This window comes from Misgurnus anguillicaudatus, chromosome 3, assembly GCF_027580225.2.
Source record: "Misgurnus anguillicaudatus chromosome 3, ASM2758022v2, whole genome shotgun sequence".
Classification (NCBI taxonomy): domain Eukaryota; kingdom Metazoa; phylum Chordata; class Actinopteri; order Cypriniformes; family Cobitidae; genus Misgurnus; species Misgurnus anguillicaudatus.
In genome coordinates, this window is record NC_073339.2 from 29,262,921 (window position 1) to 29,407,099 (window position 144,179).

Below are 144,179 nucleotides of genomic sequence, written 5' to 3' on the forward strand. Positions count from 1 at the left end.
AAAAGGTGTTCCTCGAGGGAGCAATCTCCCTGTTCCAGGGACAAAAGGCATACGGCAGGGAGGTCCATGGCAGTGTGGGGGAAAACTAAAGCTATACACGATAACTGTAGAAAAAAAAAATTATAAACACTGACAAAGACGCTGCTAAATTACACTAAACAGTATAGTCTGTTATTTTGTCACGTTTTGTAGGCATAGAGTGATAAGGAGGATGACGGATTACAAAAACATATAAACTTTAATAGGAATCAGCACATACCATATATTTAGGCAGTCATCAACAATAACGGACAAGGATTGAACTGAGGCAAGAGTATATATATGAATGAAAACTTTGCTTCTAGCTGCATTGCATCAATAAAGAGGGAAGGGTACCTGCAAAATGGATTACCAGTAAAATAGTGATCCCTTGCCGTTGAATTCTCTCTAGAACTCCAAGAATTATAAGGATTGGGAGATTGGATTATGTCGGGGATGAGTGCGTTACAGAAAACCACAGCAGGCACTGAGTGGTCTCTCCAGACAAAAATGTCCGCTCTCAAATTAAGAGCTCCTGGAATGTACACCACCAGGAGGAAAAAAGTTGCTCTGGGCCCAGTGGAGAACCTGGTGTGCCAGTCTGCACAAAAGGCGCAACCCCAAGTTTCCATGATGATTTAAATTGGAAATCACTGTTGTAATGTCTGATCTAAACAGAACATGGTGGCCTCGGGAGGACTGGGAGGAAGTTCTTCAATGCTCAAAGTACAGCTAACATCTCCAAGCAATGTATGTGCCAGTGGAGATTCTGCCCTTTCCAAAGACCCCTGACTGAGCTGCCTTCCACCACCACTCCCCAGCCTGTGAGAGAGCCATCTATTGTTACTATCTTCCTGTGACATTGTGCCCCCAAAGCCAGGCCCTGGTTCAGAAACCATTATTATTATCTTTAAACTGTTTGTTCTCATTGAGAGCTTTTCTATATGTATTCACATAAATATGTTTGTAATAAGATGGTAATGTTGTTTCTGGAGTTGCTTAATCCTCCTCTGTGAAATCTTGAGAGATTTAATGTGGTCTGTCATTTTCATTTAATTACAGATTGTGTGGTTGTAGTTGTATAATTGTGCCACTAAAATTTATTTTTAATAATTTTTTACTTACATTTTTATTTTATTTTTTTATAATTTTTAATGAAATTTCAACATTGATTCAACATCAATTGCGGGTTCAAGTGAGGTTTAGCAATCTGACCGAAGTTCCTAATGAATCGCTGATAAAAATTGGCAAAACCTAGAAACCGTTGCAACTCCTTACAAGTGTCAGGGACTGCCCACTCGGCTACCGCCTTAATCTTAGAAGGGTCTGGACGGATCTCACCAGGATCCTATAACGAAACCAAGGAATGAAACCGACTCCTTATGAAACTCGCACTTCTCCGCCTTAACAAAGAGCTGATTCTCAAGGAGACGTCGAAGGACTCCACAAACGTGCTGAGTGTGTACCTGCATAGATGGGGAAAAGATGAGAATATCATCAATGTACACAAACACAAATTTATTGATCATGTCTCTAAGCACGTCGTTAACGAGAGTCTGGAAGACAGACGGAGCGTTCGTCAACCCGAACGGTAAAATGGAGTATTCAAAGTGTCCGGAAGGTGTATTAAAAGCTGTCTTCCACTCATCTCCCTCCCTAATGTGCACCAGATGGTTGACCGACCTCCCGTCGGACCTGCTCAAGCTGAGCGCTAAGCTCAGTGAAGCGAGCCAATCAAACCAATGTCCTAACAGGGAGAGTTTATATTGTTATTAACAAACAGTCCATTTTTGTTCTTTGCAAGAAATAGCTATCACAAATGCATGTAGTTGTGAAAGGCTGTAATGTATTTACAGCATGATTTGCTTGTGCAGATGCCCTATGCAAACACATTTTAAAGATTCACTTATAGAACTGTCAAACTTGTCCTCAAAATCAGTGAGTGCTATGAAGGTGTCAGAATGTGAAGAGAAAAGGCTGACTGTGTACATACATTTACACATTTTGGCAGATGCTTTTATCCAAAGCAACCTACAGTGCATAAAGGTAAACATTTCTTATATGTGTTCCCTGGGTCCAAACCCATGACCTTTTGTACTGCAAACGCAATGCTCTACCACTGAGCTATGCAGGAGCACCCACAGGGCCCTGGCCTTTGAGGGGCCCGCAGAGATCTTGCAATTATATTAACATTATTATTATTATTATTATTATACATTTTATTATTATTACATTATTACACATTTTACAGTTGTGAAAGTTTACTGAGTGTGTGCTACCCCTGCTGAAAAAACCAGCATGGACCAGCATGAGAATTATGCTGGTCTATGCTGGTTTAGCTGGTGGTCACCAGCATACCAGCACCAAAACACAACATATGCTGGTATGACCAGCATGGGATGCTGGTTTGATGCTGGTTTAGCTGGTGCTAATGCTGGTGGTGATGCTGGTTTGATGCTGGTTTAGCTGGTGTTTACTAGCAAACCAGCACCAAAACACAACATATGCTGGTCTTGCTGGTATGCTGTTTTTTTCAGCAGGGACTTTATTGTTCTTTGCACGTTTGGCAAGCTTTGGCACACATCTATGTAGATGCCTGCCATAAGCACAGCCAGCATGCACGTAATGTGAATGATTTTATTGGTTGTCAGGGGTTTACGTACTAATTGGCTGTGAGGAAGAGCAGACTCAACTCGGTTGAGAGGAGCAATCGTTTGATTGTGGCCATTCACTTCATGAACCAGAACAATCCAAGACTCAGGTACAAGAAAAACAGTAAAAGTAATAAGAAATGTGTACCCTTCTATACTCACGTTTTAATAAATTGTTGATTTTTAACATCTTGCGTTTATTTATTTTTATACATGAGGGAATTTAAAAAGTAACAAAATGCAATTAAACTTCAAAATAATAAAAAACTGGTAGGGCTAAACATGTGCAGTGGGTTACGTACCCATCACACTCAAGCTCAAGGTGTATTTGATGTTTATTTACCGTTTAGCTGTTATGCAACACAGATACCCAGAGAACACAGATACAAAGAGAACACAGATAATCACAACACACTATAAAATGCGCCTTTGTCGTCTTTTATGATCCAATTTGCCTTTTTAGAGTGCATTTAGTTGTGTACAGTAATAGTGCAAATGTTTACATTCGTTTAGCGGGAAAGATCATGTGGTTGCTAGATTTGCGGAAAAAATCAGCAAAATGCCTATTAACTATTTTCCCGCCAGCGGTTCAAGTGATGTTGATTCAGTGCAATTAACATTCATTACATTTACAGCTATCTGGGGACTCTAAATGCTTGGTTTATGTTACGAAAGCAAACAAAAACAAAAAAAGAAATGGATCCATACACCATGTGGAGACAGAGGTATAAAAAAGGTAAATGTTTTTTACAATGAACAGGTAAACAGTCAATGTTTGATGATATGAGCTAGCAGATGATATATTGATGATATATTGAAGATGGATTGCAGATGATAACAGGTATAACTCCACACATACATTACTTGACAGTCACTGAGAGATATGAGATGAATAACTTTCCTTTCTTTGCAGACAGAAAGATGACAACGATAAGGAGGACGACGAGGATAATAAACTTTTTCCTTCCAATTTGCCTTTAGGGTGCATTTAGTTGTGTACAGTAATAGTACCAATGTTTACATTAGTTTAGCGGGAAAGATCATGTGGTTGCTAGATTTGTGAAAAAATCAGCAAAATGCCTATTAACTATTTCCCCGCCAGCATTTTTTTTAAAAAGTTGTCAGTCAGCGCTAGCATTTTTCATGATTTTCACAAAAGTTTAATGCCTTCCTCTTTAAATATATAAACAAACAATATATCACCGACCCTCTACTTTCAAACAAAAAAACCCGTTTCATCCTACCTTCTTTGGTTCTCTTTTTATCACCTCTCAAAAATGGGTAGGTTTCTTCAAAAGCACCCAATTTTGAGCAAAAAAGCTGAGATAATTCCATTTTTGAGGACTTTTGATAGAGATCAGATGCAGAGCAATCTTTAAAACATACACAGAGTTCTTTCTCTTTCACGTGAGGCGCTACTTCTAGGTTGTATAAGTTGCCGGATATTCTCGTCATTGGCAGTGAAGCGTTTTTCTTAATTTATGAGTTATCTTGTCAATGGCGGTGAAAGAGTTAGCTAGTTGGAAAATCGGGACATAGAAAAACTGAAATACTTGACAACAGTGAAAGGTCCTGACAAATCACAAGACGCTTTGTACTTTGGGACCTATTTTATAATTGTAGTACAGTAAAAAGTAGGGGAGACCGGGGCTGGTTGTCTCACGGGTTGGTTGTCACATTGCTTATTCCAGACATACTACATGGTGCTGTGGTACAATTTTGATATCAATTTGTTAGCCTTTAATAGCTTACTGATTTGCACTTGTAATTGACAACATTGAGGTTAGGAGACAATTTTTTATTTTTATGGGTCAAAGTAAATTTTCATGTTGGTGTTGTTTTTGTGTTGAGAGCTTGTAGGATATTAGTCATTCAAAAACAAAACACTCATTAAAAAGCCCAAAGTGTCAGGATTCTGCCAGAACCTTATCTCATTTTTTATATTTTGTATCACATTCTAAACACTTCATTAACAAAGTGTGGAACAAATTTTTAGAGATCAATTTATTAGTATTGCATTATGCGGTTTTTGCTCTTTCAATACTGCCCCATGCTGATTCGATTAACCAGGGTCAGAAGATGAGTTAACCCACTGGAGGGCGACATAGTACCCAGCATGTCAATGTTAACACACTGAAAAAATTATTCATTGAATTTAAACAATTTTTTAAGGTAAGTGGTTGCAATCAATTTCTTTAAGCTACATTTAAACAAAAGTTTTATATTTTGTTTTACGTTACTAATCTTTTTTGTTTAAATGTAGCTTAAATAAATTGATTGCAACCACTTACCTTAAAAAAATTTATTAAATTCAATGAATAATTTTTTCAGTGCATAGGCAAAACATCGCTATAGTACTTTTAAAAAATCCCAGAGTCATTTTGAGTGCCGTTGTACTTAAGCCCATTGGCATACCACACAAGCTAAAACCCAGTTTTGAACATTCACTTTCAAACCATGCCACACTGAAAAAAAGTATTCATTGAATTTGGTCATTTTTTTTGGGGTGGGTGGTTGCAATCGGTTTGTTTAAGCTACATTTGAACAAAAGTTTTATATTTTATTTTACTTTACTAATCTTTTTTGTTTAAATGTAGCTTAAATAAATTGATTGCAACCACTTACCTTAAAAAAATTGATTAAAATCAATGAATAATTTTTTTCAGTGCACACAAACCCTTGGCAAAAGTATGATCCATATTGAACTCTGCTCGCTTTTACTGCACAGGTACCACCGGATGCCGTTGACCTCTACAGACAACTTCTGCCTCCATTAACCAGACGTTTTAATTAGATATAGCTGTTCTGTAGGCTTGCAACTCAGGATCAGATTGTTGGTCAGCTCACAAATGGGCAAAATCTATACCCAAGTGCACTGCTTACACAGTGTCCCAAAAAGGAAACTTTGTAATGCAGTTGACTTTAGCTCATAATCCATTGACCAAGAAAGACAATAGCAGTCAGGCTGAACTGGCATTTAGCTGGATTAATAATTAAGCCATGTTGGCTAAAGCAAACAAGCAGTGATTGCAAATAAGCCTGGTGTTCTTTCTTGGGGACACAAATAAAAATTCATCATGGCTATCATGTGTTGAAAGATTTGTGCTGCGTTTTTTAATCCAAACGGTATTCACAATAATTCAAACAAGCCAAATGGTGCTATCACACCAGTCTTTGAGATGTCCCACAGTTCCACTTTTGAGAACATATTTTTCCCAGTCAGGCTGACAGAGAAATCCTGCAATGGGTATCAGTCAGGTCTAGTGTCATCAAGTCTGCGATAATCTCCACAAGGGTTGACAGTTCCACTCAGCAAACTCAGCCTTGGAAACAAAACTTATTGGTTGAACTTGCCCTTGGGGGATGCAAACAAACTCAAAATCAAACTTTTACTGTATGAATGCAGGTGTAGCAATTTTACAGGTGACAATGTATCATTAGTGCTTAGATAAAATGCTGAAAAGTTAAAGTCAATGGATAAAGCATGAAACAAATGTACTATGAATCTGTGAGTTTGAGCATAATGTGGGTTTGATCAGTAATAAATTAATGAAGTTACTCATTCAAACACACACACACACACACACACACCAGAGATTGCGTTAGACTTTTTCCCATGATTAATAGACTTTTTCCCTCTCCATATTTTTTTTAAATTCCTTCAGTAAATTATTATCCGTCATTTCATGTTTTAATAATAATAATTTTATTTGTTCACATGTTTATTTCTAATCACAAACTTACAAGTCGATGATACAAGTTAAAATGTGTTTATTATTTTGTGAAGAGAATAGATGAACAAAGGCTGTGCATCACTTTACAACTGACATCTCATGAAGCAAATGAATAAATGCTTTTTTCTTGTACTGACAGAGAAGGCAATAAAACACAGGACTTTTGTGTTGAGCAGGCAAATATGAACAAATTAAATCACAAAATACTATTGCGATTAAAATATCAATGAATGTGTAAAAAACTGAATTGGAACTAAACTTATGACACTGTATCTTAAACCATCTTGCGTAATAAACGCATGAAGGCAGATTAATGCAGACTTTCTTATCATTAGATTTTGTGTCTTCACCTCAGACAGATCACAGTGAAAGTCTTTTTGCAGTTTTACCTTTGCTCTGGAGATTTATCTTGCGCTTTTCCTTTACACTGTAGTGTTTAACTTCAGCAGCACTGCGCATTTTAACGTATGAAATCAAATTATTGTGAGAGAGTTTAGAGACCAGTGCTTAGTATTTGCACTTTCACCGAACTTCACATAGATCAGCTGCATAGTGCTGCATTAGGTCAAATACGCACTTGCCACCAAATGGACATGACTAGAATTAAATTTAGACAAGTTTTAAGTGCAATCTATCAAAATTGCTTTCACATTTTGCCTTTTACCTGCTAAAAAAATTCTGTGTTAAAGATTGGAACATTTTTAGTTAACGCAACCTCTGACATGCACGCCCCCACGCGCGCACACACAGTAAAGTTGCCTAATCACAAGCCAGTATGTTTCTTTTTGCTTCCATAGCACAGCACAAGCACATGTGTTACCTCACAACAGACAACATATAGTCCAACAGCTCGTTCTACGCGGTTTTCGAAATTCCCTTAAACACAGTGGACCAAGCCACGTAATATACCGGGATTATCTGAGCTCTTACTCTCATCATGTCCATTCAAAGCCAGCTTAAATGCGACAACAAAATTTCACGCAGTCTATCACACAGTCAGACTTTGAAACAGCAAACAGGGAAAACAATAAAAGGCATAACTTACATCACATCCAGCTAACCAACTGCCATAAAAAGTGGTGGAAAAGCACACAATGTAAGCTTGACCACAATCATTTGACTTCTGCTGGTCGATCTGGTCCAAGCTCCTTAATTGATTCTTCAACTGAACGCCTTGTTATTCATCTAGAGATATTTTGCTTGCTTTCACTGATCAGTATACCTAGTTAATAAAGTTACATGACGATCTGCAATGCGGTTATGGGACTCTCAGAACAGTCCAATCACATGAGGTCAAAAACATAAAATACAATATTGAATTACTAACATCAAAAGTTGGAGGGTTTGTGGTGTACAGTGTGCCCCAAGGACGATCTGAAATCAATTAGCGCTCAGCCTCAAGTCACATGCTTTTGACAATTAACTGAACTACATATACACTTGTTTGGGTGGCACACATTTCTGATTTTTGATATGATAATATGACTAACAGTGAAATAATACAAGCAAATGATTTTATTTTCTCTGATGAACCTAAAGTTATGATATAATATGTATCATCAGGGATAAAAATCTTTTTGTAGATTATTAAAAAAAATAGGGTTGATAAAGGATTGAATCATCATTATCTGCTACATTCTGGTGGTAAATAAATTAAAGTGATAGGTCACCCAAAAATGTTAAAATTCTGTCATTTATTCACCCTCATATTGTTCCAAATCTGTAAAATTTCTTCTGCCGAACACAAAGAAGGATATTTTTAGCAATGGTTGTAACAGTTTTGGGGCACCATTGAAGTATTTTTCTTTTCTACTATGGAAGTCAATGGTCCTCCTGTTTCCTGCTTGATTACAAATATCATTTATACAGGTTTGTAACAAAATATCAAATCTTTGCTTCAGTTATTACCAGTAAAAGAATGACTTACTGATTGCACTTTTTGTCCTCACTGGGGACATTTAGGGGCGATTTCCCAGACAGGGTTTAAAACAATCCATGAATAGATCTTAGTTATATTAGGACATTTAGGTAGTTTTACAAACAAACCTTACAAAAAACAACATCGGTGTGCATCTTGAGACAAAACAGTGGAACTGATATGTCAGTGTAAGGTGTTTTTAAATAAAGACAGCTCATACATGCATTTTAGTCTGGGACTAAGATAAGCCCTGTCTTTAAAAAACACCCCTTAAACCTTCATCTGTTGTGGGAATAAAGTATGACAACTTATGTCTATTTGTAAAGACATTCACTTACGTTACAGCGGAAACTGACCCACAAGCTCTGTAGCAATATGATTGTGCTGTGTCATGGTAAATGATATGTTTGTTTTCTTGGTATATTTGTTTAAAAAAGCAGTGACATGCTGTGAAGAAATGTGATGTTTGACTAGTTTAGTTTGGTAATTCTTGAGTAATAACATTTTTCCCTGTTTTCATACTATGGACATTAGCATGGACACGGTTCATTTATGGTAACCTGGATTACACCGACTTTTACGGTTAGTTCTGAGTCAGACAGAGAGTGTGACGGGGTGGTGGTATCTCTTATTTGTATAGTGAACCGTTATCTCCATCTCTGAGTAGGACCTTGATCGGATAAATATCCTGCAGTAGTCAACAGTCACTCACAAGCTCTAAGATAGAGCACACAGACTGCAGCACCAACATGGCCCCGTTCGTACATGTGGCTGCTTCTATTTTGCTGCTGTCCACGATAACGGCAGCGGTAAGCAGTAAAGGTTTTTACTGTCAGTGAAATGGCAAATTTGTTATGTGTTGATTTGCTAATTTTTTCTCCTTATCTTTGCTTAAAGCAAATGAGAGGGGACTTTTCACCATCACAAGAATGCCAAACAAGAGATGAGTTTGTAAGTATCCCATAAACCATCTACCTTGAACTGCTTTTAAAACATTCAGTTTAACAGTCACTTGTTTAACTGTGCTCCCTCATTTTCTTTTTCTTTTAGGGGACATACTGCCCAACCACATGTGGTGTCGCTGATTACCTGAATCGGTACAAGCCTGATGTGGACAGACAGCTGGATCAAATGGAACAAAAATTGGAAGAAATCTTCAACCTTACCAAAGGAGCACAGGACAAAGTGGTCTACCTGAAAGACTCAGGCACACAAGCCCAAAAACAATCACCAGGTAGCACAATTTATCACTTCTTTAATGTACACGGGTACAATATATGTTGCCCGTGGTTTATAGCAGGCTTCTATTTTTTTATAATTTTGAGTTTTTATGTTAGTTTGCGCTTTTACTGTCAATGAAGTTAATGTATATTTGTTTGCCAGATACTTACATCAAAAAATCTTATAACATGCTGGAAGATATACTACGATTTGAGAAGAGCATTATAGCTCAGGAAGATCAAATAAAGTAAGAACTTGTTTTTGATTAGATTCTATAGTCTTATTCAATCATTAAGTCTCTTTTAACAATATTTTTTGTTCATTGCTTTAAACTTTATCCTCCACAGTCAACTGCAGGTAACCCTACAGGCTAATGAGAAAAAAATGGTTGATCTAAAGCAAATGGCTCTCCAACTGGACCAGATATGCAAAGAGCCCTGCAAGGACACAGTGGAGATTCAGCCAATAACAGGCAAAGGTATAGACTGTTAAATGTTCAAACATTAGCAATGATCAAACCATAATAATAGGACGGTACACTGAACTTATATCCGAAGCTAACACTGTTGTACACGTTGTCCCAAGACTGTCAGGAAATTGCAAACAAAGGTGGTAAAGTTAGTGGACTCTACTATGTCAAACCAGCAAGGGCTCCGGAAGCATTCCTGGTCTACTGTGAGATCGACAGCTTTGGATCAGGATGGACTGTCCTACAGAGGGTACATGATGCAACCGAACATGCACAAATTTTCCATTAATCAACATTTAAGTTTATTTGATAAAACACTTAATGTGAAATGTCAGTGAAAATGACTCAATATTTTTCAGAGACGTGATGGTAGCGTTGACTTCAACAAAAACTGGATTCAGTATAAGGAAGGCTTTGGGTACCTTTCACCAAACGATAGAACAGAGTTCTGGCTGGGTAATGAGAAGATGCACCTGTTGTCTGTTCAGTCCCAAGTTCCTTATGTTCTGAGGATAGAAATGGTCGATTGGGAAGGCAACAAAAAGTAATTCCTTTGGGAAACCCTCACATACATGTCTGCCCAATGCTTTTGAATTTTTAGGTTGGAATACCATGAGCGGAACTCCGCAATAACCTTATTAAAGGCTTCTTGGTTATATTTGAAAGGAAGTTGCACATCTAAGCGTTATTCCAAACACAGGACTTTGTTCTGCTAACATAATGTTTTTGCCATGGTTGTATGACCTCTTCAATCTAAACAAGCATGATGCTAAAGATTATATGGAAAATAACCAGTTTTCAATATGTTGTCACTATTTTAGACATTCCTTTTGTAAGACTTGTTTGTACAAAATTTTCAGGTACGCTGATTATGCCACATTCAAAATAGGACCAGAAGTTGATTCATATCGTTTGACGTACGCTTATTACCATGGTGGAGATGCTGGTGATGCCTTTGATGGCTTTGACTTTGGAGATGACCCCAGTGACAAATTCTACACATCTCACAACGGCATGCAGTTTAGTACACCTGATAAAGACAACGACAAGTTCCATGGTAACTGTGCCTTAGAGGAGGGGTCTGGCTGGTGGATGAACCGTTGCCATGCTGCTCATCTCAATGGAAAATACTACACGGGTAAACACACAAACTTTAAAACTTTTAAAACCTCTAACTCTCTGATTTACACAAAAAATTTTTTAATAAACAGCAGAATTAGAAATCTTTTTCCTGATGTATTGTTTCTCTCTTCACAGGTGGCAAATACACAGAGAAAGATCATCCGTCTGGAACAGACAATGGCATTATTTGGGCCTCATGGCACAGTCGCTGGTATTCTCTGAAGGAGACCACCATGAAGATGATTCCCATTAGTAGGCTGGGTGTTGGAGGCCAACAAGGTGTCAAGGATTTTGGAGGCCTGGGAGACATTTAAAGACCTTACCAGTGCTGTTCCAGTGGTACTGACCTATCATCTTGTTATGTTGAAATGCAAGAATGACATGTGAAGGACAGTTTTAAGCATCTGTCCGTTCATTTCCATTTCTTTTTATTATGATGTTCTCCGGTTGATTGTTTTACGTATATTAATCTATGCAAAAGCGTACTTTACAAAGCATGCTGATTTAAACGTGTAAATTGTAACTGGTCTAATGCACTGACAATTAATGATTAAATGTTTTCACTTTTTGTAAATGAAAGTTATTTGGTCTTCATTTCTTACCATTGTAGGTAAGGTTAACAATGTATGTAAGGTACACAAATAAATTGTTATAACGTTTAAATCTGAAGTTAAACAAATGTACAAAAGAAATCTGAAAATAAAGAAGATAAAAAGAAAATAATTCATGCTAGGAAGCGGTGATTATATAATTGGTACTGTACATTGGGTACATTTGCTTTATTCAAATAGTGTCTTTTTTAGCTGTTATAGGCCATAACACTATAATATAATATATATTTCTGTAGCTGAGTGTCTATATAGCTGAAAATCATGATTTCAATTCTGTTATCAAGCTCTATTACTAGTTGAGTAACAGTGTTCACTAACATTTGTGTGTGAGAGACTGTGTTTCCAGTTCTACCTTGACAGTAACAGAATTGACACTGACTAATGCAGACAACAGTAAATCATGATTTTCAGCCATTTAAGATAATATATTATAATGTGGTTCATAACAATGTGTACCATTTTTTTTATTAATCTATTTGAAAAAAATCCATTTGAAAAAGCTGAAGAAAATGACTTTGGACAGAAAATTGACATTTTTATACCAATTATAACTATTCACTATAAGCTTAACATTCCTATGAAATTTCAGTATTTTTTGATATTTGTTGTCAAATTTGACATTACAAAGTGTAGGAGCCCCGTTGAAATTTCGATGTTGAGAGTGCATCTGCGTGTTTGTTTTTCAGATTTTGAGTGGGTTTCTTAACCTTTGTGTAGGAGTTGTGGGCAACATGATCAATAAGTCAATATTGCCCAATTTTGCGTTGATAAAACACTGCAATGGTGTCAACCAGGCTGTACTCCAAGCACTGATGTTCTCTGATGCAAAAGGATTGCATAATATTTGTTACCCTTTAATCGATAAATACAATGTCAGCTAGAAAGTGTGCTCTTAAGAGATAGTTTATAATTTAATGATCCATCACTTATTTTATTTAATAATCATGTGTAATGTCACCAAACTGTTACCTTTCACAATAACTTGTGTGTAATTTCAGCAATTGGAGTTTGGATTTGCATTTTAATTACTTTCAAAACAGTAGACTGGGTAATTTAGGAATACTAATTTCTACAAGGGTCATGGTACTTTTGCATACTATTAAGGATGTATGGGATGCAGGTCTGTTTATTGTCCACAGTGAAAAGTACCTCTCTTCTAGCTTCTAAAGAACAAAATCTTTCCTAAATATCTTCATTCTGGTTCCATGGGGGTATGAACGACCAACGGTGAGTAAATACTCATAACATTTTCTTTATTAGGTGAACTATACCTTTAAGATTAGCATGTCAGTTGTTTGACAGACATTCTGTTTACATGTTGCATACATAAATGAGTGTTCATTTATAAAAATAAAAATGTCAAGGCACTCTTAAATAATACTGTCCAACAGTGACAGTGATAAAGTTTAAGAAAAGTACTAATTTGAACCAATAAACCTCAAGCATATACCATCTTTTCCAGAATTCAAAACAGTTTTTTTTTATTAATTTCCGAATAGCCCTGAAATTTATAGTCTGACTTGGTGACCTGTAAAAACTGCACACTGATTATTAAATATAAATCTTTTTTATTTCCAAGTAGGGTTTAGAATGATCATAAGTAAAACATCATTTATGAAAACGTAAAAATTTAGAGGAGCACTTTTTGGAAACAGCTGTTGGAAAAAGTCGTTTAATTGAAATTTATCCAGCAGTTTTGAGTTTTTTTTAACTTAGTGAGGATTTAAAGAATTGCAATTTGAAAAAAAAATCTATTTTTAATTTTGGAATCTTTTGGAAGTACATGGAAATTTCCCAAAATATAAGGATTTTTTTTTTAATGAATTTGGTAAATGCAAAAATCTATATAATTAAACCTACTATCTTAATTGTTCAGTGTGCGAATACTGCTTTGTTTAATGATGTTGAATTAATTTGCTGTTAGAGAGATCGGTCACCCAAAAATGAACATTCACCCTCTTCGTTTCAAAAATACATTTCAATTTTCTGCTGAAGACACGAAAAAATACATTTTTGAGCAATGTTTGTAAAACATTTTGGAGCACCTTTCTCCTCCTATGGAAGTCAGTGGTGCTCCTGCTTCCTTCCAAATAGCTTCCTTTGTGTTTAGCAGAACAAAGAAATTTATACAGGCTTAGTTGAAGCCTCTCAGTTGACCATAATGGTAAAAAAAAATTCTGCTATATAGTTTGCCAGATCATCTGAATATTGCTCCTACTTGTAAACGTGCTTATTGTTATAGCTCTAAAGGCAAAACGTTAAATTGAATTTCTGTAAAAGGTATGTGAATAAAAAATAAATTAACCTGCGTTATCCCAAACTTTCTCTGATTGATAAAAGGGCTACAAGATTTATGCACGACAAATTATTTACTATTAATGCCTTTTAATTCTTTTATGAATTTATGCTTTTCATTTTGAAACTAATGAACCTGTTAAGAAAAGTTTTTGCGTTTGTGTAAATGTGAAGTAAGGCAACAGATTTACAGATTAAAGGGTAGACAGATTTGTTTTACTATTGGGCTTTTACTGTAAAATGGTATGGTATGTAAAATTACATGTATGGCCTTCATCAAAAAGGCTGAATTGTAAAAAAAATATGCACAAATAAAAAAACAACAATTGTTTATTTTTTTAAATCTCTGACCATGTGCACTTTAAGTATTGGATTCTAATGGTTAACGGCAATGAGTTCCAAAACAATGTCTTGCTTATTACAATGAAAAATTGGTAGGACTGGTCACATACATGCTTTTGTTATGCAGATAGACAAAGCAGCACCTTACGACAAGTCCTTTCACAATTACTTATACTGACAAATGAGTGTGACATTTGTTCATGCTATAAGCATCAGTATTTTGTAAATCATCTAGACAACATGTAAATGTAACCAAAATCAAAGCTTCAATATAGAAAAATGTAATACAACAAAAATCTAAAATCGTTTCCTTTTGAGAATTTCAGGTTTCCAGTTAACTGGGTGGGATTCTTCAGTCTAAGGGAGAGAAAAAAAAGAATCAATAAAATAGTCTAAATTTAAAATACTTAGTAAATAAAAATTAAGTGATTTTACTATGCCCACAATAACCTACTATGCACATTAACACAAGTCTTTTAATCAGATGTTGCATTAGATCTCACTTTTCCCTATAAACATTTAACAATCAATGATTTCTTATATCCAAATTTCCCTCAAGACAGTTTGATTATTAAATTCCAGTAAGCTTAAGTTTTAAATGAGAGTGTCTTACTGCCGTGTCATCCTCCTTGTAGACCTTAATGGTTTTGTCAGCCTCTGCTGTTATGAGTCGACTCTCAGACTGGTCAAATACGCATGCAAAGATTCCAGACTCGCTGTCCAGAGAACCTGGCTGCACCGCAGCATGAATCCTCTGGAAGTTATAGCCAGTCCTCCAGTCCCACATGTGAATTGTGCCATTATCAGCTGATGTAAAAAAAAAGAATGGTCAAGAATCGATTGAGGAAAACAGCAGGAACAAGAAAAAAAGAAATGTATGGGATCACAGTAGAAACATCATTGACAAACAAGAGTTAAATATACAACCCTGTATGCAGTATATGCATATAAAGTATATACAAACAATCTTCATATATTTTAAGTAGTTAGTATTTCTATTATAACATTGAAGGATTATATGAACAACATTTCAAATGCACTTCTGGTAAAAATAGTCTTTGACTACAACTAACTAAGGATGTCCCGATCCGATATGCTCGATCGGTATCAGGGCCGATCTGGACTTTTTGGCTGGATCGGACATCGGATCGAGGACCGACAACATGACCGATCCAATTCCGATATGTGCGTTAGCCATGGTTGTTACTAACAAGCTATTAAAAGGACAACGTATTATAAAAGCACCATAAACGTTTTTGCACTATATTCAAAGTCTTTTAATACACTCAACAGCTTCATGTGAAGGAACAAACACACATTTAAAGATATTTAAGATCACAGAAACACTGTAACTTACTCGCAAACTGGGTTAATCCATTGGTGAAGTGGACGGATGAAACGCATCATTCACACAGGCACACACAAGATAACTTCACGCTATTTTAAAGATCTGATTTTATAGTCTCAATAAGCCGTTGGATAAACTTTCCATTATGGTGCGAGGATTCCCATGAGAGGATGCTCCAAGGGCATAAATTCTGCACCCAGAAACCCAATGAACGTAGCGTGTTATGACTTAGGTGCATCAATTCTGCACCCGGAATGTACATAAAACTCCGGTTAAGCACATAATTCCCAAAATAACCATCTGCACACTAAAGCTTTTTTACTATGACAGTTTTACGCAATTTAGAAAAAAATATTTTGCATACTTAATTGATCAAACGTACCTATTATATGTTCTCCTAAACATTGTCATGATTAATATTCACCGTGTCCTGTAACTTGTAAATCATTTTAAATTATTGACTTTAACATTTTAAATGATACTAGATGTAGCAGAAAGCACTAAACACATTTAATTACAATATAGTATCTGGCAGATACGGACTGATATACTGAATTCTGATATCGGAATCAGATCGGAAATGAAAAAGTGGGATCGGGACATCCCTACAACTAACTTTGGCCTTACCAAAACTTGGAAACAAAGATTTTTTTCTTTACATCGAAAACAAGCATGCACTATACAGCTGCTTGTAAAAGGCAAGACAAAATAAATACATGTTTTAAACATTCCTGTTAGGACTATAATAGGCTGTGGTTTACAACTAAGTCCTACTGTATATTTTTAGCAGAATTGGCCCTGGTAAATAAAATGGTTTATTTTCTCAGCTCCTGACACCAATACTCCATCTGAATTGACAGCCAGTGTGTTTATAATAGCGTTATGTCCTGAAAGATTCTGAATGAAGTTTCCATCAGGAAATTTCCATTGCTTAATGTTGTCTGGAGAACCAGAGGCAAAGGTGTATCTGTATAATGAAACAACGGTGTTTAACAACTCAAAGATAACCAACAACTGGTAACATTACAGGTTGTTAATATAATTCAGTGAATGAGATCAATTTTATTTATTCAGTTTATGAGCCTATTTTGATACAGAATGACTGCTGGTTCATCACAAAAACCTCACACAGTAACTTACTGTCTGGGATGAAGGACCAACGCTCTCACAGATTTCTTGTGATTGGTCAGAGTGGCTCTCGTCTTGCCAGCAATCAGATCCCAGAGTCTAATGGTTGTGTCATGACTGCCTGAATGAATAGAAGGCACAAAGAAAACCATCAGACAATAGAACAAATTAAATCAGCAGGGGTTTATAAACATATTTAAAGATAATTGAAGTTTGATTACCTACTCTGTGTAACAGATGAAATTTTAAAGGGAGTTTAAATGAAATTTGCTTACCTGTAATAACCTGTGGCTCAGCGCTTTGACATTTGACTGTGGCTACTGTGTTAGTGTGTCCAGTAAGAGTGTGGACATTCGCCTTGGTCCTGATATCCCAAACCTACCATGTACAAATAACATAGCTATTTAGTATTTTTGTACAGCAGGTTTATTGTGATCAGTTATCATCAGGAACATTAAAGTATTGAGGTGTGGGTACATATGATGCCTTACTCTCGCCGTGGCATCTCGACTACAGGTTACCAGCACATCAATTGTGGGGTGGAGATCAAGGTCATAGACTGCACTCAGATGACCGTGATAGTGTCTTATAACCTGCAGACAATGTTAAACTAATTACAACTGCTTGCACAATCAAAAAAGCAGAGAATAACCCTGAACACACTACACATTTTTACTTTAAACAGAAAGAAATACTGAATTTTTAAACTTTAAGCTTAAAGAGTTCATACCTTGTTATATTCTAGATCCCAACATTTAACCTGCTTGTCCTCCCCGCAGGAGAAGAGGTACGGGCTGCGTGTGCTGACAGCCACACCTCGCACTGTACTGATGTGACCAGTTAGAGACAACTTCAGCTTACCACTGGCAAGATCCCAGATCTGTCATGTGAAAATATATATGTAGTTGCTAAAAACAATCTGTTAAAATGGCACACTCAATCCTAAGTATCTTTTATTTGGTGGTACTATTGTAAGTAAAATGCAATCCGAAAAAATCAAGTAAAAAGTAAAGGGCATGTGATTTATCGTGCAGCCCTACAGGGCAGATTTTGTTAGGATATTTTTGCATGGGGTAGAATAATCTCTAGTTTTCCAGAGAGTCAACACCACCTACAGTATCTTACAGGTGTGAATTTGCAAAATGTTTTGTTTGGTCGGGAAAGCGCAGTGCTGCAGTTATACATCACTTTGCTTCGCTTTATCCCAAAAATGAAATCAATCATCTAGGGCTGCAGCTATCGATTCTTTTTGTAATCGATGAATCTAGCACCTGATCAATTGACTAATCGGATAAATTTGTTTGTGTGTTTTTAAACAACCAAAACAAATAATGCACAACAAAAATGATGTGGCCGTATGATCAAGCATATGGCTTTTATTTCTAAAAAAAACTTTTGTCTCCAAAACTAAGCCTATTTATTGCATTTTTTACCCATTTAGTGTTTATACTCTAAGTGCCAGTGCCAACAATTAAGTGATTTATTAATATGCACAACAGGTTTCATGCTGTAATCTAGCCGTGACATCAAAAGTAAATATCTGTTTTATGTAGATTTATACACCTGCAGCATTTACCATTAGACTGCTAACAAATAATGTATCATTTCTGGGATAAGCCTATTTGCTATGGTAACCTAGTAACCTGTGTGTGTGTGTGTGTGTGTGCACGCGTGCTGTGCATGAGGAAGAGTGACGCCCCAGTCAGACCAGTTGCTAAACTGCAGTTTGGTATGGCACGGCAGAAATACATACATTAATTTTCAATAAACTCTGCAATTGGCTTGCATCACTTGCATTGTGGGTGCATTTTAGTTGAAGCATCCGTTCTAAAAATCGTGTCACAACATCACGCCCCTTGTATACAGTGAATGCATGCTGAAATTATTGTTGTGTGGCTATATAAAAGTTTAAGCATATGTGACACCGCGATTGGTCTGACTGGCACGTGAGAGAGACGAGGGTGCATGCGCATCTTTACCCTCCGCCATCGTGCCAACTAAATTCAAAATGTATCGTGCTGTGCTTCCTGGACATTGAACAGCGGTCCATGTGAATCAGATCCCTGTGCGTCTCATAGGAATTTAACGAGGCTTTGAGGCAGAATTTTTACCGAGGAATTTTTGTAATCGAGTTACTCGAGTACCGGTAACTCGATGAATTGTTTCAGCCCTGCAATCATCACAGCTCACCTTTATAGTTCTGTCTGCTGATCCAGTCACAAACCACTGGTTGCCAGGCTCCACTGCTATAGATCTGACCCAACCAAGATGTCCACTAATAACCTGAGAAGCACAATAGAAAAACATTGGCATAATGAACTGGAAACATAATTTCCAATCAAACACCACCACTGTAAACAGTCCCCCTGAGCACCATCTCCAAGTATTTTAACATCAGTGAGTTTATTGTCGCTGAAAAATAAGTTTTTTTAGCATACAAAATATACAAAGAAAAGTACTTACCCTGTAGAGTTTCCATGGTGGATGCCATTGTGGTTTGGGCATTGTAGGAGCCCTTCTTGGCACCAGTGCAGAAGTTTTGGTGCCCCCTTCTACAAGAGACTGCCATATAAAAACAAACATTGTGAAATGAATGTCAAATTTAATGTTTGGAGGCATGTAAAATGTAACAAAAGCCTGCTAATATCTAAAACAACATGACAAAGTTAGTTACAGTACATTCCATTGTGACAGCCTCCTGGGACTGGAAGTGCAGTTTCAAAAGTTCATGGAATAGGAGGTACTCACCAGTGCATGCTGTGGAGGGCGAGACCTTTCTGCACCTCCTGCGTGTCTGTGAATATCTGCCACACTGGCTGCAGTTCGACCAGCATCCAACCTGCAGAGTATTGAATAAGATATTGCCTTAAATGTGAATAAATCACTACAGGGTTCAGTAAGGTCAGTGTGTTTCACTTGCTCAGACCAAGGGTCTCATTTATAAAACTGTGCATAGGATCCTTACTAAAAGAGTCTACGTACGCACAAAAGACAAAAATTGCATACGGCAAAAAATATTAAGAGACAATGTTCCCTTTATAAATCACAGATCACCTGCAAGTGTGCGTACATGAATCATCTTTAGATCCCACCCTGCAAGCCCGTTCTCCTGTCAAGTTTGTTTTTTATAGAAACTATTACTGCAAGGTTATTAACGCTATACACTGTAAAGATTATACAAATCTTAACAATCTACAACATTGTAAAATCGGTTTACATGACACCATTTTCAACTAAAACCAGAAAAGTTTTTCTTTTTAGGCGTTCCTTTACAACAGCATTTTGTGGGCCTAGAAATGCAAACTTTTGAACAAAGAGTTTTGAAAATTATGCTGTTATAGCCTCTGAATAATTGAGATATTTAGTGAACGGAAAAGTGTCTGCACGCACCTTGCTTGAGAGGGAGGAAGGGCAAGAGCCATGGAGTGAACGCCTGCTTCACTGGGCATCTTCTGCATCTGTGTGTCTGCAGTGAGGGTAACACCTGACCAAATTACAAAGAAACTTTTTTTAGCAATTCATGTAAATATTAAGTATTCAGATTCTCCACCTGAAGATACAATACAGTAATGACTATAAAGACCATCTGAGCCTTACCTGGAGCAGATGGGTATGGATGCGTGCCTGTCACCAGGTAATCTGGAGTAGCATCTGCATGAATACAGTCATATCTTAATAGGCATGAAAGACCAATAGATTGATGCTAAACTGTTTTTCTTATTTTTGATCCTGCTGATAGTACAAACAAAGTTTATTTACAAACATCATGACACTGGTTTATACAGCTGGAAAAGCAATCATGCAGAAACCTTTTCCTGTGTTTGTAACCAGCACTATATGAAAGAGACATACCAGATAGAGGATATTCTGGCTGGCCATATGGATCAGAGGCGTGGAGCGGACCTTTGTCTCTTCCCTCTTTCAGTACAGGCATGTGTAACACAGGTCCATACTCTGTTCTCATCTTTGCTGCCAACTTCATCTTGTGACTACAGCACATGCAAAGTTCAAGTCAAGGTAGGCAACATGTTAGGATATCCGTTGTTTATTCTGAAGAACATTTTACTACGTTCAAAATCATTTTTACACGCTCAGCCCATCTGGAGTACACAGAGACACAAATGTGATACAGCTAGAAAGCTTTGCAACAACACAACATATCGTATACCCTGGTCATCAAGTACAGGCGCGTAATACACCCTATTAAATTAATAAAAACATTAAAGTTCGTTGTCTACAAAATATAGCCACAAATGCAGTGAATGAATGAGTGTTTACCTTTTGTCGTCCAGCGCTATTTGTTTAGCATGATCCGCCACAAACATATCATGAGTCCTCTTTAAAGAGCGAAACACGAGTGTGTGCACTGAGTGCTTCTGTACATCCTGTAAGGATAAATAACAAGTAAATCAATCTCAGATCCTCGCAGTGTGATACATATACAGCAATATACACGATCACACATGTGCTGAAATAAAGCGCGACGCTTTTATTGGTAAACGCATAGTCGCGCAGTCAGATAATTCATCTAAAACAGCAGCTTATGAACGCGTAGTTACCTCGGTCATGTTTGCTTTCCCGTCTTAAACGCGATTATGACGATCAAACTGAAAAATAAAAACTTTACACGACACCAAACAATCACAAACTGAACCGGACGTAAAGAAGCAAGACTTCCGGGCGCGGCATCACGTTTCCGGTAAAGCGTTACGTCAAAAGGACGCGTCAATCTTTTGTACACATTTCGTTTAACTTATCTATTTTTTAATTATGATAAGAAGTTGGATAATAAGGCTTTTATAATCTATCTGTTAATTATATTTGTTAAGCACCATATTCATTGTTGTAAATTCAGCAATCGGAAACCTCTTTTTTCTGTGGTACCTAAAAACTTAAAACAAAAATATAAACATATAAAGATATTTATATAAACACTAAGAGTACGACCACGAAAAAATCTGTGTATTTGTTTAATACATTTAAGTTATTGTGATCTATCAATAGCTTTTTATTTTTTTATTCAATATTATTATAATTTATTCATATATTTACTTTTGTTTGTATTTATGTTTTGTTTATTGTTAGATCTTGTATAGTGTATAGGCTAATGTTTTTTGTTTGTTTGTTTGTTTGTTTGTTTGTTTGTTTGTTTTTTTATATACCCCTGGCACTTTTGTAATGTTCGTATTTTAAAGCAATCCAAAAAAAAGTGTAGAGAAAGAGGAGCGTTCCGACGTTGTTGTATGTGGAATGGTACTAAAAATTTTACTTTAAAGTACTTTTATGTAAAGAAATTGAGTAAAGCTAAGCCAAAATGTGAACAATTTATGAATACATATGACACTATAGCCTATAACCAAAAATTAACACATCCTTTCTAAGAGTGTGTTTGCGTTTATGTGTTGTATTTTTTTGTTATTCGTTGTTAGTTGTAAATGTCTGTTTATAGTGTATATTAATAATGATAAACAAATAAATAAAGTATGCAGGCGTGTAGTCTGTTTAATTTCCAGCTCATGTTTAAACAGCCTGTATATTTTATTCTGCAATAAAACATTTTACTTTCCAGTTGTTGTTGATATTTAAAAAAGAATACGTTACAATTTTGCTAATTTATTATTGTAAATACAGTAAAACCAAACCTTTATTTCTGGTTCTCGAAAAATAAATATAAATGTATATCAAGACCAATGTTCTAATGTGGTAACATATTTAAATAAGCATTACAGTTCTAACTGCCAAAATTGTTGAAGTTCAATAAAAAAAATCATTAAAAGAATTATTGAAATCCACCACAAATTGTGGTCCACAATCTTAGAGCTGTTTAGATATAATCATATTGCATGGATGAATATTGTCAGATGATATTCAGTAGCTATGATAATTGATATAAAATTAAAGTGAGGTTTTTGCTGATATAGAAGTGAAGGGTTCATGTGACTTTCTTAAATCACTCTCAAAGGGCTCTTTGCTATATCCAAAGCTTATTTGTCCACATCTATAGGCCCAAAAAGTAAACAAATATAGAAACTCGTCAGTTTACATTTTTTATTATGCATGTCTAAAGCTTTTGAATGTGTAATCATGGTAAGTAATTTTTTATTAAAATGAGAGTGGTGCAAAATGTGAAATTCTGGAGTACTGGTATGCCCACCGGTTCATGCATGTTAAAGGGATAGTCCACCCAAAAATTAAAAATCTATTATCATTTACTCACTCTCAACTTGTTCCAAACCTGTATTAATTATTTTGATTTGCTGAACGCAGAGGGAGATATTTTAAAGAATGTTTCTAACAAAGTAGATCTAGGGCACCGTTGACTTCTATAGTAGAAAAAAAATAATACTATGGAAGTGAATAGTGGCCCTGATCTTTTAATTTCTGGGTGAGCTATCCCTTTAAATTGGACAATACAGCCCCTATTGGGGTCAGCAGATGGTGTTAGACGTAAGGGGATTTTGTCCCAAGTTCTTTTTAATTTTTTATTGATGATATGTCAGAATCTTTTAAAGCTTTAATACTGATATCCTATAGTAAACCATATTATGTATATGGATGATCTTGTTCTTAGCTCTGGTCTTCAGCAGCTCCTCACTATATGCGATAACATTTTTGTTTCATATATTTTATTTTTCATATTTAACCATTTTCCTTTGCCAAATTACAAAACATTAAAATATCTAAGAAAAAAAACACAACCAGGGTATACCAACAGGTAGACTAAAAAAGTAAAACGTATTTGATATAATAACACAGCACGTACATTTGTTATTTAATAATATAATAAATTATAGTAAAAAATAATATAATATTTTTATGTCTCACTCTTTTGACTATAAACATAAAAACATCTAGCTTTACACCTGCTTTACATGCTGTGCGCCACGTGACGTCAGGCAGTCTTCACTCAGACGCTCGTGCTGCTCACTAAAACACCCCACTTGCTGTTCTCAACTGTCGCGTGGCCTCGTTAACCACATAATTTTTATGTAACAATATACAACAAGAAGATTTGCGCAAAGGATCGAATAATGAAGAAACTGGAAGGACACGGTGGGACACGCGCTCCGGAGAAAGAGCTTTATTGAACTTCAGCCCGACGCGACAGTGCCAAGGCGTTATACCGTCGTTGTAACGAACGCCATAAAACAAAAATGTTTTTAACGCTTTTCAGTGTTTTTACTTAAACATGGAGTTATACACACGGACTTTGCTGCAGTTTTTCTTAACGACATTACTGTGTCAATGTTGCGCGCAGGTGTTTAATCTCAGTCTCTCTGTAGAGGAAGGATTACCTGCAAAGACTGTCGTCGGAGATATAAGAGATGTACTACCCGTGAAAATCACAGGTTCTGGGTTCTTTATATCTGAAAGCAAAGATTCAGATGTTTTCAGAGACTTCAAGATCGATGCCGACACAGGGATCATCTCCACCGCCGTCGTGTTGGACCGAGAGCGCGTAGATAAGTATGAGTTTGCGGCGGCCACATTAACAGGAGAGGTTATTAAAGTTATCATTGAGGTCAAGGATGTAAATGATAATTTCCCTGTGTTTCCCGTGAAAACAATCCAGTTAAATGTGTCTGAATTAAGTCCTCCTGGAACCCGTTTTGAGCTAGAAGGAGCTGAAGACCAGGATAAGGGTGCTTATGGCATCCAGGGCTACAGAATTACAGATGGAGACGCGAGGAAGACTTTTACAGTGGAAGTCCGCAACAGTGGAGATGATATGTTAAATGTAGACCTTATTCTGCGAGAAAGATTAGATAGAGAAACGATAGACACCTACAGTTTCACAATTGAGACGTTTGATGGGGGTATACCTCCAAAAACTGGCCAGCTACAGGTGTATGTTACTGTACTGGATGAAAATGACAACCAGCCTGTGTTCAATCAGACTGAATATCGTGCTGTCATATTGGAAAGTGCACCATTAATGAGTCCTGTCTGTCAGGTGTTTGCAACAGATCCAGATTTTGGCAGCAATGGGAAGGTCACCTATGACATCAACCGTCGTCAAAGTGACCCAAATGAGTTTTTCATTGTTGATAGCTCCTCGGGTATAATTAGATTAAATAAACATTTGGACTATGAGAAACAGTCGTTTTTTGAGCTCATTGTGACAGCATGGGATTCTGGGAGTCAGCCCGAATCCTCCAATGCTTTTGTGGGTATTAAAGTCCTGGATGTCAATGATAACCACCCAAATATCAGCATTCTGTTTTTAAATGAGGCTGGAGCACCTGAAGTATCAGAGGGAGCATGGCGGGGGGAATATGTTGCCAGGATTGCGGTCTCAGACCCTGATTTAGGGGAGTTAAAGAAGATTGATGTGGTCCTCCAAGGTGGGGATGCAATGTTCACGCTCAAATCAACTGATGATTTTCTTTATGTACTCTGTGTGGATGGAAACCTGGACCGAGAAGTAAATGACATGTATGAACTCACTGTGATTGCCTCAGATTATGGTTCGCCTCCCCTGAGGAGCAAAACAACATTTCAAGTTCAGGTCACCGATGTGAATGACAATCCACCTGTTTTTGAGCAAAACACCTATGAGGAGAGCATTCCTGAGGATGTACATGACGGAACATTTCTCTTACAGGTGAAGGCCACAGACAGAGATCAAGGAGAGAACTCGGAAATCATTTATTCTTTTGTACAGTCAGAGAAAGAGCATATGTTTAACATAGATCCAACATCAGGTGTCATTATTACTGCTGCAAGCTTAGACTATGAGAAACAGAGGGAGCTGACTTTCTTAGTGGTGGCAACTGATGGTGGTTCTCCATCTCTCTCTGCCACAGCCAGTGTGACCATCCATGTAAAGGATATCAATGACAACAAACCCATATTTCAGCAACCGTTCTACAACATAACCATCAAAGAGCATACAGCTGTTGCGACATGCATCTTACAGGTAAAATTATTATTTATATTCTATTCAGTCAGTATAAAGTTCAAATTAAACAAAAAACTTTAAATGAAATGTGAAAAAAACATGACCAAAATGACAGTAGATGGTTTAACACACAATAGCTTACAGTAACTATTGGAGATGAGGCCACTGCACAACAAATAAAGCATTGAATGAATCACAGAGCTAGAAAAACAATCAGCTACTATCACATCACATAACCTCACTCTCAAAAACACAGACTGTACTGGGCTTTACTGCAGACACAAAGACAACAGTGTTGCACCCCTAGCCACACCACTGCTCCCATGCTTTGCTTTTGGTGATACATAGTTCCAAAACTCTTGACATGTGTATTTGGCATAAAAAACCATATTAGTAGAAGTAGTAATTCCAGTATTTTATTAGACACACCTACAGTACCTTGCATTTCTTAATTATTAAAGATATATGCCTTCCGCATTCTACATGCTGTATCTCTTCAAAGCTGTGTTTATTGCAACAATTCTGTTTTTGTCCTTACATTACTCATATCATTACTCAAATCAAACTCATATCATGTTTGCATACAGAGTTGAATTATCTGAACTCAGGCAGCTTCTTTTAGACTTTGACCTAATGTACCGCTCCTTCCAACAACTTATAGCTCATAAATGCTAGTTTCTCTTTTATGATAGCAGCGCTGGGATCAAGGTTCTGCTATGATGAAATAATATAGTTTAAATGACCTTGTCCTAGATGATGAACAATAGCATTACAAATAAAAAGCTATCAAACATGCAATATTTGTGAAACACTAACAATCACAAACTTTTACTTTTAAGTTAGCAACCTAACATGTCACTACTGTAACATAGCATAGGGGTGGGTGATATGACCAATTTTTTTACCTTTTAATAAGGTTTTTATGATATTAAAATATTTAATGCCAAATATTTTTATAATTCTCACAAAAAACGTATACATGCATTAAAAAGAAGATAAAAAAACAAAATTCAAGCTCAGTGAAGATTAACAGTCTACGGAGCCCCTAATGGGACATGGAGAAAAATTAAAGGAACAGTATGTAAGAAATGTATATAATTTAATCATAAAATGGCCGTGATATGTCACTAGACATTAAGAAATCATTTTCGTTTCAAATACTTATATCACTGACAACAGTGGTCTGGCCAAGATATTGTCATTATCAAAGTGGGGTTGCAACCCTCAACTGATGTTTATGTTGTCATTTTGTGTATTGGCCACCAGTTGTGTGATTGCAGTACCAGTTTTAGCCACAAGTTTTGTGATTGCAATACCAGTTTTGTCCACAATCCTACATACAGTTCCTTTAAATAAAGTTTAGTTTCACGTGTGCATGCAAAACTAAACTTTAAAAAAAAATTCTGCACATGAAGGTTTCGTGTGAGCACATGAAACGAAACTTTAGATTTTTTTACTCCAATGTCACCTTAGGGGCCCAGTAACAGTCAGTGATGAAAGAATGATAATAAATAATGTATATTACACATCTTATTAAACGTAGAAAAGTGATTTAGTTAAAAGCAGTAAGAGATTTTCACAAAAACATAATAGTGACCGACAGGAGCAAAATTAGGTAACTTCCCCTTTAAGACAAAAGTCCGGATCCAATCTACTGTTACACATGCATTTCTCTTTCAGCTGTTTACTTTCTCTTAAGCACTAAATGTTGTGTTTATGAGGATATTTGCAAAGATGGGAATTTTGACGCATATATGTATTTAAGGCAAATAAAGTGGCAAAAGATCATGAGCTTAATGAGCAGCGGATGCGCGACTTGCGCGCTCCTCTCACACAAAACCAGGATGCGCAATGGCTTAAAATCACTTACATAAGTGTACAAATGTTAAGTTTTCGTGACCACGCTAGGACAGGTTGCCTTTCTGTGTGCATGTTCTCCCTGTGTCAGCGTGGGTTTACTCTGGGTACACAATAGGAGCAAATATTAAACTTGAGATGACTTTGCAAATTAAAAGGCAATAATCATCCTTTATACTAATGGTTTGGGGCAGTCGTGGCCTAGTAGTTTGATTCTCATGGCCGGCAGGTTGGAACTGATGTGCCCTTTAGCAGGGCATGTTTTCCCCCAGTTGTTCTCTGCGTCCTGCAGTGATAGCTGCCCACTGCTCTGGATGTGTGTTCACGATTTGCAGTGGATGTGTTCATTAATTGCAGGGATCATGAGTTAAATGCAGCAGTTAAATTTCAACAACACATCCTCACCCCATGTCGTCAATATTTGACGACACTTGACCATTCGTCAATATGTGACGGGGAGGGTATACCTTTCGCACCATTTTTTGACGAACTGGGGACTTCAATACTATTACGTCCGTTGCATTCTCTTTCCTATTTTCTTACCATTTTCGCGTCGGTTTATGGTTAGATTACGCAAAATTAAACAGTGTACGCGAAATTAAACAGTTGTCACCTGGCGTTGGGGTTAGAGTTAGGTACGACAGTTGTCACCTGGCGTTGGGGTTAGAGTTAGGTTTGGGTAGGGATGTCATTATGTAAATCTAACCCTAAACCGACGCGAAAATGGTAAGAAAATAGGAAAGAGAATGCAACAGACGTATTAGTATTGAAGTCCCCAGTTCGTCAAAAAATGACGCGAAAGGTATACCCTCCCCGTCACATATTAACGAATGGTCAAGTGTCGTCAAATATTGATGACATGGGGTGAGGATGGGTTGATTTCAAGTATGGGTACCATACTGTATTGGCCAGTATGTCACTTTCACTCTTCACTTTCACTACTGTAATATTGTGGTGTAAGAACGATTGTAATGTGTCTGGTGTAAGAACGATTTGGCTCCAGCTGTTGGAAAAGACACCTTGTCGATTAGACTAATGCTGTGTCCGAAACCGCCTACTTCATACTATATAGTACGCAAAAAGCAGTAGGTGAGGCGAGTAGTATGTCCGAATACATAGTATTCGAAAAACAGTATGCGAAAAGTACCCGGATGACCTACTACTTCCGGTTAGATTTTGCAGTGTGCATGCGATGGACGCTTCATTATCCCATGATGCCCCGGGAGAGGAGTTATCCAAAGAAGAAGACGAGACATGCGGTTGTTTTCGCGCTGAAATGACATGACGTGATGACGACGTATGTCACGTGATGTAGCAACATGGCGGATGTAGTACGTCCGAATCTCATTCATACTACCAGGATTCATACTATACAGTACCTACTGTTTTAACGCTAAGTAAGTAGGTATTACATCTAATTCAGTACCTACTATACAGTATGCGGTTTCGGACGCAGCCTAAGTGTCTTAACGCTGTGTTAAAACAAATTGCCTTGTAAGAGTCTTTCAGCACCTGCAGATTACTCTGCATTACTTCTGCATTACCTACATGGTGCTGTTATTTAACGTTGGTCCAAAGTAAGATCTGACCGATGTTTCAAGAGCTTTTCCGTGGGTGAGTCTTGGTCCTTCAGGTGATTGATGCTGGGTTTCTATGCAGTTTTAAAAAGATTTAATGGTCCTTTAAATGTCAAAAAAAAAAAATTTCCTTTATATATGGCATGCAATCGCCACATAGGCCATTTAAAATGAGATTGACCTTAATGATCAAATTTCAATCTGAACCAGGTCACTGCCACGGATGCTGATGATGCAGAGTTTGGAAAAGTGCAGTACTCGCTCTGTGATGGCTACATTAGCGAGGATACCCACCCTTTCTTCAACATCAACTCTGTTACAGGAGAAATCTGTGTCTCTCAGGACATTGACTACGAAGCTGGCTTTGTGACCTTTGACCTGTTAATTAAAGCTGAAGATCAAGTAAGTTAAAGGTATTGTAATATCAAGTAAAAAAGGAGAAACCGTCTGAAATTATTTTCTTTCTTTCTCAATAGGATGGTCTTAATTCGCAGACATTTGTTCACATCGATGTGGAGGATGTGAATGATAATGCTCCTGTTTTTAATCCTGAGAGTTATATCACGAGCATTAGCAGCCATGCCCAGCCTGGCACTGAACTCCTCAGCGTGTTTGCTTCTGACCAGGATTCTGGCAATAATGGGGAAATCACCTATGAGCTACTACCTGGAGATTCTGCCTCTTTATTCAGCGTGGACCAGTCAACAGGTAACATGCCTTGAGTTAACATCCACTGGGACTTAAAATACGTCACATACTGTAAATTCTGCCTGTTTAAAGTGATACTGCATAGAAAAAGGTATGGTTTTGCAAATGGTTTTGAGTGCCATAATTTACAGCGAAAAATCCCAGGGTTTAGGGGATTGGAGAATGCCACAAAGTTCACAGTGAGACAGCTTTAGTTGAAGTGGTGGTCAAACAGTTCAGATATTTTGTTATTTTAAAGCTGCATTATGCCATTTTATAAAAAAAATCAACAAAACTGAAACAATATATGTGTCATTCTCAACCCTGCAATACTAACAATACTCATGGGTTATCTTGTTCTATGTGTACTAGTGGCTTAAAAATTAGTATTCAGATGCGCTTGAGTGTGCGGCTAAGTGTTGTCTGTAGCAGATATAGTAATCACGTATGTCATGTCCCAGCAGGAGGCCTGTGGATTACATAGCACCTTTTTAAATCCTTAATAGACATGAATAGAGATTGAGAGTGGACTGACACTTTTATACAGAGTGCCCACATAGATGTGAGCTTAGCCCTTATATTATGCCTTTTATTCCAATCACCTCTTTAACCGGGTGAAGCAATGCCATAATGCATTTCAATTCCTGTTTTGTAGTCCTTATATTAAGTTATCGGGGGAACTTGGGACACACAAAAAAAGCATCTGTCCACCATCATAACATCTCAGTGTTGCAATCATGTGCGCATGCTGCCTGTCAGCACGTGAGGACCAAACTGTTCTCCTTTCGGGCTTTGCGCTTGAACGGTCACATAGTAACACACAAGTAAACACACAGTTTAGGGAAACGGTAGATTTAGATATGTGGCTATACGCACAACCGGCGCAACGTCATAGAATGTCTCTGAACAGGTTCACGCCCACTTTTGGGGGAAATCGCACTAGAAGTTCCATTGACTTCCATTCAAAATAGCGGAACAAAGCAACGTTCATACACAGCCGGCAGGCGCAAACAACCCATGAAATCACTCAGACCAAACATGTTGAGTAATCATCCGTCCACCCTGCCCGCCACAGAGCGCGAAAGACACACCAACACACCCAATTTGGTCAATACAAAAACATGTCTCCCTCACTCTCCCAGCATCAAATTTGTGTAACAACGCTCCCTATTGGCCAGAGGTGTCTTACCCGGACATTAAACACGTACCTCATCAAGTCAACAGGGAAGCAAGTGAATGATTTTACTTCGTATTTGAAAGTTACTTCGTATTTATTTATTATGTCTTTATATTTAGAGTAATGAGTGCACTTTTCCGTCCAGCCATACAACTTACTGGCTTAGCGATATTTCCAGCAATCACTGGATGGCGTTGTTACACAAATTTGACGCTGTGAGAATGAAAGGGACATGTTCCTACATTGACCAAATCAAATGTGCCAATGCATCCCCCGCGCTCCACGGCAGGCAGGATGGACAGACAAACACTCGACATGCTTAATCCGAGCGATTCCATAAGTTATTTACGCCTGCCGGCTGTGTAAAAACGTTGCTTTGTTACGCTATTTTGAATGGAAGCCAATGGAGGCGCTGCTTTTTTAACCCCCGAAAAGGGGCGGTGACGAAATTTACAGTCAAGTTCCCGGATGTGCCGGTAGTCCGTATTGTGCATTATTTAGAAATGAAAACCTCTTCTGAGTGATCCATGCTTTTATTACCTCTAGAGTGGACTACTGTAATGGGCTTTATGTGGGGATCTGTCAGCGACACCTATATTATTTACAGTTAGTCCAAAATGCTGCCGCTAGGCTTCTGACAGGGAATGAAAAAAGAGAGCACATCGTTCCGGTGCTGTCTTCCCTTCATTGGCCAACAGTTGAGTCTCGAATTGAGTTTAAGATTTTAATAATGGTTTTTAAAGCACTACATAATCTGTCCCCAAATTATATTTCAAATCTCTTAGAGTGCTATACACCTGCAAGATCTCTAAGATCAACAAACCATCTTCTGCTGGCTGTTCCAAAATGTAAAAAGAAGGCTAAAGGGGATTGGGCATTCTCCGTTATAGCCCCAAAATGTGGAATACAGTCTGAGGCTAGTAACAAAGACAAGGATTAAATGAGATGCTTAAATGAGATGCTTTGGATTGTAAGGTAGACCAAGGTGACAGAATCTAGCAGACGCTTCACCATCTGTCAAAGTTGCAAAGAACCATAAACAGATCTATTGGTGTTCAATGTTCCAGTCAAAGTTATACACCAATTAAAGAAACTACCAACATATCAAATATATTAACACATTTTATTTGTTTGCACTTTTCTGCAAACCAAAACTTAACATTAAATAGCAAGTAATGATTTTAACAATCATCATTTTTCTGTCAGACACTGGCTTCACATCTGACCTAATATTCTTAAGAAACAATGAATTTAAGGAGTGGAAAGATTTATTGCCCGAACAGACAAATGTATCAGCGGATTTCCATAATTAAAATATTCGAAATAGCCATTGCAATATATTGGTCTGTCACTACTATGGAATTAACTTGTTCTTTGCATATTCAGCTAGTATATTTGATATAAGTAATTGTAGGTATTGTCTTTTCCACAGGATCGGTCTACCTTAACTCTTCACTGTCTCAGCTGCATAGTAGCAGTTTGAAATTGTCAATCTCAGCTCGGGATGGAGGAGGGCTGTCTGCCATTCATCCTGCTAATATCACCATGAGCGTCCTGTACAGCGAACAGCCCCCTGCTTTCTTCCAAAAGTCCCACTACAGCTTCTTCATCTCTGAGGATGCACCTGTAGGCTCCACTGTCGGTTTAGTTAAGGCTGTTACACCTGCCAGTGAGTTCACTTTTGTCACACTGTGTTCTTTAGTTATTTGAGATGTTTTCTTACTAAATTGTGTGTATTAAAATATAACACAGAGAACACACTTATAGTCACATAAAGGTTTTAAATAGTACATCTTTAGACTTACTCCATACATTCATTAATAAGGACCAAATAATCTCGGGACCAAAATAATTGGTGAAGTGAAGTTTGTTCAGAAAAGTAAATACAAGTGTTTTTAGTCTCCTAATACCTTCTGGGGCTACTGTATAGATTGATTGATAACATGATTGTTGTATTATTTAACAAAACCACATACACCATTTGGATGTCATGGATGAGCTGATCGAAGAGTTAAATGTTTGACTGGCAAAGTTGTAAAACCACAATTTTAGAGTTTAGCATTTTCTTAACCTGTTTGGTACAGTGTCATTACTGTATGGTTTAAACAAACAAAATCAAACATGATTTGCTGAGATAAGAATGTTTTTATATAAACTTTTTAAGTTTAATTAAAAAATAAAACCTTTTTAACATATTTTCTGCATACAGAGCAATACATGTTTAATAATTAATTTGAATAATTTTAAAATTAGATTAATATACTGGATATTAGCCAAATACATACACAAACACAAACGGTTAGTCTCCTGCTTGAACGCTAGACAGTCATCTGAGGTTATAATTTACATTAGCTGATTAATCCTCTTCAAAGACAGATGAAGAACAAGAATTTCTGAGTTCCTGATTTGGAGAGAAGGCAGATCCTTTAATCTCTGGGGTCTTTGGTTGCCTGTTTGAGCTTTCAAATGCTAGATTAGGACATATACATAAATCGTACAGATAGCACAGGTGTTACTGAAGTATGTAAGATCCCTATTCTAGAATCTTAAATAGCCTGCCAAAGAATAGTGTCAGTTTAGATAAAACATTTTAGAACATAACATATATATTTTTGACATTGTGTACTTCCATTTCTTAAAATTAAAGAAAATATAAAAAATTAATAAAAATAACTAAATAAAAACAAATTATATTTAAAAAAATGTATTGGGGGAGATTATAAGTAATTACATATGATTAACTGGTTATTTCAAAGCAGTAAATGTAGAAAAATATACTTTCAGTTTCATTATTCATCTAGTTGGTGAGGAGGAAAATCCTATGTGTGTCCTATGTCTTATAATGCCTGGCACCAAATAAAAAAGACACATGCAACCAAATAAAGACAATACAAATACAACAAGTAAAAAAGCCACAGTTTTCTTAAAGAATACTTGATAAATATTAAAGGAACAGTATGTAAGAAATTTATATCAATTAATCATAAAATGGCCCTGATATGTCACTAGACATTAATAAATCATTTTCATTTCAAATACTTATATCACTGACAACCGTGGCCTGGCCAGGATATTGTCACTTAAAATGTGCAGTTGCAGCCCTCAACTGATGTTTATGTTGTCATTTTGTGTTTTGGCCACCAGTTGTGTGATTGCAGTACCAGTTTTGGCCACAATCCTACATACCTTTTATTTAAGTGTAGCAAACCCATTTTGTGGTGGTCCGTCATACCACTAGCGTAGCCATGATTCACAATGTGGGTGGGCCCAGAGGAAATCAGGTGGGTCTTAACCAAAAAAGGATCTGTTATCAAAATATACAAACACACAACTACATCAGTTTCAATATATCACTGTTTAATAAGAACAAAAGCCTGTATGGGCCCTATTTTAACAATCTAAGCGCAATGTGAAATAAACCAATAAGAGTCTCATCTCCTTTACAAGCCAGTTGCGCTTGCGCCATCCCGATTCCATATTTTGGCAGAATTTGTAAAATAAAAAACTGAGCAGAGGAAGAAGACCACCAGTTTAAGATTGATATTAAAAAATTGCGTTGTTTTTATTTGTAATGAAATTGTTATTCTTTGGTATTAAAACCTTTAAAAGTCGTTTTCTTTCAGTCATGATCATTCAAGTAAAAATAGTAGGCTTTTAATTGCTGTAAATATATTGATAGCCCAGATGATCCGTGTTATCTCAAAGAATAGTTTACAAATATGCAAGAAAAGCTTTAGGCCTACTTTAAAAATACTTTAAATAGTAGCTTAATTTGTTGGTATTTGAAAAGTTTTGTTGCAAAAGAAATCTCGTTTTTTGGTTGTGCATTCCAATTAATATCAATTCAACTGCGGTTGGTTTGTTTTGATTTAAACCTTCATAACTTAAAAAATACAGCTAAGTAGCACTATAAAACAAAATAATAACATGATAACATAAAAATAATTAGAAAAAATGTTAAAAACGGAGTTCTCTCGTTTTGCAACGAAATTCTTCATTTAAACCTTTAAAAGTCGTTTTCTTTCAGTCATGGAAGTAAAAATAGCAGGCTTTTAATTATTGTAAATGTATGGATAGCCTACATGATCAGTAATCTCAAAGAATAATTTACAAATATGCAAGAAAAGGTTTGTACTTTAAAAATAGTTTATTTGGAACAATAAATAATTTATAAACGCAATTTCAGCACTAGAACAGCGCTGTGGGTGTTTTGAAATTTAAGCATAACATTCATCATTAAATAACAAAAGCAATATCTTCTCCATTGGCAGGTTTTAGTTGGTCAGTGGCGTAGACTAGTCTATTTTATTTGCCTCAAAATAGCAAAGCACCAACTATGCGCCTGAACACACATCGTTTTCAGACCAGCAGGCTCATGGGCGCAAATGTTATATGCAAAGACTTTTCTTTTTTAGCTGCTAAACCAACACCTCAGGTTCAAAAACCTCAACGGTAATGTTAAAGGGTGCACCATCAAGCTGTAATAAAGTCTTCTCACCGAAGGTCTTCGTGACCTTCATTCTAAGACAATTAAGCAGCGCAGCTTTCATTATTCCTTACGTGTCAGCCTTAAACCGGGTGTTAATTTCTATGATGTGGGGTGTAGGAGGGGCCAGGAGGCTGTTCGAAATGCGCTATTTATTGCACTACTATTTAGAAAATTAACTTATTTATTATTATAATAGCAAACAAGAGTTTAAAAAAAATTATTTTATAGGTCAAGTATAGTGATAAATGCAACATAATTTACTCTTTAGGATAACTAATAGGCTTTACTGGATAGGCAGGTGGGTGGACCCAGGCCCACCCATAGCTACGCGACTGCGTCATACAGTGAGAGAAGTTCAAAGAAGGCAGTTTTCTTGCATCAAGGATAGGTCTTGCATCAAAGATAGCCTACGATAGTTTTCTGACAGTGTCAAAAATTTTAGTATGATCAACGCACAGTGTGTTTGCTGCTACGACCTGCGTACTGGTATTTGTTTACCATTAGCCCATTGCTGGTGACGTTGCGCTAACGTGTGACGCAGCCATAGAAGCCTCCGATTCAATAGGTGTCATCATCGTACCGACTACATGCTTGTCGTTCCCAAGTTTAAACAATCCATTTCACACAGTGTTATAAAGCTAATGATCTTATAGGAGTGCAAGAAACCTGCAGTGTATTCCGGGCTTAAGTGGGGTTCCAAAATAGAGTCGGAAATGGGGTGGTGGTGCTGTAGGGGGCGCCACATTTATTTTATAGATTTCGAGGAGGGCGTTGCCCAAAAAGTCTCAGAACTACGGCAATAGGAGAATTTGTAAACATTGTGCAGCTCTTTAAGATCCAATTTGTCTGTATTCCTAAAATCTAGTAAAATCCATACTGTCCAAAATTCCACTTTAAAGGGACAATATGTTAAGTATTTTATTAGTCAAAAATCAATGTCTTTATTCATAAGTATTTCTTCATTGGTGTCAAATAAACTCTGCCAATGATCTGACTTTTCTTTGTAAGCTTAGAATTTCTTCTCTTTATTTATATATTGAATGGGCAAGCCCAAGAAGTCTTAATGTTGTTCCGCCATATTGAAAAACTATAATAGTAGAGAGGGACAAAAAGCATCAGCCTACTGCAACACGTTTCCACCACGCATTTTTCTTCAGAACACGTGAACCAGCTGAAATGGACAAGGAGATCAGTGAGTATATAATGGCTACCGTAGTTGCAACACGCATTTGGAAAAGTGAGGCGCTAGAGAGCACCATTCGTTTGAATGCAAAATACAATTTCACCCCTAGATGGCGGAAAATCCTACTTACTGTCCCTTTAATGTGCATTTTTTTTTGAAATTTTTAAATTGTATTCTTTTCCTTATGCAAAGTTATTATGGCCTTAGAAAATTTTTAATCTAAAGTCGTTATATGGTTCTTTGATGTTTTTTCTACCTTTTTAAGATGAACAGATGATCACTATAAAGTTTTGATGTATTAAAAACAGTGTTCCATAAAAACATACATACTATTTAATTTTTTTTTTCTCAATTTTTGTTGCAAAATCACCATCAATGATGTTAATTTGTCATATTTATGTTGATTTGCTTGCTTCTAATTTCAGATTCAGTGGAGGTAGTCTCATACATCATTTCATCTGGTGATCCACTGGGGCTTTTCTCAGTAGATGCCCAGACGGGTGTCATCACCACAAACAAGCCTCTTGACCATGAGTCCCTCTCCTGTGTTCTCCTGATCTTACAGTTCCACACAGGAACCTTTCCTATCTACAGCAGTGCTCAGGTCAATGTTTCCATTACAGATGTCAACGACAACTCTCCTGTATTCCAGAAGACTTCAGGGCACATCACAATATCACATAACACCCCTCCAGGGACACCACTCTTCATTGCACATGCTGAAGATAGAGACGGCGGCCTTAACGGCAAAATTCGCTACACGTTACTTCCTGAGAGCCAATTGTTTACCATTCACCCACACCTTGGGACTCTCACCCTGAGCAATGACCTCTCTAGAGATTCTAGACAGAGGTACGAGCTCAGTGTTATAGCCGAGGATGAAGGTCAGCCTTCATTGAACTCTACCCTAGATCTTGTGATAGAGATGGACTCTTCAGGCTTTGCAGAAGACACGCTAGCCTTTGAAACGCTGGTTTACCAGGTGGAAATCGGAGAAAATGCTCAAAAAGACACCAGAGTAATTCAGGTTCGTGCTTATAGTTCCAGAGCTCAGAGCAGAGGAAACTTTGCCATGACATACTCTCTTAAACCCATCACTGGGGTGCCACCATTCAAGATCCACCCAGAGAGCGGATGGATGTTTGTATCGCAACGTCTTGACTACGAAACTGAACCCACTTACAGATTCAGCATCTGTGCAAGCATGCAAGATGGTTCAATGGAAGCCACTGCCACAGCAACTGTGGTTGTTGTGGTAAAGGATGAGAATGACAATGCACCTGTATTCGAAAGGGATGTGTATTTCTTTAGCGTGCAGGAGGGACCACCCCCGCATGGGTTAATAGGAACAGTAAAAGCCACAGACAGAGATTCTCATAACAATGCAGTGTTAACCTACATCTTGCTGTCTGATGGAAAACACTTTAGCATCAACCCCAGAACAGGTCAGAATAACTGTAAAATTAATACTGAATTTCATTTAGATTCAAATTATCCATCTTGAGGTAATTTTATACCTCGAGAGGTATCCGATCAGAGGCCCCATTGACGTCCGTAGTATTATTTTTTTCCTACTGTGAAAGTCAATGGGGCCTCTGTTTGGTTTGGTTACAAACATTCCTCAAAATATCTTCCTTTGTGTTCAAAGCAAAGAAATTTATACAGGTTTGTAACAACGTAAGAGTGGGTAAATGACAGAACTTTCGTTTTTGGCTGAACTCTTCTCTTTCCCTGTCTGTAGGAGAGATCATAAACCTGGTGGCTTTGGATCGTGAGGAGCAGGCACAACATGTGCTACGGGTGATGGTGACTGACCAGGGTCGTCCTCGTCTCAACGCCACCAGTGCTGTTTACATTCTAGTCACAGACATCAACGACAACCCCCCACAATTCATGCACCTGCCTGCAACCAAACAGTTAAACGTACAGGTCAAATACAACACATTTATTGAAATTAACCTCCAGTTTAGTTATAGAATTGTATATGGATCCTCTTGTTGACATAAATTTTACATTTCATATGAAGCAGTCATGAAAGCTATTTAATGAATATGTGCATTCCTTCGCAGTCAGAAAAAAGGTACAAAACGACTTTTTCTGTCACTGAGGTGGTACCCTCAAAGGTTAATTTTGTACCGTTATGGATATACAACACATTGAAATGTTGTACATTTTGGGGTACAATATTAAACCCTATTGGATACCTTTAAGGTAGCCTACTATTTTGTACCAGTTAAATTTTAGGGTAAAACAGTTAACTATACCTTTAAAAGTACACAATAGAGACAGAGCGCAGTTATGCAAATTTGAAAACCACACCCACCAGGGGGGAAACAATCCAACCGTTTCCATTGACTTTATATTGCGAGAGGCCGCCTCCTTGTCATTTCTGGCTTATAACAAAAACAGAATAATGCCTAAAAGCTGCTAAGATATACAGCTAACAAGCCAAAAAGCCCAGAAATAAGTTTTTATAAGCTGTCGAGCCGTAAAACCCAGCCTTAAGGAGACAAAAGTGGATCGCAGACTACGTTTCCTCCTAGTGGGCACAGTTCTACTAATAGGAGTACTATGAAAAGTTGCCTGTTTCCACTTTTGTGTCTTTTAAACGCTCGTTTTTTGGGGTCGACAGCTTATAAAAACGTATTTCTCGTTTTTTTCGGCTTGTTAGCTGTACATCCTGACACACAGCAGCTTTTAGGCATTATTCTGTTTTTGTTATAAGCCAGAAATGACAAGGAGGCAGCCTCTTGCAATACAAAGTCAATGGAGATGGATGGATTGTTTCCCCCCCGGTGGGCGTGGTTTTCAGGCTATGATGCGCTGCGCTTTGTCTCTATAGGTCCTTAAGGTATAGTAATGTACTCAAAAAGGTACAACATTGTATTATGCTTAATATACCTGAAAAGGTACAAAACGGAACCTTAGGGTACCACCCCAGCGATAGAAAAGGTACAGTTTTATAAATTTTTTCTGACAGTGTTGGGAACCAAACCATCTTATTGTTGTTTCCACTTTATCAGAAATTTAACGATTACCAGTTTAATGGTTTGCCACGGTAAAAATGACCAACATTTAGTATTACCGCATAATTTTTTAATTTTTGTTTAACCATGCCAGTGCCACGGCTCGAAAAACCCTTGTCCAGCATCAACCAATTTAAGCAATAATGTGAGACAAACACATTCATTCATGTCTGCTCCCAAGAGTTTGTGATGACAGTGCTTTATTGAATTAAATCCAAAAAAATTCACATTTAGGGAAATCTAGTTGTATTGACACATGTTTACTTAATATTTCTTTAGACAGATCTATCTTTTCTATTCATTTTCCATTAAAGGGACGCTTCACCCATTTGCATTAAGCTATGTATAGTTAGAACCCCAGTCATGTTTTTGAACGGTTGTGCATTATGTCCTCAGTTTCCGCTGAGACAGGAGAAATACAGATTTCAGTGTTGCACTTCCTTCTTTCAATGATAACGTAAAAAATCATCATTTTGCATCATTGAAAGCAGGATGTCCAATATTTTTGTTGAGGGGGTGAGACTACAAACACTGCTTTTCTCGGTCAAATAGGCACCAAATTTATGAGGCACTTTCAATAAAGATGAATGTTTCTACGGGTGAAATGCTCCTTTAAATGATCTGATGTGATCTGATGAGTTTAAAGGTCCTTTATTTCTTCTGCGACTGCTGTGAGCACGGGTGTCATGCAGCTTACTCTTGTCATAAAGTACACCCAATTTCTCACAACATATGCAGACAGATGATTTGCTGATTTGTCCTGTGTTTATATGAAAATCTGATTTACTCACTTGGGTTTTATCTGAAGTAGATGAACATTTATCTAAGGACCTCAAATGTGCCATGATTAATGTTAATGTTATTTATTTGATGTTTATGCAAATGAAATGGCACTTACACGTAAAATCAATTTTATACTTGGTTTGCATTAGTACTTTTTTTTAACAGTACATCATACTGTACATCATTTTATCTACTGTTTCATATTTCACAAAATGATAGTTTGATAGAAAAGGTGGTAGCACAAAGTATGGCTTAATATACACTACATTGTCATCCAGCAGTTACCCTAAAATGGCAGATAAACTAAACTAATAAAATGTATATCTTGAACACACTGTAAATGCATAAATGTGTAAAGGTATAAATGTAAATTTGTCTTGATGTACAGGTGTGGACAGGAATTCCAGAGGGTTCAGTTGTAATCAGTATGTTTGCTAAAGACCTGGATGCTGGAGAAAATGGAACTGTCAAGTTCTTCATTAAAGGTAAAATAATACGGAGAGGACTCTTGTACTTTGTATGTAAAGCGAACATACATTACTGTGCAAGTCCAAAGGCCACAACCACCAGCTTTGTTGTTTTAGCAAAGTTGTAATGTCCATATATATTTATTTTTCACTCTTTTTATTAAGATACAAATCGAAAATACAGGAAATATGTCAACAAAATTAAAATGTCTTCTTCAGGCATCAGTCAGTATTAGTGTGACCTCTGTTGGCACTGAAGTAATTTGATTAGAATTAGAAATGAGGATTTAAGTCATTTAGGTTTAAGAGATCCTGCTGCTCCCTGCTATTGCTCAAGTGAAAGGAAAGTTTACCCTTCATACTTTAGCTTATACTTTTATACTGTTTTTAATACTACATACAAATTTCCTGTATTTTCTGGTACATGATCACTATACCATTGCAAAACAACAAAACAAATGTGGCATAGCAGCCTAATGCTGCGTTTACACTAACCGTGTTTCAGGCGTCAAAATCGCGTCTACCGCGCCTAGTTTGCCGCTTGAAAAGTTTGAATGCATTCGCGCGCCTAGAGCACAGAAAAACCAAGCATTTGACCTGCGTCAGAGGCAAAATCCGCTTCTTGTGGGAGGGGCAAGTGCCATGCCGTTGTCTGTTTGCAAGATGGTTGATGTTGATTGTGCATTTATCGAGAGAGTTACCGGTTTGTATTGGTCACCTTACTATAGACGGTTTCATCGGACGCACGTGATACACGTCTGGATCCGAACCTTTCTTCCGGTTTTGTTTTTTTATGGTCTGACTAGTTGCTAAACTGACCTCTTGAACAAATGCCTCGTCAAAAATAACAAATATTTTGGTTTCCTAGGTAATCTTTGTGTTGTTTTTTTTTTGCTTGTTTTATAAATAAACTACGTTTAAAGTACTTTGTTGTTATTTATTATTAGCGGAGTTTACCGGAAGTTACGTGCGGACCCCAACAGCCGCTTGTTTATGTTGTTACTGCTGAAACCGTCTATAGGGGGGAATAAACGGCGCGGGTCGATAAACGTCACGTGACTCAAAAAGTGAAATGTGTATTACAACTTACCAGGTTGCCTTTATAGATATAAGAACTTGTGTCGTATAGCTCCAGGTGACTGCTTAGTGCTTATGGACAATATTAAGCGCTCCTTCAGGTTGAATGAGTGACTCCGGGCGGGGCTGCCGCCACAGCAGCAAGCATGCTCCTTACCGCGGCGCGAAATTCCGCCAAAGTTCACATTTTTCAACTCAGACATCAGCCGCAAATTCGCGTCAAATGCAAAATAGACAAAAAGCACCATTTGCGCGTGCCAGGCGGTCAATTCGCGGCATGAGGCGGAATCGCGTCTTCCGTGCCAAACGCCTCATTTGCGCCGCGAGACCTCCAGACGCGCTTCAACGCGTCTTAACATTAAAAATCACTCGCGCTTCACACCTCTACCGTGGCTGGTGTAAACGCAGCATTAGACTTTTGCACTGTACTGTATAATTAAAATAAGAAAAATGTAATTATGCTCACACAACTATGACTAAATATGAGATGTGTTGTGTTTTTTCTGCATACCTTTAGATAATCACATGGGGCACTTTAATATTGACAGCCGTAGTGGGGATGTCAAGGTGACAGAGCGATTCGCCTTAAACCCTCAGATGCACTACACCCTGAAGGTGGTTGCCACAGACAGTGGCTCTGTACCTCTGGAAGAGACAGCAGCTGTACACATACAGGTGCTCAAAGACCATGTTTAGGCATAGGAAAACACTAATATGTGTGTCAAAGGGGTTTAAAATATTTGCTTATAGATATCAATTAAGTGTACAATAAAAAGAAAAGTGCTCTAGCATAGTGTTTGAAGAGCTGGATAATTAATGGGAAAAGATTGTGGGTTCAAGCCCAGCAAAGGTTGATTTATGACACGCCTTGAGATGGTTAATGTTTCATCACAGGTGGATTATCCTTGTTCAAAGTGTACTTTAAATCACTTATATTATCTCAGTTGCTAAGGGTGTATTTTTATTCTAGGTTTATGCATTTGACAAACAAAATGGACCCTCTGATTTCCAAGGCTTTAGACACTTTACTGTGCGAGAAGATGTGAGGCTTGGAAGTGTCATTGGATCACTTGAGATTACTAAAGCACCCGATACACAGTTGCGATATTCTGTTGTGGAGGGTGATGGCACTTTGCAGTTTGGTATCAATAGTGGCAAGCTCTATGTGGCACAGCATCTGGACTATGAAGTCACACAACGTTACTTTTTGGTTGTACATGCAGAAGCACCTCCCACGTTCAATGCCACTGTATTTGTTGTGATCAGTGTTATTGATGTCAATGACTACACTCCCTGGTTCCCCTATAATGACAACATTGTCGTGTTTGGTGTCCATGAAGATGTTACTAATGGAACGCAGGTGTACGCCTTTAACGCACGCGATGCAGACGGAAGCCTGCAAAACAGTGAGCTTTATTACACTTTGACCTTTGACTCTGAACTTGCCAAAGATGAACTGCCTTTCCACATCAACCCTCAAACTGGAGTTGTCACGACAAATGCACAGTTGGATCGTGAGCACAGTGAGAGCTTTGTATTTAAAGTGACTGCCAGAGACCTTGTGGATGACCATAAGGATCAGAAATACTCCTCTGTCATAGCTCAGGTGATTCTGTTGGATGTCAATGACAACATCCCGACGTTTGTTTCCATGGATACAGCTTCTGTCTCAGAGGACACAGAGGTGGGACATTTGGTTCATCACGTAATAGCCAGAGATGAAGATGAAGGAATTAATGGACACGTCATATACAGTATTATATCAGGCAATGAGAAGGGCTGCTTCAACATGGAAAAAACAGGTAGGCTGCTCTATGGTTTCAATGAATCTAGATTTATTTGAAAATCACTAAACATCATACAGCAGTTTCTTAAATGTTCCTGCTATTATATTTTGTAGTATAATAATACTGTATAATGTAATAATTTTTAACTTTAAAATTCTTGAGTAACAAGAAGATGCCACGTGTCATTACCTGTGTTTGCCATTTTTAAGATATCTGAGATAGTAACCTGTCTTTAATCCCACTGTATTTCTCTGTCAGGACATCTGTATCTTAACTCTTCTCTGGATTATGAATCCCAGCATGTCCACATCCTCACAATCCAGGCCACAGACCATGGCATTCCCTCTCTGTCTTCCACGCAGACACTCACAGTGGAGGTTTTGGATGTGAATGACCACCCTCCTACGTTCCAGCAGCATGTTTACAGTGTCACAGTTATGGAGAACAGAGAACGAGGAGAGATTATTGTCACAGTCACAGCAGGTGACATGGACTCAGGTAACATCAAAATCTTAACTTTATTAATATTTTACTTGTTAACTCAATCCAGTTTAAAGGTATGCTTTGTTTAAAAGGATAGTTCACCTAAGAATGTGGTCATCATTTATTTACCCATTTGTCATTCAACACCTCTGTGCTGTGTCATAGTTTTTGCACAGCCTTTTTTCATATGTTGACACTACACATGTCAGGCTGTCCTCTTTGGAGGCTGTCAGACATTGCCACTATAAACTATGATGCATTTACTTTGTTACCTAATGAGACAATAGAATGAGCTCATAACTCAGTTCCTTTAACCAAACATAATTTTTATTAAATATTAATTTAAGAACATCTTTCCCATACACTTGACTAACGCCTAGCCCTCATTATAAGTAACCCTGTCTTTAATGATACTGCTAGTTTCATTACCACTTGTAAATGTAGCTCTGCGTAGGAGTGAGCAGGGCGCACGCTAACGTGGGTTAAATGTAACAGCTATTTTACATAGTTATAGAGGGCCAAGAAATCTGTGCTTCTGGTCTTTTTCTCTCACTGTCAGAAGATGATCTCCTGCAAATGTGTGAAATGTTTTGATGTGTTTTCATTAAGATACTGGGAAAATGTAAATTGTGTTGCATTTTTATTGATGCATAATAGAAGATGCTTAGATAAAGGATCATGGATGGATAGATTCGTATATCCATTTATCTTTTATAGCCAGATTCGTGAGAGAGATGGGCATTATCCACATCTAGTACATAGAGAGAATAGTATTGAATTCTTGAATTATTATAATCAGAGAATTAATTGAGTATTGTTTGTATATATTTTTTTAACAATTAACCTTAGGTTGTAATGTTTCCATTTCTGTCACTTTTGGAGTAATTGTATGAGAACGGTAGAAACAAACAATTTGAAGTTAGATTAGCGTTGTGCATTGTGCTCCGCTCTCCTCTACTACGTTCATTGTTCCTTTTAAAACAAAATTGAAATCTCCCTCATTTGTAATTTTCATTTTAGGATTTGTGGCTGTTGCTTATAGCACCACTAGATGGCAGTATAGTCACTCACACAATTTCCATCAATAAACACAAAAAGCCCCCATCTCCCCTCAGGCTTAAAAACTTTATTATTCTTGAACACATGTTAAAAATGTATCTTGGTATCTTAAATATATGTCATAGGTTGAAATTACAGTAAAATTGTTTAGTCTAGATTTTACAGGTAGGGTCACACATATATATAGTACATTTAATGTCGCTAATACACAGAATGGGGATGGGGCACGCTGAAAAAGTTTGAGAACCACTGATATATGACAACAAAAGATTTACTGGTTTATTAACACAATAAATGTAACAGTTTGAATATATGCAGTTTTTACAGTTATTATCACCAATTCTGAAAAAATTATCACTGTAAAAAAAATCCGTAGAAATTACAATGATATTGCAGCTGGGTTGCCGGTAAATTACTGTAGATTTAAATTTATGTTATTTACTGGCAAGAGTTTGTTCAAAGTTGAATAAATTTTAAATATTAACATGTCTTTATCTTTACAGAATAAAACTATACAATGACATCCTCATGCAAAGCGTTCTGGGAACCAGAAATCATCATCAACCTTTTTTGCTTCAGATTTTGTTTCCCAGAATGTTTTGCTTGATGCTGTTTTTCTAGTTTTTTTCTGTAAAGACAAAGACTTGTAAATGTTTAATGTTCATTTAACTTTGAACAAAATGTTGCCAGTAATAACATAAATTTAAATCTACGGTAAGTTACCTGCAATCCAGCTGCAAATTTCTACGGAATTTTTTTACAGTGTACATATAAATAAATATAATTTACAGATTACAATCCCACCAACAATAATTTGTACAGTTAATATCACATCACATAATATACAAATCTTATGAAATATTTCATAACCATACTTGCTTAAATAGCACTATCATAACGGTGTAATTACCTACAGACAATTATATTCAGCATTAGTACCAACAAAGTGCATCTTTTGTGGAAAAAAATGCAACAATACCATATCTTTTTTCTGTTTGTTTTTCCCAATGTTTTTATGTATTTATTATAGGGCTGTCAAACTTAACGTGTTAATAACGCATTAACACAAATTTATTTTAACGCCACTAATTTTATTGTGCATCATGGCAGAGCCTGCAAAGAAAAGGAAGGGTTAATTTCGGAGGAGGCGAAGAAAAGAAAACGGGAGGACGATAGAGAAAGAGCTCAAACTAGAGTGAACATAGGGCGGGCTTATACTCATTGGCGAGAGCTAAATTATTTACGACAGTGGTAATGGACAATTCCGCTTCCAACCTGTAGGTGGAGCAATGAGCAAAAACTCTTTAGTGTTGCTTTAACGCAACACTCAATTTCTTGTTTGACCCTTGGTGAGGTCTATAGTTAAATAAATTGAGATGCAGCCTTAGAAAGTAAATGTGACCCGTGCTGTCTAAATGAATCTGAGGTTCCCCTTCGAGGGAACTCGAGCTGCGTCGCCGAAGCTACGCTATGGGAACGCCCTCTGCGTGATTGCGTCTGAAGCACGTATGTCAAATCAGTCCAATGGTCAAGTGACACGTCATAGGCGGGTGACGTGGGAACCAGGAAGCTATAAAAAGATCACCCAGCAAGCCAACTTCAGCTCTTTGTGCCTCAGCAAGCGAGTGTGTGTCATGTCTAAGTCCAAACAAAGTTTTAAGGAGTGTGCTTCCCCGTGTCCTCGTTTCATTACGAGCGAGGACTCGCATCATCTCTGTGTTATGTGCCTCGGGGCACAACACGCACGATCGTCTCTTGAGAGGGGTGGTTGTGCACATTGTGATAGGATGCCGCTCCGTACGTTGCGCTCGCGGCTCGCACTCTTCGAGGAGGGTGGTGAGCCGCGTGTTCCCCACGGTTCTGGCCCCGCTGCTGCCGAGGCAGAGCGGAAGATGCGATCGTGGGGATCACAACTAGATCTCGCGGACGAGCTTGAGACGGGTCTTCCCCTTTCTCAGCCTTCACCCGCGGGATCTAGTGCCCCGTCTCTGGATTCGGAAGCCCGCGCTGCGGTTTCTTCCGCCCAGGGCGGGAGCCCAGATTTGCATTTATCGTCGTCCGAGGAAGTCGATATTATGTCTGTAGACGTGGTGGACGCTGAGGAGCCCTCTCATTCGTCCCCCGCATTCGATGATTTATTGGAGGTTGTCGCTAATGCCGTGGCTCGCTTAAAATTAGACTGGCCGGCGGAGACACAGAGCGCGCGTCCTCAGAGCATGTTAGACGAGCGCTTTTTTAAACAGAAACCTCAACCTTCGCGGCGCAACATGCCTTTCTTTCCTGATCTCCACAGCGAGCTGTCGAGATCATGGAAAGCTCCGTATTCAGCCCGTGTTCATACCCCTCACGCCACCATGTATTCCAACATTGTGGGGATGGGTGAACACGGATATTTAACGATGCCCCGGGTGGAGCAGACGCTTGCGAGCTATCTCTCCCCCGCTGCGGCGTCATCATTGAAATCACCTTCGCTTCCCACGAAACCGGTTCGGTTAACTTCATCGTTAGTGGGTAAAGCTTATAAGTCTGCAGGGCAGGCTGGGGCTTCACTGCATACCTTAGCTGTCTTACAGGCGTACCAAGCAGAACTGCTTAAAGATTTAGATGCCGAGGCGGGGGGTACGTCTGATATATTTAAAGAGCTTCGTCGAGTCACTGATGTGTCACTCAGGGCGATTAAAGAAACTGCGAAAGCCGTGGGTAGATCGATGGGAGCTCTCGTAGCCACGTTTTCATAAAATAAGTACATTAAGCCCTCGTCTAGCAACTCCAATGCTCTAAATAGTCATTGAACATCTAAAATAATCTTTATTGTAAGATTTCTACGAGGTGGAGCCTACTGTCCTAAATGCTTAACTAAACCGAGCGCATTTATGGTTGCCCATCCACTTTGCACGTCTGATATTTTGGTTTTTAAAACATGCAGGAATGAGAAAATAAAGTGCCAGACTTGCTTCGTGTTAAAATAATTATTAAGGGAGATAAAGTTTGGCATCTGACTGATGTTAAAAAAGTTATTAAGAGAGATAAGACTAGAAAATGATCTTCCTCGTGGCGACTGACACATCTGAAGCGCGTGCACACAGACGCGTGAGTGCCCGTCCCTGGCAGACACATAAACAGAATATTTTATAAACAAAACAATGGCTGATGGTTCTTTAAAAAATGTAAACAGCCTGGCTTAAACATACATTTGCATACAGCATATATTTGTCCACATCCATGTTGATTAGAGTATTAAAAACTTGAAGTGTTATTTTAGGTCAATTTAGAACAGATAGAAAGGTGCGATTAATTTTAAGACAATTAAGACAATCATGTGGCTAGATTACAACCCTAATTTATTATAAAGCTGCTTTGCAGTAATACCATATTGTGAAAAGCACTATACAGTACTGTGCAAAAGCCTTAGGCCACCACCACCACCAGCTTTGTTGTTTTACCAAAGTTTTAATATCCATCCATTTTTATTTTTCACTCTTTTTATTAAGATAAAAACAGGAAATATGTACACAAAATAACTAAATGTCTTCTTCAGGCATCGGTCAGTATTTAGTATGACCTCTCTTGGCATGAAACACATCTTGAGTTTTTTTATACTGTTTTTAATACTACATAAATGTTTCCTGTATTTTCTGGTCGTATTCTAATAAAGAGACTGATAAATAATTATATATGATCACTATACAATTGCAAAAACAACAAATCTGTTGGTAGCATGGTGGGCTAAGACTTTTGCACAGTACTGTATATATATTTTACTTTAATACAGTACAGTATTCATTCCTAAAACAGTACCCTGCGATGTCTGCATGTAGCTTTTTGGGTGCAAAACCTGTCATCAGGAGAAACCTGAGGTTTTATTTTTACATATTTGTCCATCACAATTTAGATCTGGAGCACCAGATGGCCTTGGTCATCAGACTTGACATTTATTTAGTTAGCTAGCGCACTGCTGTTAAAAACATACATCCACCTGAATCATGTTTTGTTGAAGTTGATTGCTAACATAAATCAACAGGTCTTTGTGTTCTTTTTCGCACACTGTGTGTTATTCCGTGCGCCTTGACCCTAGTCCAAATATTCACAAATCTACCAGGTCCTTTTAAAATACCTCAGCCGCAATATCAGTGTCTGCCTGTCTTGGCCTTTCTGACGTTATCCTAGAACAGCAGTCAGGCCTCCTGCAGGATATTTGGAATTGTGTGTGATGATTCACTAACTCAAGCCATCTGTGCTAATAAAGGCCAGTTATTTTTTTCTCCCTGAATTCACTCCTTTCAGCAGTGTGGTCTATGGTTTGTTCTTTGATTTTTATCTTCCATTACGTGAAAGCCCACAAAACCAGTGCGCCAAATGCTCCTTCCCGTCAGATGAAGATTAATACCGCCAGTAATTGATTTAACAATTTTTCTGTTACATTAATGCAGTTGATTTTAGTACAGTCATAAAGATGATACATGATGTTTGTGGCTGGTGTCACTGGAAGTGTATTCAAGTATGTGTCTGTGTATTTGTGTCTGTCTCATTGTATCTGCATGTGTTCACACTGCTGCTTTACCATGACCCTGAATCCAAAGTCTCCTCCAGTGTGTTGTTATTTGTACACTCAGCCTAGTTCTTGTCCCTTTTCCTCTCTGTATTATTGTCTTTGCATGGGAATGCTGTTGATTGTATCAGGTTGTATTTCTTCAGCGCTGTTTCCATCTACACAGGCTAAACTCATTCAGCTGTCAAGCAGCCAGAGCTCAACTCTCTTTTATTTGTTGGCAGCTGTTGCACGTAGGTCCTGAAGGCCGCACATGAAATAGATGTTTACTTGTAGTACTTAACCTTCCTGTCGTGATGTCATGTCATCTACAAGATGTCGAAGCGGCTTCTTGTAGACAAGCAAGCACTCTGAACTGTTGAGTACAGAATTGACCATGTGTGTGTGTGTGTGTGTGTGTATGTGTGTTTGTGTTTGTTTCCTACAGAGGAAAACGCTGCCGTGAGCTACAGCTTGCTGCCCAGTTCAGGATATGAGCTCTTCATGATAAACTCTCACTCTGGTCAGATCAGCACCTCCACACGCCTAGACCGAGAGATCTACTCTAGTTTTACTCTCAGAGGTGATATCTACTCTTCTTTCAATCTCTGTATGTACTACTGCAGTTTTTTTCAGCCCTACAAAAGAACAAATGATAAAAAAGAATGCACTACTCTCTACTAGTACTCACAGATCAGTAGTTAGTCTAGGCTGTTAACCATGTAATTTTTGAGACCTGCAGTGTTGTTTTCTTTGCTTTTTTAATTGTTATGGTTGAACTGTAGTTTTATTAACATTTGAGCTTACAGAATCTTGAACACACAAGTTAAATGTGTTTTAAATTCAATGCATAACCATTATCTCAACTCTGACCTCTTACATCTGTTTTCACCAAACTGTAGAGCAAATGTTGAATATTTAGATTTTTTCTTTTCAAACTTGTGTTTATGTTTAAATAAACTGATTTTATTAAAGGAGTATTCCATTTTCTTAAAGGAAAAATCCAGATAATTTACTCACCACCATGTCATCCAAAATGTTGGTCCGTCGAGAAGAAATTATGTTTTTTGAGAAAAACATTGCAGGATTTTTCTCATTTTAATGGACTTTAATAGAGCCCAACATTTAATACTTAACGCAACACTTAACAGTTTTTTTCAACGAAGTTTCAAAGGACTATAAACGATCCCAAACGAGGCATAAGGGTCTTATCTAGCGAAACGATTGTCATTTTTGACATGAAAAATAAAAAATGTTTACAAGTGTGTTGAAAGAGGACCGTTCCTACGTTGTTGTATGTCACCTGATACTAATTAATGTCTTTGTGTCAGTTTACTGTTTACAATGGTCCGCAAATGTGCGTTTTATATATGTAACACGTGACCTCCTACGTCACTACACATTTACGTTAGGTCGCGCTGGACCGGACCTAGACGAAAAGTTGTGGTTTAAAAGTGCATATTTTTTATTTTTCTTGTCAAAAATGACAATCGTTTCGTTTGGGATCATTTATAGTCCTTTGAAACTCCGTTGAAAAAAACTGTTACGTGTTGAGTTAAGCGTTAAGTGTTAGTGTCCATTAAAGTCCATTAAAATGAGAAAAATCCTGCAATGTTTTCCTCATAAAACGTAATTTCTTCTCGACTGAACAAAGAAAGACATCAACATTTTGGATGACATGGTGGTGAGTAAATTATCTGGATTTTTCTTTTAAGAAAATGTAATATTCCTTTAAGAGTTAGGTGTTTTTCAGTACTTACTAAGATTATTGCTTCATTTACCGACATTGATGCATTTAAGCTCATCTGCTGCTTTAAATATTATTTGAAGATCTACAAACTATCACATTGCGAATGGTTTTACATCTTAGCATTTGCATACTCCTGAAATTGTAATCAAATTAAATAACAAAAAAAATCAACATGAAAATTGAATCAGTATTGCAATGATTTGTGTAAACAAATTGAAAGCAGGTACATTTTTCTTGATTTCATCACATTTGCACAGCTTTTATTGAGCTACATTTTATGTAAGTTTATGTTTATACCAAAAGAAAAAACATTGAAAGAGTGACAGTGCCGGCGCGAGCCTCTTGGGGGCCTTAAGCAGGATTTGTTTGGGGGCACCCCTCCCACCAATTTTTTTTAAATAAAAAAAAGAAATTGCAAACATTTATAAAAAGAACAAAGTTGCACATTAAGTAAGGGCCAAAATTAGCATTAGGTACAGAAATCTAATCAAATGAATCATAACACTGTCTTTATTGTATGAATGTAATATAATTATTATTTTTTAGAGTGATTTTCTCTTTGTCTTTGGATTGTTTGATTAACATTAATGACACAGACTTAAAGGGGTCATATTATGAGATATTTTTAACATGTAAAATAAATCTTTGCTGTCCACAGAGTGTGTATGTGGAGTTTTAGCTCAAAATATTATATAGATAATTTATTATAACATGTTAAAATCGCAAATTTGTAGGCCTGAGCAAAAGTGTGCCGTTTTTGGGTGTGTCATTTAAAATGCAAATGAGTGGATAAAATGCAAACACTGATCACAATGATGGTGGTTTGTTGTAACTGAAACTCAATTGTGCTGTCAAGTCCTTCTTTTCTCCCTTTTTCTCTCTGCACTAAATGGCAGTGCTGTGGTTGGATAGTGCTGTTAAAGGGGGCGGTATTATTGTAATTCGCCTTGCTACCTACCTCACAAAACAGGCAAAATCTGAACGACCTAATTTTCACATGCTTGCAGAAAATGGCTTACTCAAATTAAGTTACTGGGTTGATCTTTATCAAATTTTCTAGGTTTATAGAAGCACTTGGGGACCCAATTATAGCACTTAACATGAAAAAAGTCTAATTTTCACGCTATGACCCCTTTAAAGGAACAGTATGTAGGATTGTGGCCAAAACTGGTATTGCAATCACAAAACTTGTGGCTAAAACTGGTACTGCAATCACACAACTGGTGGCCAATACACAAAATGACAACATAAACAACAGTTGAGGGCTGCAACTTCCTTTTTTAAATGACAATATCCTGGCCAGGCCACCTGTTGTGAGTGATATAAGTATTTGAAATGAAAATGATTTCTTAATGTCTAGTGACATATCAGGGCCATTTTATGATTAAGTGAAATACATTTCTTACATACTGTTCCTTTAAGTAGGTTAGTTGAGGTTACTGTCTCTTTAAGAGAAGCACGGACCTGCTTTCTGCCTAATCTATACATATACCTAAGACATAAACAAATGTTTTTTATTGGAAAAAGAGTAGAGTGGTAATCATTTTGTTTGTATGTGCCCTGTCAAGAACAGAAAGATTTAATGTTCGCTTGCTTTCTGAAACGTGTCTCTCCATGTGTGCACTACTGAGTGCACTTAAATGCGCACGGTGGACGAATAACAAACAACGCAGCTCAAAAACTTTACGTGGTTTTTCAGTGCTCAATTCCTCAAATGTATGTTAATGGACTACAGTATGACACACAGTGGCGTAACTCTCTCTAAAGTTTAAACATCAAGTGTTCTGATCTCTAAAGGGCATAGTGAGGATCACGTCTGACTGGAGCTGGACTGGACACATGATTTAACCGCATGTGCGTCCAGAAAGCTGCTCACTTTAGTGCCTTTTTGTGTGTTGTTTAAAATCTCTTGAAATGTTAACATTTGCAAGCTTTTGAAACAAGTGCAAATGATAAAGTTTCCCTATTTAAATTTGCATATTAATTCACAAATCGCATGCGAGCCGAACCGTGGGTCCATCACGGATCAACTGTGATCCATCACACCACTAGCTACGGCTGCACAAATTAAACATATTGTAAATAATCATGCAAACATACCTATATCTTGCTCTTTTTTCTCCTCCTCTGTCCATTTCTTCTTTCTCTTTTCGGCACCAGAGGGATACATCCTTTATTGTGACATGGCTTATCATTTTAACAGTGACGCGCACTTACGTGCAGTTGCGAATTGTCAATGCACGCGAGGTGTCTATATTTTGCGCATTACTGAAACGTTAGCACAAATCAGAATTTTCTTGTCTTGAATTATTCATTTATTTATTTATTCGTATTCATTCATTCATTTATATTACCTGTTTAAGTAATTTTATTATAATTAAAGAAAACAATTGGGGGCCCCTAGCAGCCGCTTATTTCGCTTATTTCGGCCCTGAAGAGTGATAACCTGTTAAGTTTCTGTTGTCTATAATATCTTAAACTGGTCACCTCCTTAAATGTTTGTTTGCTGTTTTACAGTTCAGGCAGAGGACAGTGGAACCCCCTCTCTCTCCAGCACTGCCACGGTCATCTGCTCTGTTCTCGATGATAATGACAACGCTCCAGAATTTTCCCAACCCGACTTCCATATAATAATCCCAGAGAATTTGCCTCCAGGAGTAATTCACACTGTCCAGGCCTCAGATGTTGATAATGGATCAAATGGAACAATTCAGTACTTAATGGAAGGCAAGTAAATGTATTTCTACTGCTAATTTAATGTTTACTGCTGTACTTCTGCTTGTATGCATTTATTGGTTTAATTTTATTTCAATCTCGAGAACTCTCAGAATGTACATTTTTAGCATTTTAACTAATTCGCTTAAAGGATAAATGTATTCTAAAAATATATAAACATACAAATATATCAAATAAAGAACAGACCCTCTGCTTTCAAACAAACAAACTTGGAAAAAACGTTTCATCCTATCTATATTTTTTCTCTGCTTATAAACTCTTAACTATGGGTATTTTTTTTCAAAAATAAAATTTTTTTTGCAAAAAAGCTGAAATAATTGCATTTTTGTTAAGAAATTATGTTAGATATCAGATTCAGAACGATTATCAAAACGTAAAAATGTTCAAATTAAAAAAAAATTTTTTGCTTCAGTTTTTTTTTTAATTAGGGAATAAGTGGATAATCGCAGTATTACAGATAACCCTAAAACCTCATCAGCAACACTTTTTTATGCAAATGTTTTCTCTTAAATGACGAGATATCTCGTCAATGGCAGGGAAAGAGCTAATGGAGCAGTGAATGTACACAAGCTTTGTCGGTACATTCACATGAGGCATAAACGTTAACGCTTCCCATTCACTTTTAACGTGGGAGGTCATGTGTTGCCGAAATGAATTGTGGATCCGTTGGCGCCGCGTCAGTGCTGTTGCTTGCGGCAGAAGTTCAACATTTCTCAACTTTTCAAGCAGCATTACGTAAGTCAGCCAATCAGATCGCCTTATGCAGATAACCTAGGCAGACCCAGTCAATTACGTTTATGGAAGACCGGAGCATGTGTTGCGGCCACTGTGATTGGCTGTTGGCCACGCTTCAGACAAGCCTTCTGTCAAACGTTAACGCTTTTGCCTCATGTGAATGTACCGTGTCTTGGCAGACTACAGTAGATCTGCTACGCTGCAGCATCTGGAAGTAACCCGAACCCCTGTAGCAGATCTAGGCAGGTGGTCCTGAAGGAGGGGGTCAAGGAAAAAATCCCATGGCATGCTGCACATAGATAGCATATAAGTTACGTAGATAGAATGGAGAGATTGATTGGCCATGTCACCGACTTTAGAAGAACCAATCAGTTGCACACAAGAGACAGAATAGTTTCATGACTGAACTTGGCATTTACCAATTTGTCATTTTCATTTGCTACCTAACAAATCATTCCAGAGTATGAATCAGTGCTTTGTCTCTTTTTCCATTTATCATCCACTGAAAGTAGATGCAGAAAAGTGTTTCAGTATTGACAGTGTGACTGGGAAAATCAGCACAGCTAGAGTCTTGGACAGAGAGGAACGTACCAACTACACCCTCCTCATCACTGCAGCTGACCATGGGGATCCTCCTCTGAGCTCCACTACACTACTACACATCACCCTCTCAGATGAAAATGACAACATCCCCACGTTCACTCGGAAAACATACCGTGCCACCATTAGAGAGGATCTTCCTGCCAGTTCCGAGGTCATACGACTCATAGCACGTGATCCTGATGAGGGGTCCAATGGTGTCGTCACCTACTCCTTATTGGAGGAGAATTCTGGAAACTTTTACGTTGAGGGCTCCACAGGTGTGATACGACTGACGAAGCCACTGGACCGCGAAACTCGCTCACAGCACGTTTTTCGTGCTGTAGCTACTGACGGCTGCAGACAGGGCCCACGCAGCTCAGTGGCTATAATTACAATACAAGTAGAAGACATAAATGACAATCCACCATCATGTATCGAGGAACCCATGCGGGTGTCAGTCTCTTCCATACCCACATATCTCCATCGGCCCATCATCACAGTTACAGCCCGTGATCCAGACCAGGGAGATAATGGCACAGTGGTTTTTAGACTACCAGACGAATATGAGCTGTTTCAGGTGGACAGGTTTTCTGGAGATGTGAAATTTAAAGCTCCTTTAAAGACTGGGGTTTCAGGGACACATTTGGTCCGTGTGGAGGCTGCAGATATGGGTACACCTTCCCTCACCTCCACCTGCCTGCTGCTCATTCAGTTGAACGGAGATGAGCCACTGTTGCAGTTTACAGAGGAGCTCTATGAAGTCACCATGCTGGAGAACAGCAAGACAGGTAAACTTTGAAAAACATTTTTCATGTTTCTTCTGAAATCTCCCTGTTGATTTTGTTAGTTCTTGTTTTCAAATTTAGTTTCAGAGGCCTGTGTTTTTATCAGGTTGGTATTCATGAATGTATTACTGAGTTTGTTTGTTCTGCTTGTCATGTGCAAGGTTCTTGGGTGGCAAATGTTATAGCTCATGACCATACAGCAGATGAAGCTACAATCAAGTACAGTATTTTCAGTGGCAATGAGAATGAGGCCTTCACAATTAATACAAGTACAGGTGAGAATTCTAAGATTTTAAAATAGTAAAACTATAAACTATTAGCAAAGGTTTGGTTAACTGCTTTATATAGCCCTTACCTTTCTATCTAGATTTTTTTACATAATACACTGTAATATTTCCACATAGCTAAAAAGCTAACGTGTAAACGTTCCTTAAAGGGATAGTTCACCCATTTCCAGCATTTCAATTATGAAAAAATATTTTTCTCATCCTCATGTTGTTCTAAACCTGCATAAATTTCTGATGAACACAAAAGATATTTTGATAAATGATGGTAAGCACACAGCTGATTATAACCATTGACTTCCATAGTAGCAAAAACAAACACGATTCAATGGGTACCGTCAACTGTGTGCTTACCATCATTTATCACAATATTTCCATTTTTTCTACTATAGAAGTCAATGGTTTCAGCAGCTGTGTGCTTACCATCATTTATCCAAATATCTTCTTTTGTGTTGATCAAAATAAATAAACTCATACAGGTTTAGAACAACATACAGTGAGGAAAATAAGTATTTGAACACCCTGCTATTTTGCAAGTTCTTAGAAATCCTTGAGGGGTCTGAAATTGTCATCGTAGGTGCATGTCCACTGTGAGAGACATAATCTAAAAAAATCCAGAAATCACAATGTATGATTTTTTAACTATTTATTTGTATGATACAGCTGCAAATAAGTATTTGAACACCTGAGAAAGTCAATGTTAATATTTGGTACAGTAGCCTTTGTTTGCAATTACAGAGGTCAAACGTTTCATGTAATTATTCACTAGGTTTGCACACATTGCAGGAGGGATTTTGGCCCACTCCTCCACACAGATCTTCTCTAGATCAGTCAGGTTTCTGGCCTGTCGCTGAGAAACACAGACTTTGAGCTCCCTCCTAAGATTCTCTATTGGGTTTAGGTCTGGAGACTGACTAGGCCACGCCAGAACCTTGATATGCTTTTTACAGAGCCACTCCTTGGTTATCCTGGCTGTGTGCTTTGGGTCATTGTCATGTACGACCCAGCCTCAACCCCTCTTCAATGCTCTAACTGAGGGAAGGAGGTTGTTCCCCAAAATCTCGCAATACATGGCCCCGGTCATCCTCTCCTTATTACAGTGCAGTCGCCCTGTCTCATGTGCAGAAAACACCCCCAAAGCATGATGCTACCACCCCCATGCTTCACAGTAGGGATGGTGTTCTTGGGATGGTACTCATCGTACTTCTTCCTCCAAACACGTTTAGTGGAATTATGACCAAAAAGTTATATTTTGGTCCCATCTGACCACATGACTTTCTCCCATGACTCCTCTGGATCATCCAAATGGTCCTTGCCAAACTAAAGACAAGCCTGGACATGTGCTGGTTTAACCAGAGGGAACCTCCCATGCCATATATGATTTCAAACCATGACGTCTTAGTGTATTACCAACAGTAACCTTGGAAACGGTGATCCCAGCTCATTTCAGGTCATTGACCAGCTCCTCCCGTGTAGTTCTGGGCTGATTTCTCAACTTTCTTAGGATCATTGAGACCCCACGAGGTGAGATCTTGCATGGAGCCCCAGTACGAGGGAGATTGACAGTCATGTTTAGCTTCTTCCATCTTCTAGTGATTGCTCCAACAGTGGACCTTTTTTCACCAAGCTGCTTGGCAATTTCCCCATAGCCCTTTCCAGCCTTGTGGAGGTTTACAATTTTGTCTCTAGTGTCTTTAGACAGCTCTTTGGTCTTGGCCATGTTAGTAGTTGGATTCTTACTGATTGTATGGGGTGGACAGGTGTCTTTATGCAGCTAACAACCTCAAACAGGTGCATCTAATTTAGGATAATAAATGGAGTGGAGGTGGACATTTTAAAGGCAGACTTACAGGTCTTTGAGGGTCAGAATTCTAGCTGATAGACAGGTGTTCAAATACTTATTTGCAGCTGCACCATACAAACAAATCGCCAAAAAATCATACATTGTGATTTCTGGATTTTTTTTAGATTATGTCTATTGCTGAAACACACCATAAACACTGTAAACTATGTAGTATTAAATTGCAGAGTTAGATCGAGTTTAGAATATTTTAGGCAGGCCTAAAACGGTGGCTTGATGACGCACTTGAGCCACTGCATATTGTCCCACCTCTAACCCAATTGCTAGCATCTATTAAGGTTGTAGTGGTATTTGAAAGTTGAGAAAGACAGTAGCTTTAGCTTTCCTCGAGTGGGCTTGTGCGGAGACGCCCCCAGTGTTTGAAATCAGTGCATTATGCCTACATATTTTAATATTTGCCTATTTTGGCGTTTTTTCCATCATTCAAATTTGGTTGGGTGGTTAATAACACATTTTTCTGTGGTGTGACAAACTCAGAACACATTTAATATCTGACCTTACAGGGACTTTCAAAATTGTTAGACCTTTAACCTTCTTACTAGAGTGCCCGATTCCCAAACTCACTTCAAATCCCAGTCAGAGAGGTTAAGCAGAACCCTTGTTTCCCTCGGTTTTCCTTTTTTTTGGCAATCTGGACTGCACACCAACATGTGTAAGAAACATTTGTCTGTAATTGTCTAAGAATTCTCCCATTCTTTTGTTAGAATTGTTGCTTTGTTGACTGTTGTTTGACAACCAAATGAAAATCAAACCCAGACGGCCCTCGGTTATCCAAAGCATTTCAAGGCACTGGAAATGTCTCATAGTACTGAGAAAGTAAAAGTAACAAACAGGGGTTATAGAAGAATAAACAGTATCGTTCTTTGTATTATAGAGTATAAACATCCTTTGCTTTGTGGTTTGTTGGCAATATCCAAGCATTCATTTTCTGAACTATATTCTGTAAATCACAAAAGGCAGTTGTCCTAACAATAAGATATGAGAGATAGAAATAAGAGAATCCAACCGTTAAAATCACTCTTTCGCTATGACAGGAGATATCATAGTTGGGGAAGAAAAGCTTCTAGACTTCGAAGTAGAACACAAAATTCATCTCGTGGTTCTGGCTGAAAATGGACAACAGACGGCTTACGCCAGAGTGACCATCACTATGCAGGATGTCAATGACAACGCACCAGTGTTCAAGCAAAGCTACTACAGAACAGCTGTATGGGAGGGACAGATTCACAACACTTATGTTATGCAGGTAAAGAAATTGAGCTTTTGGTTGTATAATCATTTCTGATATTTATTGTTTGAATTTGCTTTGATTTTCTGTGATTGTTGTAATGAAAAGTTGTAAGAGTTATATTAGTGGTCGACCGATATATTGACAAGGCCAATTTATCGGCTGATATTTGGACTTTTTTATTATTATCGGCCTCGGTCAATAAATCTTTCCATTAGGCCAATAGATTCTCCAGTTGGGTCACATTAGCGCATTAGCATTATGTTCCAAGATAAATGCAATCGAGTTGCTCAAATTTAAACACACAGCCAGCGTGTAAAAGACAGTGAGATAAGTAATCATCATTCCCTATTAAACGTGACATTGTGGTTGCGTAACACTTCAAGTTTAGCAAGCAGCAAAATCGTGAGGTGTCACATCCGCAGCGGCGCAGCCCAGCGGTAACAACTGGTTATAACAAACTGAAACATATGAAGAGTTTGGTTCCAAAACGCAATTAATCCATTTTGACTAATTTGGGTAAAAATGTCTTTTCTATACCAAGAAAGTGACAAGATGGAAACCACTATTTTCTGTTACAAAGTTTCACATAGCACAATAAAGATTTATTATAAAAACAGAAAATTTTTTCCACAAAATGCATTTTTCAAAATGCTACAAATCTATTTAATCAATATGTAAATGTACTTCATCTTTGCCATGTTATATTCGTTTAGTTGACTAGATTTAAAAAATAAACATTAATGGCATTAATCGTTCTTTGTTAAATTAAGAACACTGTTATTGCTGCTGTCATCCTTGGTACGTCGTCGAACTTGTTTGACAGCGATCAGCTGTAAAATGTTTTGGTCTTGCTCGATTTTTGTTGACTTTGAGTAAAATAATGGAAAGTTTTTCATAAGATCCCCTGGGGTCAATGTGTTAGCATGACAGAAGCTTGATCCTGCCGTGTGAGAATAAACAACAGCCGGCATTTTTCCTTCTCCAGAGCGCATCTCAGGTAAATGATAAGATTTTGATGGCTTACGTTTCTTCCCTGGTCACAGAAAACCACCATGGGTTTATCAATGCCATCAACATTACTATTTGTTTTTTGTTTGTTTGTTGATCACAAAGTAGATGAGGACAACTGGGATTAGGTGTGTATTCAAAGCGCCCCATTATTGTTTATAATGCGTGGAATGGTGCGCTGTGATTGGTTGAGTGGATTTATTGCATTCTGCCGAGACGGAGGTCTGGCGTTTTTCGCGTTTTGGAAAAAAGGAAGAAAAGATGACAGAACAACACGGCGGATATCGGATTTTAATACTGACTTGATACAATAAACAATTTTTTAAAGATGTTTATCGCATTTTGGAACCAAATTCTTTAAATTTACCTCAAAAACAGTGACAAATTCGCGACCGGCTTTATTCTTCTTCAGATATTTGCGTTGCTGTCGGTAACTTATAAATAAGACGCTGTTTTCCCCACACTCAATAACCATTGTAACGCGAAACCCACCAAGAAAGCTGTGCGCGCGCGTGTGTGTGAGGAGGACAGGACATTGTTCTGTTTTGATGCTACATAAACCTATCTAAGCAATATAACTTAGGCTGTGCAATTGTTGTCTTTTGTTTTTACAAAGACAAAACGGTAAGCACAGACTTATATTGGCAAAAACCAATATCGGTCGACCACTAAGTTATTTATTTTGGGTTGTTTTCCCGGACAGGGATTTTCTAAGCCAGAACTAGGCCTTAGTTAATGAAAAAATATAACTAGTTTTAACACCTTACTAAAAACATGACTTGTGCGCATGTTGAGGCAAAACAAAAGGCACTGATGTATTTTAAGTAATGTCAGTGCAAGTTGTTTTCAGTTTGGACAGCTCTTACACTTATTTTAGTCTAGGACTAGACTAATCCCTGTCCAGGAAAACGCCCCATAGAGTTTTGTATTCAGGTATCTATTGTGAATAAAATTAAATCCCATGTGTTAAGTTGTCAGTTTAACCAAAATGCAGCTTGAATTACCATTTAATGTTTTAGGTGTTAGCCACAGATTCTGACAGTGGTGCAAATGGACAGATCAGTTACTTCATTGTGGATGGGAACCACAATAATGCATTTGTGATCGACTCTGTTCGTGGGATTCTAGCCACCAATACTGTCCTTGACAGAGAGATTGTCTCTTCATACAAGTAGGACTCCCTCTTGGCTTCTTGATCTCCCACAGAGTTTTGAGGAAATGTTCAAGGAAATTGTTTACTGACCAATTATGGCAGGGGTGTCCAAACTCTGTCCTGGAGGGCCATTGGCTGTCTGTCTTTCAGTCAGCTCCCTTGTTAAGAAGTCTGGGCACTGGTCAGGGAGTCTGACATTTTTAGGTCTCAATAGCAAAAACCTTCCAGTGCATTTTAGTTCCTTAAAATTCCCATAATGCAACACAAAAACCAGTGAGCATTGATGGTCCCTATGTTCCCTTACCAGAAATCGCGTGACCTGTTCTGATGCTCTCCAACCGAAGATCACGCGAGCATACATTTCTTTGTTCTGATGACACAAAGGAAGATATTTTGAGAAATGTTTGTAGCCAAACTGTTCGTTGACCCCATAGTATTCTTTTTTCCTACTATAGGAACCTGCATACACGATATACTGAATCACAACCTTGGGAGCTAGGGAACGGATTGAGAAACAGCCACTGTCTTGCGGAATTTAGCTCCAACTTGCCTTAACACACCTGTCAGATGTTTCTAGTATGCCTATTTATCGCTTGATTAGCTAGTTCAGGTGTGTTTAATTGGGGTTGGAGCTAAACTCTGCAGAGACACTGGCTGTTTCTCAATATGCGTTCTTCAGCGATGTTCCTCGTGTTCTCGCTCTACTTCATCATTAACCGTCGAAGTTCAATTCCAATTCTCAAAAACGCAAGTACAGAGGACACATGAAAATACCCGGATGTGTTCTTGATATCGCATTACTCCCCAGAAGTCATTGCGGCAAAACAATGGCAGAGGTCAGGTGACCAACAGGAAGATTCCACACATCGCGACCTTCTGAGTTCATTCTGCCGAGGTCGTCTGGCAAGACCGATCTCCAAGAGAACGCAAGTCTGTTCTTTGCGTTCTTGGAATTGAGAAACAGCCACTGGCCCTCCAGCAGCAGGATTGGACACCCCAGAATTATGAAAATGTTTCTAGATTAACTGAATCAACATAAATAATTATAATTATGATTCAAAGTTTCTATTTTTAAGAAAAATATATTTTTGACATTACAGGTTAATAATACAGGCCAAAGACATGGGAAGCCCCCCTCTCACAGGCACCTCCACTGTCCGTGTCCAGGTCGTAGATGTCAATGACAATAGCCCTACAATACCATCCATGGATCAAGTGACCATCTTAGAAAGTATGGAACTTATAGAGATATACTGGCACAAGCCATAAAACACCTTGTGTTGAGATGAAAGAAAAAATATGTATGTTAAGTTTACATGGTATTCTCCAGATGATCATTATTTAAACTTTACAGATTAAACACTGCCATCTAGATAAAAAGTTAGAGATACGTGACTTGCGTGACTTGCGTAATTGTCAATCACATGAAAAAATGACCTTAAAATCACATTTTTATTATCATTATTATAAGGTTACTGTTGCAAATCAGCGTAAGATAAGGAGACCGTTTTGAATGCAAAATTTTTATGCACTTACTCAATCTACTACAAAACTACTACAATTAACGTAAAATTAATTTAGTATGAAAGATATACGCAAATATTGTTAAACATTAAGCACCTTAATTTAATAACCATTTGTTATGAAAAAAAGCAAGTTCTATAAATATATTATAGCAATATCACAAGATTGCTTTTATACTGAATTATACAACACAACTGTAATTTAGCCATAGGCATGATACTTTGCTCACATTTAGTAGCCTACTACCTTGGCCCAGTCTACCAATGAAAATTTCCTTCCCAGAAATATTTTGTACTGCCCGAAACAGTATTATTGTATTATTATTATTTTCAGAAATATTCAAAATCTTTCACAAAAATTGCTTTATATTTACTGGTTATCTTTTTACTTAGAATTTTTTAGACATTTGGTGATTGTCGATTGTTAACAGGAGTAAAACAAACCAAATTACAGCTTAATTTACAAAACAAAGTGAACACAAAGATAATCAAATATAACAAGACTTTCCTCTAAGAACATAAATCAAACAAACTTAGATGTTAACATTCACATAGAAAATTAACCAGATAAATACACATTTGGGATCAGAAAAAGATTAGAAAAACACATATACAGACTAATGATGCAGAACACGGTGCAGGTGTGAACAATCAGCATAGAAACATTATGCCAAATGCAACAGGAAAACATAAAATTATCCAGAATAAAAAAACATGCAATGGTCATTTAAAAAGGTAGCCATACTGAGACAACTATAGAACAGAAGTGTAATGTTTTTATACAATAGTTTATAAAGAGATTAACTTTCCAAAAATAACTGGCCAGTTAGTTTATATATTTTGTTGCCATTAACCAGAGGCATCAAGCTTTGTTTGTCATTAAGTAACACAGACTCTGTGTTTTGTGAGTTGGATAGCATTGTGTAATCACTCAGCTTACTTAGGCTTTCCATCTCCCGCTTCCCCTCTCTGAGAGAAACACCACTCAGAGCGATCCTTAAAAAAACACATATGCTATGACAAGCCTTATGCTGCAGGCAAATTACTAACCCTTCTTTCACTCCACACAGCCCTAAACACAGCAAACAAAGACAAACTTCCCAGTGCTGTTTTATTAAACATTAGCACTCTTGGAATGCCGCTTACCCAAACTCTAGAAGGGCTGGTAGTTTCTAGTCTATCTGCCAGCCAATCAGCTTGGTAATTGTTTTAGGTAAATCATAGCAAATTACAATGTTTTCTTCTACTTCCTCTAAGTTAAAATAGTCTCTTTAAAATATTGTATATGGTATTGCGCAGTGCAATAGCAGAGCTCTAACAATAACCCACCTCCACCCCCAGTTCCACCTGTCTATTTATGGGATATTGTGCATAACATTGCAGCAATGTGATTCGATCTTGTTCCAGCATCACCAAATACATTCATATGTCACAACAATTAACATGCTTAAATTATTAAAAGTTGTCAAGACTGAAATATGTATCAATAAGATCATTGTAATACATTTGTTGTGCCTTAAAGGATTACTCCACTTTAAAAATAATCACCCCCATGTCTTCTAAAATGTTGATGTCTTTCTTTGTTCAGTTGAGAAGAAATTAAAGGGACACTCATTTTTTTTTTGAAAATAGGCTCATTTTCCAGCTTTCCTAGAGTGAACATTTGATTTTTACCGTTTTGGAATCCATTTAGCCGATCTCCAGGTCTGGCGGTACCACTTTTAGCATAGCATAATCCATTGAATCTGATTAGACCATTAGCATCGCACTTAAAAATGACCAAAGAGTTTCAATATTTTTATTTATTTAAAACTTAACTGTTCTGTAGTTACTTTATGTATGAAACTGCAATTTTAAACTGCATTTAAACTGTAAACTGTTGGGGTCCAATAAACTCTATTAAAATAAGAAAAATCCTGGAATGTTTTCCAAAAAAAACCTTAATTTTGTCACGACACGGAAGGGTTGTAAGGACAGGACGCAAACGCAAGGTTCAAAATAAATAACATTTAATAATAAAAACACGAGGGCAGACATGGTGAAGGCAGGAACACAGGAACATTAACACAGGAACAGACAGGGGGCCTATACCATGAACCTGTTTTAGTTGGTTAGCCAGCTTTGTTTAGGATTAGTTTGTGCAAATCCTGGGTTTTGGGTACCATGAAAATAGCTTTTACCAACAAGGCCTGCACATTGGCTTGGTTTTGTCAACCTGAAACTAATCCTGTAACCCTGAGTTTGTTTAACCATTTTCATGGTACGGGCCCAGGGTATCAATGACAATGATCCAGCAGTGAGCAAACAGAAGACAGAGGTATATATACACACACAGACTTAATGACAAACAGGTGTGATGAGGCAGGTAATTAATCAATGAATGTCCAGGTGATAACAATCGGAACAGAGACAAGACATGACACGGATTAACCGTGACAAATTTTTGTTTGACTGAACAAAGAAAGAGATCAACATTTTGGATGACATTTTTTAAGAAAGTGGAATAATATTTTCAGAGGTAAATGTTTATAGGTTTATAGTAATATGGCACATTTTTAATTAACAAAACACTGAGAATTCTATTTACTTGCTGTGTCCTTAGATCTTCCTGTTGGCCATATTGTCACTCAAGTAATTGCAAATGATGTTGACCTCAGTCCTGCAGCAACGTTCAGATTTATAGGGAAGGACGAGACAAGCTTTGCAATTGACCGCTATTCAGGGATAATTACCACAACTAAAAGACTGGATTATGAGACTCAAACTGTCTATACACTGAAAGTGGAAGCATCAGACTCTGTCCATCAAACAGTGGCTGAACTCTCCATACAGGTGATGGATATCAATGATAACCCTCCTGTTTTCTCTCAAGAGTCTTACCAGGTAATCAAAATGTGTGTGTGAATAAAACTGTTAAATCAAAGTTAGAGTCTGAAACATGCAGGAGTTTTATATTAACTCATTCCCCGCCAGCCTTTTTTGTGATTTTTACAAAAGTTTCACAAAATGCCTTCCAGGAAAATGTTCTTCTGAAAATATATAAACATACAGATATATCAATTGAAATAACAGACCCTCTGCTTTCAAATAGACCCTCTGCTTTTAAACAAACAAACAAAACGTGTTGTTTCGTAAAAAAGGGTTTCATAATATCTTTATTTTTTCCTGTTTATAAACTCTTAAAGGACAATTTTGGTATTTTACACTTAAAGGCCTGTTTTCAGATTGTTTATGATGAAATAGAACAGTTTTGACTGAAATTTTGACATATGTGGCTGCCCCAATAATTTTCGGGTGTTTGTTGTTTCACCTCCCACCTCTATAATGCTGTATAGGTGCACTGGAACAACCCCTCCCAAAATGCATTAAACTTTCATTTACAAAGACGTGAAACCCACCGAGCAGTCAGGGGCGTTCACCGATATGCCCACACAAAAATCGCTGCAAAAGACATTACAACAGGTTTTATCGTAGTTTTGTCCAACTCCATTGACTTGTATTAGATGTGCTGTAAGGTACGGCATTACTCCGTGCCGGGAACGTTGTTTGTATTCTTGCAATTGGCAAAGGCGGATTATCGCCACCAACTGGGCTGGAGAGTCTATTATTCAAGCTCTCAACGGAAGAATATACGGGTGTGAGGCGTTTGGAAAAATAGGTCCAAAAGTTTACAACGAATGGTAAAACATCTGTTGGAATGTGTCTTTTGCAGCGATTTTTTTTGTAAGCATATCAGTGAACACCCCTGACCACTCGGTGAGTTTCACGTCTTTGTAAACGAAAGGAGGAAGGATTGTTCCAGTGCACCTATACAGCCATTATAGAGGTGGGAGGTGAAACAACAAACACCCGAAAATTCTCGGGGCAACCGCATATGTGGAAATTTCAGTCAAAACCGTTCTATTTCATCATAAACAATCTGAAAACAGGGCTTTAAGTGTAAAATACCAAACTTGTCCTTTAAATATGGGTATTTTTCTTCAAAAATACAAAATTTTAAGAGCGAAAAACTGAAATAAATAAATTTTTGTGAAGGAATTTTGTTAGAGATCAGATTCAGAACGATTATCAAAACATACACGGAGTGTAAATTAATAAATATTTTTTTGCTAGTGGATTATCGCGGTATTACAGATTACCATAAAAACATATCAGGAACACGTTTTTCCATGCAAATGTTTTTTTCTTATTTGACGAGATAACTCGTCAATGGCGGGGAAAGAGTTCATTTATATTGAAGTACTGTATTTGATTTTTTTGACATTTATTTACCATCCAAGAATAAAATTTAGCAGTGTTCATGTTTTCATACATCATTTTTTATCTATTTATCTATTGCCATCCAGGTTTTATTGCCAGAGTGGACACCGGTAGATTCATATGTTATGACTGTATCAGCAAATGATCGAGACTCTGGACAAAATGGCAAAATTTCTTATAGGCTTCTTTCCTCCCCAATGACAGGATTCTACATTGATGCTGAGAATGGTAATCCACACAATTTCTACACCTACAAATCGCCAACCACAGTAACTTTGTAAATATTGAATTTATCTTTATTAAATAAATAAAAATAAGTATTTTCCAGTACGTTTTAGCTGTTTCTGTAGTATTAGTTTGAATGTATTGAACATGAGCACGACATACTGTATGTTAGAAAATCAGGTGTTAAAGCAACACTATGTAGTTCTTTTACCTTTAAATAATGTCTCTAAAATTATTTCAGTGATAGAACAACTTTTAACTGGACAAATTGTACTGTTGCTGCAACCTGGTAGCCTCCTAGCTGCTACAAGCACACTCTGAAAGTGGCGGTGGAGGGTAGAGCACACAGCCCCGCCCCGCCCCTCCCCCTGCTTGCAGAAGAGTGTCTGATACCAGGCACTGTTGCGCTTTTCAACCACATGGGGGAGCTGTAAGTCATTTTTACATGGAAACTACATAGTGTTGCTTTAATAAGGAGTTACTTTTCATGCTTCTCAAGCATATCCAACAGATTTAACAAAACATGACCTGTGACGTTTCCTTGTTGCACTACACTACACTAATTACCTTTAATTTAATTAAGTTGCTATATATTATAAAAATAAAGTTGAAATAACTTAAGCTAATTCAACTTTATTTATTATAAAATAAAGTAAAAACTATTGAAATTTATTATAAATTCAACTTAAAAATTTAAGTGCAACAAAGTTTTTACGGTGTACTTATTAATCCACACACACACACCTGTGTGTAAAAAAGAATTCAAGTGAACTTTCTATCACCCACAGGTTCAGTGTTTACCAACAGGCCTCTGAAGCATATTCCAAATGGAAACATCCTGCGGCTCCTGGTGGAAGCACGAGACAGTGGTGACCCAAAACTCTTTAGCGTCACATCTGTGGACATAGAGGTGGCGGACTCCAATGATCATGCCCCTTACTTTACACAGAACTCATACCAGGTAAATGTTCCCGAGGATGCGTCTGTTGGAAGCACTCTCCTCACTCTGTCAGCAGAAGACAAAGACTATTCATCTGAAAACACTTACTTGGAGTACACAATTGTAGGTGGAAATGACGAAAGGCGCTTCTGTCTAGATGTTGTTAGCATTCAGACCGTAGAAGCCCACAGACAAACTATTGGCCAAGTTGTGCTCTGTGATAGTCTGGATCGAGAGACAACTGACATTTACACATTAACTGTGATAGTAATGGACAGGGGAACACCTCCGCTTAACAGCACAACTGTGGTGACAGTCAAAGTACTTGATATTAATGACCATGCACCTGTTTTTAGTAGTACAGAGTACCATGCACGGATCCGTGAAAACAGCCCTATAGGTGCTATTCTTATCCAGGTGTCTGCTCATGATCTTGACCTGGGCAATAATGGGACAGTAAAATACAACATTATGTCAGGTAACAGCAGAGGACTAATCAGACTGGATCCTACAACAGGTATCCTTGATGTTTTGGGTACCCTCGACTATGAAGAGGATACTAAATTGACCCTAATAATCCAAGCCTCGGATTGCGCTGCTTCAAGTGACAAAAAGGTATCTTTCGCAGTTGTTTACATATCAGTACTGGACGAGAATGACAATTCCCCATTCTTCGTGTTCCCTATCATCAACTGCTCAGTAGCTGAAAACCTTCCAGCTTTTACCCCTGTATGCACCGTGCATGCTGTTGATGAAGATGCAGGAAACTTTGGACAACTGACCTATTCAATTGAAACCCCCTGTTTCATGGACTATGACAGTACCAATCCAGACAGAAAAGAAGCCTTTGGTATTAATCTATTTACTGGAGAAATTCACACAAAACAGACATTTGACTTTGAAAGAGCGAGTGAATACTGCTTTGTGGTAGAGGCACGTGACAAAGGAGATCAGGTGGCAACCTTGAGAGTACAGATCAACATCGAGGGCATTGATGAGTTCAGCCCTGTATTTACTCAGAATGTGTACCATTTCTCTCTGCCACATAATGCCAAGGTTGGCCAAAGTATAGGTCATGTGATGGCTATGGATCATGATGGTGGTATAGATGGCTTAGTGGAATACTCTTTAGTCAACCCATCCCCATTTTTCAATGTCAGCAAAACAACTGGCAGTATATTTATTTCAAACCCAGTGTATCAGAGAGGAAGCTCCATGTCGAAGGAGACAATTGAGAACTTAATGGTTCTGGCAAGCGGCCCCAAACTGGACTCCAGGTCATCAAGTTGTCATGTAATTGTGAACATATCCAGTTCGGAAAAAGCAAGTGTTTCTCTTAGTGTCCAAGCCACCAGTGTCAGTGTGTCATTACTAGTGTTCTTCCTATTTTTGATAAGCATCATTGCACTTGTTATAAGGTACAAGTCCAAAGAGAAATCCTCCAAGAAGACAGCCTCCATATCTGCTAACCTCAACCAAGAGACTGACACTTTTGGTAGGATAGGTGGCAATCTTCATAGCATCAATGGTATAAACCTTCAAGATTTACAAACACCATTAAATGCGTGGACAAAATTTGATATTGCAAACCAATTAAGGAACTCAGACTCGAGTGGAAGAGGATCTGCTGAGGATGAGACTGCTGAGGATCAGGAGATCAAATCAATCAACAAATTTCCATATTACAAGCCGTTTAGGTCTATCCCAACACAAGTCTCAAACTCAGAGACCAGTGGGGACTCAAACTTGGACCACTCTTCAAATAAAGAGCTGCCTTCTGGTGCCAATATAGGAATAGTCCAAATAGTGGACATGGCCAGCTCTGAGAGTCTCCACAATTTTAGGGAAGAAGGAGGAGGTGAGGGAATGCTTCCTCAGGTGGTCAACATGAGAGAAGTGCAGGAGGTCATGAAAAGATGCATGTCCATGCCTGGTGAACGGGGTTCGATCGAAGGCTCACTCACCAATCTGATTTCCTCTGAGGAACAGCTACATGGTGGGGACTACTTTCTTAGCTGGCAACCGCGCTTTCAATCTTTGGCCTCTGTTTTTACAGACATTGGCATGCTTCCAGATGAAGAGATGAGGGATGGGGATGTGGACCCAGAGTCTCGTAGCCTTCTGTACCCACCGCCTCTCATCACAGCAGTTGCCCAGCCAGGAATACGTGCTGTTTTTCCTAGGATGCCAAGTAGAAAACCAACCCTACTACATACTGGAAACACAGAATTAACCCCTTCAGCAATTACCCCCAGTTTCTCACCATCTCTGTCGCTACTTACTGTCAGAACACCCAGTACTTCTCCAGTGGTCTCAGAAACAGGTTTAGGATGCTACACAAAAATATCAACACTGCCAAAAGATGTCATAGAGGATGTAGAGGTTCAATTGTAAATATTCATTTTTTTAATCTACTGTGTGTTTTATTTTAAAAGCACTGTTTATAAATTAAATATTGCTAATCACAGCTCAAGATGAAATCACAAACATTTGCATTATTTTAGCATTTGCTTCTTGATAATGTAATTGTTTTATGTACTACCATGGGGGAGGTTTGGAGGAATAGTCTACTCATTTTCAATATTGAAGTGTGTTGTTGCCTTGACTGGGAATTGTTGATGCATCCCTCTGTCGTCTGTGTGCGTGCGCGTGGGCGCTGGAGCGTGCTGCGACGCTTCGATGGCGTTTGGCTTGGCCCCATTCGTTCAATGGTGCCATTCGGAGATGGAGTTGGAGGTGACCAGACACATCAACGTTTTTCCTGTTTAAGACGAGTGGTTGTACAGCAGGTTTGGTGGTACAAAATAAAACGTAGCGCTTTTCTAAGCGGATTTAAAGCAACACTAAAGAACTCTGGCTCTTTGCTCCCCCTACAGGTTAGAAGCGTAATTGTTCATTACCACTGTCGTAAATACTGCAGCATAGCTGGCTCTGATTGGATTGTAGGTCTGCCGTAAAGCAAGTTTTTGTAGTTTTCACTCGAACTACAGGACCGCTACCCGACGGTTGGAAACTTCTTTAGTGCGGTTTTGGCCGATAGAGGGCTGCAAAGCGAATGTGAAAGTGCCATTCACCCTGTTTTGTGTGGATGAACCACTGAAACTTTTTTGGAAACGTTATTTTAAGGTAAAAAAACTCTTTGGTGTTGCTTTAAAAGAGGAACTATATTGTATGGCGTAATAGCACTTTTGGGAGTACTTCGACTCGCCTGAAAAGTCCGCTCCCCTTCTCCCTCTCATAATGGGAGAGGGAGGGTGTTACTGCGCCGAGTAAATCCGCTTAGAAAAGCGCTACGTTTTATTTTGTACCACCAAACTTGCTCGTGTGGCTGCTCGTCTTAAGTGGAAAGAGCGTTGATGTGTTTGGTCACTTCTGGCTTTGTCTCTGGGTGGTGCCATTGAATGAATGGGGCTGGGCTGGGTGCTGTCGAGGCGTCGCGGCGCGCTCCGGTGCTTGCGTGCGCGCGCACAGATGGTGGAGGGATGTGTCAACGGTTCTTGGTTAAGGTGGTAACATATTTTAATGTTGAAAATGAGTAGACTATTCCTTTAACATTTGTGCTTGGGGGGCACCTACCTGCAGACCAGGGAATTCCAGTGCTTTAAAATTATCGAGAGGGGCTTCCTGGTATTCAAATATGGTTGAAGTGATTTAGAAATATTTTAACCTTGCTTTACTTTTGTCTACCCACTAAAATAAAAAGATGGGACATAGATTTTTTTATTTTATTTATAGCTCAGACAAAATCATAACTGGCTCTGGTCTGAGGAAGTGAACCCCAGCACCCCCAAAAGTTTACTACAGATTTTTTTATATATATTTTTTGTCACATTTTTGTTTTCGGCAACTTGAACATAGGAGCTTGTGCCAGGTTCTCTTTGTGTGCCCTGAATATATTTAACAAGAGAAGCACTTTATTATACCTTATGGAGTTCCTATACGATTTGATATTTTTCATTAATAAAATTCATTTTGATCAAAGACATTCATTTCATCAAAGAGTCTCCATATATTTTTGAAAATATATTTTGTATAATTTGTCATTATGCAGAACAGATACGTGAATAAAGAAGCTTGCTGTTCTTAACTAAACTGTTTTGGCACTGCAAATACAACTGATATCACCAGTCAAATCTTGAACTAGTATTTTTATTACACATAGAACTTGGACTGAAACTGCCATGAAACTGACTTTCTCTTATTAATTCCTGATGTCTAAAATGTTATTCAAATGGTGTAACTTTAATAAAGAAGTGTGTGTCCAGCCAAAATTGCAGGCTTATTGTTGGGAAAACAACTTCACTAAAGAATGTCTCTCAATATCTGCTTCATAAATACCTTTTCAGTTGTAGATTTGCAAATGTGTACACTGCATAGCGTTCCTACATGCTGTTTTAGAGACATATAGTGGTTTACCTTCTTAAAGCTTACCTTCTTGACTGTGCTATAAACTATTTTATAAAACGGTTAGTTCCAGTCCTTGATTCTGAAATATTGAATTCATACAAAGAAATCAGAACATTTAAGTATACAAGTTGAGTCATAATAAATAAAGTGAAATGACACAGGGAATAAGTATTGAACACATGAAGAGAACAAGGTGCAAAATGGCATAGAAAGCGAGGAGATCACCTGAAATTTGTGATGAGATGCGTTGAAAATTGAAAATGTGTTGAAAAATACATTGAGTGTGTGAACTAGTGACATGAGGAGATAAAAAATGCAAACAAAACATTTTTCAAATGCCTTTTTCTTGATGTGGCAGTTAAAGGTTAAATCAAGATGCATTTTCTTGATCAGAAAATAAGTTTAGTTTTTAGACAAAGATATACAATCTAAGTGAATTTGTGATTAAAACAAGCAAAAAATCTGCCAATGGCAGTGCTATGAACATTTTAAATACATCCTTCTTGAATTAAATGTTCACTTATTTCAAGATTTTTTATCTTACCCCATTAGCATTTTTTATTTGCTTGTTTTAAGAACAAATTCACATAAATCTGATATTTTTTGTTTACAAAACTAGACTTATTTTCTTAGGTCATTTTGCTTATCAAGAAAATGCATTTTGATTTAAGAATTGTATGATATTTGTACTGAAAACAAGACAACAATACTAAGTAAAGTAATTTTTTGCAGTGTACCCATGCATATATTCCCTTGCGTAGTAATGAAAACTTTGGGTTGTTAGGGTTCGGAAAAATGTCCCTTATTTTCAAATCCCAATGTTGACAGGTATGACCTCATTGCTGACATGATTTTTGTTCATAATTTTTACAACAATAAAATGTGTTATCATCAAAGATGTGTTTTCAAGGTGCACCTTATGCTTAGTTTCAATGGCAAAGTATAAACATTTACACTGACCAAATATTGAGGCTAAATAAACTGATTGTATTTTAAAGGGACACTCCACTTTTCTTGAAAATTAACTCATTTTCCAGCTCCCCTAGAGTTAAACATTTGATTTTTACAGTTTTGGAATCCATTCAGCCAATCTCCGGGTCTGGCAGTACCACTTTTAGCATAGCTTAGCATAATCCATTGAATCTGATTAGACCATTAGCATCGTGCTAAAAAATAACCCAAGGTGCAATGATATTGGAGGCGCAATGATATTACGCAGCGCTTGTAAATAGTCCCCTGCTATTGAAAGTTACCAAGGGGACTATTTTTGTCTGCTGTGTAATATCATTGCGCATCCTGCAGCCATGTTACAACAGCAAAGTCCTTGATTACTAAGCCAGAATGAGAGTATAGTTCTCAGCCATATATCTGCCTAGAAATGTACAACTTTTAATTTTCTGTCGATCTTAGTACACGATGTAACAACAGAAGAGTCAAGTTTTAAATAAGAAAAATATCGAAACTCTGGTTATTTTTAAGGGCAATGCTAATGGTCTAATCAGATTAAATGGATTGTGCTAAGCTATGCTAAAAGTTGTACCGCCAGACCCGGAGATCAGCTGAATGGATTCCAAAACTATAAAACTCAATTGTTTAACCCTAGGGGAGCTGGAAAATGAGCATATTTAAAAAAAAAAGTGGAGTGTCCCTTTAAGTGTAATTAAAGACACAAATGCAGAATAACGTTTGAATTGCTAAGTTATTAAATGTGGCCTTCTTTTTGCCAATTTCATTGTCAGGACATTGACAAGGGCTTTCCAAAACCACTAGTGAAGTGGCAGCTATGGCTTATCCAACTTAACAACCCGCAAAATGTAAACTCAGTAAAACCCATAACCGCATATTCCAGGCCCACATTTTCCATGCTGTCTTTTCAACTTTCATGAAATGTTATGGAATCAGAAGCCAGGATTTTGTTTATGGGGATGTTTTGTGTATGGTTTATGTTATCTCTTTATTATGTTATATCTTAGGAGTAATTAATCACAGAATTGTCAAATGATGGAAGGTAGCTTTGCCAGATCTGAAATGTAATGCACAAATTACTAGACAGGTTTCTATTGTTGGTTCAAATAGAAAGAGACAGATACAGCATCCATGGTGCTTATCAGAAGTTTAAAATTTTTCCAGCTGTTTTTCCAGGCAGACTAACCGAGGCTGTTTAAATGATAGCGTTTTTATGCAGTTTGTCTGTTAATTTACACAACAACAGTGTTTTGGGGTCTTGAAAATGCAAACATTTAAAGATGGGTTTCAAAATCTGCATAAACTACGTAAAGTAAACGAGAATCTGTGATAACAGTGACATCATGCATATGTGTTAATTCGGTGTACAGACATGATCGAGTATAACCAAAACAACAATGGCACCAATGTTTGTGCCGCTCAAGGTACTGAGTTTACGCTTCTCCAATAAAGTTTACAAAATTTTGCCGTTTTATAGTCCAGGGTCACTTAAGTTGTAGTAATAAACCTACCTCATTGTCCGTCTAAAACTTGCTTTTGGCATCTTGATTCCTTGAATTTATCGCTCTGTAGAAGAATGCATATGTGCGCAGGTTGGATGGTTTCATTGTGGTTTATTTACACTGCCAGTGATTTTAAGAACAAGCCAGCGTCTTAAGTTTGCATATTATCTGCCAGAGAGAGAGAGAGAGAAACCATGCACATGCATTTTTTCCTTGATTCGATCATTGCAGACTGTTCCATAGCCTAAATGAATCTGAAGAACACGTATCTATTATTATTTATAGCATTATCCCATTTCGGAATTTGATCTCTTTTCTCTGATTTGTTGGGATGTGTTTCAGAAATGGGAAAATAAATGAACCTCATTTCCCACTGGTCAATGATAAAAGCTAAAATTCCATTTTATTATGCTGCGCAAGCCTTAATGTATGATGAACTAAGAGTATAAAAAACTCCTAACTTTCTACAGATGTGGCCCTATGTGAAGCAAAGATCATTTTTAGGCTTGGACAGACTTGAGGAATAATTCTGAGTTCAAACATACTGAGGCATCATAACGAAACATCTGGTAATGTTTTTTTCATGTTTTTTTTTTTTTTCAAAATTACTGTACTCCTATTCCATAACCAACCTCATGGCCCAACTTTATATGAAAAGTATTTTGCGAAACCATGCTTAAGATTTAATGAGAATCATTTATGTAAAAAAAATTTAAATTGTAAGGATTGTTGTGGTTTTCCTTTTTGGATTCTTTAAGAATAAAATACTCAAGCCGTAGGTCTCCTTTTCAAAAGATAGACTTTTATTAACCAGACAAATAAAAGCAACCACAACAGGATTTAAGGCCTATTTCAACAATCTGCAAAAAAGAAACATGTTATAAAAAACTTTTGTAAATTTGATATTTTAATTGTTTATGTGACATATAGAAGTTGATTACAAATATTCCAAAAATGTTAGAAAAAAAACTGGTTAATCAGATAACGGTAAACAGCTCAGACAAATTAAATAAAGCTTGGAAAATGCAAATTTGCATGAGATGAACTGTACTTCTTATCTGGGTAAACACCATAACAGAATAAGTTACAGACCAACGATTTTTGGAGTTCATATCCCTTAATTCTTCCATTGTGGAATCTGTTTATATCACAAAAAATATTACATTTCAACTATCCATACACCCTTGCCAGAAATCCCCTAATTTATTTTCAGTTTGTGCAGAATCCATCACAAAAGTTTATTACACATCTAAACCATGAATACTGTGCAACTTGCCAACGATTGTTAGTGAAAATGAAAATTTGCAATTCTGGTGCATTAACTTTTCAGTTTGTCTAGGAAATTCTTGGGGCTTTAAGACAAAGCAGCCAAAGAACATGAAAAATGGGAGACTACACATCTGTGTTAGATTTGACTCAGCTTAGAGTGATGCGTTAAATGCAGATAAATGACAGACAACAGACTTTACAGCAGACGCAGTTCTCTGTTTACTGTCTCTCAGCACTACAGTAGAGCGCTGCATAAATGATGGCCGTCTATTCATCACCAGTGACTGATCTCCATGCATATCGCCAGCCTTTTGGGGAAATGGGGACGAGGTCAAATGTTTTCCCCAAAGTGTCCAAATTCATTTTAGCTTTATTTGTGTTGGTACTGTTTAAGCCTTACTGCCTGCTGGTTTTTGGCATGGCCTTATTTGAAAATTGAAAGAAGTCCTTATATGCATTGTTATACTTTGTGTATGTATGAATGAAAACACATTTTTTTATAAATATGTTATTTAGACTTTGTAAATACCACTACATTGTAAACACTGTAAATTTAATTGTGATTTTTAATCAATTATATGTATTAATAAAATACGCAAATTCAAATAATTGAATTTACATGAAATTTTAACCTTCATAATATCAATATATGCTTATAACATATTTATAGGCTAAACTTTTCTATTTTTTGTTTGTGACCCAATGGATTCATTGCACCTCTGAGGATATCCTTTTTGACTTTATGTATTTTTGTAAAAGGCATGAAGTCATAAAGGCCCCATGCAGCCACACTTTGTAAATGTTTTGCAGTGCTTCAAACAGCATAGAGGTAAGTCTTCTCTCACAGCACCAGGCCTTATCAAAACCATGTGGTACACTGGTTCTATAACTTTCAGATGTGCTCCGAAACCCTTTCTGTACTGTGGGTTGAAGGCAGGAAGCATGTTTTATTTGTTTACACAAAACTAGGTTAAAATTATGAATTTCCTTTTGTATTGTTAGATTCTCAACACAAAAAAAGATTGTCAATTAAATATATATATATATATATATATATATATATATATATATATATATATATATATATATATATATATATATATATATATATATATATATATACATTACTTATCTGAGACAGCAAATGAGAATGAGGTTAAAATTCATGACAAATACATTTGACCCAGTCTGTAAAAACTTTTTCATACAGTGGCCAAATAAGGTTAATCTACTTGTACCCTTGTTTCAACCCCAAATTCTGGTTTATTTTAACATATTGTTGGGTCAAATATAAACATTTGCTGAATTAATTTAACCTAACGTCTGGGTTTATCCCTTTAACCCAGTATTTTTTAGAGTGTGTTAAGTTCATATACATCTTTACACATCATGAACACTGCAAACCAAAGCATGAAGTTTTAACAACTAAATTATGCAAGTGAAATTCTTGTTTAAGTTTTGACTTAAAATTAGTTGACAACTAAAAACAAGTTAAAATTGTTTAACTTATTTTTTATTGTATTTAAAGTAACATAAACATATATGTCGATCAATTTAAAGTGCATAGGTTAAATATAGCCCAACTGGTTGGGTTAATCCCTTTTAAACCTAATGCTGGGTTGAAAGTTACCCAGCATTTTTGGTGTGTACTGAGTTCATACATCTTCGCTCATTTTTGCTAACACAAACAACAGTGGAAATATATAGTATACAGTATGTACTGAAATATATGTATGTACTTGTAACGGGTGTGCTTTAAAGAAAGCGAAGGAGAGATGAATCCATGTGCGAAAAGGTTTATTGATGTAAATCCCTAAAAGGGACAGCAAACATATCCAAATGGGCAGTGCGAAAAGGTTTATTGATGTAAATCCCAAAAAGGGCCAGCAAACATATCTAAATGGGCAATCCACAAACGATATCCAAAAACAGGCAAAAGTTCAGGGCAGGCGGCAAAACAATCACAGAATCCAAAAACAGGCACGGGTCAAACACAGGCAGATACAGATTAGCAGGTAACAGATAACAGATACAGGTTAAGAGGCAAACAAACAGGCTGGACATACAAATGTAATAATCAGCCATGAACTGGTTTACAGGAAGTGGTTAAATACAAATCTACATGGTAATAAAATGGTAGCATTACTGTACTTACAAGTGGTAAATACTTGGTAGTTATTATGTAACTGTAGATAATTACTGGGTAATTCCAGATACACCCAGGTACTTATAGTACCTAATGGGAAACACTAGTGTACTTACAAATGAATGTACAATATAATTATTTAGTACTTACAGGCAAGTGTGGGTTATACCGTATGCATTAACTACTGGATACATTTACTAGTACGCCCATAGTAACTGCATTGAAACAGGACTGTAAAATAAAGTGCTGCATTTTACACAGTTATTACATAGGACCTACCACCTAAAATATAGCATAGTATGCATATGCCACTGTTACTTATATTAAACAAGTAGGACCATAAAATAAGATGCATTGTTGTGGAGAACTGGTGTTAGACCCTGTGTAATAACTGTGTAAAATGCGACCCTTTATTTTACAGTCCTGCTTCCATGCAGTTACTATGGACGTACTAATGAATCAACATGATCTCACAAAGTTCCGTGGGATCGTCACGGAATTTTGTGCTCATTTTTCCGTGACATTCTCACGGATCTCCGCATATTTCCGTGGCCCTGCCACGGACTTTCTTTTCCGTGGCATTCTCACGGATTGGTTACTCAACTGCTTTTTCCTATTTTCAAACCATTGTCGCTTCGGTTTAGGGTTAGATTTGGTGCTTGCGTTACTTTGTCACTGTAAGTATTGGTTTATACAATTTTTTCTGATGTATTCTTTTATATTTTCTAAACTTTAATCAATTGTCACCTGGCATTGGGGTTAGAGTTGGGTTTGGGTAGGGATGCCATTTTATGTAAATCTAACCCTAAACCGAAGCGACAATGGTAAGAAAATAGGACAAAACAGTTGAGTAACCAATCCGTGAGAATGCCACAGAAAAGAAAGTCTGTGGCAGGGCCACGGAAATTTGCGGAGATCCGTGAGAATGTCACGGAAAAATGAGCACAAAATTCCGTGACTATGCCACGGAAATTCGTGAGATCAGGTTGAATGAATGTACCCAGTAGTTAATGTGTACGGTATTTAATGCATGGGTTTAAATGGTACAATAAAGGACAAAGATACCAAGTACAAACATGGCACATCAGTAATGTTTTTTAATTAGTTATCATATACTTACCATTTAAGTGCCTTTCATTAACTTACACTTACTTTTATGTACCACACAATTACCATGTATATACAATTTGTAAGTAAAGTACTGTTTGTTATTATCTAATATATGTACACTATAAGTACCTGCCATTAACTTACACTGGCCTGTAAGTACTACACATTTACCATGCACATACAATTTGTAAGTACAGTAGTGTTTCTTGTTAGTTACTGTATACATACACTATAAGTACCTGTCATTAACCCACACTTGCCTGTAAGTACTAAATACTTATATTGTACCTTCATTTGTAAGTACAGTAGTGGTTTTTGTTAGTTACAGTACAGTACAGTATACCTACACTATAAGTATGTATCTGGTATTACCCAGTACTTACCTAGACTTACATAATAACTACCAAGTATGTACCACTGATAAGTACAGTAATGATACCATTTAATTACCATGTAGATACTCAAAAGTAAGTACCACACATTTGTCTGTAGGTACAACATATTTACCATATATGTACAAGGTAAGTACATGTACTGTAAAATAAAGTGCAAATGATATGGTTATGGGGTCTTTGTTACACTAAGAACCAACGCAGCATGCATAGAAATTTGTTTAAAGCATCTTTAATATCGCAAATTTTCAAAACTGGGCAGCACTTTTTGCCACTTCTGTAAATGTGAATTACAGTATGTATCATCCTACATAAGATAAAGAACATTCTGTGAAAATATAACCTTAACATAATTAAAAATGACCGAATAAGCCCATGTCAACATTTGAAATCAATTTGAGATCAAATTCTCAGCTTCACTTTTGATTTCTGACAGAAAATGATTAATTGTTTCTTCAAGAAGTGTTGGTCAGGAAGGTTTAAACTGCAGGCATTCTAACTGCACTTTGTTAACAGGTGGTAAAACAAACTGCAGTTAGTCTACACAGTCTTTGTCGAAGTTCAGAAAATAGACCAAGCTTCCAAAATAGTTTAAGACTCCAGAAGTCCCAGTCATTCAAGTTCTTGTCTGGTTTGGGAACAATGGGTTTAGAGGCATATGCAGAAGGAGTTTAGAGGTGATCAACAAGAAACATCATTTATGGATGGTTTTCTAGTTCCTTGTGGTTTGGGAACAGGTTAGGAGTTAGGTTAGGCTAACCCAGCCTCTCAATTGAAAGTGATGCACAGAATGCTGGGAGGGTTGTTTTTAGGTTAATCACGGGTGAAATAATAAAACTTGTTCAGGTTATCAGCAAGTTTGGAAATGGATGGAGTACAGTAGTATTTTATACAGTAGTTTGCATTTTTATACTTTCTTGTTTGAAAGTAAAAATGTTGGAATTCAGATATCTTAAAATCGGATATAACATATTAATGATCCATGCAAGATTATTTCTAGCTGACCTCGGCTAAAGTGCATCTTTTTTGGGTTAGACAACCAATGGGGCCCCAGGTCTGAAAGGGGAGGGGGGGGGTTGGCTTTGGGGAGGCCCACTACCATTTATCACAGTCATGCACACTGGGATTCCTAGACTGACCCATGTACTCCAACTTTTAGCAGTCAGAATGAATTTGAAAAAGAGTGTTAAAAGGTCAAGGCCAGCTCGCGTTTGATTTACACCCCATCAGCTCACAGTTCAAACGGCCTGCTGGATTGAACGTATGTTGATGTGTGACTGACATGGGTCATAGTGCACAAGCCCACACTATCCATACATTATTATCTGTGGATGGTCACAGACACCATACAGTATGGGTCAAGTTTTTTCAATTCTCTCAGTGGATAAACACAATGACTTCAGGAATCATTTTCCAGAACTTTATTGGGACCTTGTGCAGAATGAAGAGCGAGTTTCATCATCCCGATGCATGTGGAGGCATCAGACCACAGCTTGGCCGGGATTAATCACTGATGCAAATGCAGCAATGTTTTTTTGTTTGAAGTACCATATGCTCTTCTGCTCTTTGTGCGATTTTGAGCAAAAAGCTACATTCCAGAGGCGAAGCGCTGTTATCATAAGCAATTCGTGGTGTACTTAATTGTTAATAGCTTCTGACTTGAATGAAGGCGCTGGGTGAAACAATTGGACTTAATTAGGCACATGTTCAACTGCTCCACAGCCCTCATTTATATGGAGAGGAAACTAATTGTTTGATTGGTCACACATGCATTGTGTTGCATAAGCATGGCTTAGCAACTCGGGTCTTTGTTTATTTCTCAGTACGAAACTTCTTATATTTATGAAGACCTACTGCACTGTACAGTAACAAAGACACCAGAAGCAAGAGGGCTATAAATACACACCAGAAAATCAAGTAATTACCAGCTTGAAATCAATTTGAGACAGGAAAGATAAAAGTCATTGTATACTGTCAGACACATAAATACAAACAAAAACAAGACTAGGAATCCACTAACACGCTAACAATATTAACATTATATCTTTCAGCACATACACATAGTGTTATTCAGTATCTCACTGGTGCTTCCAAACAGTTTAACGTAACGTCTACAACTGTAAAAAATAAAGCACATCTGTCTGGAAACTGGATTGAGACAAACAAAGATTTTAAATGGCACAATGAAAGCATTCACTGAATATGGTATGACATCATGCACACACACAAGATTTATGAGTGATTATTTTAAAAACTGACATTTTGAGAAATGAACTTTAGGATTTACAGTGCACCCATGGGTCAATGCTCTCTTTTTATAATTAAAGGGCATTCTAATTTTGCCAAATATACAATATCCATAATGTAACTGTACATCCAGACCTATTCATGTTTCAAATGTTTCAATTTTAATGTAAAATGTTAATTAAATGATAAAAAAGCAAGGTTGTTGTGACTTATATTAAACAGTTTTGAAATCTGACAGTGTGTCTTCATCGAGAGCTGATGGTAATCTGGATTTTCTGTAGCCAACTAGTGTGAAAACATCAAAGCAGACATTTTCAGTCAAGCACTAAGCATTAGTTGATGTTTTAAAGGGGCCATGAATTTGTTGATTTTATTTTTATATACTGTTGTCTGAGGTCTACTTATGATGTTCATGTGGTTTTAAAATTTATATGATACACCGTTATATGATAAAAAAGCTTTGTTGAATGTTGGAACTTTCAATCGAAAATTGCCTAAATTACCGTGTACAACACAGTAAGCGGGCATCAGAATCTAAATTGCGGCTGGTAATTCCTTCCTTATCACTAACTTTGTATATTTCATCCGTTAAATTACAGTCATATTGTTAAGTGTGGCTCCTGTATTAATCGTTTAATGTTTTTAGTAAATTAAAACAGTCAAACACGTGTTTAGACACGGATGTTACAACAGGACATCTCTTACAAAGCAATAGTGAAACGCAGTAACGTTATCTTAAATAAAGTAAAATGTTTTACTTACTGTGTATACTGCTGTGTCGTTTTTGTCAGATCCAATATTAGTGGTGCTTTCAATCACAGTCTCATTGCAAATCCAGCATCGACTTGTGGCTTCTTTACAAATGAATCCGCGGTACACAAAGTAAACAAACACTCCCCAAGCGAGCTGGAACTTCTTCAAAAACAAACTTTAACCACGCAATCCTAATGTTATGTTCCGAGCCTCCGAGTTAAGGTATATAAGGTATGTGTTGTTCCCAGACGGTTCTTCCACAACCGAAGACTCCGTTTCCAGGGGTACTCATAACAGATCACCGCGTCAAAATAAAAAGTCTCTCAGGAAAAATGTATTTAAAAGTCATTTTTGTTACATTTGGCGATCTTTAAAGACATGTTTAATGATTGTTGAGACACTGCATGTTTGCTTTGCCCCTGGCCCACACGTGTGTCACGCGAAGCTGTGGGTGGGGCTACAAAAGTGGTTGTTGTATTTGGGTTTGGGGAGGTGTTTCAGTTCTACTCTGACATCATATTTTGGCACATTCCTGAACCAACTGTTTTCTTGGCTTGGTGCCAAAACTGTTATAATTCAGTAAAGAGAACGTTTTCAGTTTTGAAACTTGCAGGATGTTCATTTAAGTATGATGACCTCTTATATAACAAATTATCAAGTTAAAATTGATTGTTTGATTCACCGCTCCTGTGCCAGCCCTTTAGTATATGCACCTTATAGACACACTTAAACAGCAGCTTTGGTGCACTCTCAGAAAAAAGGTAGGCTACAAAAGTTGTCACTGGGCCATTACCTTGGGTCCTAATATGTACCATGTAGGTACAGATATGAACCTTTGAGGTACCAGTATGTACCTTTGAGGTACAAATATGAACCTTTTAGGTATGAAAGTGTACTTTTTGAAAAGGTACAGCCCCATTGACAACTTTTGTACCTTCTTGTACCTTTTTTACATAAAGCTCACATAACACACGCTGTTTCTGCATTTCTGATGTTAATCTGGAGTACCTTTAGAGTAGTATTACATCTTTTATATCTCAGAAGAGTCTTAAGTTTAATCAGATTTATAAAAGAAAGATTAGCTTTAACAAATATTTCCGATAACGTACGAAAAAATGAAGAAGGAGGAGTTATTATCGTGGGAGGAGTGAGTACGAGTCATAATAAACTATATCCATTGTTTCCATAAGGCTGGCTTTCTTCTCTTTACATCCAAAAACACACTTCTTCTTTTGTGCCATTGTTGAGTTTTGAAATGAAACAAAGCTTGACGCGTGATGTGATGTTTGTAAGTTCTAGCGTCTCCCGCTAATTAACGGGTGGGCGCGGTTTTCCGGGGGAAGTGCCCATATAAATAAGTGATGCGTATGGAAACCCCTGAAACGTCAGCTGGACCCGTCATCGAAAAAAACGTTTCCGAAACTTGTACGAACCTGTACTCTGTAGCATGCCCGACTGCTTTTTTGACACTTTGCCTACGTTTAGCATGAGGAAACAACTCTATAACTGTGTTAATAAGTCAGAATGCATGAAATTCCATTCAACCACCCCTTTAAGGGTTCTTTCATTATTGAATTAGCCTTTTGTTATAAACTCACATATTATAGAGACCGTGTATCATATAATTTCAAAGAGCAAATGCAAGCCCTTCTTTTGTTCTGTCTCTTATCGTTTTTAAGAATCAACTTTCCTGTTGCCGAGTGCAAATGTATGTACCATCAACTGTGTGCTTACCATCATTTATCAAAATATCTTCCTTTGTGTTTAACATGCAGAATAAAGCAACTCATACAGATTTAGAAAAACCATGAAGGTGAGGAAATGACACAATTTTCACTTTTGGGAAAACTATTCCTTTAACATTGGTGTATTCTTATCAAATATTTGTTCAAATGACTGGTCAAACAGATAGTTTTGAATTTGAACACACTTTTAGTATTACATCAAACTACTACAAACACTAAAACAGTCATATTTTTGATCATATTAACCACATATATTTATGTGCTAAAGTGCATGCTGGAAACGTTCAAACCCTTACTTAATGTAAAACTATTTTGTACAAACACTTGAGTAAGTAAACAAAACAGTCTTTGTTAGCAACATATTACAGACTAATCATTTTCAGTATACGCATAATATTAAATTGACTCTTCCTCCAAAAATACTTATTTTTATTGTATTACCTTTGGGATACAATTTTGAAGTTGAATTTTTTTGTACAATGTAGAAACACAAGAGGCACAGTTTTAATCGAATAGTGTGTGCTTAGCATCAGTCAGAAAAAAATTAAGCCTTCTAGCTAGGAAAATAAAAAAGAAATTAAACCAGACTGCCACGCTGCTTTCAGTTGCTGCAAAACTTCAAGCAACTGCAAAATCATTCATCATGCCTTGTCAAAATAACCAGACAAGCACTTTAGCTCAACCACTTCAACATGGTGCTACAGCTTGATGAAAGCTAGTTTCATTATGTGCAACATTTCACTCGCAGTGATACAGAAAAATGGGTGACCGTATGATAACACTTAGCATGAACATTGATTAGAAAATACTGTTCCCAAGATTAGTAATGTCATATGGATCACAGCTATTTTTACTGGTTTAGACTTAGACGCACATGTTCTAAAATTACATTAAACCTTGACTTGCTTGACATGTCAAACAATATCCAGCTACACATCTAACTGAAGCCATGACAGTGACGTTTTTACAAACTGGGTCGCAAATGCAGTTCAGAATCAAAATCACATCAGTTATTTATTTATTTGCCAGGATATAAAAATGACCTTGTGCAGACATCTTTGTTTAATTTTTTAGTGTTGCATTGATTATTTCTTGACTTTTTAGGACACGGCTGTTTTTTTCTGTTGGCTCAAATTGGATTAGTAAAATATATCTTTCTGTTAAACATATTATGAGCTTTGTCAATACATCGATCTAATGACAGAATACATATGTCTGTACAATGATAAATAAATGTGTACTGTCTGCAGGCCTTTCTGGGTGTAGTTATATTGTGGTTATATGGTGTAGCTTTGTTTCAGATGTGTGTGCATTGAAAAATGTTTTGAAATAATGCACATGTGTTAGACAGTGGGTGGGATTTACCGAATGTCTGTTTTGCCTTATGTATCACCGGGCCATTTGGCGGATGCCTGTAAACCTTTTTTCACCAGGCAAGCTATGGATACCAGGCTTTATTTACCCACAAAGCCATTCTCTGGAATGCCCCAGGTCACCCTGGGTCACTTAGCAGCCTATGTTACACAACCTAAACACAGTTTATGATTTTATTGAGCTTTGACATCCAATATTCCACATCAGTATTCTATAACTGTAGTACAGAGAAACAATCTCAATTCAGATTCATCACAAAGTTGGGTTATTTTAAACCCAGCATTGGGTCAAAAATAGAAAAACCCAACAATGGGTCAAACATAAACAATTCTGTATAGTTTAAATCACAGCCCAACAAAGTGGGTTTGTGTCCCAACGCTGCATGGGTTTACAATAACATTTAGCATTTTGTAATAGCATTTTTTTGTGTATTAGGCACCACTGAGCAAAAAAGCTCTAAACTCTAATGTCGTTTCCTACTGTTTTTCAGTATGGTCCAGATTTACATATTCAAATCATCAAACAAATCACTAGAACCTTGAATGTTATAAAAAATAGGCCTGCATAATGAATATAAAAGCAGGCACGTTCACTTAAACATACAAACAGTCTTCCCACATTAGTCATTCAATCTATCTATCCTGCCATTGAAAACATGTTGACTCCATTACCTCCCAATTCTCTGCATGTGTCAGTGCGGGGTATTTTTTTAATTTCAACTTATAAGTACAGTCTGTATAGGGAACTTCAGTTGCATTAATACGTCTGCAGTTTGATTGAATTCTTCAGTTCAAGCTGTGCAGAGTCAGTACTTGCATTAATAAGCTTGTTAGGGTTGTAGCTCATTTTTCTCTGTAATCTGCCTTCTCAGCAGGACAGATACTGTAAAAACTTAACACAGTGTGTTAGTGCTCTGTGCAGAATCTTCACGTTTACAGTACACTAAACATAAAACATCCATTGTGAATGTTCATTCATGTTTTTTTTTAAATAATGGATTCCTATAGACACGTTAACTCCGGGAACAAGCAGTTTATTTTTTTCTTTGCTGGAAAGCAGTGCAATTTTTTTGCATGATGAAAAACATATGAGCTTTATGTCATTTTACAGACGAGCTTCTGCTACACCAATACCCTGGAAAAATAATTGTTCCCTGGTAAATTTTGTGCATGCATATATATATATATATACAGTGCTCCTTCACTTAACAAATATATTTCTCAAACTATTTCTGAGAAAAAGTGCAATTGTGAAATAAATCATCAAATGTAAAATAAATCTATATGCTTTCCTGTTATTTGACTTCTATTTTTAAAATAATAAATTAGTACTTTTATTCAAAGGCTTAAAGATACAATTTGTAAAATGCGCCGAAAGATGGCGCCAGATCAAACAAAAACAATGATGTTGTTTACTGACGCTCTGGAGCAGCGTGGAATTATGGGATTTGTAGTCTTTAACTTTAGCCATATCAGACGAGAACGAGAAATCACGTTGATGGATAAGGTCATCAAGTCTTATAAATGTTGCGTTTGATGACATCGTTTATTTCATTATGTAAGTTTATATGTGATGTTCAAAACAAAATTGTTAGTCATATTGATATTACAGTATTAGTCCAAATTCGATGGTAAACACAGCACAGAATTAAGTTTTCAACTTACAATCTACAATGATTTTTCACATAATGTATTGACAGTACAAATCTTATTGTGAAGTGTCTTAAAATGACCATTTATATTGCTGTACAATACCTTTTGATGTGCATATCCTCCGCGGGAAGACGCGCTGATTACAATCTACACACTAATGTTGTGATTAATATAATAGCATACGTTTTTTGAAGGGTTACGAATCAAAACAACTCACCCATCGCGTAAAACACAAGCAGGATCAGAATCTCGGTCTAGTTAAATGTTGTCGTGAAGCTCTCTCTATCCAGATAACAACACCAAATTGATCCTCTCTCGTTTTGTTCCAAACTCTTCTTGGGTCGTTTGGTTGGCCCGTACGCTTACAGGAGCTGACACAACCAGCGGCAGACGGTACAGAGATATCCATAAGTTCATAAGCAAGCGCATAGTTCCGCATTTGTCCACGACACTGGCTGCGTCCGAAACCTCAAGACTGTGAGGACTTGTGGCCTAGCTGCCTCATGAGGACATGACTTCGGACTCAGAGAAAGGCTTTCCGACGCACTTCAAAGGCAGCGTGTTTGAAATATAAACAGAGAGCGCCTTTGTGATAACTAATCACATATTTGAAAACTACAATACTAATTTCTCGCTAGAAATGAATTTAAAATGCTTAAAAAGTGAAAATATACGTTTATTTTCACTAAATTTGTGCTCCAGCCGCTTCCTTGGCCGCCATTTTATTTTTTCGAGCTCGACCAGTGTTCTCATGTGGGTTACGTCAGTAAAGGCGGTGACAAAGGGTCACATGGATATTAACGTCATTGACAGGAGACTGCACTGCCCCGTGTCAGTGTTTTTAATTGAAATTTTCTCACGATTTACAAGTAGTTGAAAACATTACAGATATTGATAGTAATCAGCTGGACAAAATATATAACACTGGCCTAGTGGTTTTTGGAGATTTTACTGCAAATATCTTACAAATTGCACCTTTAAATGCCCAAAGCATTTCGCTCTCTATTTCAAAACTTTATGGTGTACATAACGCCATTTAGACTATCCAGAAAAGAAAAACTCAAGTCACACTATTGAACAGAGGTTAAACCAAGTGTTGTCCAATTGTCATAGAGACCAAGAGCTATCAGTTTACAGCCAGAAACAAGCCCCTGAATGACTCCTACTTCCCAGCAGGACCCCAAAGAGAGGAAACCCCAGCAGCTAAGTTGTATTTAATGGGGGTCTCTGAACATATGACCTTTAAAAGCCTTAGGGGAATATCTCCAAGAGTACTGTTAAGAAACTGTTACCCGGTAAACCTGATGACAAGAGAGATCCAATGAAACCACTATGCTCCTATAATATCGCAAGAAAAACACTTACATTCATAAACAACGTGTTGCTTGAACACATAACAGGTCACACATGCTTCTGCTTGACTCAATGAATCTGCGGTTCAGATTTGTAGCTGTTTATTGTAAGGTTTCTAAAACTTTTGAGAAATGAAGGGTGGGAGGCTGTTTTAGATAAGAGAGATGTTTGTGCGACCCACTCGTAGTGGCATAAAAGCGGACCCTACAGAGTGATGAATGATACAGGGACCAGACCTACAGCCGCAAGGAGTTCAGTTTCACCCCAGAGGGCTTTCTCTCTCTGTCACACACAAACACACACACACACACACACACACACACGCACACACACACACACACAGTGGAGTGTATACCCGCTGCAGAATCTGCGGCTGTCAATTGTTTTTATAGCATTTATTTTTAATAAAACATACGATTTTAATATATTTCATTAAAATATACTGTAGAAATGTAGCAAATTGCTGTCTTATTCAGTTTTGTATTATGTTATTGTTTTGAACATAAGTTTAACCGTTTTGAAAACAGTAAGCATGTGCAAATTGGCTTGTATGTATAAAGAGTTTTGGCAGCAGTTGTGTCTGAGTGAGAAAAGAATTTATGAAATTTGAAAGATGTAGTCATTAAATGCATTTTGTGCAAAAGCAATGATAATTGATCCTCAGTTTAGCCCACATAGACTTCTGTTGTGCTTACTGTGTGAAGAGTTTTGCAAAGTGACCTAAGTATTGAGAAATGTGTCCTAGCATCTGTAAAAACTGTATATATGAAAATATGTCTATGTCTGTTAGGACATAAAAGCAGTTATATTGCATATAATGAGAGTGGTAGTGTGTAATAATGAAAAAGAAAACGTGACCCTGTCTGTGAAATCCTAAAAAAAAATAAAAAGCATCAAAGTTTAATTTCACCCATTGATTTCACATTAATTTATTGTTAATAGCTGGAACAAATATATATATAATAAAAAAACTTGCTATGAAAATTACTTTAAATCCTATTACTTTAAATCAAATAGGCATGGATATCATATGGTCTTATGAAATATTGTTTGTCAGAGAGTAGCAAGCTAGTTATTATTATCCAGTAGCCTAGTTGCCAGATTTCAAACCTTATTAATTCTTCTGAAACATAAGACATTCTGTGTTACGAAAATAAATCCCTAAATATATTTACTCTACCAAAGTAAGCAATATCATGACTCATATTTTAATTTTTACCTCAGGATACAATCTTTGCGTTCAGTGACTTTCCTCTGACTGTAGACGGAACTATGTGTACTTAAAACGCTTATTTTGTGGCTACGTACGAAAAATGCATAGCCTAATGCTGTTTATGTTGAACTAGAATCACCCTTTGTGCAGGACAAAGTTGAGCAGTGGACATCCGAGCGCTTTCTTTCGCTCCGCCCAGACTTTACTGTGAGAACAGGTTGGCACAGAATCGAGTTCAGTTATCCATAACTGCGAATAACGCCGAGTGTTCAGGGTGCATCACTTCTGTATGCTCTGTCTCTGCTGAAGTAGAAAGATGCGCGCATATCTGGCACTGCTGCTTGCGCTTTCCTTACCTGGATATCTGGATGCGTTTCACGGATTATACGCCTTCGGTCAGCCCGAGCTCTTCCAGAAAAAGAGCAACTGCAAACCAATACCTGCAAACCTTCTCTTGTGCCACGATATCGAGTACACGAACATGCGTCTGCCCAATCTCCTCGGACACGAAACCATGAACGAGGTCGTGCAACAGGCTTCCTCCTGGATCCCTTTGGTGCAGAAGCAGTGCCACGCGGACACCAGAAAGTTTCTCTGTTCGCTCTTCGCTCCGGTGTGTCTTGATGATCTGGACGAGCCCATTCAGCCGTGCAGGTCACTGTGTGAGAGCGTGAAGAACGGCTGCGCTCCGGTGATGGCTGCTTTTGGGTTCCCTTGGCCGGAGATGCTGGACTGTCAGCGCTTTCCTCTGGATAACGACCTGTGCATACCACCTGGTGGTGGAGATGCATTAGCGACTGTTACCAAGGAAGGTACAGTATGAAGGTTTTGGTTTAAGTTGTGGTTTAGGTGCATGCTCACACTTAACTTATCTTTGTTAATCTTTCTTTATCTTTCTTTGCATAGTTCCAAGGGTGTGTGATGCCTGCAAAGAAAAAACGGAGAATGATAATGAAATCGTGGACACCTTTTGCAAGAATGACTTTGGTAAGTTTTTATTTTATGTTTGAATTAAACATATGAATTACTGTCTTACAACCTCAAACATACTGTAGTGTCCAGTTAGAAGTAGAAAGATTTGCCATGGGAGAACCTTAAAGTTTAGCAGATTTCATATTAATTGAATATTAGTTATTTTTTAACAAAAGCAGGTGTTTTAAAGAAACTCTCTAAAGCAAACCAAATAACTTATTATAGAACCACATAATGTGCTATAGAAATGTACATTAAAAAAAGGAGAATAATAAAGTCCTCAAACTTACAAAAAGTAGTTATTCATAACGGTGCTTTGATTCAGTTCACCTTGAATTGAAGCAGTTGTTAACGTCTCTCTAACACAATGCACTTTAATCTTGATCACACACTAGCTTTAAAGATCAAGGTCAAGGAGATCTCCTACATGAATGGCGACACCAAAATCATTCCAGAAACCAAGAGCAAGACTATCTACAAGCTGAACGGTGGCGTCACTGACCGTGACCTCAAGAAAACGGTGCTTTGGCTAAAAGATGGGCTACAGTGTGTGTGTGATGAAATGAATGACATCAATGCTGCCTATCTGGTGATGGGCCAGAAGATGGAAGGAAATTTGGTTATAACGTCGCTGAAGCGCTGGCAGAAGGGTCAGCGTGAGTTTAAAAGAATTTCTCGTAGTATTCGCAAGCTTCAGTGCTAGGACTTCCCAATGATGTTCTAAAATACAAAAAGTTTTGACAATTAAACCTGTAGCAATATATAGGTTCATTCAAAATCCCAATGCCATTTTGAGAACTGATCTCAGAATACAGGCTGGCATTACCAGTGGTAACTGTTAAGAGGCATCTACCATTGGTTCAGCACAAATCCACTTTCATTTCCCCTCATTTTATTTTCTTATACTCATTCGCTCATTCCTCTCGTCTAGATCCTATTGTAAATCAGTTTCTCTAACAGACTCCATACTGTTTGCTTTTATAATTGCAGAGCAAAGCCCCAGACAGTTTCTTAATGCTATGTTATCATTTCGAAACTGGAGTGGTTGAAGGTCCAGACTCGCACTGTATTCAACATTGAGATGAATGTTAATGATGTGTTACATGAGGTGTTGAAATGGCTGGCAGGAAGACTGAATTACTGCAGAATATTTTCTTGATGTACAACCTGATTTATGAATAACGGGCCACATAAATGTAGATGTCGAACACGTTCATTGGTCTGGATCGGGATAAATTTCATAGCCATCTTTGTGCTGTAGTCCCTTGGTTATAATAAGAAACATGTTTTTCGGCAATGCAAGGATTATGTGACTTTTAATCTATCAACTGTAATGTGTTTGTGGTTTTATTTTTGGAGTTTTTTATCAGCACAATGAGATAGCTGGCTCTATTCTCAATGTTTAATAAAATATCCCTTATGATACAAGCCTCTGAAATATTTTCATAAAAGTTAATGTGAATGTTCAAATTTCTACCTGGACATCAAAAGAGAGTCGCAGACAAATGCATGATTTTATAACCCACTGTTTTTGTTTTCTTTCTACTTAGTCTGAATGCTGCACTTTTCCTATACTGTATGTTATACAATTTGACTTACAATTATCAAACATATATAGTATTTGTTTTTTGTTTTTTTCAATGTCAGTTATAAAAATAATTTTGTACTATATAGGGGTCTGTTTCTTGGGACGATCTTAAAAGTCAATTGTATATTATTGTGTGTTGAAGTTGGTTAGTTAAAAAGGCACATGGCAATTTCCAAACATGTGATACTCTGTAAATATTCAGATATTCAGATTTTTATTCTTGTACATAGTATCAAACTTATAGTAGTTCATGTTTTAGTCGCAGTTGCAATACATTGTTATTATGTTTGTGTTATAAATACTATAATGCATTTATCAACACCCACCGTTATGTAATGTAATTTCATTAATGATAACACTTTTTACAACAATCACAAAATACTAAAGAGCAAATAAATTTGTCATGAAAATCATAATTGGTGCATTTGCTTTTGTAAATAAATATAAAAATGCATCTATTTGGATAATAAGTCTTATTTTATGTATAAGATTTCCACTGCAGTACATACAAGATTAAAAACCTGATAAAAATGTACTAAAAAATCTTTATTATATTTTTAACATGTAAACACTCAGGGGTGGTTTCCACTCTAAAAACAAACGGTGCTATATAGCACCAAAAGTGGTTCTTTGCTCGTAATCATAGAAGAACCGTTTTTAGTGCCATATAGAACCGGTGAAGCACCTGTGAAGCACCTGTGTAGAACCATATAGTGCTATGTAGAACCATATTTGGTGCTATAGTGGTTCTATATGGCCCCTACATGGTTCTACACAGGTGCTTCACTGGTGCTTCACCGGTTCTATATGGCACTAAAAACGGTTCTTCTATGATTACGATCCAAAGCAACAGTTTTGGTTCTATGTAGCACCGTTTGTTTTTTTAGAGTGAGGGATTAGCTTAAGCCAGGACTAGGCCTCAGTTTAATTAGGAAATGTAACAAGTTTTTACAAACATGCCTTACTAAAAACATTACTTGTGTGCATTTTGAGGCAAAACAAAGGGCACTGATGTATTTTAAGATATGTCAGTGCAGGTTGTTTTTAGTTTGGACAGCTCTTACATTTATTTTGGTCCCTGTCTGGGAAACTGCCCCTCAATGACAATGAAATGAAATGAATCATCATATCATAATTCTCTATGTGCCAGAAACAACACAACACAACAAAGTAATTTATCATGTAACCACTTACACGTTTATGCAACTTTTTTCAGCAAATTCCAGCTGTCATTTTGTAGAGAAAGTTTTATTTTTTGCAAAGTGATGTCTTTATTGCTGCTTAGTGTGCATGTTTCAAATTAAGTGTGGTTTTTGACAATGAGATTTGAGAATATAATTGGGGAAGCTTGAATCTGTTAAACTGAAACTTATGTAATTGAATTACACAGCAACATAGAAGACCATCACATATCATTACAAGTCCAAGAATTTGTGGCCTTTTAGTTCCCCCTAGTGTAAAAGTTGAAAAGTTCTTCTGTTCAGGGATAAAGGATTTGGCTGCAACCTTATAACAAAATACCTCTTTATCAAGAATCACAAGAGACCTGCAGAGATACTGAGGCATATGATACTGGTGTCTATTCTAAATACAGAACTCTGGAAAATATACTGTAATATAATGTAGATGAAATTCTCTAGCCAGACACGAATTACATGTTTGATAAATTTCAGTAGCATCAAGGCTGTTTACACTTGACATTTACAGGGCCGGCACTACCTATAGGCAGAGTTGGCAAATGCCTAGGACCTCAAGCTTGGAGGGGGGCCTCCATATCTGCTAAATCCATGTGCGTGGGGAGCTGACTATCAAAATAGTCAAGTTAAAAAAGTTTGTTTAAAGTCAAACAGGAAACAAAACTGGAGTTACCTAAAGTAAACTGTCTGTATATCTTGTAAGTCTTCTTAAATTTTAATTTAGATTTTAATTCATGAAAACATGTTGCATATTTATTGAAAAAAAACAATTTAATTATTCTGCGTAGTAGTGTGTCTGTTTAACTTCCAGTGGCAGCTGATTTGTATGGATATTTAAGGTATAAAAAGGTATTGAAATACATATGAATATATCCATAGTCTAATAGATAACTTTATATTGGTTTAGTAAGAGGGGAGTTCCTCTTAATACCCATAAAAAAGTTTTCTAGGGGGTGTTCATCTGTAATTTTTTACAGTTAGGGTTTCTTTTTAATTTTACTCTTTGGAGAAAGCAAAACTTTTATTCTGTGTTATCCCAAAAAGGTGGTGTTTTAAATAAATTACTGCATCCACAAAAACAACAAATTTGACCTGCCTTAAATGTTTAACACATGTATTTTTGCATAATTTCTAAATACATTTTTAAATAATTTAATCAATTTGTTAACTTGAAAAAAAAACCCAGAAAAGTAATGGGTGAAAACATGTTTTATCACTGTAGTGCTTAAACGATTTCTTACAAAGTAGAAAAAACACTTTCTCACATTATTCTGAAAATGATGGGGTGTGAGGGGCCTCCAACATAAATTTTGCCTAGGGCCTCCAAATATCTAGAACCGGCCCTGGGCATTAACATGCGTTTTCGTCGATCGGATCACAAGTGGACGACGTTAATGCCAGGTGTAAACGGTGTTCAAAACGTCCAGAGGTAGTCAAAACCACTTTCGATCGGATCGCTTTGGAGCTGCGGAACGCACATGTGGTTGAATGTGTTCGAACAGCCACACGACCGCCATCTCTCTTAATCTGAGGTATTAAACACAAGTTTTTGTCTTTTTTTACTTCTGGCGTGAACATACGGTGAACAGCGTTATTTTTAGCCTTTCATTGTTCAAACTAAAGCGGCCGATCTCCATAGTTTCGTTTTGAAAGCGTGTGAAAGTTGCGCGATCCTATTTCATCAATTGCGCTGAAAATTCAGAAAAAAGCTCTTACACATGTACAAAACTCTGTGCAGCATGTTTACTTGCTAAACAAGCTGTGGACTCCGACATAATATTAGTTTGCGTCCATATAAACTCATAATTACTCCCGCTCGGGTTTGAATGACAGCAGAGAGACTCACCCACCGTCTCACAGACCACCCCCTCACAGTATTCAGCACAGAAGCACATTGTGACATGGAAAAAGATTTTGATCTTTTGAAATGATGCATGATGATGTTTATTAAGCCTTCTATATCTGTGTACAGCGCAATATGTAGCCATTTTTGCCAATTCTTCTTTTGATGCCAAGACCACCAAATATAATGAGCCCTTAAAGGGGACATTTCACAAGACTTTTTTAAGATGTAAAATATATCTTTGGTGTCCCCAGAGAATGTATGTAAAGGTCTAGCTCAAAATGCCATATAGATAATTTATTATAACACGTTAAAATCAAGCGTGCCGCACAAGCCCTGAAAAGTGAAGCCAAAACGTCTCGATCGCCCCCCAGTGACTAATCCCAGTATAGGTCATAAACCCCGCCTCCCCATGTTATGCAATGGGACTTGAGACCAACAAAAAAATTTAATTACACTTCAATTATCTTTTTTCCGAAGCTGGTTTCTGTCATTTGCTGTAGTTTTTATCACGCTGATGTAAATTCAAATGCTTGTTTTAAAAATAAGTTTGTGTTTAGTTATTTAATGATATAAAAACGGTGGTGTCAGCTGTGATATCGTGTGATATGCGCATTCTGCGAGAGGAGGGCGGGGTCTTGATTTCGCGGCTTTACTTCCTACTCACTACTGCGCAGGACTGGTCCCAAAATCGCTACTGCGCAGACTCAAGACCCAAGATGTCAGCGCCGTATCGGGACACTGGCAGCTTCACTTTTCACCAATGGAAGAAAGCGAACAGGCGTCGTCCATCTTTTTTTACAGTCTATGGTTAAAATGGCCACTTTGTAGGTGTGAGCAAAATGTGCTATTTTGGGTGTGTCCTTTAAAATGCAAACTAGCTGATCTCTGTACTAAATTGCAGTGCCGTGGTTGGATAGTGCAGATTAAGGGGTGGTATTATCCCCTTCTGACATCACAATGGGAGCCAAATTTCAATGACCTAGAAGCACTGGGGACCCAATTATAGCACTTAAACATGGAAAAAGACAGATTTTCATGATATGTCCCCTTTAACAAGTAGGTGTTCACTGATGAAATTCATTTGAGACGTGTAATAATTAGCATAAATGTATTATGGTAAAAGTAATTCACAGTTTAGTCCAGTTAGACTATGGTGCATAATGCATTTAACCAGTTCTAAACAACTGAAATTATTTTAATAGTGCTTTTGATTATATTTTTATTTCATTTTAAATATTATAAATATTCAATTAAAAGTAAAATGTATATTTAAATGAAGTGTTACTGGGCTGTTTAAATGTAATGAGGTACAAATGTGCCGTACAGTATATTGTTTTATCGGTGTTTTGTTGCCATTGTTGATTTGACCACTAGGAGACAGGCATGCTGTGATCAAGTGTATGCACTGACACACGCGTCCTCTTCCGGGTGTATTTGAAAAGACTTTCACTGAGCTGTGGAGGGACTCAGTGTGCTCGAATGATACAAACAGCAGCTCAAACTCAAGCGAAAATCATTTATATGAAAAGAGCTGTGCAACAAGACAGGGATCAGCTATAAACTGAGTGCAGGTGAGTGCTGGTGAATACAACCAACTGTTGCATTCGTGCTGATTTATGATGGCAGGTATGATAGCTTCAGTAAGGCTTTTACTGTTCAGGTTTAATCCACTGGCACTGGGAAAAAGTGATTTAAGGAAGTTTAAGCTATAAGACGGTCGAGTTAGTTCAGATCATTTTACGTCTTAGATCAAAAGATCCGACGGAAAACCGATTGTCAGCCAGTTGTATTTATGACACTGAATGTGTGCATGGTCAAGGAAGTTCGGAGCATTAATATGTAGGTGGTAGAGAGTAAAAGCACAGGCAGATAGAGTTTTGTAAGGTAATACGACTGAGGTGGGTCTGGCATAGGAAGTACAGTAACTCAATCGCAACTTTATGACGTACTGGCGCAACAATGCAGCAACATTCAACGATTGAGTCCCAGAAAAGAATAAAGCAGTGTAATTAACTAGCTCAACTTGTATTTGAGAATCGAATGTTTTTTATTTAGACGTTGGCGTGTTAGTGTACCATTTTTGTGGATTGAAAAGTAGAAAAGCGTTTACGTGTCCATGACGCGAATGAACGAAAACTACTATGGAAACGGCTTGAAACGCGTCACGTGACTGGACGTTCCAAAGAAGAACGTGACCTAAATAACATTTGGATGTCAAGCCTTCGTTTTAGTAGGGTTTTGTAATTTCTTGTCCATGATATTTACACGGTCGTTTCCTTATTTTAAACTTAAAGGAACAGTGGGCTTCCTTCTACTATTGTCTGTGGCATGCATTTACCATCCCTTTACCCTCTTTTGGTTTTATTCTAACAACTAAATAATATCTTTTAAAATAATTTATATTTTATTTCATGCATTATTTTGTTAACTGACAGCAAATTATTACAATTTAATCTCATTTGACAAGTAGTTAATTATAATCTCAAAAACTATGGCCCTTTCTACATCTTAAATATAGTTCCTTAATCTATTCTATGCATCTATATTGCCATCTGAATGTGGTCTTGTATAAATGACACGGATGACACAGCAGATTGATAGTATTACTTTGGTCTTAAAAACATTTTTGCATATCATTTTAAAGAGATATTTAAAAAGGGATTTCTAATCATGCTAGCTTATGTAACTTGAGCTTCATGATACACATTTCATATTTATATAGGTTAATTTACCTCATTTGCAGTTATGGACATCATGGGCAAGTCCCTAGTGCACCATACCATAAATACCATAAACCAGACCATAAACACAGCATTATTCATAAATAGATAGTGTCTTATCATGAGCTGCTCTTAGAACATACAGTATTTCCTGATTCTTGAAACCATGTAAAGTTACCAGGTAACTTTGCTGTCTCTAAACCATGTTTTGGGTCCAATGGGTAGTGATTTTCTAGATTACTTATAAAAAGTTGTTTAAATATTATCTACATGTATAAATGTTTTTTTATTAACGGACACATTGATTTCCTAACAAAATTAGTATTTTTGTGTAAAGATATGCAGGATATAATCTAAGTTAAAGGGACACTCCACACTTTTTAAAATTATACTAATTTAACCATTTGATTTTTACCATTTTGGAATCCATTTAGCCGATCTCCGGGTCTGGCGCTACCACTTTTAGCATAGCTTAACACAATTCGTTGAATCTGATTAGACCATTTAGCGTCACGTCCAAAAATAATCAAAGAGTTTGATATTTTTCTAATTTAAAACTTGGCTCTTCTGTAGTTACATTGTGTACTAAGACCGACAGCTTGACGCTGTGACGAGCACCCACCAGAGGAGAAAGAATTTGGTGCCTTCGGACATGCACATTTTTAAGAACATTTTTATATTTCAAAATATGCAGTGAGGAAAATAAGTATTTGAACACCCTGCTATTTTGCAAGTTCTACCACTTAGAAATCATGGAGGGGTCTGAAATTGTCATAGTAGGTGCATGTCCACTGTGAGAGACATAATCTTAAAAAAATCCATTTTAACTATGTATTTGTTTGATAAAGCTGCAAATAAGTATTTGAACACCCTAAAGTCAATGTTAATATTTGGTACAGTAGTCTTTGTTTGCAATTACAGAGGTCAAACGTTTCCTGTAGTTTTTCACACCCTTTTTTGGCACACTCCTCCACACAGATCTTCTCACAGATCTTCAGTCAGGTTTCTGGCCTGTCGCTGAAAGAAACCGAGTTTGAGCTCCCTCCAAAGATTCTCTATTGGGTTTAGGTCTGGAAACTGGCTAGGCCATGCCAGAACCTTGATATACTTCTTACAGAGCCACTCCTTGGTTATCCTTGCTTCGGGTCATTGTCATGTTGGAAGACCCAGCCTTGACCCATCTTCAATGCTGTAACTGAGGGAAGGAGGTTGTTCCCCAAAATCTCGCAATACATGGCCCTAGTCATCCTCTCCTTAATACAGTGCAGTCGCCCGTTCCCATGTGCAGAAAAACACCCCCAAAGCATGATGCTACCACCCCCATGCTTCACAGTAGGGATGGTGTTCTTGGGATGGTACCCATCATTCTTCTTCCTCCAAACATGTTTAGTGGAATTATGACCAAAAAGTTGGTCTCATCTGACCACATGACTTTCTCCCATGACTCCTCTGGATCATCCAAATGGTCAATGGCAAACTTAAGAGGGGCCTGGAGATGTACTGATTTAAGCAGGGGAACCTTCCGTGCCATAGTTCTGGGCTGAATTCGCACCTTTCTTAGGATCATTGAGATCTTGCATGGAGCCCCAGTCCGAGGGAGATTGACAGTCATGTTAAGCTTTTTCCATTTTCTAATGATTGCTCCAGGAGTGGACCTTTTTTCACCAAGCTGCTTGGCAATTTCCCCGTAGCCCTTTCCAGCCTTGTGGAGGTGTACAATTTTGTCTCTAGTGTCTTTGGACAGCTCTTTGGTCTTGGCCGTGTTAGTGGTTGGATTCTTACTGATTGTATGGGGTGGACAGGTGTCTTTATGCAGCTAATGACCTCAAACAGGTGCATCTACCCTTACAAAAATTAACCATGGTTTTACTACAGTTTAAAACCAAAAAAAACATGGTTACTGTAGTAAAACCATGGTAACCACAAAATAACCATGGTTTCAAAAACCATAGTTAAAGCATGGTTAGTGTAGTAAAACCATGGTTTTGCTCATAGTAGTCAATACACCAAAAAACCATGGCTACTACACTTTTACCACAATAAAAACATGGTTAATTTTCATAAGGGTAGTTTACGATAATAAATGGAGTGGAGGTGGACATTCTAAAGGCAGACTAACAGGTCTTTGAGGGTCGGAATTGTAGCTGATAGACAGGTATTCAAATACTTATTTGCAGCTCCATCGTACAAATGAATAGTTAAGAGATCATATATTGTGGTTTCTGGATTTTTTTTGGATTGTGTCTCTCACGGTGTGGACGTGCACCTATGGTGGCGGTTTCGGACCCCTCCATGATTTCTGGGTGGGGGAACTTGCAAGGTGGCAGGGTGTTCAAATACTTATTTTCCTCACTGAATGTATGCATTATATATATCAGTGGTTCTCAAACTGGGGGCCGCGAGATGGTGCCAGGGGGGCCCCAGTTTTATGACATTTTATAAAATACATTAATTTACCATGAATTCTGTGTAGTTACACCTAAAAAAATAAGGCTACTAACCAACAGCACTACTTTGTATAATTTAAAATGTTTTGTTTAATTAAAATTTTAAGTTTTAGAAATGGTTTTGTCATAAATTTTCTTTGGGGGGGGGGCCGCGATGGAATGTGCAGTACACAAGGGGGGGCAGCATGCTGAAAAAGTTTGAGAACCACTGATATATATGCATCAATGTGTGCGCGTGCACATACATATGTGCATGCACACACCCCCGTATAGATAACTTTCATAAATAACGTTAATAATTTGCAAGCTGCTAAAATAAAGCATACAGAAACATCAGCTAAAATGAGCTATAGGGTATATGATTATAATCAGTGCATGTGCATGTTTGTCAGTGATTTATTTATATTAGGTTATTATATTACAGCATTTAAAGAGCACAGACCTACGCAAAAGAGGTGTATTTTATTTGTGAAATGCATTGTAATGTGTTATATTATTAGAATGCTGTCCCATTTTAAAATAAAGCACAGCAATGAGATTTGAGAGTGTTTCTCCCTTTTCAGGAAAAGTATTGGAATCGCAATTCTTGATTTGGTATCGGTACCGAAACAATAAATTTGGTACCGTGACAACACTAATTGCTAGTGGTTTGACCTATAGAGTAGACTTTTTTTTTGTTCTTTCAGAATCCCTGGCTAAAACTACATCCACAGTTATTTCTTGTGAGTTTAGCACAATAAGAACACCTCCTCTGGAAAGACTTAGTTGCTCACATGTATGTTTACTTTCAGGAATGTCAGAAGCTAGTTTTGATTCAGAGAAGAATGCCTCACAGGATAAACAGTCGGACCCTACAGAACAGGGCCCTCAAAATACAGATGACTCTCTGAGGCAATCAGAGGCAAGCGAAAACAAACTGGACGAAACAAACATGACTGAAATTGACATCAGTGAGAACAAGGAAGTTGAAAACCACAACCATACTATGAACAATGATGGTAACGAAGATAAAAATGAGGATTCTCATGCCCAGGTTAAAACTAGTGAAGTCCTTAAAGATCGTAAGGAAAATGCTGATATAAAAACTACCACCAATGTGACATCTATGATGACAGAAGCTGATGTAAAGGTGATAGTAATGATATACTGTATTGAAAACTAGTAGCTTGGCTGGTATTCGATCACCTTCATACATTTTGCTGTGATTTCAGGCATAATAAGATGAAAAAATAATCTTTAAATTTTGCCTGAATGCTACAACATGATGATATGATGCAAGCATCTCTCTTTCTATTTTAATCTCTTTGTGAGGGGTACCCAAACTTGGTCCTGGAGGGCCAGTGTCCTGCAGAGTTTAGCTTTATCTTGCCTCGGCACACCTGCCTTGAAGTTTCTAGTACCCTTAGTAAGACCATAACCAGCAGCTTCAGTTGTTTTTGATTAGGGTTGGTGCTAAACGCTGCAGGACACTGTCCCCCAGGAAAGATATTGGCTACCCCTGTTCTATTTCTGTATGTGCACATTTCTTTAGTCTATTCTATTAAATCTTGCATGGCTATTGCTGCTGTTATTTCTTCTGCTGTTATCTCAGATTCATCCTATCTTTGCTGGAGGTGTATGGAAGCAAAGCCTTGTGTTTTAATATTCATTAGACCTACTGTTTGTCGCTTAGCATTTATAAAGGGATCAGGATAGCGACTGTCTTCAGTACAACTTATCGGATTGCTGTTGTTTCTGTTCTCTGTGTTAGTTTGTATCTAAGCAACTAAACTCTGGGGGGACTCTTATGCTGGGCTTAAACCCGGTGCTGTGTTCATTAGATCTGCTAGTGAGCATTTAACTGTGCAGCATTTAAAGGAACACGCCCACATTTTGGGAATTTAGCTTATTCACCGCATCCCCCAGAGCCAGACAAGTCCACACACACCTCTCCCATCTCCGTGCGCGCTGCAACTCCGTCCGACGCAGCCCCCGCCAGCCCAGCCCAGCACAAAGACTGGAAATGCATGGCTCCAGCCAGCACACTGCTCCCAACAAGCGACAAAATAACGTGATCATTTTCCTATTTATGTGTTGTGATTTGTATAGTCAAACCGTGTACAAATAACAAGGTGATATGAGACACAGCGATCTTTTAACAGTATACATACTGAGAACTATATTCTCTGAAGACGAAGCACTGCCGCATGGGCGGAGTGATCTGCTCGCAGCACGCGAGAAGCCCCTGGTGAGGAGCAGAGAGTTCGGTCAGAGTTGTGCAAATCACTCCGCCCATGCGGCAGTGCTTCGTCTTCAGAGAATATAGTTCTCAGTATGTATACTGTTAAAAGATCGCTGTGTCTCATATCACCTTGTTATTTGTACACGGTTTGACTATACAAATCACAACACATAAATAGGAAAATGATTGCGTTATTTTGTCACTTATTGGGAGCAGTATGCTAGCTGGAGCCATTCACTTCCAGTCTTTGTGCTAAGCTAGCGGGGGCTGCGTCAGACCGAGTTACAGCACGCACGGAGATGAGAAAGGTATGTATGGACATATCTAACTCTGGGGGATGCAGTGAATAAGCTAAACACCCAAAATGTGGGCTTGTTCCTTTAAGGAAGGAAGGGGTTCCATAAGCAAGGATTAGACATGACTGAAAAGATAATACTGGCAGTCATTGATGGACAAATGAACTCACTTAAGTAAAAATAAAATGATTTTAATATTTTTATATGGCCACTGATCTACTTTGAATTGCTGTATCTGAGAAAGCGTTTCTGGCTAGTGACCTTCTGGCGTTTAGGCATCAGGTGGCTTTAAAATATTCATACTTTGAAACTGGACACTGCTGTTTTCACCAGCCAGACAAGTAACAGGTCTGTCAAGAAAATTCAAATCACTGAGACGGCCATCTGACTTAAGGGAGAAATTTTTGTATTTCCAAATTCCAAAATTCATGTTGCAAACCTGTTTGACCTTTTTTCTCTGTGAGCCACAAAAAGCAGAATGTTGTGAACTAAAAACTCACATACTGATTTACTCACATTGCATCTGTGGCTGGTTAGTTATATTTATTAGTCTTATTTTACACCTGTTATTAATCTTTATACCTATAACATTTTCACCCTCATGCTTTAAAGGGACATTTCTTCGCTAGAGACATTAATCTTTATTGAAAGTGGGTAATATTTGTAGTCGAAATGTAACATAAATTTAGAAATTATGCCTATTTGACTGAGAAAAGACAGAACATGACTTTAGGGCACATTTGTATGGAAAACTAAAACTACCACAATGCACAGCTCTGCAAGCCACTCCCATGCTCAGCACTTGTGCTCGTAAGCCGAAACAAGTCTTTGAAATAAACATGCACAAAGTACCTCTACTTGCCCGGGAACATTCATCAAACCTGATCTAATGCGGAAATGTTATACTGAAAGCACACAACGAGAGTACAGCACTACTAGTCCGTTCAAGCGCGAGCAAGGCAGAGGGTTGCGGCGTCTTTTCCCGGGGCTCCTCTACGCATCCGAAGCCCAGGCTCCGGCCTACTCCTCTGGCTTCTGTTCCTCCATCTGCCTCAGCTCTTTGCTGTATTGTGGATCATAAAGGTGCCACGTACAGCGGAATAGAGCATTGCGAAATCACCCTCTTCCATATCATATCGATTACCTTCCGCTATTATTGTGACAAGTTATTGTGAAGTCTGGCTCGCTCCACAATGTCTGTTAGCTTAGCTTAGCATAAAGATGGCGGCTGATAGTTTTTTTCCGTCTGTGTTCGTATATTTTCGTAAGTCCCACCCACTGATCTCTAATAGGTTTTTAGCGTGAGTGGGTCCCACCCATAGCCCCCACCTTGGAAAAATGAGGAATGAGTGTCTGTAGTCTTTCACCCTTGACAAAGATACAGCAGTTCCTTCTTTCAATGATGCAAAATGATGATTTTTACATCATTGAAAGAAGGAAGTGCAACACTGAAATCTGTATTTGTCCCGTCTCAGGGGAAACTGAGTGAATGATGCACGACCATTCAAAAACATAACTGGGGTTCTACCGAAGCTTAATGCAATCGGTGAAGTGTCCCTTTAATTGTCCTATGACAAATAATCCTGGTTATCTACAACTTCGGAAAGCATCTGTGGCACGCTATCGGATGCACTGAAAGTTATGTGGGCTTGTTCGGAAACTGCTAAAAGGCTGCCATAAAGTGATGCTAAAACTCTAACACTGTTTTAAAAGTATAAACAATGACACATATCTCTTAATGTGGGACTGGTGTAACATAGTCTGTTAACAACCCACCCATGTTGTGACTGACAAACTTGTAAATGTCTCGCCAGACTTAACCACTGAAATGCACCTCACCTTGTCTTTTTAACCATTTACCCTCTCCAAAACCACACCTTCCAAAAGTGCAAAATTGACATGCAGAGGGGCTTCCCAAGTTCTTCCCAATCTGATTCAGCACAGTCTCGTAGACTAGTGTCATTTTTCAGGACACTCATTTGTGTAATAAAGAAGAACCACGAACCGTACCAGAGGTACATTGAGGATGATTCATTTTAAGTCACTAAGCCTAACAGCCTTAGCTCTGGACTTGTTTGGGTGAATTGAATGAGTAAAACCATAATTGTCTGGGGTATGTCAGGATATCTGTAAGTCAAAATGTTTTTACATGTCTTTTTCCTTTTTTAATTGATTGGAGTTTTGAAAGAGTAGAAAAAGGGAAAACCAAGGGTGTGTCCCTGCTGCAGGATATGAAACGTATTTCTGCAACTTCTACTATAGAGGGATGATGTATTTTTTGTAGACCCACTCGGAAGTTAGCGAAACACTGGTTCCCTTGCGAAAAAGCCCATTCATTTTTTTCTTACCCATAGACTTTTGGATTATCACAAAAAATCTGTATAACAAAAGTTAAATACATTTAGGGGCCGTTTCCCAGTCAGGGTTTAGATTAATCCCGGACTACTAGGCCTTAGTTATTTTAGGACATTTAAGTAGTACAAAGAACAATACTGATGTGCATTTTGAGGCAAAACAATGGTACTGATATGTTACAATATGTCAGTGCAAGGTGTTTTGAAATTAGGGTAACTCAATCATGCATTTTAGTCTGTGACATTTTAGTCTGTGACTACACTCTAAAAACAAACGGTGCTAAATAGTACTAAAAGTGGTCTTTGGCTCGTAATCATAGAGGAACCATTTTTAGTGCTATATAGCACATATGAAGCACCTATGAAGAACCATACGGGGGTCATATAGCACCACTATAGCACCAGATATGGTTCTACAAAGCACAATATGGTTCTACACCGGTGCTATACAGGTATTTCATCAGTGCTATATGGCACTTAAAATGGTTCCTCTATGATTACGAGGATAAGCCTTGTCCAAGAAACTTCCCTTAAACATTTTGTAAAAGGGTAATCCTCACAGATGAATATGAAAATGAAACTTTTATGAAATTTGGGTAAATGCATTTACTAGTATATAAAATGCAGAACTTTTACTTCAAAATTCATAAAAATTCAATCTGTGAAGAAGATGTACTTGTTGGACATAACGTGTAAATGACATTTTTGTTAAACAAACAAAATATTTTTTGATATATAATTCAAAAGTCTATGGGAAAAATAACAGGCTTCTTTGCGAGGGAACCAGTATCCCTGCTAAAAAAATACCATTACAGAAAATTACAATGGTTTCTATTAAAATACCAATAGGAACCATTAAGTTTTACCATTAAAACCACTACACTGTAGTGTGTTTTGGGCCATATTCCATTAGAACCAATCTGCCCTCCAAAGGCTAAGTGCAGTATCTACGCAAACACTGAAACTGAGAAAAATGGCTTTAAAGTTTTTTACACCAGCCAGTCAAACATGTTACTGCAATTTTGGCACACACATTTCTCTGAAATGGGACAAAATTTAACCAGGAGACTTTGTCACAAGACACAACAGATCTCACAAAGCCCATTTTAACCCTTAACTCAATTTTGACCAAATGCATAGTTACTGCGCTTTCGCTTTGTAGGGCAGCAATACATAGAACCAATACATGCCACTAGAGACCAACAAAGACCAATACACTGTAGTGTGTTTTGGGCCATATTCCATTAGAACCAATAAAATTCCCAATAAAACCAAACCAGAATTTCTGTGATGGTGTCTATTGGTGTTTTTAGCAGGGATCCCACTAACTTCCAGGTTAGTATTTTTTACTACACTTTATCAGTTAGTATTAGCAGTGCCATAGCTGGACTGGTAATAGAGTGGAAATTGATGGATTGCTGATTGATCGTGTGTTGTTTTCTGGTCTTAGATCAGTCTGGCAGAGAACAGACAAATAATTTAACAACCAGATTCATTACAGTACAATTGGTCAATTGACACTGCTCTGAATATTTTTGTAAGGCAGTAGGAAACTAAATGATTCCCTCCCTCGAAGTGTTAACTTGTAGTTTTTATTAAAGCTATGTTTATTAGCAGATTAAACTATTTGGATACATAACAAAATATATTAGTTTGACTTCTCAGCTTTTCAGCATGTATGGTTGTGGAAGCAAGATTTTTGTTCTTTGCCAATTTATAATTAACACTGGTGAGTTATCCATAAATTCCCTCTCATTCTCTCATTCTTAGATGTTTTCACAATGCAATGTCATATATTAATAATCTGTTTTGGCAGTGTTGGCACCTTATACGTAATCAAATGTGGTGTCAATATATAATTGATGAAAATGATCACCAGGTGGCAGACTAAGCTTTTCTTGTTCCTTTGGCCGTATACTAGCTCTGTCAGTGTGATCTTATTTATTCCAAAGCAGTTTTCTTGGGCTGTGGCGCTGTAGATGTGCAATGCTTTCTGGTGGTGGTACTGCTCTGCAAGCTTTCAGCCTTACAACTTTAGTGTAGTTTTTGTTGCTTAGTTATTGTCTTTGTGTTTGTACTAAAGGTGGCTATGGCAGAAGAGGCCAACAGAAGCCCAGCTGCTCAAATCTCAGTCACCAGAAACGGAGAATCGGACAGGGGTCACGAGGATGTGTTTCATAGGGTAAGACACACTACCCATAATTCACCGGCACACACAAGGCCACACACTCCGACCTGAGCTGAGCTCTTATTCACTCCAGATGTTTCTCGTCGTGAACAGATGTCTACCAACAATATTCTCATTTAGACACAAACATTGCATGAATGTTGCCAGTGTACTATGTACTGATGATGAGCAACAATGACAAGGAATATGTTCTGTGTTCTTGTCATGACTGTAATTATGTTCTCAATACCTGGGAAAGAAGAACAGACTGTTATATAATTTACATAGTAAGCATAAAAACATGCTGTATATACTGTAAGTCAGCATAGTTGACCACATGATAGGTCTTAGTTGAACAGACAACAAAAGAATAGACATATATATTTACTAATTTAATGATCGCTAAATCAATACAGCAGGGCGCTGAATCATAACCAACCATTAAACAGGATTTGTATTATAGTTCCTATTATTTTGTGGATTATGTTGGTTTGCCCAGCCCCACCTCCAGTTTCATGTATTCATTTTGACATTTACTCTCATTTGCCCTAACAGTGGGCAGACAGTGAGCTCAGTTTAGAGGAGTAGCTATTTGGTCTACAGTCTGTATACTGTTAACCATACTAAGTTGTTAGTATTTTTTGAATAACCACAGTATAGATCTGCTCCCAGAAAAAATCACATAAGTTTTCAATTTGATACATTTCACAGAATTTAGCAGATTTTCCCTTGCTAATTCTTAACAAAAATACGAAGGGTAGTATTGATCCAATAATTCTGTGTACACACCAAAAGATAATCGGCTAATTTTGGGCAGATTTCCCCCCCTACCGACAATCCTAGCTATGTCCCAATTATCTTGATGGTTCTACAGATTATCTTATCAGATTTTCTCTTGGTGTGAGTTGTGTTAAGACTGTCCGAACCTGATCGGAAGAACGTCGGAGCTGCCCCGATTGCAAATCGTAAATATTTAACATGTTTAATATTTACGATCAGAAATCCTGATGTATGGGAGGAACCCCGAGGACAAACGCACGTATGCTCTTGAGATTATCACGTGAAACGAAACAGTATCCAGTCAGAAAGCGAGATGATGGAAGATGGAAGCAGTTATGGCGCAGCACAAAGTGAAGTTGATGCAAAGTGAACTTGTACAGACCATTTTTCCGCTGTCTCCACAACTTCACCCAAACCCTTTTCTTTTTCCCTTGAATTTTCTGTGAAAATCATTCCAAGCACTATCATTGAAATTTCTTCCTGCATATCGCCCGCCATGCTTATTCTGAAGTCTCGCGAGATTTTGTGAGATTTCATGTGTTCACAGTCGAGACTCTGGTTGAAAATCTGTTTGTGTGTGGTGTGCTGTCTTTGACACATTATGGGACACCAAACACTATAGGAGCAAAATGGTTAAAGCAACACTAAAGTTTTTTTTACCTTAAAATAAGGTCGTTTATCCACTCGAAACAGCACTTTCACATTCGCTTTGCAGCCCTCTATCGGCCAAAACCGCACTAAAGAAGTTTCCAACCGTCGGGTCGCGATCCTGTTCGAGTGAAAACTACAAAAATTTGCTTTACGGCAGACCTACAATCCAATCAGAGCCAGCTTTGCTGCAGTAGGCTAAATTATTTACGACAGTTGTAATGGACAATTCCGCTTCCAAACTGTAGGGGGAGCAAAGAGCAAAAACTCTAGTGTTGCTTTAAAGGTGCAGTGTGTAATTTTTAGAAGGATCTCTTGACAGAAATGCAAAATAATATACAAAAATATATTATCAGGGGTGTATAAAGACCTTTCATAATGAACCGTTATGTGTTTATTACCTTAGAACGAGACCTTTTTATCTACATACACCGAGGGTCCCCTTACATGGAAGCCGCCATTTTGTGTCACCATTTTTCTACAGAAGCCCTTAACGGACAAATATTTGTCTCCGAAGATGACATGTTTGTCCGGTGGCAGCTACCGTAGCTTCTCTATGTGTTTCAAAAGCGATGGGTGAGCAGTGGACTAAGCCGTTGGTTTCAATTCGCAACCTCACCACTAGTTGCCGCTAAATTTAATTTTACACACTGCACCTTTAAATCTAGGATTTTTTTATCATCATGCTAGTGGTCTATCACAATTTGAAAATGTTATAAGATGTAAAAAAAAAAAACTTTTGGTGTGTATTCAGCATAAGCAAGTTTATGAAATGTCAATATTTAAATATTATCAGTACTTAATAATTTTACAACATAATGGACATTATTGCATGATTAGATGCACCAAGCTTATTCATGTGCTTGACAACATTATGTTTACCTTTGTATTGCTTTCATTGCATGATACATGTAGTTGCATTATTTCATAAATCGCAGCTTGAAATTGGCAAAACTATTTGTGTAGGTACAGATAGATTGATCAGTTATAAAAAAAATAAGAAAAAGCACCCAGGCTAAAGTACTATAAGAGCAAATATACAAGATAAATTATGTGATATTTGACTTTCTTTCCTCATAGGGATGTGCCACATACTATCCCTGGACCAGACACGTCACACTCCAACAATTCACCTGAAAACTATGCAGCTACTGAAGGAGTGGTCCAAATGCATCCACACCCAGGTACTGTTTAATTCTTACCTTAAGCAGGCTTTGTATATGAATTTCAATTGTGTATAGCGTTCATCCACTTGCAAAAAAAGCTTGCCACAATTATGCTACAATCGAATGCAAACTTACAGGGTCTTTTACTTCAAGCATTTGTCAACCATTACTAGACAAGAGAATAGCTTCAATATCCTTTTAGTATACAGTGCATCTAAAATGAACCCACATTTCGTTCATTTGTTTGACCATGTTGTGAGTGTGATGTGAAGAGGAGGGATTTGAATTTGAAAAGAAATGTGTTGTTCCTGTCTCATTACAAATTCATCTGTTATCCTTTTTATCTGCTGTTCCTTTCATTTTTTCACCTTGCTCACGGTGTGAATTAATTTGTTGGATGGAAACCTGGCAACCTGTCCATTAGATGTAGTTTAGATTAGATTAGATGTAATTGCTGTCCACCCCTTTCATTATTTACTCCAGATTACACTGGAACTGGGTTCTCCTCCTTGCTGCATATCAGCTAGTGATTGGAATTGGTTCAATGCATTTTATTTAAAGAGACCATATTGTACTGTACATTTCTGTAGAGTTGTTATTTTTCCCTTGAAGTCTGCATACAGTGTTGGTTAAAATCTCCATGTATCCATTACCATGTTTCCAATTTTTCTTTTGTCAAACACCCTACCTGCTCCCGAGAGGGAACGCCTATTAAACGTGTGCACGAGAGAGAGCATGCACGAGCCTCTTCTCTTTGCTCTGTTTACAAGTTGCTGCCGGCATGGCTCATACATTGAGATGTTTACCATGTCTGCGCGGTTCGTGACTTGTGCCAGGGCTAGCATCGCTAATCATTGCTTACATCAACTTTTACTAGCAGTGATTTTAAATGGATTTCTAATTTCAAATAGCATGACAAACTTTACTTCTCAAGTAGAAACTTGGGACTGAGGCATCAGTGGGAAGCCAAACCCGTGCATTTAGCGCACGCCACTGTGAGAAATATTTTCCCAAAAACACTCTGGTCTTGTTTCTTTCTTCAGAGGCCTTTCTCTTCTTGTCATGCAATTCATAGACACTTTTGTGAACCTCAGACATTTCGAAAAAAACACGGTGAGAACGCAAGCTTCAATGAATGGCTGAAGCCTAGCCCACCACACATATGAAGAGTTTGGTTCCAAAGCGCGATAAACGCCATTTTTGAAAAAAATGAGTTACTGCCAAAATCAGTATTATATTAGGTCAGTAGTTAAAAGTAAATTCTTAATTTTACGCAAAATCCAATATCCGCCGTGTTATTCTGTCATCTTTTCTCCCTTTTTTCCCAATATGCGATAAGCGCCACTCCCCCTTTTTTACAGAACGCAATAAATCCTACAGCGCACCATTCACGCAATGTAAACAAACATGGCGGCGCGCTGAGTACATGGAGTCCTAGTTTTCCTCATCTACTTTGTACTTCGTGATCAACAAACAAAACAAAATAATACTTTAATTGCATTCATAAACCTGTGGTGGTTTTCTGTGACGGGAAAGAAACGTAAGCCATCAACATCTAATAATTTCTCTGAGAGGCACTCGGGAGATGGGTGCTTGTTCTCCTGACAGCATCAAGCTTCTCATGCTAACACATTGACCCCAGAGGATCTTATGAAAAACTTTCCATAATTTTACTCAAAGTCAACGAAAATTGAGCAGGACCAAAACATTTTACAGATGATCGCTGTGAAAAACGTTAAGCGAGGACGTCAAGTATAACCGCAGAAATGACAGTGTTTTCTTAATATGACAAAGTAAGTATTTTGATTAATGACATTAATGTTTATATTTTTAATTAGTGTGTACAACTAGTCAATTAAATGAATATAACATGGCAAAGATGAATGCACATTTATATAGGCTATTGATTCAATAGATTTTTAACATTTTGAATAAAAACTTGTCATGGATTTATTGCATTTTGTGGAAAAAATAATCCGTTTTTATAATAAATCTTTGAAAATCAACATATGGATTTGAATTTTTTATGTTCATATAACCTAAAGATGCTATGTGAAAGTTTGTAACAGAAAAAAGTTGTTTTCATTTGGTCACTTTCTTGGTATAGAAAACACGTTTTTACCAAAATTTGTCAAAATGGATTTATTGCGTTTTGGAACCAAACTCTTCATATACACCTCAAAGTGCTCATGTGCAGAAAGCGAACCTAGGGACGAGCACGTACGACGGCCTTACGTCAACATATCATCAGAATGATTGACAACTGGGATGACCAATAGTCTTGATAATCCACCCGGAAAAAGAAAATCTTCCGCTATACCTTTAACACCTGAGTTCGATATTATAATAGGTTGTTAGTACATCATAGGCAAACGCACATACAGGTCACATGACTAAGAAAACTATGTCGGATGTTGTATGGCTAATTCAATAAAAAATAGCACTTTTCAGTTGCTCCTAAGCAGCTTTACATTAAATAAAAATGAAGAAAACACAGAAAAACAACAAAAACATAGCAGGTTTCTAAATATAGTTCAGGATGGAGTATTTGAAGTTATTTAAATTTATTTCTAATTTAAATAATATAAAAAGTAGTACTCCATTCTAAACTATATTATGAACATAGTCTACCGAATAATGCAATTAGTAATACTCCAATTCCAAACTATATCTTTGAATCCAGAAATTGAGTACATGGAGGTATTCAAAATTTTTTCCTGATTGAAGGATGTGTTAGCCAATAATATAATAATAGAACTAAAGTGAAGTAGCAATATCTGTAAGATAGTAACAAGACCATAATAATGAAAGCAGTCCAGATGTATGCATACTGATGTATATAGAACATACTGATTTAGTGGTCAAGATGTACTGTATGTACTTCAGTGGGTACAATTACGGACACAGTGCTTGTCTTCATGGTGCAACAACTTTTGTTGCAACATAGGAAGTGCAATCCATCTAAAGGTCCTTTGAAATTGTATGTCTCTTTTACATGTAATTAAACATTGTGAACACGACTGTGGCATGGTGTTTTTCACATAGATGCTTCGCCTTCTGTGGCTGTATTTAAAGGTGGGGTGCACAATCTCTAAAAGCCAATGTTGACATTTGAAATCACTAAACACGCCCCTACCCCAATAGAATCTGGATCTTCTTTTAATAGACCCGCTCCACACATCCACAACCCAGGCAATGTCGGTAATGAGACACGCGCCCCTTACTGCAAGGTGTGTTTTGGTACTCGACCGACTCCCTTTTCCAAAGCATTTTTTTAATCATGCACCCCGCCTTTAAAAGAAGGTTTTTTAGGCTCTGTGTATATAACATGAATTCATCGGTGACCATTTTAGGGGCGTCAGGCCAAGCCACCAAACCTACAGTTGTTCCCAGTCATGCGGCAGCCAGCCGGCTAGCTCGCAGCATCAGCGATAGTCAGGTGGAGACACAGAAAGGTACCCCATAACCGAAGATACCGTCCTTATCTCTTTACTAACGGCATTGACAGTTTTGTTTCAGACCCTACCATCATAAAGACCAAATTTGCATCAGATTTTTTTTACAGGTGTCCTGCCGTTGCTTTGTAGTGTAGTAGATGCTTAACTTTATGATGGTGATTTTAATCTTGCCAGCACTGGGATCTGATTTCTTGCTTCTTGTCACTTTTTATTGACTTATTTTGGTGTAACCTGATGTATATTGCATTTCATAAATCAATTAGTCTTTTCCTTTACAGGTTCGCTAATGCCAAACAATGCATGGCTTCGACAATTCCCAACCTGTTTTCCGACTTTAAAAAGCAACACACATTTCCGATCTACACAATTAAACCTCTCTATGCTCTGGAAAATCTGTTCTCAAAAGCTTTTGCTCAATATCTAGAACTGATTTGTAGCTCAATTTTGTTTAAAACTTATCGCCAATGATATTATAGGACTTTTTTCAGTGTGCTAGTGGCCATTTATGACTTAATCTATCCAATCACGACATACTCATAACATCAGAGGGCATATTTCAGTCTTTGTTGTTTATGCCAGTTTGTAAGCATAACTATAGGATGGTGCATTATCTTTCATAAACACATGTTTTTCTACCATCAGGTGCTCTAAGAGAGCAACAGACAGGAGCCGTGGTCCTCTCTGATGACATGAAGAGCCCTGCTTTGGAGAAACTGGAGCTGGTGAGAAAGTGGAGCATCAACACGTATAAAGTGAGTCATTCATTGTTCTGCTATGACGGCATCTACATTAGCTAAAAAAGCCTCAACAATCTATTCAAATGTTTATTTTTTTAGGAAAAGTTATACTATTTAGCTGCAAGTAATTTAAGAAGAACAGAAAGGTTGTGCACAACACTAGATGTACAATTGGAAGAGGTTGAAACTGTTGCCTAGAGGTTAGGAGCTGTGGTGCTGTTTTGACTTATCCAAATGTTGCTTTTTCAAATAGTTATATTTTTATTATTTTAATAATTTGGTACACATGCGTCCACGCTATGCCCACACCCCTTTTAGGCCATTGTTCCTGCCTTTTGTTAACACAGGTCTCCGCAATGTTTCCGCAATGTTACAAGGTCCCCTTTTAGAGGAGCAATCCTAGAATCAATTATGGGACATGTTTGTGGAAATTTTCTGGGTTATATCGTCTGTTATTCTACCTCGATAACAGACAATAATGGTAACAGAATCGACACTGACTAATTCAGACAACAGGAAAACATGATTTTCAGCTACGTTGTTATAGGAAATATTATATTGTTATAGCCTGTAACATCAAACAAAATTATTTAAAATAATAAAAATAAATAACCTTGTGATGCAGAAAAACGACTGAAAACCAAATATTCCTGTGATAATACAATCACCCATATCTTTCCTGGGTCTGTTTTCTCCTATTGTTTCAACCTTTGTTTAACAGATTGTATTATGTCACTCCCTACAGTGCACTAAGCAGATCCTGTCAGAGAAGTTAGGTCGTGGCTCCCGTACTGTAGATCTGGAGCTGGAGGCTCAGATCGAGGTTCTTCGTGAAAACAAACGCAAGTACGAGCACGTGGTCAAACTGGCCCAGACGCTGGTCACTCAGCTGGGACAGATGATGCTGACGCAGAGACAGCTAGGAGATGCATTTGCTGACCTCAGTCTCAAGACACCTGAGCTACATGTATGTATAACAAAAATATTAAATGATGTTTCATCTAAAGGCACCATTAGACTCGCTACAACGTTCTTCATTCTTCACTCCATAACAAAAAGACAGCGCAACAGTATACCTCTTCATTCAGCATTCAGACTATGTCCACACTGCTGCGGCTGGTGTTTTAATAATGTGGACACGGTTTGCCTTAAAGTAGACGGATCCCCAGATTACATTTACCTATTATGCCTATATATAGCTTTGTCAATGAGAAGGAATAAAATTAATTCTGATAATACAGTATAACTGGATACTAACACAGTATCATTTATTCATGGGACTCTTTTAGATAGACTGTGGTGTTGACTGACCGCCACAAATACTAAATACTTTATGAGCAGTGCTTTAAAGGACAAGTTCAGTATTTTACACTTAAAGCCCTGTTTTCAGATTGTTTATGATGTAGTTGAACGGTTTTGACTGAAATTTGGACATATGATGCTGGCCCAAGAATTTTCGGTTTCTGTTCTATCATCCACTACCTCTACAATGGCTGCATAGGTGCACTGGAACAATCCTTCCTAAAATGCATTAAACTTTCGTTTACAAAGATGTGAAACTCACCGAGTGGTCAGGGGTGTTCACTGATATGCTCACACAAAAATCGCTGCAAAAGATGCTTTCCAACAGGTGTTTTAGCATTTGTTGTAAACTTGTGGACCTATTTTTCCAAACGCCTCACACTCGTATATTCTTCCGCTGAGAGCTTGAATAATAAACACTCCAGCCCAGTTGGTGGCGATAATCCGCCTTTGCCAATTGCAAGCATACAAACAACTCCATTTCCGTTTCCGGAGTAATATCGTACCTCACAGCACATCTAATACAAGTCAATGGACCTGGACAAAAACTACGATAAAACCTGTTGGAAAGCATCTTTTGCAGCGATTTTTGTGTGAGCATATCAGTGAACACCCCTGACCACTCTGTGAGTTTCACGTCTTTGTAAACGAAAGTTTAATGCATTTTAGGAAGGATTGTTCCAGTGCACCTATGCTGCCATTGTAGAGGTCGGAGGTGATACAACAAACACCCGAAAATTCTCGGGCCAGCATCATATGTCCAAATTTCAGTCAAACCGTTCTATTTCATCATAAACAATCTGAAAACAGGCCTTTAAGTGTAAAATACCAAACTTGTCCTTTAATCCTTTAAGGAAGAACATTAGTTGTTTACTTGTTTTATTGCCTTATTTTTGTTTTACTGTCTTGTGTGTTGGATTTTTGTGTTACATTTTTATCCAAATAGAAGTCAAAATGTTGAATGGTCTGACAGCTCACAGATCCACATTTAATCGCAGAGCGTTTTTTTTTGTGTGTGTGTGTTTCAGGAGGAATTTGGCTACAATGCTGAAACCCAGAAGCTTTTGTCAAAAAATGGAGAAACACTTTTAGGAGCTATCAACTTCTTTATCTCCAGCGTTAAAACTCTAGTGGATAAAACAATAGAGGACACCTTGATCAACATCAAGCAATATGAGGCGGCAAGGTAAGAAACTATACCATTGAATACCACTGTATACTGTTATTAGATCTTTTGCAAAATAATCTTTGTTTTGTACGGATTCTTCTTTTTTGTTAGGATCGAGTATGACGCGTATCGCACAGATTTAGAGGAGCTTAATATGGGTCCACGTGACGCTAACACGCTGCCCAAGATTGAGCTGTCGCAGCAGCAGTTCCAGATTCACAGAGAAAAATACGAAAAGATGCGTACGGATGTCTCGGTCAAACTTAAGTTTCTAGAAGAGAATAAGGTAGGTGAATTCAGCTGTAATATGAAATGCATTTTCTTTCATTAACCCTCATAAGCCCCTATTTTCCTGTATACGAGTTCCCTGGGGGTAAAAATGACCCCAGAAATTAAAAGGGTGATTACCAAAAATATATACATTTTTAATGATACAAATAATATATATATTTTTTGTTTACTTCCCATCTATACATTAATGCTGTGTTTTGGGAGATATGTTTTGTACCCGTTTACAACTAAATTCCTCAACTACACCATTAGCTTGCCTGTAAAATATCAAATTTTTGTGAAAAATTCACATAAATTATTATCTAAATTTGATTTAAATTGTTTTTAGATATTGATCTAGATGTTATGTGGTGAATTCGATCATCATTTTGACCAGCAGATGCCCATAGAGACCCATTCATTTTAATGTGTGTGGCCAACTGCGCAACATCAATACTTTAGTGAAACGTTTTGTGAATTTATGTTTTTTTATATAAACATTAGAAAGGTCATTAAAAATAAAAATTATTTCAAATAGTATAATTTTTTGTAGTTTTTGATGCATTTTGAAATGTCCTTTTTTTAACAAAATGCCCAGAAATTTGACTAAATGTTAGGGTGTTTATCTGTGTGTCTGTCTGTGTCTGTGTGTGTGCACGCGTGCGTGGGTGCGTGTTTGTGACCTTGTCTTTTTGTGTGTGTGTGTGTGTGTCTTTATGTGTGTGTAAGTTTTACTGTGTCTTTGTGCGTGTGTGTGTGTGTGTGTTTGTGCGTGTGTGCGTGTGTGTGTGTGTGTGTGTATGGGCATTCACACACCTGTGTGAGCATTGTACATCTTTGTTTTGCATCTGTGCGTGTTTTTTGCCAAATTCTGTAAAAAATGCTCTCTGTGGCAGTCATACCTTTGTGTCTTTGTGTGTGTGTGTGTGTGTGTGTGTGTGTGTGTGTGTGTGTGTGTGTGTGTGTGTGTGTGTGTGTGTGTGTGTGTGTGTGTGTGTGATTGAGCATGTCTTTTCTATATTGCATTTTGTGCTGTAGTACCAGGCCTACCTTTCTGTGTCAAAATTTTCAGATTTATTCTGGATGCATTGATTTTATTTGATGAATAACAAGAAAAAAAAGATTTTTTGTAAATCTCATTAATTTCAATTGGGGTCATTTTTATCCCCAAACTTGGGGTAAGATTGACCCCACGGGAGTTATTAGGGTTGAAGAATAAATCCATTAATAAGTGTTGGTTGAATTTAGTATGAGTAATGACCAAAGAATTGTAAATTTCTATTCCTAACGTACTTCTTTAGCCAGAACGTGTATAGGTACTTTGTAAGTGTACCCTCTGTTAAAAATCCCGACAAATTTTCTTAAAATCCTTCACCTTGTAAACATGATGCAGATGTTTATTCATGTTCGTTTTTTTACACAAATCTGTCATTGTAAAGACAAATATGATAACTACTGTATATTGATTAAAAGGTTAAAATTTTAATCAAAATGTACAATTATAAAATATATATTGATTCTTGATTAACCAAACGACAAAACAAAATGGATTCGGAAAAACCCATGCTCGGAACCGTTGACACTGTGTCACTGTGTAAATGTAGTTATTGTTCTTGGCATGAATAGCGCTTAAGTCTCCTGTTGGAATGACATTCTTAGGAAGTACAGTTAGTCATAGATCATTTTTATTCCCTTTTCCTTAGGTGAAGGTTTTACACAACCAGCTGATTCTCTTCCATAATGCCATCGCAGCATACTTCGCAGGCAACCAGCAGCAACTGGATCAGACCCTTAAACAGTTCCACATCAAGCTCAAGTTACCAGGAGGAGACATCCCCTCTTGGTTAGAGAGCAGCACTGATTGAACCTCCATCTTCCCCGTATATTGTCAGGTGGTATCTATGAGGATAGCAAAATGCTTGAAATATGTACACTCCATAAGAAAACCAAATGTCCAAAAAAGCAAAAATGTCTTGCAATCATTCCTTTCCGTTTTTCACACCTTTCAGGACACTAAAACCTGTCAGAATGTATAAGATGGGATACTATTTTGATAAAAGAGAGAGATGTGTTTAGCTCCTCTCTTTGCTACAATATATCTGACTTTACACTTGATGTTCAACTTTAAGGAAATGCGTTGTGGCCTCTGTAGAAGAGTTTACTAAAAATAATAATACTCTTGTTTCTCAATCAATTTACCAGCACTTTATGGTGTAAGAAAAACAAACGCACAGATTAATACATATTAATAAAAATGATTTAAGAGGCCGTGTAAATGTTTAGTTTGTCAACACAGACCATTCCAAATTGAACTGGTATTTGACCAAACAAGACCAAACATTATCAGCTTTTTATAGTTAATAATGAAGATAATTCTAGATTTAAGGAAATAAACTTGACCTTTTACCCATTTGTAGACCTCAGTACTGTCCACCTCTCCTAACATTTTATATAACTAATAGTTGGATGCACAGAGGTGTAAATATCCATACTGCTTACTTCAAGGGCAGGTGAAATCTGAATGGGGTAATCGGTAGTAAATGTAAAACAGAATTGGAGTTTTAGTATGCTTTATTTACTGTTGTGATACTAGAAAAGGGGTGGGATAATCATAGGTTACAAAATCTCAGTCTTAGCTTTTTTATCTTTCATGTTTGCTATACATTTTGAACCTTTTGTAGTACCCATGGGAAGTGGATGGGGTTTCAGTTCTGACTTGATGTGCCTTTCTGTCAAATTCAGTGTTGTCAGGTGTTTCAAAACCAAAAAACACCCCATTGCCATCCCACAGAGAGCAAAACACACATAATCACACAAACATATTTTAACCTTGCTCAGCTTTTTGCAAGACCAGCAACCTCTATTTAAACTGCACTTGAAACAATCGTTATTATGTGTAACCACTTTTTATTCCACTTTCTCAAGTCAGGAAACTATTTTGTACAAAATATAAACCAAATTGACTTGAAATATAATACTATAGCATCTGCCTCAGTTTTTAAAATCTTTATTTTGTGTTATGTCAGATTTTCCTCTGTACATGTCATCTAAACCAAACAAGTTCTTTCAATCATTCCTTTCTGCAATGTCCAATCAAACTCACAAGTGATAATTCAAATGTAGGCATTTTAAAGAATTTATATCATGCGGTTTGCAAAAAAGGGTATCACAAGAATCAAAGGATCACTTAAATAAAGAAAATGGCATATGGATGCCAAAATTATGTGTTGAATTTCAGTTTAGTTTTATTAGTTACTTAAATTATATTCAAAACACATTGTGAATATTAAAATTATGAAGTTGTTCATTCTTTGCTACACCTCTGCCTTATTACCCTTTATTTAATGTAAACTAATTTAATGTTTACTTCACTTCTGTCCCAGCAACAGACAGACACCAATGTACAGAAAACGTGTAAGAGCTTACATGTGTAAGCATAGAAACACATCTATATATTTGTAAAATCTTGTATTTTACATGGGTAAAAATAATGTTTCTCTGTGTGTTTCTTTTCTTTTTTCTCTTTACTTTTTTGAATATTTGTTGATAAATGATGGATTTGTAACAGGCATTTAAAAAAGTCCTTCATGTTGATAATGAAAGAAAATAAAACTTCATTCTTGGGTCTTTTGTGATTCATTTATATTGATTTCAGTTAAGAGTGGTTTTGTTTTGCTTGTTTTCTTAAATCAGATGCCTCTTCCTGTTTCTCATCAATTAAAACATTCTTTGATTTGTATCTTTCACTATGAAAAATATTGTTTTATTAATAAACCTAAAAAAAAGTTCCTGCAGATGGCACTGTTCCCTTTTAGTTCACAAGCAAACCTTTAGCACTGAATTTAGAATTTAATGATGCTATGTAAAAGGCAAGATGTGAAGAAAATGGTGCCTTGCCCTCGTGCAAGTGGTCAACTTGTCTGTCTGTCTGACTACTAACTTATAGTGTGGCCATGAGTAAATGAGCACACGGGAATCACTTGTTTAATAGGCCAAACTCTGCATGAAAACACTAGCTGTTTTACAATCTTAATTATATGCATCTTAATATGCTGTTTTAGATTATTTATCAGATACGGGAATACATAAGTGTATTCCTCACTCAATCCAATTTGTGCTTAGGGCTTGGAAAAGGCCTGTTTTTTCCTAAGAAGGAAATGTATGCAAATAGCTAGTGTGGACATTAAAGCTGGATGTAGAGTCAGAACTCGAAGTGCGGATATAATCATACTATATTTGTGCATAAATGCATATCGGTTACTGATTTTAAAAATAGTCTCCAATAATTTTAATAACATTGTCTCCTGTCATTATCATAATCAACTTATGTTTAATTAGGCCTACTGATACTGTATATCAGTGTATTTATATTTGTAAGTACTATGTTGCATTTATTTGGCGTACATGCGTCTCACATAGGACGACCCACATATAGTCAAGATTCACCTGAGCCACTCACAGCGGCATAAACTGCTCGTGCGTTGGGAGCGAGCACATCACGTGCGCATGCGCAGTGTGTCCTCTTGCTGTAATACCGCAGCTTTGAGTGTCGCTGCAGCGCTGGACGCGCAGAATGTCGGTGATACCGACACACACCCTCCCCGGATACACACACCTGCCGCACTAGGGAAAAACCTAGTGCATCTCTTCTCCTGATTATAAACGGTAAGTTACAAATTCTTTAATTATCTGAATCGTTGTGTTGCGTTTTTGCTGTTGAGTGGTTTTGTTTCTTTTCGTGATATCCTTTCAATTCTATCCATGAAGAGACCGGCCAAATTTTTTTTCTTCTAGAAGCTTAATTTAAATATGTTCCCTGTGACACTCGCATGGTCGAACATTAGGCAAATGTTCCTACTTTATGACGCCAGATAATACTTGAAATTGATACTTGTATCTAGATAATGTCTTTAACGTGATAAGTAGTTATTTAAATAAGTTTTATGAGGTTGCGAGTTGTAATAATTATTAATGTTACAAATTTCCCCGTCATTAATGCTTTTACTAACAGTAACACTCAGGTTTAATGCTATAGCCTTTAGTGTGACTGATGTCACGCCACAAGACGCATCCTTGTAACCTCGATGTTCCCATGAATCAGCACATCTGTTTTTTAACTTGTTGTTCAGACTTTAATAAGAAGAATATACTACAATGTTTGCTCAAAACCTTTCAGTGCTTCATTCATTTAGCCTGGAAAAGGCTATGTAAACATTACATCATCCGACATCCCTCATAGTCACAGTAGTGTAATGATGTTAAGTGTAGTATATACTGTTGTTTTCCAATATTATGTATATACTGAGGGTTTGCTGCTGTTTAGCATGTGTCTCTACGTGATGTAGAAAGTATTGGGGTGCTTTTGTGTTGCTTTGTCTCAGATTGGGATGTGCTTTATTGTAATCCTCTGAAGCCAGCTTCTTTAGTATCCCTTCCCATTTCTCATGGTGAGATGAATTGAAGACAATCCTTTCACGAGTTCTGAAACAAAGCTTAGGGAAAAGTTTTCCCTCAGGGTAAGGTCAACGGGGGAGAATGGTTGTCTGTTGCCACATTGCCACGGTAACACACCCTAAAGTGGGGGAACACGATTGGTCGAGTCCCCCAACCCCCCAGCCAAGGTCTATAGATACATGACTTGATGGATTACCGTGGAAACACTTGACTCACAGCCTCATTGTTGATGGGAATATTTTCGGAAGTTGTAGATCGTGTGGGATTCTGTTTCTTTTTTTTTGTGAATTACTGGTTATGATTACAAAGACACAAAGGGTTTGTGTTGATCTTACTGGTAATATTTTGTTTAAACATTCTTGTGAGTGCCAAAGTTTAGATTGGCAAACAATACACAAGTAAGTGGAAATTGTATTCGCAGACCTTTTTATTTATTTATACACCAAAAAATACAGTGTTGAAACAGAAAACAACTTCTCATGAATTGTTTTTGTAATTAATCTGTCATAATACTTCTAATGGGCTCTAAAGGGACTAAATTCACCAATAAGCTTTAAGCTCCTGTATTTGCTCACACGTAAACATCAGGTGTTTGGAATCCAGCTTCTCTCCCCACCTGTTATCACTGTGGCAACCAGAGTGCGTCGTGTTTTCCCATTGGACCATTCACGTGCTTGTTTAAATGATAAATGACATCATAAATCTAGTTTTATTGTATTTACCAACTGAATCTAATTTAATTAAATGGCGTAGATTAGAATCGCTTTGTTATTCTTTGATGCTTGATTGTGATGCTGTCCCGTTACCGGGTACATGTTAGGCCGTTTATATTAAATTTCGAAAACATTTATATTTACATTTATATTTCACTATTAACTATTACTTGCTGCTTCTAAATTTATATTGACTGTGGGAGTAACCAAGGCTCTTTGTGGTTAAGACAAGCTGGGCTGTGTGTTGGCTGGCGGCAGTTCGTATTGTACTGTAATATGAGCATGTGTGTGTGTGTTTTGTCAGCACTCCAGCAATCATCACATTTGCTCAATATTAATAGATGTGTGAACTTATTGAAGAGATTACTTATTGTCCTTTATTTCAGCATTTGTAATAGCCACCTGCTATATTTTTGCCTTAGGCATTAGCAATAGCATTCTGTAACATCAAATCTGTCATACATTTGACCGAAAACTTTGCTCATACTCATATAAAGTCAGCATTAGTGATTGAAAGTGAAGTAAAAACCACTACTGTTCTGCGGTCTGCTTGTTAGTGCACTTTTCATGCCATATTAAGTGATTGTGCCATGACCTGTATGATAATGTTATTGGCTCCAACGGGTTCATAAAGGTACACTTATGTTAAACTAAAAGAGTTTTTCAGAGACATAGAAGAGACATTTTTAATTTCTCTTCAATTTTGTGTTTTTTCAGTGCAGTTTTCTGTGAAAATCTTGAATTTCTTGGATGTCCTGTTATGTATGTCTGATTATGTATGATGTAATAGTTAGGCGTTCCTTTGTTTGGTTAGTTTGCTTTTTAAATTACTTTTTACGATCAATAAATATCACCGGAATATATGAAACTCCTGCTGGCTGCTTACCACCTCTGCATAGCTATATGGTTCAGCTAAAATATCTATAATATACAGTAAATTAAAGGACCAGTCTTTTTTAAATGAAAGGCAATGTTAACCTAGTTAAAGGGGTGGTTCAATGGTATTTCATGCATTCTGACTTATAAACACAGTTATAGAGTTGTTTCCTCTTGCTAAACGTAGGCAAAGTGTCAAAAAGCTGTTGAGCGTGTTACAGAGTATTTCTGTGCCAAATGCACTTCGCCAGGGTTCGTACAAGTTTCGGAAAGTGTTTTTCTATTACGGGTCCAGCTGACGTTTTAGGGTTTTCTATATGTATCACTTCTTTTTATGGGCACTTCCCCTGGAAAACCCCGCCCACCTGTCAATCAGCGGGAGACGCTAGAACTTGCAAACATCACATCACGCGACACAGCTTTGTTTAATTTCAAAACTCAACAATGGCACGAAAGAAGAAGTGTGTTTTTGGATGTAAGTCAGCCTTATGGAAACAATGGATATAGTTTGTTTATTCAGGGATTTAGCGGAGTTTTGCGTAGGTGTTTGATGTGCTGGATTTCATTGAAAAGTGCCAACCGGTTCATGAGCATGTGGTTAGTTAGACTTCTGTCTTATGTTGGAAATAGGCGCGTGCATAATATATAAATGACACGAACATATAGTGAATCATAAGTTAAACAGTGTTGCATGACTCATACTCGCTCCTCCCGCGGTAGTAACTCCTGCTTCTTCATTTTATTGTACGTTATCGGAAAGATTTGGTAAAGCTAATCTTTCTATTATAAATCTGATTAAACTAAAGACTCTTCGGAGATACTGTATAAAGGATGTAATACTACTCTATAGTAGGGCTGGGTATCGATTCAGATGTTCTGGATCGATTCGATTTCGATTCATAAGCTATCAGATCGATTCGATTTCGATTCTCTGTTTGATTCTGATTCTCGGACCAATTTTTATTCTCGATTCAACTTAATGAATATAAATTTAATACAAATACTGTACTTTATTTATAAAAAAGTGAATATAAGTTTACAAGTGGGTAATTAATAAAAAGAAATTAAAAGCCACCAACCTGTATATTACACTTTTTTATTTTAGGTACACTTGGGTAGACTCATCTCTAATTTTCAAATGCATTTAGTTATGTTAAATACAATACAATTTTGATGCAAAATGAAAAATGTATGCTGAAAAAGTCAAAACAGTCGCATTACTTGATCAAACAGGATCAGGTTATTTCATAAAAAAATCGATTCGTGGCCTTTGAGAATTGGTTTTTAATCGACCATGTTTTAAAAAACGATTAATCGAAAAATTGATCTTTTTGCCCAGCTCTACTCTATAGGTACTCCAGATTAACATCAAAAATGCAGAAACGGCTTGTGTTATGTGAGCTTTAAGTGATGTTGACATATACTAACACTGTTGTTAATCTAGATGATGATATGATATGTTATGATTTAAGAGATTTTTATTTTAATTTCTTTATCAAGTCTTAGTTATGATGTTTTTAAGATCCCCTGCTGATCTAAACCACCAGCTTAGGCGTGTCACTTTAATTGTTTTAATGTGTGATTCCAACCACACTCCACCTCCTTATTTGTTTCTTCTCTCATCCCTTCATTATACGTCTTCCCCTTGTTCTGCTTTTGGGTCACCTTGCCCCACAGCTGTGGAAACTTACAATTAGGAGAACATTCATCATAACAAATGATGAAATCATCCCTGTGTTACACTTAAAGGGACATTCCACCTTTTTAAAAAATATACTCCTTTTCCAGCTCTCCTAGAGTTAAACATTTGATTTTTACCGTTTTGGAATCCATTCAGCTGATCTCCGGGTCTGGCACTAGCACTTTTAGTATAGCTTGGCACAATCCATGGAATTTGATTAGACCATTAGCATTGGGCTAAAAAGAGTTTCAATATTTGTCCTATTTAAAACTTGACTTTTCTGTAGTTACATTGTCAGAATCGACAGAAAATTAAAAGTTGCGATTTTCTAGGACTTTGCTGCCGTAACGTGGCTGCGGCAGGCGCAGTGATGTTGTGCACTGCCCGAAGGTAGTCCCCTGCCATTGAGAGTTAAGGGGACTGTTTTCGGCTGCTGCGTGGTGTCATTGCGCCTCCTGCAGCCGTGTTACAGCTGCAAAGTCCTTGATTATTACGCCAGAATGAGAGTATAGTCCTGGCCATATCTGCCTAGAAAATCGCAACTTTTAATTTTCTGTCTGTCTTAGTACACGATGTAACTACAGTAGTGTCAAGTTTTAAATAGGAAAAATTGATTGTGCTAAGCGTTGCCAAAAGTGGTACGCCAGACCTTTGAGATCAGCTAAATGGATTCCAAAACGGTAAAAATCAAATGTTTAACTCTAGGGGAGCTGGAAAATTAGTATTTTTTTTAAAAAAATACAGAAGGTATTAATTCAACTTTCAACCTTTTACTTACAGAATCAGACAAGATATTTAATACACTTGACAATGTTGTGTCAGGTGAGCATATTATCATGATCAGGAATGTAGGGATGGACCAAAGTATTTGAAGATGACAGCAATTATTTTCTGTTGTTTATATCTGTGTTTCTCATCATAGTTCCATCATCATTCATTTTCATAACAGCCTTGTCATTAAAATCCTATCGGCATTATGCACACGCCCTGGCCCTGCTCATGCCTCACCCTCTGAGGACTTGAGTATGTTTTCCGGCCTATAGAATACTACAAAGGGACATACCTAAAGATCTTTGTAGATCTTTGTGATAAAGTGGTTCAGTACAGTCAACCATACATGGAGGAATATATGTGTCAAATTTGAGTGAAGAATATTATAATTAACAAACAATATTTCCCAGTCATTGATGATTAATGATACATTAGTTAATACTACTCTCACACAGTGGTGGAAAGTAACGAATTACATTTACTCACGTTACTGTAATTGAGTAGTTTTTTGTGTACTTTTACTTTTTTGAGTAGTTTTTAAAATCTGTACTTTTACTTTTACTTAAGTATGTTTTGTTTAAAGTATTGTACTTCTACATTTTAAATCATATCCGTTACTGAGTAAAAAATATTTAAAAAAGCAAGGTGATAAAGACGCGCCACGGATGATTGATTGATGGGCGGGCTGGGCGAACGCGCAAAAAGAACCATGGAGACGGATGAGACAGGCACGTGCTAATGCAGACCCGCCTCAATTCAATTCTTATTAAAGAAACACCTGGCCATATTTAAGCGACCACTTTCCACTGACACGAAGCGAGTGTTTCTTTCATGCTCTTGAGTACGTAATAAATTGCCGACCGGGTTTTTACCGCTCATTTGCACAACGCTTTTTTAATACCATGCGCATTATCTTCCAAAGGTCTAGCAGCTTCGCATCAAGTCAAACACAACTTCAGAACGTCCTCGAGAAGACGCAGGTCATTAGACATTACAGAGAGAGAGAGAGAGAGAGCGAGAGAGAGAGAGAATGAAAGAAGAATAAAGGTCTTAGACATCAGGTACCCAGGTCAGGGAAGCAAGAAGACAATAAATGTGTAAAGGATAAAAGTATAGCCATGGCACTCATCTCATTATATGCTCATTTAAACTATAGTTTAATGAAATAATGTATGTTACCAGCAATATATCAATTACAACCTTACTATAGTGATTGTATTTGGTTCTGACATCATATTATTTTTGCTTCAAATGTGCATAACCCACCTGTAAAAATCATTAAACAATTCCATAAATGTTCCTACAATTAAAAACATCTTGTTTGAGATTTATATTCCCTTGTCGTTTTTGAACTATACTAGAATCCTCCACCTCTCCCCGCTGCAAAAAAAGTAGCTTTTACTCTGAGTAAAGTTAAAATGACTTAACTTTAGACCAGTAACTTTACTTTTACTTGAGTACAATATTTTATTACTTTTTCCACCTCTGCTCTCACATAATGCTTCACATAGAATGCAAAACTAACAACTAAATGTTTTTTACTTAACATACAGTATATAACAGAAATCAGAGAGTAAGTAGAGATCATTTAGTCTCTGCAGTTACTAAAACATGACAGCTGATGAATACATTTAATTTCAATAGTCGACTTTAGATATTCTACTAACTATATATAACTTTGCGTCAAGTACTCTCATTAATTTGCACCTAAACTGACTCTCATTTAAGTATCATTAGTAGACTGTTAGGGGTAGAGTTATGGAAAGGGTTAAAGTTACTAGAATAAGTTGACATGTACTGTAGTTGCAAAGATATTTCTGTTGAGGAATTATGACAATAGTGTGTCAACAGATCATGCAGACAGTCTACTTATACTGTAATGATTGCAGAAGTTGCAGTTAATTATAGTAATCGAAATAAAGTGTTACGCAGCTAATAGATGTCATACAATGTTACTCTGTGTTTTTTCAATAAAATATAGATGGGGAATCTGTGGTTCCTAAATATTTCCCCCCTATAAACATTATTAACTAAAATCTTTTTTTACCAATTGGCGTGTTGTTAGAATACCAAAAACTTTGGTCTATTTTAAAGCTCCATGATGAAATTGCATTATACAGAGGTGGAAAGAGTAATAAAATATTGCACTCAAGTAAAAGTAAAGTTACTTTAATAATATTTTACTTAAGTAAAAGTAAAGTTACTGGTCTAAAAATCTACTCAAGTAAAAGTAAAAAGTAAATCATTTTAACTTACTCAGAGTAAAAGTTACTTTTATTTACAGCGGGGAGAGGTGGAGGATTCTATATAGTTAAAAAACGACAAGGTAATATACATCTCAAACTAGTTGTTTTTTATTGTAGGAACATCTTTACAATTAAAGTGCAATAACAAAAAGTTAATAAAATAAAAAGCTTTTTTAAACGAAGAAACATTTATGGAATTGTTTAATAATTTTACATGTAAGTTATGCACTTCTGAAGCAAAAATAATATGAGTTCAGCAGCTAGTAAATACAATCACTATAGTAAGGTTGTAAATGATATATTGCTGGTAACATACATTATTTTATTAAACTATATACCTAGTTTAAATGAGCATATAATGAGATGAGTGCCATGCTTATACTGTGTGCTATATACTTTTGACATGTTTATTGTCCTCCCTGACCTGGGTACCTGATGTCAGACCTTTATTCTTCTTTCTCTCTCTCTCTCTCTCTCTCTCTCTCTCTCTCTCTCTCTCTATCTCTCTCTCTCTCTCACATGACCTGCGCATTCCCGAGGACGTTCTAAAGTTGTGTTTGACTTGACGCGAAGCTGCTAGACTGCGGAGGATAATGCTAATACCAGGATAATGGTATTAAAAACGCATCGTGCAAATGAGCGGTAAAAACCCGGTCGGCAAACTTGTACTCAAGAGCATGAATCCTACCTTTCATAGGAATGAAACACTCGCTTCGCGTCAGTGGAAAGTGGTTGCTTAAATATGACCAGGGGTTTCTTTCATAAGATTTGAACTGAGGCGGGTCTGCATTAGCGCGTGCCTGTCTCGTCCGTCTCCATAGTTCTTTTTGCGCGTTCCCCCGCCCATCAATCATCCATTGCGCGTCTTTATCACCTTGCTTTTTAAAAATATTTTTTTACTCAGTAATGGATATGATTCAAAATGTAGCGAAGTACAATACTTTAAACAAAACATACTTAAGTAAAAGTACAGATTTTAAAAACTACTCAAAAAAGTAAAAGTACACAAAAAAACTACTCAATTACAGTAACGTGAGTAAAAGTAATTTGTTACTTTCCACCTCTGGCATTATACATATGCATTATATCACTACTTGCCATGGAAATGACCTTAAAATGATTGTTCAAAAGTGTTTCATAAAGCATTTGCATAACAGGGTTAAGCTATGGGCATGACTATTGCATAGGTCGATATGTCTGCCTTAAACAAAACAGTTGTTTTTTATCATTGTTTCCTAAGTTGGACTTCTAGGTGTTTTACTGTACCGGTTTTACGCTCGGCTGTGAAAATAGTTTAATTTCCTTAAGAAATAGTGCATTTTTGGACTTTGATATATGGCTGAGTTACAAAAATATACTGAACTCTGAATCATAAGCACCATTGAGATTAATTCTTGAATCTCTTTAAGTATTTCTTAATCTCTGTGTGTTTTCTCAAAGGTTCTTTGTTTTGGTGTTGTTTATTGCAGCAAATGTTCTGGTGGAGGGATTATATGTCTGGTGTGTGGGTTAGCCCCCAGGGCCTCATTCAAGCCAGGTACATCAAACGAGTGGTGTCAGTTGAATCAAGTAACAACAGGATTTTGCCAGAAAAGTTGTGATAGAGTTACATATGTCTCGACCCGAGGCAATTATAATAATATGATCCGAGGGCAGGCGAGTCCACTGTTATCTAAACTTAAATAATCTTCTGGATGACCAGTTTTATTGGAGACTTAACTACAATAATATGCAGATTCATTTTGGGCTAATTGGAAATCTCAAGCGATAATTAAGGTAAGGGCTGTGCGAAATTAAAAAAATAATATTATGTGACGCGATTTGCGATACAATGATGCTTTAAGTTTGTCAAATCAATCTTTCTGGGAAAAGAAATCATCACTCTCGTTGTCACACCAATCTCTCTGCTATCTGCATCGACCAATAACTCATAACTTTTTGAAGCATTAAAGGGACTGTAAGTAGGATTTTAAGATTTTAAATGTCTTTATTCATAAATCTGTCCTCGTTGATGTCAAATGACCTCTGCCAGTGATCTGACTTTTCTTTGTAAGCTTAGAATTTCTCCTCTTTACTTACATTGAACGGGTAAGTCCAAGGAGGCTTCCATATCGTTCCGCCGTATTGATAAACTATAATAGCAGAGAGGGACAAAAAGCACTAGCTTACTAACGTGTTTCCACAACTTGTTTTCATTCAGAACACGTGAACCAGCTGCAACGGACAAGGAGATCAGCGATTACCTAACGGCTACCGTAGTTGCAACACGCATTTGGAAAGGGGAGGCGCTAGAGAGCAATGTTCATTTGAATGCAAAATACAATTCCACCACTAGATGGGGGTAAATCCTACTTATTGCCCCTTTAAAATAATTCAGTGCAAAACATTGCAATATGCGTATTGTGATGTGCTGGTTTGCGATATTTCGAATATTTCTGTATATATTGCTGCCTTATTTAAGGTTAACTACAAGAAACTAAGGATGGGACGATTACCGGTCCTGATGGTTAGTATTATCGCTTAAAATGTAATTATCATTACAACCGTGTTTGATTACAGTGATTTTGAAAACTCTAGCCAGAATCAGTTTGACGCAGGCGCACACATGCAACACAGTTTTTTGCACAAGAAGGCATTTAAGGGATAATGCATTGTATTCATTCACGGTAAACTTATTAGACAGATTTATTAATTTTTTTACCACAGAAATAATTTCAGGGACATGAAATATTAATTTGTGATTTTCAAAAATAAAACTTGTTCAAATGTTTTCAGTGTGTGTGTATCAGTTCTTGTTAAACATTTCCATCTCATTTTAACAAAACCATGATAATAGTGATAACCGTGATTTAACTCTGGTCACTATAATCATGATATGAAATTTTCATACCGTCCCATCCCTACAAGAAACCAATCTTGTTTGTATTTTTAGAGTACAAACCTTTTCTTGAATATTTGCAAAATATTTTATGAGATTACAATGATTATGTAGGATATTAATACATTTACAGCAATTAAAAGCCTGCTATTTTTACTTCCATGACTGAAAGAAAACATCTTTTAAAGGTTTTAATCCACAGAATTAAACATTTCAATAAAAATGAAAACAACACAATTTTTTTACATTATTCTTAAACTGGTCGTCTTCTTCCTCCGCTTAGTTTTTCAATTTAAAATTCCGCTTTCTAAATAGGGATTAGGCAGGCAACTGGCTTTTAAAGGGGATGAGAGCTGAGACTCTCATTGGTTTATTGCACGTTACGCCCAAAAACACCCATTACTCATTAGGAGTTAAGGAACAACCCTTTTAGGCCGTGCGCTTGGCGCATACACCATTTTTCCCGTCGTTGAATTAGCAAAAGTGGAATCGGACACGCTCGTTTATAGCGTACGTCGTGCGCTTCAGACAATGCGCTTAGATCGTTAAAATAGAGCCCTAAATGTTAATACTGTACTTAACATCAAACTGTATTTTTCCCACATGAGATTTTTAACCACTAACTGAATTTTTAGGAGATTTTCTCAAAATGAGTGAGTGAAATTATATGACTGACCCCGGCTGGGGTTCAAACCGGGACCTTCTTGCTATGAGGTAACAGTGCTAAATACTATTCATGACAGCACTTCTGCTAATATTGTACCATTTCAAAATGCAGTAAAATTATCAGTGTGTGTGACACAAAAAAGTATACTGTACTGTAGCAAAGAAAAGTTGTTCATTAAAACCAGTAGAACTATTTTATCTATATCCACATTTGTCTTTCTCGTGACTGATCAAACTATTCAGTTGAATTATTGAGCTTAAAGTATTTTTCTTGTATCACATTATTGTAATGTGTGATTGATTATAAAATTATGGTAAATATATAATACAGGCTACGATGATCATGGGCAGATTTGGTACTATGTGTTGCTGTATGCCATTGCTGACATTGAGTCTGGGCTAAGGTGAAGTAGAATGTGTTACAGATTGTTTACACTTTACTCTCTTCTTTAGCATCAAGGAAGACCGGTGTCTTTTCACAAGAAAACTGAGACAGGGAACAGTTTTGCAGGATTTGAACAGCAGCATTTGAAAGGCTGACTTAACTGATTTTGAATTGCAATGTAAAAGACTCAGATGTCACACAGTACAGCATTTCCTGTCGAAGATGACTTTATATGGAATGCCATCCTCACTTTTGCAAATGAATGAATTATACATAGTACCTTAACTCTGCTCAGCCAGCATGGAACCAGAGTCTTCCTATGGCGTCAGTTGTCTTTTAATAAGTAAAAACTTGGGAGTATCAAATAAGACACTGATAAACAAGTTACACAGTGCTCTGGTTAGCAGGACTTTGTGTCTTCATATGTTATCTTTTCACTTCAGCTCCCAACATTAAAGGTACTTACTGATCATTTTTGTTAAATGTATTTCTGTATTGCCTTTCTCAATATGCAAAGCTATACATGAAAATCAGCTCGGGTTGAATATCTTTGCTGTTCTTTGTGTAAAATAGGTGCTTTTGAAAGTGTGAATTGATTGGTGGCTGGTCTCCCTAACAACCTCACTGTACTTTGAAGGTTCTGTGATGTTGGTTGCTTTGCATATTCAAATACAGACGTGGACATGACTGAATCACCAGTATGGAAACTACTCTAATTATGCCACGTGGAAATTAAAGTATCAGCAAGCAAACAAATAAACAAGAAGAACGTGTAAATAATTTAACTTGTAATCATGGTCAGTGTTTGTTACAACTTTTCAGCACTAAAGTTTGTCAGAGACATTTAAAAAGGATATCTTTGGGTGGAGGGCCTTGGTGTCCGGTATATGGCCATTTGGAACACCACACATAAGGACATATGTCAATACCACTTTATTTGAATTGGAAAGTTACCATGATTATACAGCAGCATAATCCATGCTTTATTCTACACAGTAGAAAATATTGCTTTGGCAAATAAATCCTCAAATATTGCCTTTTGTGTCCTTTCAAAAGATTAATCACGATTAATCGCATACAAAACAAAGGTTTGTGTTTGCATAATATATGTGTGTGCACTTTGTGTAATTATTTTGTATATATAAATACACACACATGGATGCATGTATTTTAAAAACATTTACATGTATATATTTATTTAGATTTTGATATAATTGATATTATATATAAAAAATGTATACATGTGTGTGTCTATTCATATATACATAATAATTACACACAACACATCATATTTATAGAGAAAATAATAATAATAATTCCGCTCCGTGTCATGCCGCATAACCCCCTTGGGTGTGCATTATTTTCAAATAATTCAAAGGACCGGAGTCAATTATTCCTTACATATATATGTATATATATTAGGGCTGTGCAAAAATATCGATACAGCTAACTATCGTGATAGTTAGCTGTATCGATAGTGTATCGATATTTCGATCTCTACTATCGATATTTTACAAACCATCAAATCCCTCTGTGTGCGTCAATATGTTGCCATATACTGCCATTCGGCCAATGTCTCAGAAGTTAGCAGGAGTGAGAAAATGGCAGAAAATGTATATATATAAATGTATATATAAAATGTATACCGCACGTAACTTCTGGTAAGCTCTGCTAAGAATAAATACACACATATATACATATACATATATATATTAGACGGTTTCATGGGACGCATGTGCGCTGACGCTATACATACGATACGAACTTTACTTCTGGTTTCATTTTTTTAATAGTCTGACTAGTTGCTAAACTGATCTCTTGAACAAATGCCTCGTGGTTTCCTAGGTAAATTACGTGTTGTTTTTTGCTTGTTATATAACTACGTTTAAAGAACTTTGTTGTTATTTATTCTTAGCGGAGTTTACCGGAAGTTACGTGCGGACCACGACAGCCGCTTGTTTATGTTGTTACCTGCTGAAACCGTCTATATATATATATATATATATATATATATATATATATATATATATATATATATATATATATATACATTTTGTACAAATTATTTATCTGAGTGTTTGAAACGGAGTTTACCGGAAGTTACGTGCGGACCACGACAGCCACAGACACAGTTTATGTTGTTATATATATATACATTTTGTACAAATTATTTATCTGAGTGTTTGAAACAGTGATGGTTTTAACATACTGTAGGGTACCAGGCAAGTTAAATTACAACAGGATTCAAAGCACGCATGCCAAGAAATTCAACTCAAGGTCATAGAACAGCCAAATTACTTAAAGTAAAGGGATTCAGAAGGTCATTGCGGTGCCTCTAAGATTAGGAAGTCTACATTTTACCTACATTTTCATTTGTGTATTATGTAACTTTAGTAGAACTGACATTTCTTTTCATTACTAAAGTTTTGAATCATCTGTCAGGGGCATTTTTACGCATAGCAGGCTGACCACAGTGACTAAAGCTGAACAATAGCATTTGCTGTTTTCCTACTGTGGACTTTACTTCAGTGTACAACCAGATTTCCTTTGATGTATTTTACTTACTCATTTCCTCTGATTTTAAAAGGTTCCTCGCTTCACTGCATCATAGTAATTTTGATTTTTTGTGTGTGTTTTAGTCCTTCCTGCATTCCCTGCAAGGTTTTGACCTCTGACCAAAAACCTGGAAGTAACAGCTTGGCATGATGGGACTGAGTAAAGAAGATAGTATACAGTATGACAATGATACGGTGCTTTAAGTGGATTTGTGAAACCCCTGCATCTTCAGCATTATCATCAGAGCCAAAAGTCAGTCAGCGGTGTTGTACAAAACTCGAAATTCTCCTGATTCCTTCTGCTTGCAATGACCTTGTAATGACATCCAGACACTCCACAGAATCAAGCAAGGAGATTTCATTTAGGGGATAAAGAAGAAATTTCACCATATAGCCTGTCCCTCCAGGACTGGTATCACTGCTAATGTGATGCTTATCATGGCTTGTGTGACATCTGCCGCAGAGGAGCCGGCAGGTGACTGTACCAGACCTATAGTTAGTCCTCTGCTTTTTCCAGAACCTTCTTCAACCTCGACGAATGACCCTAGTCATGAATGCGACAGCACTCTCAGTACTCCAGAGGCAACCCCACCACCCCCTCCACCTCTTCCGCCGCCACCCAGTCAACCCCACCCTTCACGTAAGAAACGACGGGTACGGAGCTTTTTCTGGAAAACTATTCCAGAAGAAAAGGTACGGGGAAAACCCAATATTTGGACTCTAGCAGTAAGACAGCAGCAGTATCAAATTGACGTGAGGACGGTAGAGGAGCTTTTTGGCCAGCAGGAGGATGTTCGAACCAAGACGGGCAGTGGACACCCTAGTGCTGGGAGATCCATAGGCTCGTTTAAAGAGAGCAAGAATGAGGTAAGACAACCTGAGTAGAACTGAAACACAAGTTTGGTGGATTACAGTTAAAAGTAAAGCTGGTAATGGTTAGGGATTTGCTGATGCTACTACAGTAGTAGTCTTGAGACTTCATACATACAGTATTCCACTTGCATTGATTTTTAAATGTGCTTGAGTCTGTATAGCATGTGTTAAGATTGCTCATCACTAAATTCTAGACAGACATATCAATACTGCTTTACTGCCAGGTTTTTGATTCTCACGGGTTTTCACAGCTGTCAAGAGAAGTGCTTTATCAGCTGTCATTTGTTGTCTTCTTTTTTGCCATTTGAGGTCGAGTAATCTGATCAAGTTAAAGAAACAGTGCACCCAAAAATGAAATTTCTTCCATTATTTACTCTCCCTCATGCCATCGTAAATGTATTGGACCTCTCCTTAGTTGAACACAAACAGATAATTTTATATTAAAATCTTTTATATGGTACACAAAATGAAGAAGCTCCAAAAATCACATACAGTTCATCCATCATTGAAGCACTTCAATGGGTAAATAAATGTTTTCTGAAGAAAATCAATATGTTTGTAAGCAGGGTTTGAAATTAACTTTTTCGCTCATCACCAACCAATAATGGCTGTTACCCGCCATTCAGAACTTCTACTAGCCAAAAAAAGAAAGATAAAAACAAGATATGTCACTATGTCATCTTTATTTATAAATATTTATTATGTATTATAAAATCTAAATTGCATATTATTCAAAATTAAATGAAATTCTGTTATCCGCCCATCTCCTCCCTTACTTTTACCACCCTTATCCTTTTCACCAAAACTGTTTTTAGGTAAGCAAATCAACACAGTATAATAAACATCAAATAAAGCATCAAATAAATTCCATTACTTATATGTTTATATATTAAATAGATTTTCTGTTTAATCTTGTACTATCTTTTTTCTGGGTATTGTTCTTGTCTCTACTACATGAAACAGAATAATTAAAGTGTTTTTCACACTGTTCTTAAACCAGTTTTAAAAAAGAAAAGTTAGTAACCCCAGCTAAGTATCGCCACATTATTATGTTTGAGTCTAGCGCATCGTTGTTTGTTGCGTAGTGACAGGTGTGTTTCACAATTTGAGTATAAAGGGTATGCACGTGCCGTCGGCGAAAGTGACTGCGGTTACGCCCACTGAGTGGCAAAAGTCTGAGCCACCGCATTAGCATAACGTGGAAAACGTGTTTAAATAGGAAAAGTAGTTGTGTGATCGACTGTGCTAACTGATTCAACAAAAGTCTTTTTTCAGACTGCAAAAAAAAAAACACTCAAAGGAGAAGTAAATCAGTAGCAGTAGCCATATGTCAGGAATGTAACATTTTGGGATAAAAAATCCTATAAAAAATACACCAATGAATACTCTTATTCTGTGTAATTGCAAAGTTTTGTCAGTGAGGCTTCATTAAAAACATTCATTTTGATGAGCCTTGTGTTCTACAAAGGTGGGATGGTTTAATAGTGTTAGGCAAGACAAACATATATGTCAGGAAAAGCAATGTATGGGCATATGCCAATGTCCACATACTACTAGTTGTTTGGCAAGTTGTTAGGGTCACTGTTAAGGCCAACTAAATTCAATTTAAGCTGATTATAGTCAGTTTTACTGGCATTTGCGCAGCAGTCACTATGAAAACCTAGCCTGGCTAACACCAGACCAGTCTCATAGAGAATCAGATGTAATCTGGGAACCACATGTTCATTTTCTTGTATTTGAGGCGTGGTTTACGAATGCCCAGAGCTGTTTATTGGGTGCTTCGAATGTCTTATCAAATGCGACTGTACATAGCTCATAGCCAATCATTTCAATAATACCAGATGACGTATGTAGAGCGACATCATAAATTCAAGTGTCAACAACGCTTGAATGCAGTGTTATGCAACTAAACCGGTAGCTGTATATTGATATTGAAAAGCAACACAACTTAGTGGCACTGTGACAACCAAAGTAGGTAGGCTACAGGCATTATGCCAATATAGTATTAATAAATACCACTTACCATTTACAGGTTAAATGGACTTTGTCGACGACGATGCCTAGCAGGTTGGTCCTATAAACTCTGTGGCTAACATGTCTTGCCTTATCCAAACATCCTTCTTGGATATAAAAATTGTTTAACGACAAAAGTTGCTCTTTTTTTAAATAAACTTACGTTCAAAACTACCTAGAACACTATCTAAGGCTGCATCGAAAAGTAACTTCGCGTCTACTGCCGTGTTGGATAAACAAAACTGCTTCGGTGTGTCGCATAGACATCGTCACTGTCTTGCTGCCCCCTCCCCGTTCTGTGATTGGTTCCCTATTTCAGGGGAAAAAATGGTCCATAGTTTCCATGCTAGACTTGCAGCGTGAATAAATCTGCGCACAAGGCAACACGGGGAAACCCGGGCTAATAAAAACCAGCCATTTTGTTAAATGTTTTGCCACTCAACACAGCGAGCTCCGGCGTAGACACACGGAAAAGTGACGTCGTTGCATACCCCCTATTTGCACCAAAACTGTTCAGATTTGGCGTACATGAGCTTCACAAAGAAATTAATGATTGAACATAATTTATAAAAAGTAACCTGTCAAATTGGCTAGTGATTTGACAACGTTACCTGCCACAGCTGATTTTTCCCCGCATTTGGTGGGTTGGCGAATGTTAATTTCAATCCCTGTTTGAAAGAGAAAATGAATAATATTTTGTGCATGTGAATTAAAATGTAACTATGTACATTTAAATTTATATATGGCCGCATGTCAGTAACTTCAGATCTCGTCGGTTCTCAAACATCTTGTGGTGAAACAAACACATGATATGTAATCACTAGACAAGCAGGAGCCAATGAGATTTAAAGTTATTGATATAATATTTGATAAGTCATTTCAATTACTTTGATGAATGTGTGTGCTTTTCAGATGCTAACTATTTTGAGTACCGTAAAAGAACAGCATTTTATTATTTAAGACAACTGGGATGGAATGAGGCTGAGTAAATTTGTACATAAATATACTTAAAGTAATATTCCACTTTTATTAAAAAATCCAGATAATTTACTCAACCCCATGTCATCCAAGATGTTAATGTCTTTCTTTGTTCATTTGAGAAGAAATTAAGTTTTGTAAGGAAAATGTTTCAGGACTTTTCTCAGTATAGTGGAATTTATTGAACCTCAACAGTTCACAGTTTCAATGCAGTTTAAAGTTGCATTTTCAGGGCTCCAGACTGCCACCAAAATTTGAGAGTGTGCCACTGAATTTTACATCCAGTCGCACATGTGCGAGCAGTAAATTTGACCTTTTTTTGATATGACATTGAATTTGAAACAGCACATGCATCTATCATCAAAGTATTTATTAGTAATACATTGGAAATTAGTAGAAATGTGAATATTCGGTTAGCATGTTGTAAATTTTCTGGTTGTCCCCCTAAAATTTTCAGTTGGGGGCCACTGCGTTTCAATGCAGAAACGATCGTCATTTTTGAAAAAGAACAAATATGTACTTTTAAACCAACTTCTTTTAAAAAACTTATTGTCTGGCCTAACGTATTACGTAATCAAGTCGAAAGGTCATGAATGCCATGTGCGAAACTACGCCCCAGTGTTTACAAGTGTGGAGATAGATGTTCGTTACGACATTGTTGTATGTGGAATGATACTAATTAATGTCTTTGTGTCAGTTTATTGTTTAGAATGGTCTGCAAGTGTGCGTTTCACATATGTAACGTGTGACTTTGACGTAATTACCTATTATGTAAGGTTGCACTGGAGCGTCACACGGATAGTAAATTATATGGATTTTTTATGAAAGTGAAGTATTCCTTTACTTAACATACTTGGGTCAGTTACTTTTGAAAAAAAAAATCACTAATAGAAAGACTACTACAGATAAAACAGCACTATTAAAATTCTATTAAAACATCTGAATACATCAGCTGGGTGTTTCTGGTTAAATAAATGTTAATATGCAAGCTAACAATAATTTCTATTATAGCTATTTGCATTGCATATCATTTAGATAGAACTCATATCTGTTAAATCCAATAAAACAAAGTATGATTTTTGTTTTGTGGTAAGATGTGTACACATTTCTTATAATGTACTGCAGGAACCATAGTTTGTTTCCCACCTCTACGTAAAACAATCATGTCACTACTCAAGCATATGCTCCCTTGTCATTTTGTGTCTAAGCGACCAGCTGTGTTTTGTGTGGTTGCTGCAGGTCTAGGTGGCTTTGTAATTATCCATGAAGGCACCGAGTGTACCTGTGCAGATCATTTGAAGCTTATCTATTGTTTGTCTGTGGTGGCGAGGACCACATGTGTGGTCTTGTTGGTAAATTTAGACTCCGCCCTGTACGTCCTTCGAGTTTGTGTTCTTTGAGCAGCACAAATTGCAGGTATCACACACAGGTCATGTAAATGTGTTTGGTAGAGGGGAGAGAGAGAGAACGAGAGAGAGAGACATTCATGTATGACTGTTTGGTTGCCAATAAAACGGCTGTGTCATGTTGGTTAATGATCTCAGCGTATGAGTCATCACACTATAGAGGATTTCCTGGTGCTGATGCTGAGTTAAACAATGTAATGTGTGATTTCAATTTTTGGGGTTTGAATATTTTTGTTTGGAACGTTGATAGAAACTATAAAGAGATTTTTTTTGTTTAATTTAGTTAAATAATATTTTTCATTTTTAACAATTGGTCAACAAATGGTGTTATTTTAGCCTGGGTGCCAGCCGATCTTAGCCCCGCCCACAACATTTTGAGAAACGGGAAGATTCTGACTAGAATTGAGTATGACAACGTCAGGCTAGTGTTATTTAACTGTAATAAAGAAGAGTGAACATCAACCCCAACTTATTATTGTCAGAATAGTTTGAAGGGCATTTTCGTCTTTAACTGTCAATTTATTACATTATTCTGTATTTGTAAAACAAATGTTTCTCAAAGTGCAAACTGGAATACTGAAAGCATTATATAAAAAATTGTTGAATGTTTTATATTAGTTAGTTAATATGTCTACCCACATTGTCTAGTTTAAATAGACATTATGTTTCTGTTTAGTACACACACACACACACACACACACACACACACACACACACACACACACACACACACACACACACACACACACACACACACACACACACACACACACCCTTTCATCCAATTTAATTATCTTTTCCATCCCCCTGTTCTCCCAGATCAGCATCCTGGATTCCAAGAAAGGAATGAATATTGGAATTTTCCTCAAACAGTTCAAAAAGTAAGTTCTTCTTATGTGAATGTTCCAGCACAGAAACAAGACCTGATAGTTATAGGAAACCCAATGCTCTCGTGTAAGGGTCATCAGCTCTCAGGCTCTGTTTGACACCTGAGAGTTTACATCAGGGTGTCACGTGCATTCACATTTTCAAGAGATACAAAGAAAGACACAAAGCAGAAGGGAAATTTATGAATAAGCATGAAAATTAAAAAAGCTTTAATTTGGTGTTATGAGGTAAGCAGGTGGTTGTGTCCTGTGTAAATAAAGCTTCTATTTGAATTGTTGAACAGGTATTTCCACATTTATAAAGACAGCGTGACTATAACTGTTCACACAAAATGACAGCAGAGATTATCTGTGATCACAGTTTTTTAGGTGTTTGTAGATGTTTGTGTATTTATGTTTGTTTGGGATGTTTGTTTATTTGTTCTGCATATGCAGTGTTTGTGTATCACATAAGCCTGATTAGATGCCGAGTCACATTCACTGCTATATCACTTATGCCAGAGACAGTGTCGACCTGTGACTTCTTTTATTCAAGGGCGCTCGATGCGAAGTTTGTCACAACATGTATGTAGCCCGTCATGTGTGTGGTTCGTAATTTCAAAATATGTGTTATGCGCGTCAAGTGAACCTATGTGCATTACGTGTCTTGTCAAAATAAATGCCTGCTGCAGACGTGTCTAAAGGGTTTTTGATAAAAAGAAACGCTCGCGTTTGCCAGATACTCACATAAATAATCTCATGCGTAATCAGAGTTTACTGTTAAGGGAGTGTCTTGCGTGTATTTTGTGAATGTGTCTCTTTTATCATAAACAGTTTTGACGCGTGTGCAGCAGGCACTTATTTTGACAAAACATGTGATGCAGATGATTCACATGACGCAACAAACACATACTTTGAAAACACAAGCAACACACACTCCGAACACATATTTTGAATTTGTGCCGCTCGGATAAGCAGTCACGAGCCGCCACTGGCCAGAGACGAGATGACAATTATTGTGGGACTTCATTTTCAGTATTACATGTACACTCACCTAAAGGATTATTAGGAACACCTGTTCAATTTCTCATTAATGCAATTATCTAATCAACCAATCACATGGCAGTTGCTTCAATGCATTTAGGGGTGTGGTCCTGGTCAAGACAATCTCCTGAACTCCAAACTGAATGTCAGAATGGGAAAGAAAGGTGATTTAAGCAATTTTGAGCGTGGCATGGTTGTTGGTGCCAGACGGGCCGGTCTGAGTATTTCGCAATCTACTCAGTTACTGGCATTTTCACGCACAACCATTTCTAGGGTTTACAAAGAATGGTGTGAAAA

The 144,179-nt window shown here is 37.3% G+C and overlaps 6 protein-coding genes across 8 annotated transcripts in view; 5 read left to right on the plus strand and 1 right to left on the minus strand.

The window, feature by feature from the left end:
• Positions 1-8,959: 8,959 nt before the first annotated feature.
• Positions 8,960-11,712, plus strand: fgg (fibrinogen gamma chain). The gene is made up of 9 exons (XM_055205371.2): positions 8,960-9,130; positions 9,219-9,272; positions 9,372-9,555; positions 9,705-9,789; positions 9,890-10,020; positions 10,128-10,261; positions 10,371-10,555; positions 10,872-11,149; positions 11,269-11,712. The coding sequence occupies exons 1-9, from the start codon at positions 9,071-9,073 to the stop codon at positions 11,445-11,447; spliced, it is 1,290 nt and encodes a 429-aa protein (XP_055061346.2). The 5' UTR covers positions 8,960-9,070; the 3' UTR covers positions 11,448-11,712.
• A 2,639-nt stretch (positions 11,713-14,351) lies between these two features.
• Positions 14,352-21,575, minus strand: plrg1 (pleiotropic regulator 1). The gene is made up of 15 exons (XM_073864092.1): positions 21,417-21,575; positions 21,136-21,242; positions 20,710-20,846; positions 20,455-20,508; positions 20,248-20,341; positions 19,606-19,696; positions 19,321-19,419; positions 19,048-19,140; positions 17,588-17,737; positions 17,349-17,450; positions 17,133-17,235; positions 16,870-16,978; positions 16,553-16,696; positions 14,995-15,184; positions 14,352-14,738 (listed from the first exon to the last, which is right to left on the minus strand). Exons 1-15 carry the CDS (start codon positions 21,423-21,425, stop codon positions 14,679-14,681), a joined length of 1,542 nt encoding a protein of 513 aa, XP_073720193.1. The 5' UTR covers positions 21,426-21,575; the 3' UTR covers positions 14,352-14,678.
• A 2,212-nt stretch (positions 21,576-23,787) lies between these two features.
• Positions 23,788-72,699, plus strand: dchs2 (dachsous cadherin-related 2). Its single transcript, XM_055205347.2, has 20 exons — positions 23,788-25,777; positions 29,404-29,595; positions 29,670-29,901; positions 32,490-32,726; positions 37,155-38,174; positions 38,471-38,658; positions 40,927-41,023; positions 42,600-42,757; positions 43,053-43,884; positions 44,128-44,367; positions 50,388-50,522; positions 54,207-54,416; positions 55,673-56,530; positions 56,689-56,802; positions 59,707-59,918; positions 61,931-62,082; positions 63,165-63,295; positions 66,190-66,470; positions 67,934-68,075; positions 68,861-72,699. The coding sequence occupies exons 1-20, from the start codon at positions 24,047-24,049 to the stop codon at positions 71,404-71,406; spliced, it is 9,708 nt and encodes a 3,235-aa protein (XP_055061322.2). The 5' UTR covers positions 23,788-24,046; the 3' UTR covers positions 71,407-72,699.
• Positions 72,700-91,337: 18,638 nt separating this feature from the next.
• On the plus strand, positions 91,338-94,114 carry sfrp2 (secreted frizzled-related protein 2). The gene is made up of 3 exons (XM_055205373.2): positions 91,338-91,953; positions 92,048-92,128; positions 92,509-94,114. The coding sequence occupies exons 1-3, from the start codon at positions 91,458-91,460 to the stop codon at positions 92,814-92,816; spliced, it is 885 nt and encodes a 294-aa protein (XP_055061348.2). The 5' UTR covers positions 91,338-91,457; the 3' UTR covers positions 92,817-94,114.
• A 4,004-nt stretch (positions 94,115-98,118) lies between these two features.
• On the plus strand, positions 98,119-122,103 carry arfip1 (ADP-ribosylation factor interacting protein 1 (arfaptin 1)). 3 transcript variants are annotated; one of them, XM_073864138.1, is made up of 10 exons: positions 98,119-98,314; positions 102,702-103,039; positions 108,865-108,956; positions 111,451-111,560; positions 114,896-114,997; positions 115,643-115,752; positions 116,483-116,704; positions 118,068-118,225; positions 118,319-118,493; positions 120,181-122,103. In XM_073864138.1, exons 2-10 carry the CDS (start codon positions 102,704-102,706, stop codon positions 120,340-120,342), a joined length of 1,467 nt encoding a protein of 488 aa, XP_073720239.1. In that variant the 5' UTR covers positions 98,119-98,314; positions 102,702-102,703; the 3' UTR covers positions 120,343-122,103. The 3 variants fall into 3 exon arrangements, with proteins under 3 accessions (XP_073720239.1, XP_073720243.1, XP_073720245.1); XM_073864142.1 differs by lacking the exon at positions 114,896-114,997 and having other exon boundaries at positions 98,121-98,314; XM_073864144.1 differs by lacking the exon at positions 102,702-103,039 and having other exon boundaries at positions 98,121-98,314.
• An 885-nt stretch (positions 122,104-122,988) lies between these two features.
• Positions 122,989-144,179, plus strand: part of fhdc1 (FH2 domain containing 1) — a 36,140-nt gene continuing 14,949 nt past the window's right edge. Inside the window, exons 1-3 of the mRNA XM_055205349.2 lie at positions 122,989-123,142; positions 136,787-137,569; positions 142,792-142,853. Coding sequence (XP_055061324.2) covers positions 137,132-137,569; positions 142,792-142,853 — 500 coding nt within the window. The 5' untranslated portion in view covers positions 122,989-123,142; positions 136,787-137,131. The remainder of the gene's footprint in view (positions 123,143-136,786; positions 137,570-142,791; positions 142,854-144,179) is intronic.

Excerpts from the sequence above, each read along its gene's own strand:
- fgg (XM_055205371.2), top strand. The coding sequence starts at position 9,071 with ATGGCCCCGTTCGTACATGTGGCTGCTTCTATTTTGCTGCTGTCCACG. Across the intron at positions 9,556-9,704 it reads AGCCCAAAAACAATCACCAG|ATACTTACATCAAAAAATCT; the intron begins GTAGCACAATTT and ends TTTGTTTGCCAG. Across the intron at positions 9,790-9,889 it reads GCTCAGGAAGATCAAATAAA|TCAACTGCAGGTAACCCTAC; the intron begins GTAAGAACTTGT and ends TATCCTCCACAG.
- plrg1 (XM_073864092.1), bottom strand. Across the intron at positions 20,847-21,135 it reads ATAGCGCTGGACGACAAAAG|TCACAAGATGAAGTTGGCAG; the intron begins GTAAACACTCAT and ends CATGTGCTGTAG. Across the intron at positions 19,697-20,247 it reads CTTCCTCCCTCTCAAGCAAG|GTTGGATGCTGGTCGAACTG; the intron begins GTGCGTGCAGAC and ends AATACTCTGCAG.
- dchs2 (XM_055205347.2), top strand. The coding sequence starts at position 24,047 with ATGGAGTTATACACACGGACTTTGCTGCAGTTTTTCTTAACGACATTA. Across the intron at positions 38,175-38,470 it reads TAGCATCAACCCCAGAACAG|GAGAGATCATAAACCTGGTG; the intron begins GTCAGAATAACT and ends CCCTGTCTGTAG. Across the intron at positions 43,885-44,127 it reads CTTCAACATGGAAAAAACAG|GACATCTGTATCTTAACTCT; the intron begins GTAGGCTGCTCT and ends TTTCTCTGTCAG.
- sfrp2 (XM_055205373.2), top strand. The coding sequence starts at position 91,458 with ATGCGCGCATATCTGGCACTGCTGCTTGCGCTTTCCTTACCTGGATAT. Across the intron at positions 91,954-92,047 it reads AGCGACTGTTACCAAGGAAG|TTCCAAGGGTGTGTGATGCC; the intron begins GTACAGTATGAA and ends TTCTTTGCATAG. Across the intron at positions 92,129-92,508 it reads CTTTTGCAAGAATGACTTTG|CTTTAAAGATCAAGGTCAAG; the intron begins GTAAGTTTTTAT and ends ATCACACACTAG.
- arfip1 (XM_073864138.1), top strand. The coding sequence starts at position 102,704 with ATGTCAGAAGCTAGTTTTGATTCAGAGAAGAATGCCTCACAGGATAAA. Across the intron at positions 103,040-108,864 it reads TGACAGAAGCTGATGTAAAG|GTGGCTATGGCAGAAGAGGC; the intron begins GTGATAGTAATG and ends TTTGTACTAAAG. Across the intron at positions 118,226-118,318 it reads AAGCAATATGAGGCGGCAAG|GATCGAGTATGACGCGTATC; the intron begins GTAAGAAACTAT and ends CTTTTTTGTTAG.